The 140,978-nt window shown below is 43.6% G+C and overlaps 5 protein-coding genes, 1 long non-coding RNA gene and 1 pseudogene across 10 annotated transcripts in view; 2 read left to right on the forward strand and 5 right to left on the reverse strand.

The window, feature by feature from the left end:
• Positions 1-34,461, reverse strand: part of LOC129837826 (synaptic vesicle glycoprotein 2A-like) — a 73,450-nt gene extending 38,989 nt beyond the window's left edge. The window contains exons 1-3 of the mRNA XM_055904286.1: positions 33,946-34,461; positions 14,670-15,437; positions 146-326 (exon numbers count right to left, since the gene is read on the reverse strand). Of these exons, the coding sequence (XP_055760261.1) occupies positions 146-326; positions 14,670-15,276 (788 nt within the window). The 5' untranslated portion in view covers positions 15,277-15,437; positions 33,946-34,461. The remainder of the gene's footprint in view (positions 1-145; positions 327-14,669; positions 15,438-33,945) is intronic.
• Positions 34,462-54,602: 20,141 nt separating this feature from the next.
• LOC129837830 (myotubularin-related protein 11-like) lies at positions 54,603-86,226 on the reverse strand. Of its 3 annotated transcripts, none has more exons than XM_055904292.1 (17): positions 85,969-86,226; positions 78,278-78,347; positions 72,091-72,227; positions 71,781-71,850; positions 71,401-71,540; positions 66,133-66,217; positions 64,185-64,332; positions 63,870-63,957; positions 63,006-63,094; positions 62,520-62,644; positions 60,840-60,918; positions 60,284-60,354; positions 58,812-58,984; positions 58,469-58,639; positions 57,936-58,154; positions 57,287-57,613; positions 54,603-56,944 (listed from the first exon to the last, which is right to left on the reverse strand). In XM_055904292.1, exons 2-17 carry the CDS (start codon positions 78,339-78,341, stop codon positions 56,522-56,524), a joined length of 2,409 nt encoding a protein of 802 aa, XP_055760267.1. In that variant the 5' UTR covers positions 78,342-78,347; positions 85,969-86,226; the 3' UTR covers positions 54,603-56,521. The 3 variants fall into 3 exon arrangements, with proteins under 3 accessions (XP_055760267.1, XP_055760265.1, XP_055760266.1); XM_055904290.1 differs by lacking the exon at positions 85,969-86,226 and adding an exon at positions 84,350-84,842; XM_055904291.1 differs by lacking the exon at positions 85,969-86,226 and adding an exon at positions 84,769-84,821.
• On the forward strand, positions 73,277-74,755 carry LOC129837831 (tripartite motif-containing protein 29-like; annotated as a pseudogene).
• A 577-nt stretch (positions 86,227-86,803) lies between the features above and the next one.
• Positions 86,804-120,899, reverse strand: LOC129837828 (OTU domain-containing protein 7B-like). Its single transcript, XM_055904289.1, has 12 exons — positions 120,656-120,899; positions 101,539-101,757; positions 100,930-101,112; positions 98,874-99,101; positions 98,581-98,682; positions 98,053-98,180; positions 97,843-97,949; positions 97,498-97,625; positions 97,216-97,365; positions 95,817-95,931; positions 92,934-93,012; positions 86,804-92,028 (listed from the first exon to the last, which is right to left on the reverse strand). Exons 2-12 carry the CDS (start codon positions 101,621-101,623, stop codon positions 90,577-90,579), a joined length of 2,757 nt encoding a protein of 918 aa, XP_055760264.1. The 5' UTR covers positions 101,624-101,757; positions 120,656-120,899; the 3' UTR covers positions 86,804-90,576.
• Positions 120,900-131,084: 10,185 nt separating this feature from the next.
• LOC129837832 (RNA-binding protein 8A-like) lies at positions 131,085-134,665 on the reverse strand. Of its 2 annotated transcripts, none has more exons than XM_055904295.1 (6): positions 134,561-134,665; positions 133,690-133,749; positions 133,479-133,556; positions 133,132-133,268; positions 131,917-132,053; positions 131,085-131,638 (listed from the first exon to the last, which is right to left on the reverse strand). In XM_055904295.1, the coding sequence occupies exons 1-6, from the start codon at positions 134,619-134,621 to the stop codon at positions 131,590-131,592; spliced, it is 522 nt and encodes a 173-aa protein (XP_055760270.1). In that variant the 5' UTR covers positions 134,622-134,665; the 3' UTR covers positions 131,085-131,589. The 2 variants fall into 2 exon arrangements, with proteins under 2 accessions (XP_055760270.1, XP_055760269.1); XM_055904294.1 differs by having other exon boundaries at positions 134,555-134,663.
• A 2,484-nt stretch (positions 134,666-137,149) lies between these two features.
• LOC129837833 (type-4 ice-structuring protein LS-12-like) lies at positions 137,150-138,784 on the forward strand. Its single transcript, XM_055904296.1, has 4 exons — positions 137,150-137,191; positions 137,531-137,599; positions 137,915-138,032; positions 138,372-138,784. The coding sequence occupies exons 2-4, from the start codon at positions 137,554-137,556 to the stop codon at positions 138,643-138,645; spliced, it is 438 nt and encodes a 145-aa protein (XP_055760271.1). The 5' UTR covers positions 137,150-137,191; positions 137,531-137,553; the 3' UTR covers positions 138,646-138,784.
• Positions 138,785-139,799: 1,015 nt separating this feature from the next.
• Positions 139,800-140,978, reverse strand: part of LOC129837835 (uncharacterized) — a 4,476-nt gene continuing 3,297 nt past the window's right edge. Inside the window, exons 3-4 of one of the 2 annotated variants that reach the window (XR_008756764.1) lie at positions 140,906-140,978; positions 139,800-140,048 (exon numbers count right to left, since the gene is read on the reverse strand). The exon at positions 140,906-140,978 is cut by the window's right edge and continues 54 nt beyond it. This is a non-coding gene — a long non-coding RNA (uncharacterized LOC129837835). The other variant, XR_008756765.1, reaches the window with a different exon arrangement.

Below are 140,978 nucleotides of genomic sequence, written 5' to 3' on the forward strand. Positions count from 1 at the left end.
ACCAAGCTGGGATCGCTTCCAGACTTCCAGCTTTGGGAGTCATTGTGGGCACATTAATTTTGGCATAATTTACAGTCGGCACTAGTATTTATAGCCGAGTCGTTCTCAGAGGAGAAGGGGTGTGTGACACAGCATGCTTCCTTACCCCACGCCGGAAAGCAGACGGCATAAAAGGAAGGAGCTGTATCCTTGAACGAAGGAGGAGAAGAAGGCAAACACACTGTTGATGGAGAGGGAGATGAGGAGGGTCTGTCGCCGTCCAATCCGGTCGGCCAGGCCGCCCCACAGGAAGGCCCCCACCATCATCCCCAGGTACACAATAAGACCTGAAAGAGGGAGAGAGAGAGAAGGGGTGGGGAAGTGGGAAGGAGAACAAGGGAGAGAGAGAGAAAGAGGAGAAAAGGCGAGAGGGAATATAGGGATGGAGGGGAAGAGAGAAGGAGGGAAAAGGGAAAATAAGTTATTAATACCTTTATTTTTTTTATTTTTTTTATTTATTTATTTATTTATTTAACCTTTATTTAACCAGGTAGGCAAATTGAGAACACGTTCTCATTTACAATTGCGACCTGGCCAAGATAAAGCAAAGCAGTTCGACACATACAACAACACATAGTTACACATGGAGTAAAACAAACATATAGTCAAAAATACAGTGAAAAAAAAAAAAAAAGTCTATATACAATGTGAGCAAGTGAGGTGAGATAAGGGAGGTGAAGGCAAACAAATATATGTATAAATAAATAAAAATATAAATATATAAAAGGCCATGGAGGCGAAGTGAGTACAACACAGCAAGTCAAATAAAAACTAAAAAAACACTGGAATGGTTGGTTTGCAGTGGAAGAAAGTGCAAAGTAGAGACAGAAATAATGGGGTGCAAAGGAGCAAAATAAATTAATAAATAAATACAGTAGGTAAAGAGGTAGTTGTTTGGGCTAAATTGTAGATGGGTTATGTACAGGTGCAGTAATCTATGAGCTGCTCTGACAGCTGGTGCTTAAAGCTAGTGAGGGAGATAGGTGTTTCCAGTTTCAGAGATTTTTGTAGTTCGTTCCAGTCATTGGCAGCAGAGAACTGGAAGGAGAGGCGTCCAAAGGAAGAATTGGTTTTGGGGGTGACTAGAGAGATATACCTGCTGGAGCGCGTGCTACAGGTAGGTGCTGCTATGGTGACCAGCGAGCTGAGATAAGGGGGGACTTTACCTAGCAGGGTCTTGTAGATGACCTGGAACCAGTGGGTTTGGCGACGAGTATGAAGCGAGGGCCAGCCAACGAGAGTGTACAGGTCGCAGTGGTGGGTAGTATATGGGGCTTTGGTGACAAAACGGATGGCACTGTGATAGACTGCATCCAATTTATTGAGTAGGGTTTTGGAGGCTATTTTGTAAATGACATCACCGAAGTCGAGGATTGGTAGGATGGTCAGTTTTACAAGGGTATGTTTGGCAGCATGAGTAAAGGATGCTTTGTTGCGGAATAGGAAGCCAATTCTAGATTTGACTTTGGATTGGAGATGTTTGATGTGAGTCTGGAAGGAGAGTTTACAGTCTAACCAGACACCTAGGTATTTGTAGTTGTCCACATATTCTAAGTCAGAGCCGTCCAAAGTAGTGATGTTGGACAGGCGGGCAGGAGCAGGCAGCGATCGGTTGAAGAGCATGCATTTGGTTTTACTTGTATTTAAGAGCAGTTGGAGGCCACGGAAGGAGAGTTGTATGGCATTGAAGCTCGCCTGGAGGGTTGTTAACACAGTGTCAAAAGAAGGGCCAGAAGTATACAGAATAGTGTCGTCTGCGTAGAGGTGGATCAGAGAATCACCAGCAGCAAGAGCGACATCATTGATGTAAACAGAGAAGAGAGTCGGTCCAAGAATTGAACCCTGTGGCACCCCCATAGAGACTGCCAGAGGCCCGGACAACAGACCCTCCGATTTGACACACTGAACTCGATCAGAGAAGTAGTTGGTGAACCAGGCGAGGGTTATTATAAAAAAGGGTTCCAAAATGGTTATTTCGATGTCCCCATAGGAGAACCCTTTTTGGTTCCAGGTAGAACTCTGTTGGGGTCCATGTAGAACCCTCTGTGTAAAGGCTTCTACATGGAACTCAATAGGGTTCTACCTGGAAATAAAAGTGTTCTACCCGGAACGAAAAAGGGTTTTTCAAAGGGTTCTCCTATGGGGACAGCCGAAGAACTCCTTTAGATTCTAGATAGCACCTATTTTTCTTAGAGTGTATGGATCATAGAAATAGAAAGGATAGAATGGGCGCCCCATTCAAGTCAATGATGGTGTAATGGGTGGACAGCCATTGTGAGTGAAAAGCAAGTGTACCCATTAATCTCTGCCGTGATTTTTTGACTCAACTCAACTGACTGTCACGCCCTGACCTCAGAGAACCTTTTATTTCTCTCTTTTGGTTAGGTCAGGGTGTGACTAGGGTGGGTAGTCTAGTTTTTCCTTTTCTATGTTGGCCTGGTACGGTTCCCAATCAGAGACAGCTGTCTATCGTTGTCTCTGATTGGGGATCATATTTAGGCAGCCTTTCCCACCTGTTGTTTGTGGGATCTTGTTTTTGTATAGTTGCCTTGAGCACTGCAATACTGCACATTTGTTATATTATTTGTTGCCTTGCACCAGATTTGCCAGTTCTTGCTGTGCGATGTTACCCCACTCTTCCACCAAGGCACCTGCAAGTTCCCGGACATAATTGGGGGGAACGTCTGGGACCAACAGGTCCCAGACGTGCTCAATGGGATTGAGATCCGGGCTCTTCGTTGGCCATGGCAGAACATTGGCATTCCTGTCTTGCAGGAAATCACGCACAGAACGAGCAGTATGGCTGGTGGCATTGTCATGCTGGAGGGTCATGTCAGGATGAGCCTGCAGGAAGGGTACCACATGAGGGAGGAGGATGTCTTCCCTGTAACGCACAGTGTTGAGATTGCCTGCAATGACAACAAGCTAAGTCCGATGATGCTGTGACACACCGCCCCAGACCATGACTGACCCTCCACCTCCAAATCGACCCCGCTCCAGAGTACAGGCCTCGGTGTAATGCTCATTCCTTCGACGGTAAACGCGAATCTGACCATCACCCCTGGTGAGAGAAAACCGCGACTCATCAGTGAAGAGCACTTTTTGCCAGTCCTGTCTGGTCCAGCGACGGTGGGTTGGTGCCCATAGGCAATGTTGTTGCCGGTGATGTCTGGTGAGGACCTGCCTTACAACAGGCCTACAAGCGCTCAGTCCAGCCTCTCTCAGCTTATTGCGGACAGTCTGAGCACTGATGGAAGGATTGTGCGTTCCTGGTGTAACTCGGGCAGTTGTTGTTGCCATCCTGTACCTGTCACGCAGGTGTGATGTTCGGATGTACCAATCCTTTGCAGGTTTTGGTACACGTGGTCTGCCACTGCGAGGATGATCAGCTGTCCGTCCTGTCTCCCTGTAGCTCTGTCTTAGGCGTCTCACAGTTCGGACATTGCAATTTATTGCCCTGGCCACATCTGCAGTCCTCATGCCTCATTGCAGTATGCCCAAGGCACGTTCACGCAGATGAGCAGGGACCCTGGGCATCTTTCTTTTGGTGTTTGTCAGTAGAAAGGCCTCTTTAGTGTCCTAAGTTTTCATAACTGTGACCTTAATTGCCTACCGTCTGTAAGCTGTTAGTGTCTTAATGACCATTCTACAGGTGCATGTTCATTAATTGTTTATGGTTCATTGAACAATCATGGGAAACAGTGTTAAAACCCTTTGCAATGAAGATCTGTGAAGTTACTTGGATTATTACGAATTATCTTTGAAAGACAGGGTCCTGAAAAAGGGACCTTTCTTTTTTGCTCAGTTTACATTACCATGGAAATGATTGCATCACAATACCAGGCAGCCATTGCGAGTGTACCCATGAGTTTGCCAGGCAAATTGCCAGGGTTTGAGGTTCCAAGACTGTTCCTTTCATTGTATTCTATAGTATGGATCAATACAGACATTTCATTCTGTTTAGCTCTTGATAGAGTTCCAAGCAATCCTTAATCTAGCTAACTAGAGAGTCTCATCGGACAGATACACAATTACTTATTCTACCACAAAAATGTATTAAAGAATGTTGTATCCTTTAACATTATTATACATCAGGGGACATATGTGTCAAGCGTCTCAGAATACAGGTGTAGGATCTTAATTTGATCGCCCTGTTGCAGGAGAACTTTGCAGGGGGGAAAAAACACGTAGATTAGAATTTCATTTTCCACTTTAAAAGACTTTCAGACTTGATTTTCCCTTGCTTAAAATGTATCAAAAACGTGCATTCATTATAATCCACATAATAATTCACATTTCCTGTTGCTGCAGGATGCTACAGAAAACTGGTTCAAATTAAGATCCTACGCCTGAATGGGTGTTTCATCTATATAGAGTTTTCATCTATATTCTTTGCTGTTGTTTACATACCACCACAGTCAGAGGCTGGAACTAAGATAGCATTGAATGAGCTGTATTCCGCCATAAGCAAACAAGAAAATGCTCACCCAGAGGCGGCGCTCCTAGTAGCCGGGGACTTTAATGCAGGGAAATCAGTTTTACCAAATTTCTATCAGCATTTTAAACGTGCAACCAGGGGGAAAAGAACTCCGGACCACCTATACTCCACACACAGAGATGCATACAAAGCTCTCCCTCGCCCTCCATTTGGCAAATCTGACCATAATTCCATCCTCCTGATTCCTGCTTAAAAGCAAAAATTAAAGCAGGAAGTACCAGTGACTAGATCAATAAAAAAAGTGGTCAGATGAAGTAGAAGCTAAGCTACAGGACTGTTTTGCTAGCACAGACTGGAATATGTTCCTCCTTCCTCCGATGGCATTGAGGAGTACACCACATCAGTCATTAGCTTGACACAACAGTGGTAGGCCTGATCACCGACAACAACGAGACAGCTTATAGCGAGGAGGTCAGAGACCTGGCTGTGTGGTGCCAGGACACTAACTTCTCCCTCAACGTGATCAAGACAAAGGAGATGATTGTGGACTACAGGAAAAAGAGGACCGAGCACGCTCCCATTCTCATCGACGGGGCTGCAGTGGAGCAGGTTGAGAGCTTCAAGTTCCTTGGTGTCCACAGCACCAACAAACTAATATGGTCCAAGCACCCCATGACAGTCGGGAGACTGAAAAGATTTGGCATGGGTCCTCATATCCTTAATAAGGTTCTACAGCTCCACCATCGAGAGCATCCTGACTGGTTGCATCACTGCCCTGTATGGCAACTGCTCGGCCTCCGACCGCAAGGCACTACAGAGGGTAGTGCTAACGGCCCAGTACATCACTGGGCCAAGCTTCCTGCCATCCAGCACCTCTATACCAGGTGGTGTCAGAGGAAGGCTCTAAAAATTGTCAGACTCCAGCCACGCTAGTCATAGACTGTTCTCTCTACTACCGCACGGCCAGCAGTACCGGAGCACCAAGTCTAGGTCCAAGAAGCTTCTAAATAGCTTCTACCCCCAAGACATAGGACTCCTGCGCATCTAGTCAAATGGCAACCCAGACTACTTGCAGTGCCCCGCCCCGTCTTTACACCACTGCTACTCTCTGTTGTCATCTATGCATAGTCACTTTAATAACTCTAACTACATGTATATACTACCTCAAATAACCAGTGCTCCCGCACATTGACTCTGTTTCGGTGCCCCCCTGTACAGTCGTGGCCAAAAGTTTTGAGTATGACACAAATATTAATTTCCACAAAGTATGCTGCTTCAGTGTCTTTAGATATTTTTGTCAGATGTTACTATGGAATACTGAATGAATAATTACAAGCATTTCATGAGTGTCAAAGGCTTTTATTGACAATTACATGAAGTTGATGCAAAGAGTCAATATTTGCAGTGTTGACCCTTCTTTTTCAAGACCTCTGCAATCCGCCCTGGCATGCTGTCAATTAACTTCTGGGCCACATCCTGACTGATGGCAGCCCATTCTTGCATAATCAATGCTTGGAGTTTGTCAGAATTTGTGGGGTTTTGTTTGTCCACCTGCCTCTTGAGGATTGACCACAAGTTCTCAATGGGATTAAGGTCTGGGGAGTTTCCTGGCCATGGTCCCAAAATATCGATATTTTGTTCCCCGAGCCACTTTTGCCTTATGGCAAGGTGCTCCGTCATGCTGGAATAGGCATTGTTCGTCACCAAACTGTTCCTGGATGGTTGGGAGAAGTGGCTCTCGGAGGATGTGTTGGTACCATTCTTTATTCATGGCTGTGTTCTTAAGCAAAATTGTGAGTGAGCCCACTCCCTTGGCTGAGAAGCAACCCCACACATGAATGGTCTCAGGATGCTTTACTGTTGGCATGACACAGGACTGATGGTAGCGCTCACCTTGTCTTCTCCGGACAAGCTTTTTTCCGGATGCCCCAAACAATCGTAAAAAGGGGATTCATCAGAGAAAATTACTTTACCCCAGTCCTCAGCAGTCCAATCCCTGTACCTTTTGCAGAATATCAGTCTGTCCCTGATGTTTTTCCTGGAGAGAAGTGGCTTCTTTGCTGCCCTTCTTGACACCAGGCCATCCTCCAAAAGTCTTCGCCTCACTGTGCGTGCAGATGCACTCACACTTGCCTGCTGCCATTCCTGAGCAAGCGCTGTACTGGTGGTGCCCCGATCCCGCAGCTGAATCAACTTTAGGAGACGGTCCTGGCGCTTGCTGGACTTTCTTGGGCGCCCTGAAGCCGTCTTCACAACCATTGAATCACTCTCCTTGAAGTTCTTGATGATCCGATAAATGGTTGATTTAGGTGCAATCTTACTGGCAGCAATATCCTTGCCTGTGAAGCCCTTTTTGTTCAAAGCAATGATGACGGCACGTGTTTCCTTGCAGGTAACCATGGTTGATAGAGGAAGAACAATGATTCCAAGCATCACCCTCCTTTTGAAGCTTCCAGTCTGTTATTCGAACTCAATCAGCATGACATAGTGATCTCCAGCCTTGTCCTCGTCAACACTCACACCTGTGTTATCGCTGACATGATGTACTCATTCCAGGGTTTTTCTTTATTTTTACTATTTTCTACATTGTAGAGTAATAGTGAAGACATCAAAACTATGAAATAACACATATGGAATCATTTAGAAACCAAAGAAGTGTTAAACAAATCAAAATATATGTAACCACCCTTTAACTTGATGAAAGCGTTGCACACTCTTGGCATTCTCTCAACCAGCTTTTTATAAAAAATGTATTTAACCTTTATTTAACTAGGCAAGTCAGTTAAGAACAAATTCTTATTTACAATGATGGCCTACCAAAAGGCAAAAGGCCTCCTGCGGGGACTGGGGCATGGGATTAAAAATAAAAAATAAATACAATATAAATAAGAGAGACAACACAACAAGAGAGACAACACAATACTACATAAAGAGAGACCTAAGACAACAACATAGCAAGGCAGCAACACATGACAACACAGCATGGTAGCAACACAACATAACAACAACATGGTAGCAACACAACATGGTAGCAGCACAAAACATGGTACAAACATTATTGGGCACAGACAACAGCACAAAGAGCAAGAAGGTAGAGACAACAATGCATCACGCAAAGCAGCCACAACTGTCAGTAAGAGTTTCCATGATTGAGTCTTTGAATGAAGAGATTGAGATAAAACTGTCGAATTTGAGTGTTTTTTGCAGCTCGTTCCAGTCGCTAGCTGCAGCGAACTGAAAAGAAGAGCGAACCAGGGATTTGTGTGCTTTGGGGACTTTTAACAGAATGTGACTGGCAGAACGGGCGTTGTATGTGGAGGATGAGGGCTGCAGTAGATATCTCAGATAGGAGGGAGTGAGGTCAAAGAGGGTTTAATAAATAAGCATCAACCAGTGGGTCTTGAGACAGGTATACAGAGATGACCAGTTTACAGAGGAGTATAGAGTGCAGTGATGTGTCCTATAAGGAACATTGGTGGCAAATCTGATGGCCGAATGGTAATGAACATCTAGCCGCTTGAGAGCACCCTTACCTGCTTATCTATAAATTATGTCTCCGTAATCTAGCATGGGTAGGATGGTCAGCTGAATCAGGGTTAGTTTCAGCTTCATGTGGTAGTCACCTGGAATGCATTTCAATTAACAGGTGTGCCTTGTTAAAAGTTAATTTGTTGAATTTCTTTCCTTCCAAATAAATGCTTCACAGCGTTCAAGTAACAGACACATCTCACATCTGTTCAGAGGAGACTGCGTGAATCAGTCCTTCATGGTTGAATTGCTGCAAAGAAAACACTACTAAAGGAAACTAATAATATGAAGAGACTTGTTTAGGCCAAGAAACACGAGCAATGGACATTAGACCGGTAGAAATCTGTCCTTTGGTCTGATGAGTCCAAATCGGAGATTTTTAAATCCAACCTCCGTGTCTTTGTGAAATGCAGAGTAGGTGAACGGATGATCTCCGCATGTGTGGTTCCCACCGTGAAGCATAGAGGAGGAGGTGTGATGGTGTGTGGGTGCTTTTTTGATGACACTGTCTGTGATTTATTTAGAATTCAAGGCACACTTATACAGCATGGCTACTACAGCAATCTGCAGTGATACGCGATCCCATCTGGTTTGCGCTTAGTGGGACTATCATTTGTTTTTCAAAAGGACAATGACCCAACACACCTCCAGGCTGTGTAAGGGCTATTTGACCAAGAAGAAGAGTGATGGAGTGCTGCATCAGATGACCTGGCCTCCGCAATCACCCGACCTCAACCCAACTGAGATGGTTTGGGATGAGTTGGACCGCAGAGTGAAGGAAAAGCAGCCAACAAGTGTTCAGCATATGTGGGAACTCCTTCAAGACTGTTGGAAAAGCATTCCTCATGAAGCTGGTTGAGAGAATGCAACTAGTGTGCAAAGCTGTCATCAAGGCAAAGGGTGGCTACTTTGAAGAGTCTAAAATCTAAAATATATTTTAATTTGTTTAACACTTTTTTGGTTACTACATGATTCCATATGTGTTATTTCGGCGTTTTAATGTCTTCACTATTATCCTATAATGTAGAAAATGGTAAATGAAATCCCTTGAATGAGTAGGTGTGCCCAAACCTTTGACTGGTACTGTATATAAAAAATTATATTTGAAGACACCCACACACACTCCTACAGTATTTTATACAGCATAAGCAAGTCCAATGTAAGTCACTGGTGAGTGAGATCTGCTAAAGGATTCTCCTTCTTTTTACATTTTAGTCATTTAGCAGATGCTCTTATCCAGAGCGACTTACAGGAGCAATTAGGGCAAAGTGCCTTGCTCAAGGGCACCTGGACAGATTTTTCACCTAGTCATCTACGGGATTCGAACCAGCAACCTTTTCGGTAACTGGCCCAACACTCTTAACCGCTTTCTCACAAGCACAATGTGTACACACATACCACAGACATCAATACAGACCCGCTTGTGTGTACTGTATGTCTGTAGTATGTGTGTATACCACAGACATACAGTCTCAAGTTCTTTTTATACCTCAGTGGTGTAAATACACCAACACGATGACTCATACACACCAACCACACTATGGGCCCATTCACACAGATAAGTCAACAAGCCCATAATGTGTACAAGGGATCTATAATATCAGCTGTGCTAATCCATCACTAAGGCTAGGAAGCGAATTAGTGTTGGAGGTCAGGTGAATGCAGTGTTGGCTAACGTTGAAATAGCGCTTTCATGGTACCAAGACTAACAGTACAGACGCACTGTGTTGTTGGTGAGTCAGAGACCTGTGTGATGTTGGGTGTCCCACCGCCTTCCCCTTCAGCTGTGTGTGTGTGTGTGTGTGTGTGTGTGTGTGTGTGTGTGTGTGTGTGTGTGTGTGTGTGTGTGTGTGTGTGTGTGTGTGTGTGTGTGTGTGTGTGTGTGTGTGTGTGTGTGTGTGTGTGTGTGTGTCTTGAACAATGCCTAGATGGCTCTGAAGGTGACTTTCTTCCTCGTGCTAGGAGGTGTGTACGAGACCTCTCTATCTCTGTGTGTGCAGCAACAGTGTAGAGAGGCAGCTGTCAACACCGTCGTGTGTCCCCCGCCTTAACAATAGGCCTGAGCGGCAGGAGGGAGCTGGTGATGATGACTGAGCTTGAAAGCCATCGCCGCAATGCAGTAGCAGTGGCAGCCAGTGGCCTGGGTGGCTGTGCCTCGCTCCCTCTCTTCCCTGGCCTATAGGGGGAGCAGAGCGCTGCTGGGGGAGCTGTCTGTGGTGCTGATCCTCAGTCTACCCTAGCACTCACTGTATTGCTCAGTGCTTCCCAAATGGTACCCTACTTCCTGTATAGTGCACTTATTTTGACCAGGGCCCATAGGGCTTTGGTCATAGGGCTCTGGTCAAAAGTAGCCTCAATCTCTATATCTGTATTTCTAGCGTCAAGTTAGCCACCAAGGCTATCGCAGCCACAGTCAGCAGCATATCCCGGCGACTGGCCGGAATGCAATAACCCAGCCACAGAGGAAATCACATAGGGTGTGATAAATGCCTTATCTTTTAATGTTGTGAGAGATTGTTCCTTGTGAATTGAGTCAGTCTGACACGGCCTGAAAAATACATCTACAGGCCTTTTATTACTAATACAGCGGGAGAAAATCAAAAACGCCAACAGGTCTAAAATAGAAGATTTGACAAAATAAATGATTTGCAATTTTAAAATAATGGTTGCCAATGGCAACTGTATAAAATATCCACACTCACAAAAAAAATGCTGTAGTTGAGGAGATATTCACGGATGGCTTGTGAATTCTGCCATAATACCCCTTCCATACTTCATATAAGGCATTTTACAAATTGTGGCATATTGGCTACGGATCCCATGATGAAACATACAGTAGCCTAAAGTAGCACTCATAAACATCGCTAATGTTTATTTTTCATTCATGCATAATTGAGTGAGTTTATTACGATATTAATTCTGTAGTGCCGGCTTGCATCCAATGGTGGTCTGTTATCATTCTGCCAACTCTTAGTGCTGTTGTTAACCTAAGTTGAATCTGTTTACTGTACCCAAGAGGATCACGGAAACAGTAGGGGAGACTCCCATGGGAGGCAGTTAGAGAGAGAGATGGGAGAGAGAGAGAGCCAGAGAGAGCCAGAGAGAGAGAGAGGTAGGAGGAGCCTTCCAGACAGCTGAGCACCACATGATTCAAAAGAGAAAATAGGATGTGGGGAGGGGAGAGGATGAGAAGAGAGAGAGAGAGAGTGATGAGAAGAGGTAGTCCACAATCTGTGAGCTGCAGCATGGTGACAGAGCTCACTGAGGCTGCAGGGGTTTGGAGGAGTGTGTTTTGTGTATGGAGGAGTGTGTTATGTGTATGTGTGTGTGTGTGTGTGTGCGTGCGTGCGCGTGGGAAGGGGTTTAAGGGGGCACTATTAATAGCCCCTTTTTGCGAGAGCGTACAGGGCTTTTTGAGTGAGCCAGGGGCAGAGGATCCTTCATAGAGTAGAGAGCATTGTGCCAGTTGATTTAGTTGACCATCACCATTACAGTCAAAATGCTACTGCTCTCACAAATTCTGTCCCCTCGTAAAAAAGCTGTATAAATCTATCAGGGTGTTACTGTTTCTTTGCAAAAGCTAAAATGCTTCCTACTTTACTGTATATTGTTAAAATGCTGATGTTGCACACTGAACATAGGACATTCTGTTCCCTAAAATATCCCAAATGCTAATATAATAATACCAATGCTAAGATCGTTTTCTAATACACTACTATATCCATCATGCATCACTAAATGCTAACATGACTCTACCCTTGCAAAAAAAAAAGCTCTACATCTTCCATTGCTAATATGCTAACACACTGCCTTCACAGTCCCGTAAATGCTAACCATGTTCCTCCTTGCTTTGCTGAGTAAAACAGACACACCTCTGCTCTGCTGTCACGGTCCAGCCCTTTTTTAATCATCCCTCTCTCCCTCCTTCCATCTCTCCCACCCTTCCGTTGATATGCTAAGCAGTTTATGCCATGTTTATCTAAAGGCCAAGGAGACACCGGGAGAGAAAGGTTCTCTTTACCCTCAGGGCTACCAGCCGAGCTATCTGAAAACAAGAGACAAGCACACAATGAAAAGACCAAAGGGGACCATGTGAATTTCCCCAAGGTTATGGCTATGTTAACATCCACCTTGAAAACATAACCACGGTAAAGAGAAAAGGCACCGTGACTAACGGTTTGAATATAACCACACTGTCAACAAGACCCAATGGTATCATTTTAGAAAATGGAGTCTTGATATTGCATGTCAGTAGAAATGAAGTGTATCTGCTCAACTGTGTTAAATCTGTCTGACAGTGAAATCTTACAGCTACATCTCCAGCAGTTCTCCATAAATCTCTTGCTGAGCGGCAGACAGTACTACCGTAAAAGGGCAACCAAAGATTCTCCATTTGCATCTGTAGCTATGTACCTTTCTGTCTTTTGTGAAAAAAAATGGATGTTCCAAGCACAGTGTCACGATTTCCAAATTCACGTCTTTGACTATTGTGGATGCTTACCGCTGCTGGATGGGTGCAGCAGGGGTGAATATATTATGGTCATTGCCGCACACACACACACACACACACACACGCGCGCGCACACACACACACACACACACACACACACACACACACACACACACACACACACACACACACACACACACACACACACACACACACACACACACACACACACACACACACACACACACACACACACACACACACACACACACACACACACACACACACACACACACACACACACACACACATACACTGTGTGGTTCCGCCAGCGTCAGGTTAAAGAGACTGGCTCCTTGACAACACTAACAGCGGTCTATTCTGACTACTAATACAATGGCGGGCAGGGTAACACAATGGCAGTCAGGGAGGAGGGAACAGCGAGGACACTAGGACCCATGGGTGGCACAGCGGCATACATGAGTGAAGCACTCCAGCATGAGTCAGGCATGTTGTGTAACAGGGGAGAGACCAAGGGCCTTGTTTCCATACTGGCTCCCCCAACACAGCACGTACAGAGACCCAGTGAGGGACATAGAGAGAGAGAGAGATACACATGCAAGCCAGTCGTCAGCCAGAGACCACACATACAGTTCACAGAGACACAAACACAAACATATACGCCTGCCAGAGCACATGAGGGGGAGTGTCACTGCTGGGTCCATACCTACACATCCATTACATACGAAAACATGCACACATGCCATATGTCGACTAGAAAACAACCCACACATGCATGACTGGATGTCAAATGAGTCATCTCTATGTCAGTGTTATGTGGAGTGAATATGATCATTCACTGAATTAATCTAAATATGAGAGCGAAACCTACCATTGACAAAATAATCAATATGGATCAGTATGACTTTTGGCCGAACAACAAGAGAGGAGAACGTAATGGTGATGGAGAGAGGTTGTTTGAATCCATTCTCAATCCTGCTGCGCTATAAAAACATGATGCCCCTTTGAACACGCCATTCAATACGCGGACCTCACTCCCCACATCAAACAAAAAGCAACAAGACAAACAAAATGAATCGATAAAAAACAACATGCATAACACAGCCTGCCAGTAAAAACGGAGAATGAGTTAAATGTGTTAGGACCATAGCCCTCGTTCATTGTGTCCTTGCTGAATGGCCAAAGACAGATGGCGTGTTAGGCATGGAATGGACATTATCCTCCAGGAAGGGAAATGGTCACATGAGTAACTTCACACAGCACACACCATTCTCTTAATGGGCCTATGCTATGGTCTCCAGTGTGCAGTATATTCTGCTATAAAACACCTGAACCAAAGCATGTATAGGATTTGGCTTGGATTTCAGAGATGGTTTGAGAATTAAAGGGGGCGTTCAGTAGTTACATGGGCAGTGAATCCTAAAGGCCTTTAGTTACTGTAACTTCATATAAAGTGTGTTAAAATAATAAGAGTATGGGGAAAATGTGGCATGGGGTACATTTTATATTAAAGGGATACTTCAGGATTTTGGCAATGCGGCCCTTTATCTACTTCCCCAGCATCAGATGAATTTCTGGATAGCATTTTTATGTCTCGCTTTTTAAAATTTACTTTATTTAACTAGACAAGTCAGTTAAGAACAAATTCTTATTTACAATGACGGCCTGCCCCGGCCAAACCCGGACAATGCTGGGACAATTGTGCGCCGCCCTATGGGAATCCCAATCACGTCCGGATGTAATACAGCCTAGAATCGAACCAGGGACTGTAGTGACGCCTCTTGCACTGAGATGCAATGCCCTAGACCTCTGCGCCACTCGGGAGCCCAGTATGAAGGACGTTAGAGGTAGTTTCTCGAGCCAATGCTAACTAGTGTTAACGCAATGACTGGAAGTCTATGGGTATCTACTAGCATGCATGCATCATTGCCAAAATCCTGAAGTATCCCTTGAATAGACTTCCTCTTTGAACTCAAGCTTGCTTTTGTAGGGAATAAAGAGATGCAGACAAACTGATGAGAGTGAGAGGGCTAAATAGAGTGAAAAGGAAAAAGAGAGTGAGAGGGAAAAAGATATAGAGAGGGCTAAAGAGCGAATAAACAAGGAGGGAAAGAGGAATAAGGGAACCGGAATAGAGAGAGAGTAATACAGTTAGAATAATCAATAGCAGGCTGGCCATTAGAACCATCTTACCCAACATGCCCTTGCTTTCCTCTGACAGACACATGTCCTTCTCTGCGCTGGGCAGCACAAAGCCCACCACGAAGATCTCCACACCGTCTGCCATGAGGGCCAGCCCCAGCACAAAGTACAGCGTCCACTGGAACTTCCCATGGCCACACTCCTGCAGGATGGTCTCGTACTGCTGGGCCAGCTCCTCCTGATCCTTCCTCCTCTCCGCCTCGAACTGGGCCAGGTCCCTGATCTGAGCTTGGGGGGCCATCCCGTCCACCGGACCCGTTTTGCCGGACTCCGCCCGGGGGATCCCCTGGTACTCGCCCTCGTAGATCTCATCGTCTTCGTCGTGACCTTCCGTGGAGTCGCTGTGGCCGCCCTCGTCGTCGTTGGCCCGGCTGTCGTTGCGGTAGTAGCCGTCGCCATCTTGGCTCTGCTGCACGGGGTAGTCGTCATCATCGTCCTCTTCCTCGAAGCGCTTGTATGAGCGCTTGGTGTACTCGTCGGCCATTTTGTCCACACTGCGGCCCACCTTCTTGCCCGCCTGCTTCTTCACCACCTTGGCGATGTCTTTGGCGCCGCGGACGAAGTCCTGCCGTCCGTCTCGTCCGTAGCCGTCGTCCATCTTGGCTCTGGCTGTGAGGCTGGTTGCTGCTAGGAACGGGAGATATCAGGAGTGGCACAAGGGCATGGGTGTGCACTGGGGATATCTGTGGATCTGGAATTCAGTGCCACGGACAGCTCCTTTATCAGCTACAGACAGAATATTTTCCTCCAAATTGAGACCTGGAATGAAAGAGAGGATTGTGTTAGAACGGCACCTCCAACACTGTGGAAAGAAACTACGCAGCATCAACTGTCCATCACAGTCCTCACTCATTCTCACTCTGTCAACTTTCAATCAAGAAATACAAACTATGGTGTTTCCATACTGTTGTAAATGTCATAAGAGTATACACCTGCGTCTGTACATGACAGCTGGCCGGTGGCACCTTAATTAGGAGGACGGGCTCATAGTAATGGCTTGAGCGGAATAAATGGAATGGTATCGAACACATTAAACACGTGTTTGACACCATTCCAATTCCTCCATTCCAGCCATTATTATGATCCGTCCTGCCTCCTGTGCTGCACATGCCACAGAAAGCCAAACTCAAGTGAAGTCAGTAACCGCATGGAGGTTCTCAATACCCGTCTTCATGATTCTCAACAAATGGCCTTATTCCTACGGCTGAAACCAGTCAGCCCACCTTATCTGACCCAATGTAATGTCCTTAATAAGTGGACATGACAGCTTTAAGTAGAAAATGACAGAAGAGCTCCTGTTCTAACTCAGTGGCCTGCATTGATTGAGCACCAGTTATCTCATAGGTCTCTCCCAGCCCATCCACAGGTCACAGCATGGCATTTCCAATGGCTCTAGGCTTGAATCAAACCTTCAAGGGAACATACTGCGACACTGACGACCCAGTTAGGAGCACTGCAATTACATTTGTTCCCAGGAAGTCTACAAAGAGACATTAGTATTTCCTGTCTGACAATCTGGAGAATGGGGTGACATAAGCCTACATGTCTAGCAGATGAATGGATTAATACGATGAGCTACTGTAGGCAACTAGGTAGCACTACCAGTTTCCTTTGGGAGATAGCTTAGTCCTTTAGCTATATCAACTTAAAAATCATCTTGTGGTATTCAGTGAACTGATGTGGCGTGGTATAATGTTTTCTAAATTTGCCTAGTGTGTGTCTAGTGTGGTCTAGTGTGTTTCTAGTGAGTGTCTAGTGAGTGTCTAGTGTGCATCTAGTGTGGTCTAGTGAGTGTCTGGTGAGTGTCTAGTGAGTGTCTGGTGAGTGTCTAGTGAGTGTCTAGTGTGTTTCTAGTGAGTGCCTAGTGTGCATCTAGTGTGGTCTAGTGAGTGTCTGGTGAGTGTCTGGGGAGTGTCTAGTGAGTGTCTAGTGAGTGTCTGGTGAGTGTCTAGTGAGTGTCTGGTGAGTGTCTAGTGAGTGTCTGGTGAGTGTCTAGTGAGTGTCTGGTGAGTGTCTGGTGAGTGTCTAGTGAGTGTCTAGTGAGAGTCTGGTGAGTGTCTGGTGAGTGTCTAGTGAGAATCCAATAGCATTAGGCAGCCCCTTTCCTCCACATTTCCTTCCCTATTTATTCATTTTTCCCCACTCGTCTCAGCCTCTCTCTTTCTCTATTCTCTCCTTCCCTGTCTTCCTCCTCTCTCCTTTCCCCATCCTTCATCTCTTTCCCTCTTGTCATTCTCCCCCTCTCCTCTTGCTCATTCTCTGTCCCTCCTTCCCTATCTCTGTTTCTCTCTCTCCCTCCCCTGGCTCTCTCTCTCTGTTATTTGTGGGTGAGGATAATTGGTCCTCAGCTTCACTCTGTTATTTCTGTTGTGTATTCCTCTCCTCGTGCCCCTATCGGCAACGCTAGCCTGCCTGGGCCGTGCCGTTTAACCTCCCAGTCTCTCTCTCCTGCTAGAGTCTCCAGAGATAGCAGGCAGGTTAAACCTTGACCCGGAGAACAAGGCTGACAGAAAAATGGGCAGCCGAGTGGCCTGCTCTTTTCCTTGCACCTCTGTCACCATAACACACACAGCCACATCTAATTTGTCTCACAGAGGAATACAGCAAAAGGAAACAGATGCAGTTAGATTGTCAGATTAATATACAATATCTTTAGAGAGAAAGTCTGCACACTGTTAATTGAAATCCATGCACAATATATAGCCTAGCCTACTATACAACCTTAAAATATGATGTTTCTTTAGTGAATACTAATTTGATTATCTCAGAAATGTGACTGTATGCTGTTAGTTTGAGAATAACACCAATCCTAAATGGTGGTGTGTAGGAGACGTAGGAAGCTGATCCCTTTATAGAGTGGTGTTGGTGCCCACTGTGGCTGCCTAATGCTATTGGATTCTCTGGCCCTTTGAAGAGGAGGAGACACAGCAGGAGAAGAGAACAGGCCTCAGGGAGGATCCATAGACCATAGCTGAACCCAATGACCATGCACACACTCTGAAATACTGTAACAGTCCCCACCCTTCTTTGGTTAGTGGCCCCCCTTTTATCTGTTAACACTTTATTTTACAGTCCTATTTCAGCTAGTACCTGTTGGACAAGGGGTACTCTCTGGTGCTGTGATTCAGTACCTGGTACCTAAAAGGCACGTACGTAATTACCAAGTCAACTGTGTAACAGGCTACTATTACAGCCTTACCAAACTGACTACTTCCTGTACTGTGTTAGGAGTGTCCTGGCTAAGTAGCATGAGATCAGATGGGATAGAAACTGGAGGAGATGAGAGTGGAGGAGAGGAGAGTAGAGAAGGACAGAAACTGGAGAAGAGGATGGAGGGCTGGGGAGCTGCTCAGACAACAGACTGGCAGAGATCACTGAACCCAAAGGTCTTCTGGGAAGAATGTGTTTCCAAGAAACACTCACTTAGACTGAAAATGAACCCCGGAAACAACAGCAGCTATATCAGTCAGTCATGCCCTCTGTCTTTTCTAACAAGGTAAGGAGCGCTAATGTGCCACACATATAAAGGTGACTTTGGTGATATCTATGCATTGAGAATAATATGAATACAATGGATGGAAATGATTAAATTCATATGAATATGACATATTATCCCAGCTTTGTGTCCTATGTATGACCAGTTCCTCCAAACATGCACTGTATTAGCAGATACTGTGACACTGAAACATGATTGCATGTCAATGTAAATGAATTAGATTGCATTGAATTACATGTTAAAATTCTCTACATGTCATGTCCTCTCCTTGATCGCTGCTGGGCTAATATAGGCCAGTATATTGTATGTGGATTTGCTTCATCCACTTCACACGGTAAAGTGCGCATTAGGTGCCACCAGAGTGGTACATAGAAGCCTGATTTCCATATAAATGGCAGTGAGTGAGATGGCTCCTACTAGCCCTTGAAATCACTGACTGAGTCAGACCCCATCTGCTAACTACAGATGTAGGATCTTAATCTGATCACTTTTTTGTTCCTGAGAATTTTCATGCACAGCAGGAAATGCAAACTTGTAGTGTATTTGAGTTTTAAAAAGGCTTCTAAAGTTTGTAATTTCCACTTTGAAATTTCAGACTTGATTTGCCCTAACGAAAAATGTATCAACCCCTACAAAAATGTATATAAATTATTATCCACATAATAATTCACATTGCCTGTTGCTGTAAGGTTATTTTCCTGCTGTAGCAAACTGGCGCAAATTTAGATCCTACATCTGTATTGCTCGAGAATCCTGAAGCCATTGCATTTAAACCTGGGTCCATTGTACCACAAGCATCTTTCAGGGAAGAGAAAGCACAAGAGAGACAATCTTCCATTCCTACTGTACAGAGCTTGTCGTGCAGGTGGGAATATGAATTATATTAAAGAAATACTTGAAAAACATAAGGAGGTAAATCTGAAAGTGAAATCCTCCTGTAGGACCTTTGGCAGGTGAACAAGAGCAGACATACAGTATGTATAAAACATGAGGCTTGCAGTAAGGGAGCAACAACCTTGTGGTTGCATTACACATGGAGTTAGTGCGTAAAGAGGCGGAAGCTCAAGAATAGTTCTATATGCTGATTTGTATGCCAGCAGCCTCTCTAAGAATACATTGAATCATTGCATACTTTGACAACAGTGTATTAATTGGAAATGAGATTGGAAATGTGGGCTCAGAGGGAATCCAAAGAATCCATGTTGATATAAATTCCATTCAAAGAAGAGAAAATTATAGGATTTGAAACAGACAGATAATGTATCAGAATATGTCACCATGCAAAAACCTTTTGTCCCTTGTGCCTGCCTGTATTGGTGCAGGAGTTTCCTGCCTTAACATCATTAGTGGTAAATGGGCCATAGTTTACAAGGATCCTTACACAGAATGACTCTGTTGGGAGCGGTCTGCTTTGGTAAGACATCTCAATCTAGCAACCAGAGGACGTAGATTTGAAGTCGGAAGTTTACATACACATTAGCCAAATACATTTAAACTAAGTTTTTCACAATTCCTGACATTTAATCCTAGTAAACATTCCCTGTTTTAGGTGAGTTAGGATCACCACTTTATTTTAAGAATGTAAAATGTCAGAATAAAGCAGAGAAAATTAGTTATTTATTTTATTACTTTCATCTCATTCCCAGTGGGTCAGAAGTTTACATACACTCAATTAGTATTTGGTAGCGTTGCCTTCAAATTGCTTAACTTGGGTCAAACGTTTCGGGTAGCCTTCCACCAGCTTCCCACAATAAATTGGGTGAATTTTGGCCCACTCCTCCTGACAGAGCTGGTGTAACTGAGTCAGGTTTGGAGGCTTCCTTGCTCGCACATGCTTTTTCAGTTCTGCCCACAATTTCTATAGGATTGAGGTCAGGGCTTTGTGATGGCCACTCCAATACCTTGACTTTAATGTTCTTAAGCCATTTTGCCACAACTTTGGAAGTATGCTTGGGGTCATTGTCCATTTGGAAGACCCACTTGCGACCAAGCTTTAACTTCCTGACTGAGGTCTTGAGATGTTGCTTCAATATATCCACATAATTTTCCTCCCTCATGATGCCATCTATTTTGTGAAGTGCATCAGTCCCTCCTGCAGCAAAGCACCCCCACAATATGATGCTGCCACCTCCGTGCTTCACGGTTGGGATGGTGTTCTTCGGCTTGCAAGCCTCCCCCTTTTTCCTCCAAACATAATGATGGTCATTATGGCCAAACAGTTCTATTTTTGTTTCATCAGATCAGAGGACATTTCTCCAAAAAGTACAATCTTTGTCCCCATGTGCAGTTTCAAACTGTAGTCTGGCTTTTTATGGCGGTTTTGGAGCAGTGGCTTCTCCTTGCTGAGCGGCCTTTCAGGTTATTTCGATATAGGACTGGTTTTACTGTGGATATAGATACTTTGTACCTGTTTCCTCCAGCGTCTTCACAAGGTCCTTTGCTGTTGTTCTGGGATTGATTTGCACCAAAGTAGGTTCATCTCAAGGAGACAAAATGCGTCTCCTTCCTGAGCGGTATGACGGCAGCGTGGTCCCATGGTGTTAATACTTGCATACTATTGTTTGTACAGATGAACGTGGTACCTTCAGGCGTTTGGAAATTGCTCCCAAGGATGAACCAGACTTGTGGAGGTTTACAATTTTTTTCTGAGGTCTTGGCTGATTTCTTTTGATTTTCCCATGATGTCAAGCAAAGAGGCACTGAGTTTGAAGGTAGGCCTTGAAATACATTCACAGGTACACCTTCAATTGACTCAAATTATGTCAATTAGCCTAACAGAAGCTTCTAAAACCATGACATAATTTTCTGGAATTTTCCAAGCTGTTTAAAGGCACAGTCAACTTAGTGTATGTAAACTTCTGACACACTGGAATTGTGATACAGTGAATTATAAGTGAAATAATCTGTCTGAAAACAATTATTGGAAAAATTACCTCTGTCATGCACAAAGTAGATGTCCTAACCAACTCGGCAAAAGTATAGTTTGTTAAAAAGACATTTGTGGAGTGGTTGAAAAACTAGTTTTAATAACTCCAACGTAAGTGTATGTAAACTTTCGACTTCAACTGTATTTCATGTGTAGTCAGAGAAGATGAATGAGGCCCTCCCATAGGACATATTTAGTTATATGTTTGGATAAGAAAACGTGACAATAAAACAGAAGAGTAAAAGCTGTGTTAAACCTCCCCCACCTACTGAAATATAGTTACTCCTTACTCCCTAAAGGTCTAACCTCTGCTCCTGATCTTTAATAGCTTAAGAGGGCTATTACTCACCTACCCCATTCTAGATACCCTGGTGTACTTTAATGGCCCACTGAGCTTAGCTATTCTGTAAAATAGCTGCTCAAAAACCAAAAGCATATTTTATCATCTCTTAGCAATCCAAGATCTTCAGGGCACATAAAACCGCCCACCTCTGCTCTTGGTCTAGAAATCTTGATCTTCGCACAGGGCCTCAATCTCTCTCGGAGGCGCCAGCCGACCTTCACACCAGGAGCCACTCACTACTCCATCTAAATGCAATGAGCTAGCCATCACCATCAGATTACCCTTTTACCATCCCCACTACTTATCGATATGAGTAGGTACAGATAGGCTCTTTAGCCTGGAATAATAAACCATTCTCTACATAAGAGTCATGCTGCTGCAAGTACGCGGTTGTTAGCACAAAAAAAAATCTAGCTGAGAATATTTAATTTCCCTTAACTAATCTGTGAGTCATGATATGGACATTTGGCCGCAACAGGACAGCAAATCCTTCTGGAAATATGCAACAACAAAAGGCTTAATATATGGGATAAACAGCAAGAAAGTCGATAAGATAACAACGTAATGAGTTATTCCAAAGTAAAGCACATCTCCTATTGGGCCTGGCATCTTTAATGAAGTGTAAATTGATAATAAATTAAGTGTCCGAGAGGAGCCGCACCAAAACCCTAGCTGTCATTTGCCAGTGATGAAAGACTTAATTATGTAAACCTATTTCCTTCTAGTGAGCTGAGAGGATGCCAGGGGGTCAGTGGAGCTCCTCTCTACACCACACACAATACTGGAACAGAGCAGCAGCTTGCTAACAACAAAAGAGAGCAGAGAGAAACAGGAAATAAGATAACGCTAGCTAGCACGTTAAAACTGAGGCAGTGCACTAAAGCGGAACAGTCTTATGCTCTGGCTGAAGCTACTTTATTTGCTTATCTTAACAGGCCCTACCACAGATAAAATACAGCTAGTAAATGTAGACTCGAGCACTGGGCTAGGCAACTGTTAACAGCTGAAATTGTATGGGTCAAATTCCAATCAAAATCATTGTTAATGCTAACAGGAGCAACCATTTGCTAAATGTGATACAACACTGCCCATTTCCACCATAAAACCATAGTGGTAATAGTAATGGAGGAATATATGCTGAAGCTAAAATCAACAACAAGTTCAGACAGTTCTATGCCAGAAGGGTACGACACCGTGGCTTAAAACAACTATAGCATGTTTCAGACTTAGCTTAGTGCTAATGCTACCAAGGCTATTAATCCAGCCAAGAAAGTTTATGAGAGTGGAAAAACTGTATGTATGTTGAAAGAGAATTGTAGAGACACAGGCCCAACTTTATGTAATGCGGTATAAGGTGTGAGACAATCAATAAAAGTCACAAGTCAATGAAAACAGATACAGTGGAGTAGGCCATATAACTCAATAGAAGGTTTGTTTGCACAGTACAGTGGTCTGGACGGCTGTCCAAAAGCCCTGTTTGTTTAATCACAGCACATGAGACCCTACATACCTTTCAGTGTATAAATTCGTACCGTTAGCAGTATTGACTTTGTGCATAGTGTCTCCCTCTGTTCAAACAGTGGAGTAAGGAGGGAATATGATGTTTCCGTTTCAGTCGACTCTCTCTGACTCCTCTGTTTACAGTTCACTAGATCACAGACTGCCAGTCACTCTGCCAAGGACAAGAGTCAAGATCCCATTAGAAAACGGCATGAGTCGCTTGGGGAGTCTGTCAGTGAATGCTAACTGCTGTCATATTTCGTATCAGCAAGAAAACCCTTCCACAGAAAACCACAAAGATCCACAACTGTGCTGAATAGGGACACTTCAATTTAGCCTTTGGCTACACTTGGATAAGCTAGGTGAATGTGCATATAAATCGGTCATTTAGATCCACTTCAAACAGATCTCCATTTGACAAAGTGGGGTATATACCCACCAAAGAGAGAAATGCCTGTGATAAAGGAGTGACGTTTTATTCAGCGGAGGCTTTATAAAAGTTTAGTAGGAGACAGGGTTGCCGGGGAGAAGTCAGCCAGTAATGGAGTAAGAAGATGGATGACAGTAGGACTAAAAACACCAAACAGATAGATAGTGCACTGTTTCGACAGGAGGTCTAATCTCCCACTCAAATCATATCCTCTCGACTAAACTGTGGTTTGATGAAATCCTACAGATACTGTATGGGGTTGGACAACTACATTTACTTCCACGAGAGCATAGTTTGCCTCAACAATATAGTATTGTTTGGCTGTCCAATATAGTAGTCTGGCGAGTGCTTACGTGAACTAGCTAATCAGGAAGATTATCCATAATGCTCCGGATGGAGTTTACAGTAAAGTAGTATTTGAGGACAGAAGAGTGAATGAGATTAGCTCTTTATGGATGTGTTGATCTATGGGGTTTTGGTGACAGGGTACACACAATAGGGCTTTAGCATTGTGTTAAGGATAAATCTCACTAGGGATGCATATACCTCCACTTCTAATCACACACACACACACACACACACACACACACACACACACACACACACACACACACACACACACACACACACACACACACACACACACATTATCTCTCCCCAACACCTCCATGTTGGCCCTCTGCCACCTCATCCAACTGCAGATGTCTGTAATAACTCCCCCGTGTAGGTATGTACTCCACTGTCATCACTCTAAATCAAAAAAATTTAAATGTATTTTTATTTCAACTTTATTTAACCAGGTAGGCCAGTTGAGAACAAGTTCTCATTTACAACTACGACTTGGCCAAGATAAAGTAAAGCAGTGCGACACAAACAACAACACAGAGTTACACATGGAACAAACAGGCGTACAGTCAATAACACAATAGTAAAAAAAGAAAGTCTATATACAGTGTGTGCAAATGGCGTGAGGAGGTAAGGCAATAAATATGGCCATAGTAGCGGAGTAATTACAATATAGCAAATTAACACTGGAGTGATAAATGAGCAGATGATGATGTGCAAGTAGAAATACTGGTGTGCAAAAGAGCAGAAAAGTAAATAAAAACAATATGGGGATGAGGTAGGTAGATTGGGTGGGCTATTTACAGATGGGCTATGTACAGCTGCAGCGATCGGTTAGCTGCTCAGATAGCTGATGTTTAAAGTTAGTGAGGGACATATAAGTCTCCAGCTTCAGCAATATTTGTAATTTGTTGCAGTCATTGGCAGCAGAGAACTGTAAGGAAGGGCGGCCAAAGGAGGTGTTGGCTTTGGGGATGACCAGTGAGATATACCTGCTGGAGCTATGGGTGGGTGTTGTTATCGTGACCAGTGAGCTGAGATAAGGTGGAGATTTACCTAGCATAGACTTATAGATGACCTGGAGCCAGTGGGTCTGGTGACGAATATGTAGCGATTGCCAGCCGACTAGAGCATACAGGTTGCAGTTGTGGGTGGTATAAGTGGCTTGGTGACAAAACGGATGGCACTGTGATAGACTGCATCCAGTTAGCTGAGTAGAGTATTGGAAGCTATTTTGTAAATGACATCGCTGAAGTCGAGGATCGGTAGGATAGTCAGTTTTACGAGGGTATGTTTGGCAGCGTGAGTGAAGGAGGCTTTGTTGGGAAATAGGAAGCCAATTCTAGATTTAATTTTGGATTGGAGATGTTTAATATGAGTCTAGAAGGAGAGTTTACAGTCTAGCCAGACACCTAGGTATTTGTAGTTGTCCACATATTCTAAGTCAGAACCGTCCAGAGCAGTGGCTTGGGCGGGCGGGTGTGGGCCGTCCAGAGCAGTAGTTGGGCGGGCGGGTGTGGGCAGTGAACGGTTGAAAAGCATGCATTTGGTTTTACTAGCGTTTAAGAGCAGTTGGAGGCCACGGAAGGACTGTTGTATGGCATTGAAGCTCGTTTGGAGGTTAGTTAACACAGTGTCCAAAGAAGGGCCAGATGTATACAGAATGGTGTCGTCTGCATAGAGGTGGATCAGGGAATCACCCACAGCAAGAGCGACATCATTGATATATACAGAGAAAAGAGTCGGCCCGAGAATTGAACCCTGTGGTACCCCATAGAGACTGCCAGAGGTCCAGACAACAGGCCCTCCGATTTGACACACTGAAATCTGTCTGAGATATAGTTGGTGAACCAGGCGAGGCAGTCATTTGAGAAACCAAGGCTGTTGAGTCTGCCGATAAGAATACAGTGATTGACAGAGTCGAAGGCCTTGGCCAGGTCGATGAAGACGGCTGCACAGTACCGTCTTTTATCAATGGCGGTTATGATATCGTTTAGTACCTTGAGCGTGGCTGAGGTGCATCCGTGACCAGCTCGGAAACCGGATTGCACAGTGGAGAAGGTATGGTGAGATTTGAAATGGTCAGTGATCTGTATATTAACTTGGCTTTCGAAGACTTTAGAAAGACAGGGCAGGATGGATATAGGTCTGTAACAGTTTGGGTCTAGAGTGTCCCCCCTTTTGAAGAGGGGGATAACCGCGGCAGCTTTCCAATCTTTGGGGATCTCGGACGATACGAAAGAGAGGTTGAACAGACTGGTAATAGGGGTTGCAACAATGGCGTATATTGGCCATATACCACACCCTCTCGTGCCTTATTGCTTAAATATACCTCAAACAGTATCCAATGTATCACGTTTCTGGTTGAACCATATTTTCACACCATACTCCCGCTTGTGGTTTTGCTAACAAAACCTTGGCTTGCCTCAATGTCATGTGTGCAGAGCATTGCATGCTGCGCCGTGTCAGTGCGGCCCACTCACTGCTGGCACACGTCTGGTCTGTTTGACGTGATCCCCACAGGGTCCAGTCAACAAACACCTATGCTGGTACCATCCTGTCTACCATGGTGAAACACATACACACTGAGGAGGATGTGTATCTAGTCAAGTCTATTTGATTGGGAGTATGTTTCTGTTCAACAGGGAGCAAATAACACTTTGATAGGTATTACTCATTTCCAGTGTACACATCGAGCGAGAGACCAAATTCACATTCTTGTGAGTGTCTTTTTTTACTTCCATAATTTCCTCAATACCAGAAAGCTTGTTAGTAAATGTGTTTAAATTGGTTCCCCTTGGAGCGGATGAGGTGCCGCTTTGAAAGACCATTAAACCAATACCATTTCACTTCATCTAACTCGAAGTGAAAGTTGCATGAGTTGCAGTTTGGAAAATATTCAACAACATTACATTTACATTTTACATTTAAGTCATTTAGCAGACGCTCTTATCCAGAGCGACTTACAAATTGGTGCATTCACCTAATGACATCCAGTGGAACAGCCACTACATGATAGGCTAGACAGAGTCTAGGCAGACAGGTAGAGAGGCAGACAGGTAGTGTCACGATCGTCTTGATATGAGTGAGAGGACCAAGGCGCAGCATGATATGAATACATCTTCTTTTTATTATTATGAACACGAAACACTTATTCAAACTAACAAAACAACGACCGTGAAACTACAACCGCAAGTGCACACACAAACTACTTACGTTCGCCATAGACTAGACATATACAATGACCCACAACAGCTAAAAGCCTATGGCTGTCTTAAATATGGCTCCCAATCAGAGACAACAGTAACCAGCTGTCTCTAATTGGGAACCCATTCAGGCAACCATAGACTTTCCTAGACAACTACACACAACACTAAACCATCTATACTCCTTAACCCTCTAAACCATACAACCCCCTAGACAATACAAAAACACATACTTCATGATGTCACACCCTGACCTGACTAAAATAATAATGAACACAAAGATAACTAAGGCCAGGGTGTGACAGGTAGAGAGCAAGGCAGACAGGTAGAGAGCCTTGAGACTCCCCTGAGGACATGCATACAAGCTCGCGCGCACTCACACACCATTTGATTTAATGTAAATCTACTACAAACTGCAAAGAAAGTTGAGAAAAGAGTATCATTTTGAAAAAGACAGTTGTGGAAAATAGGAAAGGGTGAGGTGAGGTTATTACAGTAAATTTCGAAATATGATCTACTTAGACAGCTAAGTTATGACTCAGTTCCTTTTTTCTATCCCATTATTCAGATATCTGCTGCTCTGGTTTTAGCATCCAGGGGTGGCCTGGGCTGGTCGAAACATCCATCGGTTATTGACTGCTCTGGTCTGAGCGTACAGAGGTGGCCTGGACCGATCGAAACACCCATCCATTATTCATGCCTGGTTTTCTGGGCACAAGGACAGAGGTGCAGCGGCCAAGTCATCCCTCAGTGATGATGTATGGTCGCGTGAGGTGATAAACTCCCACCAACAGGACAGTGGTCAAATGTATTCAGCTTACAGTAGTCTACAACAATGTGTGCGATATACAATACCCATCAAAAGTTTGGACACACCTACTCATTCAAGGGTTTTCTTTGTTTTTCTATTTTCTACATTGTAGAATATTAGTGAAGACATCAAAACTATGAAATAACACATATGGAATCATGTTGTAACCAAAAAAGTGTTAAACATATCCAAATATATTTGAGATTTGAGATTCTTCGAAGTAGCCACCATTTGCCTTGATGACAGCTTTGCACACGCTTGGCATTCTCTCAACCAGCTTCATGAGGTAGTCACCTGGAATGCATTTCAATTAATAGGTGTGCCTTGTTAAAAGTTCATTTGTGGAATTCCTTTCCTTCTTAATGCATTTGAGCTAATCAGTTGTGTTGTGACAAGGTAGGGGTGGTATACAGAAGATAGCCCTATTTGGTAAAAGACCAAGTCCATATTATGGCAAGCACAGCTCAAATAATCAAAGAGAAACAACAGTTCATCATTACTTTAACCTCTACAGGATCGGTGTTCCCACCCGCAGGACGGTTGAGCTAATGTAGGCTAATGTGATTAGCATTAGGTTGTAAGTAACAAGAAAATTTCCCAGGACATAGAAATATCTGATATGGGCAGAAAGCTTAAATTCTTGTTAATCTAACTGCACTGTCCAATTTACAGTAGCTGTTACAGTGAAATAATACCATACTATTGTTTGAGGAGAGTGCACAGTTATGAACTTGAAAATGTATTAATAAACCAATTAGGCACATTTGGGCAGTCTTGATACAACATTTTGAACAGAAATGCAAAAGTTCATTGAAACAGTCTAAAACTTTGCACATACACTGCAGCCATCAAGCGGCCAAAATCTAAATTGCGCCTAACCTGGAATATTACATTTAGGCCTTTCTCTTGCATTTCAAAGATGATTTTTTTTTAAGTTTAAAAAACATGTTTTTGTATTTGTATTATCTTTTACAAGGTCGAATGTGTTATATTCTCCTACATAAATTTTACATTTCCACAAACTTCAAAGTGTTTCCTTTCAAATGGAATCAAGAATATGCATATCCTTGCTTCAGGTCCTGAGCTACAGGCAGTTAGATTTGGGTTTGTCATTTTAGGGGAGAATTGAAAAGAAGGGTCCAATCCTTTAAGACATGAAGGCCAGTCAATCCGGAGAATTTCAAGAACTTTTAAAGTTTATTCAAGTGTAGTCGCAAAAACCATCAAGCACTATGATGACACCGGCCCTCATGAGGCCCGCCACAGGAAAGGAAGACCCAAAGTTACCTCTGCTGCAGAGGATAAGTTCGCTAGAGTTAACTGCACCTCAGATTGCAGCCCAAATAAATTCTCCACAGAGTTCAAGTAACAGACGCATCTCAACATCAACTGTTCAGAGGAGACTGCGTGAATCAGGCCTTCATGGTCGAATTGCTGCAAAGAAACCACTACTAAAGGACACCAATAATAAGAAGAGACTTGCTTAGGCCAAAAAACACGAGTAATGGACATCAGACAGGTGGAAATCTGTCCTTTGGTCTGATGAGTCCAAATTTGAGATTTTTGGTTACAATCGCCTTATCTTTATGAAACACAGAGTAGGTAAACGGATGATCTCTGCATGTGTGGTTCCCACCGTGAAGCATGGAGGTGTGGGGGTGCTTATTTAGAATTCAAGGCACACCACCATGGCTACCACAGCATTCTGCAGCAATACCCCATCCCATCTGGTTTGTGCTTAGTGGGATTATCATTTGTTTTTCAACAATGACCTAAACACACACCTCCAGGCTGTGTAAGGGCTATTTGACCAAGAATGAGAGTGATGGAGTGCTGCATCAGATAACCTGGCCTCCACAATCACCCGACCTCAATCCATTTGAGATGGTTTGGGATGAGTTGGACCGCAGAGTGAATGAAAAGCACCCAGCAAATGCTCAGCACTCCTTCAAGACTGTTGGAATAGCATTCCTCATGAAGCTGGTTGAGAGAATGCAAAGAGTGTGCAAAGCCATCATCAAGGCAAAGGGTGGCTACTTTGAAGAATATAAAATATAAAACACGTTTTTGGTTACTACATAATTCCATATGTGTTTTTCATAGTGTTGATGTCTTCACTATTATTCTACAATGTAGAAAATAGTAAAAATCAAGAAAAACTCTTGAATGAGTAGGTGTGTCCAAACTTTTGACTGGTACTGTACCTAGAAAGAGTCCCAGAGGAAATGTATTTCTTTATTTGATTACATTGTGTCCCTGCTGCCTGAACACTGCACAGGCTGGACACTCCTGGGTTGGGCATTACAGGGTGGAGGTATTCCTGAGAGAGGATGATGAGAGGCTGTTCAGCAGGAGTAGCAAACAGAGAGGAGACAATATCTATTGATTTAGCTGTTCTTTTCTGTCCAGCTCCAGTGCCATGTTTGGATGTGCGTAAACACACTCCTTTCATGGCTCATACAGTAGCTCCACTCACCCAGACAGTATGCATGGTTCTGCAGAGAAAGAGAGAGAGAGGTCCCCTCTGGAAAGGGCACAGCCCAACATGAGTCACGTCATCATTGTCATCATTCCCTGGGTGGAACCTCTCAGTGTGCGTAGTCAACCTGGGCTCACTACAACAGTTAGCAACACCATGTCAAACAGCATGTCATCCCAGCATCCATTTTAGTTCCCTTCACTGCTATATGGATATTCAAAGAAAAAACTGCTGTGGATCCATTCGCAGTACCTATAATGAAAAAGTTAATTATAAGCATCTGTGGCAGTTGCCCTTGCTAGAGAAAAGTTGAATATACAAAATACTGTACTATTTGAGAGGGCTTCTTCATGTCAGTTTTGAGAGGTAACAAGGGAATGAAATGGGTGATATATGCAGAGGGAGACAACTCAATGAGCTTGTTATATCCTTCAATGATGTAACGGTCCATAGGTTTTAACAGTCCAGTACTTGAATTTGATGTTGGTGGTATCCATGTCAAGGGGAACTACTTTTTACCACTCCTGTCCACCTTTAAACGGAGGCTCTGATTCTCTAATAGAAGCTATTGGCATTTGATTATACCTACTGTAATGCCTGCGTGGTAATGCATACGTATGAAATAATAGATATGTAGAGGGTTTTTACCATTTTCATGGTCGTTTCATGACTCATAACAACAATGTTGTAGTCAATCTACTGTTTCAAATGTAGCAGCAGGTGTAGATGCTAACACAATAATGCCAAGCTTTGAACTGAAATATGAGAAGACAGTGATTATGTGTGCTGGATTGTGAAAGCTTGGAGAGGAAAGTATAAAATGTCCTTGCTGGAGAAAGGGAATCTTACAAACAGGAAATTGTACACTGCAGTGATATACCAGAGAGGAGAAGGTAATTTCTCTAACAGAACCCAAGAATATACTGCAGGGATTATGAGAGGAGAAGATGATGATGCTGGGGACTGGGGTACTCTCTATGCAGATATCCTCACCACTGCATTATGTAGAAACTATGGCAAGCTCTCCATGCTCAGTGTTATGCATTGGATTAATACCATTTGTGTTTGTTGGACTCTAATGAATTTAGCCAATGTGAAGCATTTGAAATGGCTACTATACAGCTACAATGTTTGCTCTTGTTCTCCTACTGCGTGCACTGAGGCTATTTGTTTTGCTATTGTGCAGCTACACTGTGTGGTTTACTGCCGCTTTACCGTTTGGTTTACAACATTACGTTCCTCTGAGGTAGATACCCCTTATGGCAGATTAAAAGCAAATGTGCTGTCAGTGGAAGACTGATGGTAATGTGCTTTGAGAACTCCGTCGAGAGATAGAAAAAAGGCATAGATTATCTCTCAGTTGTACGGTAAATCTATAAGAGAGTAGAAATGTAAAACACGTAGGTATGTATTTGACCGATGGCCTGTGTTTCTGGGTTGCTAAGTGGTGATGGAAGTGGACTGTCTAAATTTAGCAACACCTGCACTGATCAAGTGATCTCAACGATATGTGTTGGATACTGGTGGATGGGAATGAGAATGAGTTGAATGTCTGTGTTGCTGGTCCACAGGCTATTTCAGCCTGTTTTAGGATGTGTTATGGTAATGCGGTAAGCCCCAGTGCTCACAGTGCTCACAGCCACCGCGGAGTCAAGTTGTAACTTGTGACAAGGCTAATCTAGGTAGCAGGCAGAAAATAAGACCACCAAACAGTCCAGCTCCCTTCCCTGTCGCCTGGCTAACCGTGGAGGCTGGAGCTGCTGTCGCATATCCATGATACCCCCCCTCTTCAATGGATAACCTCCATTATATTGTTATTGTATCGATTAGATCAACTCTCCCTTAGTATAACCACCCAGAGCTTGATGTCTCAATACTTCCCTAGTTTGCTGGTACTTGATGTACTTGATTGTACTTCTGTGCCACATCACAGCTCAAGGAGACCAAATAGCCACAGTATTTAATGAATACTGCCTTTAACACCACTTTAGAAATGGCTCATCTGGCTTCAACGGGTTGTTGAACAAGCACAAACAACAGAGGGAGTAATATCAAAACTCCAATGAAGGTTATGCATTGATGAGGAATGTACCATCATGGGCATGACTGTAGCTGTCACCAACCTGAGCTGCCATGCCATTCTCAATGTATTCTGTTTTACCCTGTACTCTACAGTACACACACCTTTCAGAAGTAATCTCTTCTTAAGGTTACACTACAATGAGTATTGCAGCATCAAAAGAGTAGTAAATCAGGCAAGAGACTGACGGAGGAATTACTGCAAGGTTAGAGAAAAACATACATTTATATATCTGAGTCACCAACAGGCTTTGCAAGTAGCTACAGCAGGACTTGATTGACAACAAGCATAACAAATGAAAGGGAGGGTAGTAAATACTGTGTCACTATTTGGCAAGCACTGTAGTCCAATCCATAGGCCTAGTCAATTAGATTATGAACTGATGTAAATCACAAAGCATCTTCCAACCACATTTTGATCTTAATAAATAGTGTGTTAACCAAATAAAATAAACATTTATAGGCTATCATTCTATTGGTAAAGGCCATATTGTAGTTGATCCTATCCAAGGTGAGAACACATGGACATTGTAACAACATTCTATGGCTATAGCCTAGTAAACAAAATGTAACAGTGATTGCGAATAAAGGATTGTAAAAGAGATAGGTGTCAATTGTTGTCAAATTATTTTACAATCATATCGAATATTTTTCCCAGAAGGCCCTTTCTATCAGGCCAACATGTCAATCAGTAACCGTAGCCTATCCATTCTAGACGCTGGGACAACCCGAAGTTGCCTTCAAAAATCGACTGTATAGGCCTATGTGTCATGTTTTTTAATGACAAGGTCAATGTAGCAGAACTAACGCGACACTGCACTGACAAAGAAAAAAATAACTTCTAAGCAAGATTCGTTCATCTTCACGTTCACAGAGGGCAAGGTCATTTATCGCGTTCTACGCGTAATGAACAGGACGCAGCCGTTTATGCCGCTTATCTTAAAAATAAACAGTCTACATATAGCCTATGGTAAAAACATTCTCTGATGCTCAACAGTGTGTGTAGCCTATACCTTATGGTTCAGGGTGAATATATCCAACCATCAAATCAAATGCAAGCTGTCCAGACTGGTGAAGGGGTGAGGCGATAAGGTGAGAGTCATTATTTAAATAAACGCCAATTAACCATAAACTAAACTATGGAAGAGTCTTCACCACTATACGTAAATGCACTGTAGCCTATATTTAGCCAGGTTATGTCATGCTTGAGAAGAACTCAGTTTTCAATAGTAATAATGGGTAATATGTGATGGAGCAGGGATGCAGGTTTACATTATTACCCACGAGACAACCCGGACAAATTTGGTGGTTTTTAGAAATGCTATTCGTTCTTTGGAGATTCGTTCTTTGTTGTTTTTGTTGTAGAAACAGATTTATATCACTTGTATTTTACACACAGACGTTGACTTCTCCTCTGGCTCTTTCACTAACAGGCTATTTAGGGATGGGGTGGGGGGTCATTTTCTATCGGTTGTGCGTTCTTGCTTTCGCTCAAAATAACCTCGGCAGCTCCGCGTGGACAGCCGTGGAAAACTATTGACTAGGCTATTTAACACAATTATTGCAATACTACCCTAAATGCTCTTGATAAACATCGAGTATAACAAAATATACGACAAATAAATGTAACCGAGACGTATACTCTTCCTTACCTTTGGTAGAGAAGGTTGGCGTTTTTCCAGTTGACCTCAACCGTATTTATGTGTTAATAAAGTTGTCACCGTGTTAAAAAAAATCAAAAGGTGTTAATGATGAAGGTGTCTATGAAAATTGTTCTGTGGTCACCTACCCAGTTTAGAATACAACCTAACCCTGTTATGTGCACAAGGCTGACGTCGTACGACAGCGCTACCCTACCACACAGCATCCTTCTTGGAGCATCCCCCTCCTCTCGAGCATCCCCCTCCTCTCGAGCATCCATCCCTCTAGTCTCGCGTACACCATTCTCTTCGGAGAGGGTGTTCTTCTTTTGCTTCAGTGTGGACGTTAGAATGTCAATGGAGCCGTACGCTGTTTGTGATGTGGCATTCATTAATTCTTCAAACCACGGGAGCATTTGAGGACATATTTGGCAATATTATAGACGCTATAGATTTCTGCCCAAACTGATATCGATTCGAACGTCTTTCTCGCCATACTCACCAAATTGTTGGTGCATTGAGCTGGGCACGAGATGCCTCTGCCTACACGTGCTGCAGCTCGTGGCTATAATTGGACATGAGAAATGATACTGTTTGATACTGTGTTTGTAAAAGACTGATAAATAATTTAGAAGAAGTAAAAGGTGTAAAATCTTTCGGAAAGGTATTGCTGTAAATTCATCGGGTATTGACAGTCTGCGCAAACCATAAGTTGTAACACCAAAATAGACTAACATACACTACCAAACTGTACACTGCACCATACATCTAACCCTAATAAGCCTACATATTGCCATGCCAACTGCAAACCCTCTCCATCATGATCTCATCAGACCAGATGAGTTCCTGGCCTTTAGCTTCAGGCGTTACTATAGTCGCCAGCCACAGTCTATTTCAGAGATGGCCAGCTGCCATTTGGACAGGTCCTACAGGCTGGTATCTATTGACCACAACAGTTATACTCCTATATTTTCCCCAATCTCTGCCCTGATTCCACATTAGATTCCCTTTCATTCACAAAAAATGAGAAGAGTGATTGATTGAAGCTGTCAAAGTAACACGTCACATGACCCGTGATGATGATGGGAACAGGACATCAGGACACCCCATAGTACTCCTGAGCTCTGATGCTCTGCACTCAGTTCCAGTGGGATGCTCAGTGCATGCCTGGCATTATGTTACAATAGCTATATGGCTTCTCTTACACTCTTCCCCCCACCCTGGCTGACATATGGGAGTAGTACAGTGCAACTTCGTCACTGTCTTCCAATCATTTCCAGCAACGCGTCACTGTCTTCCAATCATTTCCAGCAACGTGTCACTGTCTTCCAATAATTTCCAGCAACGTGTCACTGTCTTCCAATCATTTCCAGCAACGCGTCACTGTCTTCCAATCATTTCCAGCAACGCGTCACTGTCTTCCAATCATTTCCAGCAACGCGTCACTGTCTTCCAATCATTTCCAGCAACGCGTCACTGTCTTCCAATCATTTCCAGCAACGCGTCACTGTCTTCCAATAATTTCCAGCAACGTGTCACTTTCTTCCAATCATTTCCAGCAACGTGTCACTGTCTTCCAATCATTTCCAGCAACGTGTCACTGTCTTCCAATCATTTCCAGCAACGTGTCACTGTCTTCCAATCATTTTCAGCAACGCGTCACTGTCTTCCAATCATTTCCAGCAACGTGTCACTGTCTTCCAATCATTTCCAGCAACGCGTCACTGTCTTCCAATCATTTCCAGCAACGTGTCACTGTCTTCCAATCATTTCCAGCAACGCGTCACTGTCTTCCAATCATTTCCAGCACGGTTTGTTGGTGAGAGATCTGATTGGTTGGGGTCAAAAGTCGACAGATTAAAGCTGCCTTGTTATTTAACCAGCATTGATGTGAGAGATCTGCATTAGAGTTCCAAGTGACTTCTCACTCGTTTCACGATCCAACTTGGAAAGCATACTTGAAAAGCATACAAATAAGATCAGAACAGAAGTCAGGAAATGGAACTCTCAGGGTGCTGTGATACCATCTCAGAATTCATTAGGGAGGCCATGCTGGTTTTAATGATACACATTAAAATATGTTTGGGGAAGTTGTGTTGCCTATTGCTACAGTAAACAAAACATGTTTCTATATGATTTTCATGTTATGAAATTGCATGATAACAATACTGTAATGAACAGAGACCAAAATCTTATTTCCGTTACAATCTATAATACATAAACTAAATTCATATTAATATAATACTATAATCCTTATAATCACTGTATCACTGCAACCACACACAACCCTGAGTAAAATGATAATCCTGTATTGCAGTAGGTGCTTATAATGCTGTACTGTATCTCAACTAGGCATCATTTCCACAGGTGGTCCAGACTCCAGTGGAGGGAGGAGCAACAGCTATCCATGCATCACCCTCAGAGGAACCTGTTAGAAAACTGACAGACCTGATCAACACTCCCACACTGCTGCACAAATTGCCCCCAAACCAGTCAGCAGATGGGCTGGCTGGTGTGAGACCCACATAACTGACAGAAAAGATTACAATCTTAACAAACAAATGTGCCTGAAAGTAAACACTGCCCAGACTAGCTAGTATCTCATGTGGCCTACAATAGAATGGTCTTCGTTGCTATTTGCAGCTATTTGACTAGTATTTGCCTGTTATTACATTTAATTTAGAAAAATATAGGACTGTGTCATATCGTTGTACTATAACAAAAGTGAGCCTAGCCAGTGCTAGTTTACCAAGAACACCTAATTTAATTACAAAGAGATCCAATTTCCTGAGCACAATAGTGGCATCATGGGCTAATCTTACAGCGCATTTCCTTCCCTGCCTTATAATTTTATACTTTATGATAACAATATAAGACAAATAATAGAACACTTGCATTGGAACAACTCCTTTTTTCAAACGTAAAGTTAAAACCATTGACTGACTATATAATTAAAAACGTATTGATTGTAGCCCATAGCTGACATTAAAACTCAGTGGGCCAGTAAGTTTAGTCAAAGAATGCTCAGGTATGTATCGCCACCATGTGGCTACCTTGTGAAGTTATGCCTTCATGTAGCGATCGCCGCATCCTAATGACCCGATATTCCACAAGAACACATGAACATGGCCCATAAAGAGAAAAACCCTATGCGCGTTTGGAGTCAGACCATTTAATTAATTTATTGCTATATGCCGAAACGCCAAGTGTAGCCTATAGACTTTCCATGTATGATAATAAATAACGTAAAGGTCAATAACAACTGTCCTGTTTTCATCGCATTGGTCAAATCCAGTCTACGTCGTTGCGCGCTTTAGGTCTATCCTGATTACTCCAGCTGCTCCACTTCGTATTCCGTTTCTGTACGCGTGCGGTGTATACTTGGTGTCAATGTAACCTACCGTAGGTAGAGGAAAAATCGTCATTGTAACGTTATTCAGTTTTTCTCGACTGGAACAGGTACAACGATACTGCTTTGTTATGCTTTTTGGATTTGCCTAATTTTCATATTTAGATAGGGTGGTTTTAAGGACTACAGAGATTGTAACATATGAAATAAGACTGACGCTAAAAGGATGTGGCCCAGAAACCAGGTCGATGAAATATTGGCGCTATCATGAGAGGAAATGGTATGGACCTTTTATGGAGAATCTTAGCGGCTCTGAGCTTCGATTGTTTTAAGGATTCGGCGTCTTCACAGAGGTGAGTGTGAGAAAATCAAATTTTCCCAATGACCATAATTGTTTGTTTAACATCGTATGATATCCCACAGTTTTTATGCCATTATATATTACACGGAACAAAAATGTAAAGGCAACATGCAACAATTTCAAAGATTTTACCGAGTTACAGTTCATATACGGATATCATTCAATTTAAATCAATTATTTAGGCCCTAATCTATGGATTTCATGACTGGGAATACAGATATGTATCTGTTGTGCACAGATGCCTTAAAAAAAAGGTAGGGGCGTGGATCAGAACCAGTCAGTATCTAGTGTGACCATCCATTTTCAAGTGCCTCATGCAGCACAACACATCTCCTTCGCATAAAGGTGATCAGGCTGTTGATTGTGGCCTGTGGAATGTTGTCCCACTCCTCTTCAATGGCTGTGTGAAGTTGCTGGATATTAGTGGGAACTGGAACACTCTGTCATACACGTCGATCCAGAGCATCCCACACATGCTCAATGGGTGTCATGTTTGGTGAGTATGCTGGCCATGGAAGAACTGTGACATCTTCAGCTTCCAAGAATTGTGTACAGATCCTTGCGACATGTGGCCATGCATTATCATGGTGAAACATGAGGGGATGGTGGCAGATTAATGGTACGACAATGGGCCTCAGGATCTAGTCACGGTATCTTTGTGTATTCAAATTGCCATTGATCAAATGCAATTGCGTTTGTTGTCCGTAGCTTATGCCTGCCCATACCATAACCCTACCGCCACCATGGGGCACTCTGTTCACAACGTTGACATCAACAAACCGCTCGCCCACAAACGCCATACACGCTGTCTGCCATCTGCCTGGTACACTTGAAACCGGGATTAATCTGTGAAGAACACACTTTTCCAGCATGCTAGTGGCCATCGAAGGTGAGCAGTTGCCCACTAAAGTCGCTTACAACGTCGAACTGCAGTCAGATCAAGACCCTGGTGAGCATGTAGATGAGCTTCCCTGAGAAGGTTTCTAACAGTTTGTGGATAAATTCTTCAGTTGTGCAAACCCATAGTTTTATCAGCTTTCTGGGTGGCTTGTCTCCAACGATCCCGCAGGTGAATAAGCCGGATGTGGAGATCCTGGACTGGCATGGTTGTGAGGCCAGTTGGACGTAATGCTAAATTCTCTAAAACAACGTTGGATGCGGCTTATGGTAGAGAAATTAACATTCAGTTCTCTCGAAACAGCTCTGGTGGACATTCCTGCAGTCAGCATGCCAATTGCATGCTCCCTCAATTTGAGACATCTGTGGCATTGCGTTGTGAAAACTGCACATTTTAGTAGCCTTTTGTCCCCAGCACAAGGTGCACCTGTGTAATGATCATGCTGTTTAATCCGCTCCTTGATTATGCCACACCTGTCAGGTGGATGGATTATCATGGCAAAGGATAAATGCTCACTAACGGGGATCTAAACAAATTTGTGCACAGAATTGGAGAGAAATAAGATTTTTGTGCGTATGGAATATTTCTGGGATCTTTTATTTCAGCTCATGAAACATGGGACTAACACTTTACATGTTGCGTTTTATATTTTTGTTCGGTATATTAAGGAGTCAGAGCCAAAGTGTCTATCACAGTAAGTAATATTTCATTTCAGTTTTAAGACTAGATTAATAGCATATAGATAATCTATTTGATCCCCCCCTATAAGAGTTTGTGAAGTGTAACAATATATTTGGTATGAAGAAAAAATCCATCCTTTAGTTCTTACGACAAAAGGTTTGTGAAGCAAAAAGCTTTGCCTCCATTCTCCAGCATTGTTTTCATGAGACAAATTATGAAAGGTATGAAATAATGTGTTACATGACCACAAATGTAGCCATAAATGCATCTGACTATGTTGGAAACCCTTTGTTAAACCAAAACATATCATACAGTGTATATCGTACTGAAAATGCAATGATATCTGCATGTATGATGTTTTCTATTCAGGATTGCTGAATGATAGTTTCTATACTTGTATGATCCTATTACATACCATTTTGCCCCACAGCATTTGTTTGGGATAAATTAATTTGAAAAGATTCACAGAGTACTACACTGTATAGTCTATACCATTGCACTTCAGCAAACACCTTGTCACGCCTGCTCCCTCCCGCGGGCGCTCAAAGTCAACGGTCTACTAACTACCAGTCCTGGCAACCCAAATTGCGTAAACCTGGCAACCATCATGGCGCACACCTGCTCCCCATTGTTAAGCACACCTGGACTTCATCACCACCCTTATTACTTTCCCTTCATATAGCCCTCAGTCATCAGGCAGTATTGGGTTTTGGTCACGTTCAGTACACGTATCCTGTTTTGTATTTTCTTCATCTGCTTCCTGACTCCCGGTGTATACGTTACACACCTCTTACCCAGAGTCCAACCCCTAACTTCTCATCCCCTCTGTAGGTCTCCAGGCAAGCTGAGCTCCAGCCAGGCAGGTAGTCTGGAAAGCAGCTCCCTGACTGGCTCGCTCTCCCTGGGGCCAGACCTGCCTCACTGCCAGTGCTGCATCTCCTACGAAGCCCGCCTGAAACGCCTGTCCTGCGGCCACCTCTACTGTGACCCCTGCACAGACCAGATCGTCAACCTGGCCTTCGAGGACATCGAGGGCCTCTCTGATTACCCCTGCCCCATGTGCAAGTCCCTCCGCCAGCTAGGGGACCTGGGCCCCCCCTCTTATGGGTACCTGGGGACCCCCTCCTTTGGGCCATGTGGGAACCTGCAGCAGCAGGTGGCTAAAGAGCATGGGAGCAGGTGGGGGTAAAACTGAGGCAGTTTATACTGTACATCAAAGGGTGTGGTTAAAAAACAAATGCATGTTGTCCCCTCTCCAGATGACACTGTAGGAACCATTTTGACTTTTCAGTTATGTCTTTAGTGTTTTGATTTGAATATTTTAATGCACTGCCTTACACTGAGATTGTGATCTGGTAATGTGTGATGGATAGTGGCTCAGTGTTTCTTCTTTGTGTAATATGGAGGTGGAAGTGAAACTAATGGAAGTGCATAACATTACAGATAATGTCCATTGGTGTGCTATAACATACTGTAAGTGGATATTGCAGGGTGATTAAGCCAGAGCTAAGTAGTAGATGTTTGTGTCACAGTTATTTACATTTGTGTACTGATTATTATTATTAGTAGACATTTGCACCTTATTCTAGGAATATTATATTTTGAGTGTACTTACTGCTTATGCATTTTAATTTAACTTAATTGTACAGTGCCATGCTACTTTTAAATTGTTCAATATCATATTGTAAATATATATTTTGCTAAAAAAATAAAGTTTGTGAATTGTATTACTCTGTTTGAAGACTTGAATGATTGCAGAACATAATCATCTGGTTGTCTGGGGTCCATGGCATGCTCTCCATTGTGATCTCTGGCCTGACTCTTCTGTAGACTGGAATATGTTCCGGGATTCATCCGATGGCATTGAGAAGTATACTACCACATCCGTCACCGCCTTCATTAACTGCATCGATGACGTCGTTCCCCACAGTGACCGTACATACATATCCCAACCAGAAGCCATGGATTACAGTCAACCACCACACTGAGCTAAAGGCTAGAGCTGCTGCTTTCAAGGAGCGGGAGACTAATCCGGGCACTTATATGAAATCCAGCTACACCCTTCAATGAACCATCAAACAGGGAAAGCGTTAATACAGGACTAAGATCGAATCCTACTACACCGGCTTTGACGCTCGTTGGATGTGGCAGGGCTTGCAAACTATTACGGATTACAAAGGGAAGTCCATCCACGACCTGCCCTGTGATGTGAGCATACCAGACGAGCTAAATGCCTTCAATGCTCGCTTCGAGGCAAGCAACACTGAACCATGCATGAGCGCACCAGCTGATCCGGACGACTGTGTGATTCATAGATGACGTGAGTAAGACCTCTTTTAAACAGGTTATCATTCAGATTACCAGGACACATACTCAGAGCATGCACTGACCAGCTGGCAAGTGTCTTCACTAACATTTTCAATCTCTCCCTGACTCAGAATGTAATACATGTTTCAAGCAGACCACCATAGTCCCTGTGCGCAGGAATGCAAAGGTAACCTGCTTAAATGACTACTGCCCCGTAGCACTCACATCTGTAGCCATGAAATGTTTTGAAAGGCTGGTCATGGCTAACATAATCATCCCAGAAACCCTGGACCGGCTCCGATTCGCATACTGCCCAACAGATCCACAGATGATGAAATCTCTATTGCACTCCACACTGCCCTTGACAAAAGGATCACCTACGTGAGAATGCTGTTCATTGACTACAGCTCAGCGTTCAACACCATAGTGCCCTCCAAGCTCATCACTAAGCTAAGGATCCTGGGACTGAACACGTCCCTCTGTAACTGGATCCTGGACCTCCTGACAGGCTGCCTCCAGGTGGTGAGTGTAGGTAACAACACATCCACCACGCTGACCCTCAACACGGAGGCCCCTCCGGTACTCCCTGTTCACCCATGACTGCGTGGCCATGCACGACTCCAACACCATCATTAAGTTTGCAGACACAACGGTGTTAGGCCTGATCACCGACAACGATGAGACAGCCTATAGGGAGAAGGTAAGAGATGTTACATTACGGTTGTCCATCGTATCCGATGATGACTTCTAAGTTAACAGTGAATTCTTTGGTGACTGTATAATCCAATCCGAGATCCACAAACTTTATTGCAGGTGGGGCATATGCAGTCTGTTGGCGGGGCATGGTTGTATGTCTCCTGAGCTATTTTTGCAGTTTTGTTGTGCTCCCCTCCTCCCAACTATGTACACCGCTATGGCAGAGCTGCCGCCAGGTGCAACGGTCAGCAGCAGCATCCTCCAGGTCTGTGGGTTTGATGCTACTTCAGCAACGTTTTCTGCATATCGCCGGACAAGATGTAGCTGGCCATACAGGATCTTCCGCGTCAAGCGCTTCTGAGACATTCTAATGACATACTCAAGCCAGCGCAGTTGGTGTTGTGTGACCATAGCATCCATACTCTTGCAGTTGGTCTTAGCAAATATTTCTGTATGGGGGGCACGGTCGCACGAGGTGATTCCCAGGATGCGCTTCGGGCATCTTATGCGACCCATGCTTCACAGCTGTGAAGTGTGGTGATACAGACTGCTTGATAGACGGCAACTTTGGTGTGGATGTGGAGATCTCTGTTTTGGAAGACCCTGCGTCTGAGTTTCCCGAAGGCAGTTGATGCTTGCTTGATCCTATATCTAATTTAGAGGTTGATGCTGCAGTCCTCCAAGAGGATGCTGCCCAGGTATTTGAAGAATGGGACTATTGCCAGAGATTTGTGTTCAATGGTGAAGACAAGCATGGTGGGTGGAGTGCTGGATCTCTATTGGTAGACCACCTCTGTCTTAGTGGTGTTGATAGACAGTCTCATCCTGCTATAGACCCTCACAACCACTACAAGGACGGACTGAATGTCTTCCAGAGTGTGGCCATGAGCACAGTCATCAGCATACTGCAGCTCAAGAACCCGTGCAGTCAAAACCTTGGTGGTTGCTTGGAGCCTCCTGATGTTGAATAGGTTTCCATCCAGCCTGAAGTCCACTGCAAACCCGCTGCTGTCCTCAAGCTTATTATGGATAGGCTGGGTGACACATAGGAGGAAGATGTTAGAGTACAGGTGCCAGCACACGGCCCTGCCTCCCAGCGATGATTACTCCAAAGGGCACTGACTCCTGCCCTTCTATGGCCACCCAAGCCATCATCCCATCATGGAACTGGCAAAGGATGTTAACAAATTTGTCTGGACAGCCAAATATGAATAGAACGCCCCATAGTAGTTCAGTGTCGAAACCCTTGGATAGGTCGAAAAAGGCCATGAAAAGGTCCTGATGTTGTTCACAGCACTTCTTCTGGAGATGCCGTGCGGTGAATATCATGTCGACTGTACTCCTGTTCTTTCTGAAGCTGCATTGAACTGCTGCCAGAGTCACCTCTGTTGTTTACCAGCCTGTGTAGCATCCCCTTGGCCAGGACCTTGCTGGCAACAACCAGAAGGGATATTCCCCAGCTGTTTCCGCAGATGGACTTGTCACCAATGTTCTTATAGATGGTGCAATGTTTGCATCCCACCACTGTTTGGGGACGATCTCCCGGTCCCAAACCTCAGTGATGTACTGGTGGAGTGTTCTGGTGCAGAAGTAACCTCCCTTAAGTAGCTCTGCCAGGATGCTATCAGCACCAAGAGCCGTGTTGTTCTTGAGGGAACGGGTAGCTGATAACACCTCTTGGAAGGTTGGCGAATGGTTGAGGTCTTGAATGGGTGGACGGATTGGCAGTTCTTCCAGGATGGAGTGGTCAGTAGGAGAGCGCTGATCGAGTAGTGCTTCAAAGTGGTCAGCCCACCTCATCAGGATCTGGTTTTGGTCCTTCAAGAGATTCAGACCATCAGCTGTTTTCAGTGGGGTGATGGAGCGACTTCTAGGGCCATAGATAAAAATTGTGCATGTCGTTTTTGTCAGCATAAATTTTAATTTCCTCTGCCTTATTCATCCACCATTCATTCTGCAGTGCACACAATGTTTGCACTTCCTTGCGCGATGCATTTGAACCTTTATTTAACTAGGCAAGTCAGTTAATAACAAATTCTTATTCACAATGACAAACCCTCCCCTAACCCGGGCCATGCTGGGCCAATTCTGCGCCGACTTATGGGACTCCCGATCCCAGCCGGTTGTGATACAGCCCGGATCGAACCAGGGTCTGTAGTGACGCCTCTAGCATGCCATTGATGGTGGAGGGTAGCAGATGTGTGGCTGTTGAGAGTAGCCCTGTGTGCTTTGTGCATATTGTCTAGTATGGTTGTGATGGTATCAGAGTTCTCATCGAACCAGTCCTGATGTTTCCTTCCTCTGTAGCCAGTGAAGTGGGCCACTTCCTGATAGAGCACTGAGCAAATAGATGCCCACTTCTGGTCCATGGGGTCCTCTGCGCTCAGAAGAGGCTAAATCTCCCTCAGCCTTTTAGCGAGAGGGCGACGGAACTCGTCCCTTACTGCAGCTTTCTCAAGCTGGGTACAGTGCAGAGGCTTCTTACTGGACTTCTGCAGGCATTGGGGGATTTATTCTCACCTGGAGTTTATCCAGTATCATACAGTGATCTGTCCAGCATACAGCACCCCTCATGGTATGTGTCAGCAGGACGTCATTACTGTCAGAACGTCTCACTATGGCGTAGTCGATCAGGTGCTAGTGTTTGGAACGTGGGCACATCCATTATGTTTTATATTTGTTCTTCTGCTGGAACAAGGTGTTCGTGAAAAATGAGATCGTGCTCGGCACATAAATAGCAGTCTCATGCCGTTCTCATTGACCTGGCCAACACCATACCTACCCAGTACTCCACTCCATCCTGTTGTTCTGCCCCACCCTAGCATTGAAGTCACCCAGCAGAAAGATCTTGTCATTCCTGGGGATGCGGTGAAAGGCCTCATGTAGCGATTGGTAGAAGCAGTCCGTTGCCTCATTTTCAGATGGTAAAGTTGGTGCGTATGCACTGAGAGGAGTAGCATAACACATCTTGGCTAGGGGGATATGGAGAGACATGAGTCTTTCACTTATGCCGACAGGTGTTTCGGTGAGGCTGGGTAAAAGGCTGTTCTTAATTGCCAGTCCCACACCATGCTGATGTTGTCCACCCAGAGGGTAACCTTTCCAAAAGAAGGTGTAGCCTTCTACCTCCTCTTTCAGGGAACCTTCATCCAGGAACCTGGTCTCACTCAGGGCAGCAATGTTAATGTTGTAGCGCCTAAGTTCTGCAGCAATCAAAGCGCTTCTCCGATGGGTCTATCACCATTATCAATAGTGTCCAAAAGAGTTCTGATGTTCCATGTCGCCAGTTTCAGGGGAATTATTATCGTTAGCATTTTTCGACCGCTGAGTGGAACTCCAATAGGTGCGGTAGCCTAACCAGGATGGAGTGAGTGGGCAATTTTCTGGCCACCTTTTCTAGACCTCTCCTCAGCTGGGGTGAGCAGTGTGGCTCAGTGCTGCTCAGTCACACAAGGGTCTGCCAAGAGTAGCCTCCACTCAAGTCCCAACTGCTGGCGACCATAATAGTCCTGTGCCGCTGGCGTGCAGTGGTCTGATTTTAAGGGTGCATTCACTCCTGCCCCCATCATCACCAGACACCCCAACACCACCAGACTTTAGTCCGCTTTCCGGTCGATGGCTTCACTGAGGACAGAAGTGGATACCTGCGCAAGGGAAGTTACTTAAAGTGCCACTGAGGGTGCACAATCCCCAACAGAACTACTTCACTGTAGGACGGTGAATTCCTGTGGCCAGGATGACCGGTATCTTCCACAGCTGCAGGAGGCTGCCGGATACCCAGATTGTCGGCGTCCGCCTGCCGCCAGCACGCTGCTTTTCGCTCAGGGTGTGCTCCCCTTGCCTTTGTCGTACCAGACAAACCCACAAGGCAGCAGGGCAGTGGTTGATGGCTGCCAGGATGTGTTCACAAGGAGGTGGGCCTGTACAGATGCATCACTGGGGCACACTGCTGCTCTGAGATCCCCTGCCGGTTAGCCTGGAGTTTCAAGACAACCAGTTAACTGGGAGGAGGTCAGAGACCTGGCAGTGTGGTGCCGGGACAACAACCTCTCCCTTAATGTCAGCAAGACAAAGTAGCTAATCGTAGACTACAGGAAAAGGAGGGCAAAGCACGCCCCCATTCACATCGACAGGGTTGGGTGGAGCGGATTGAGTGCTTCATGTTCCTTGGTGTCTACAGCACTAAGATGCCTATATATTACCTTAACTAACCCGTACCCCTGCAGATTGACTCGATACCGGTACACCTTGTGTATATATCCTAATTATTGTTATTTTGTTACTATTTTTCTTTTAGTTTATTTAACATAACTCATTGTTGGATAAGGGTTCGTAAGTAAGCATTTCACGGTAATGTCTACACCTGTTGTATAATTTGGTTGCCAGAGGATCAGTTCACTAGCAGGGGTGTCCTTCTGCCTGTAGACATGGCCGACACAGACAGACACAGCAAAAGCAAGACTGCTTCCCCAATCAAAAGCCCTGGATTAACACAGAGGTATGGGCTAAAATAAAAGACAGAGCCACCGCACACAGAGCTATCGCAGTCAACCCAGAGGCGATGACTAAGGACACAAACGTGTACAAGAAGTCCCACTACGACCTCTGCAGAGTCATCAAACAGGCAAAAGGACAATATAGGAACAAGGTGGAATCCTAATACACCGGCTCTGCCGCTCAATGCATGTGGCAGGGTCTACAGTCCATTACAAAGGTAGACCTAGCCGTGATCTATCCAATGGTGCCTCTCTACCAGACGGGTGTTCTCAGAGCATGCGCAGACCAGCTGGCAGGCATCTTCATGTTCAACCTCTCCAGTCTGTAATCCCCACGTCTCAAACTGAACAACATCATTCCTGTTTCCAAGAACTCGGAGGTTAACTTCCACAATGACTAATGCTCTGTAGCACTAACATCTGTAATCATGAAGTGCTTTGAAAGGCTGGTCATGGCACACATCACCTCCATCATCCCAGACACCCTAGACCCACTCCAATTTGCATACCGCCCAGACAGATCTACAGACAATGCAATCTCAATTGCACTTGTAGGTGAAAATTCATGACCGTGCTTGATTTTCCAGTATCCAGACTGACCACCTTGAAGTATTGAGACAGAAAACATAGCGCTAATAAATAAGACATGTGTAAGCGGAACATAGGCTGAGCTCAGTTAAATGGAAAGAGCTGGATAAACAGAGTTAAACATTGGACTGCAGTAAAAACACAATTTAGGCAGAATCCATAAGAATGTACAGACTGGGTCAACATGAAGTTAATCACCAGACATGTAAAACAGAACGTAAGCAGAAAATGTAACAAGGAACCCATGGTTGTACTAATCAAGGATCATTAGAAAAGCACTTATACTGGGAACATATATATGCAATAAATGTATTATTTTTTTGTGTTACAACTAGGGCCCCGCCACCATTATAATCTAAACCGATGTGGGCATTAACAAGCAAGAATTGAGACTGGAAGATAATGGTGGCGCAAGGCCAAGGGGAGTTATTCATCTACATAAAGGGGAGTGACTCTGTGTGTGTCATGTTTTGTCTTTGATCATCATGTCTTGTCCCTGTGCTTCCCTCTGCTGGTCTTATTTGGTTCTTTCCCTCTTTCTATCCCTCTCTCTCCCCCTCCCTCTCTCCCTCTCTCGCTCTCTCTCTCTATCGTTCCATTCCTGCTCCCAGCTGTTTCTCATTCTCCTAACTACCTCATTTACTCTTTCACACCTGTCCCCTATTTTGCCCTCTGATTAGAGTCCCTATTTCTCCCTCTGTTTTCCGCTTCTGTCCTTGTCGGATTCTTGTTTGATGTTTGCTGTTCCGTGTCCTTGTTCCGCCCTGTCGTGTTTTTGCCTTCTTCAGATGCTGCGTGTGAGCAGGTGTCTATGTCAGCTACGGCCTGTGCCTTCCTGAAGCGACCTGCAGTCTGTGGTCGCATCTCCAGTCGTTCCTCTCTACTGACGAGAGGATTGAGAATCATTGTTTAAGACTGGAATAAAGACTCTGTTTCTATTACGTCGCTTTTGGGTCCTCATTCATCAGCATAACAGAAGAATCCGACCAAGAATGGACCCAGCGACTACGGATTCTCGCAACACTGCCGTCGAGATCCAGGGAGCAATGCTCGGCAGACACGAGCAGGAATTGTCTGCTGCTCGTCATGCCGTTGAGACCCTGGCCGCTCATGTCTCCGATCTCTCAGGACAGTTTCAGAGTCTTCGTCTCGTGCCACCAGCTACTTCCTGGCCTTCCGAGTCTCCGGAACCTAGGGTTAATAACCCACCATGTTACTCTGGGCAGCCCACTGAGTGTCGCTCCTTTCTCACCCAGTGTGATATTGTGTTCTCTCTCCAGCCCAACACATACTCAGGAGAGAGAGCTCGGATCGCTTACGTCATATCACTCCTTACTGGTCGGGCTCGGGAGTGGGGCACAGCTATCTGGGAGGCAAGGGCTGAGTGTTCTAACGTTTATCAGAACTTTAAGGAGGAGATGATACGGGTTTTTGATCGTTCAGTTTTTGGGAAGGAGGCTTCCAGGGTCCTGGCTTCCCTATGTCAAGGTGATCGATCCATAACGGATTACTCTATAGAGTTTCGCACTCTTGCTGCATCCAGTGACTGGAACGAGCCGGCGTTGCTCGCTCGTTTTCTGGAGGGACTCCACGCTGAGGTTAAGGATGAGATTCTCTCCCGGGAGGTTCCTTCCAGCGTGGACTCTGATTGCACTCGCCATCCGCATAGAACGACGGGTAGATCTTCGTCACCGAGCTCGTGGAAGAGAGCTCGCGTTAACGGTGTTTCCCCTCTCCGCATCTCAACCATCTCCTCCCATCGGCTCAGAGACTGAGCCCATGCAGCTGGGAGGTATTCGCGTCTCGACTAAGGAGAGGGAACGGAGAATCACCAACCGCCTTTGCCTCTATTGCGGTTCTGCTGGACATTTTGTCATGTCATGTCCAGTTAAGGACCAGGGCTCATCAGTAAGCGGAGGGCTGCTGGTGAGCGCTACTACTCAGGTCTCTCCATCAAGATCCTGTACTACCTTGTCGGTCCATCTACGCTGGACCGGTTCGGCTGCTTCCTGCAGTGCCTTGATAGACTCTGGGGCTGAGGGTTGTTTTATGGACGAAGCATGGGCTCGGAAACATGACATTCCTCTCAGACAGTTAGGGAAGGCCACGCCCATGTTCGCCTTAGATGGTAGTCCTCTCCCCAGTATCAGATGTGAGACACTACCTTTAACCCTCACAGTATCTGGTAACCACAGTGAGACCATTTCCTTTTTGATTTTTCGTTCACCTTTTACACCTGTCGTTTTGGGTCATCCCTGGCTAGTATGTCATAATCCTTCTATTAATTGGTCTAGTAATTCTATCCTATCCTGGAACGTTTCTTGTCATGTGAAGTGTTTAATGTCTGCTATCCCTCCTGTTTCTTCTGTCCCCTCTACTCAGGAGGAACCTGGTGATTTGACAGGAGTGCCGGAGGAATATCATGATCTACGTACGGTCTTCAGTCGGTCCAGAGCCAGCTCTCTTCCTCCTCACCGGTCGTATGATTGTTGTATTGATCTCCTTCCGGGGACCACTCCTCCTCGGGGTAGACTATTCTCTCTGTCGGCTCCCGAACGTAAGGCTCTCGAGGATTATCTGTCTGTTCCTCTCGACGCCGGTACCGTGGTGCCTTCTTCCTCTCCCGCCGGAGCGGGGTTTTTCTTTGTTAAGAAGAAGGACGGTACTCTGCGCCCCTGCGTGGATTATCGAGGGCTGAATGACATAACGGTTAAGAATCGTTATCCGCTTCCCCTTATGTCGTCAGCCTTCGTGATTCTGCAGGGAGCCAGGTTCTTTACTAAGTTGGACCTTCGTAACGCTTACCATCTCGTACGCATCAGAGAGGGGGACGAGTGGAAAACGGCGTTTAACACTCCGTTAGGGCATTTTGAATACCGGGTTCTGCCGTTCGGTCTCGCTAATGCTCCAGCTGTTTTTCAGGCATTAGTTAATGATGTACTGAGAGACATGCTGAACATCTTTGTTTTCGTTTACCTTGACGATATCCTGATTTTTTTCACCGTCACTCGAGATTCATGTTCAGCACGTTTGACGTGTACTCCAGCGCCTTTTAGAGAATTGTCTCTACGTGAAGGCTGAGAAGTGCGCCTTTCATGTCTCCTCTGTCACATTTCTCGGTTCTGTTATTTCCGCTGAGGGCATTCAGATGGATCCCGCTAAGGTCCAGGCTGTCAGCGATTGGCCCGTTCCTAAGTCACGTGTCGAGTTACAGCGCTTTCTCGGTTTCGCTAATTTCTATCGGCGTTTCATTCGTAATTTCGGTCAAGTAGCTGCCCCTCTCACAGCTCTGACTTCTGTCAAGACTTGCTTTAAGTGGTCCGGTTCCGCCCAGGGAGCTTTTGATCTCCTCAAGAAGCGTTTTACATCCGCCCCTATCCTTGTTACTCCTGACGTCACTAAACAATTCATTGTCGAGGTTGACGCTTCAGAGGTGGGCGTGGGAGCCATTCTGTCCCAGCGCTTCCAGTCTGACGACAAGGTCCATCCTTGCGCTTACTTTTCTCATCGCCTGTCGCCATCGGAACGCAACTATGATGTGGGTAACCGCGAACTGCTCGCCATCCGCTTAGCCATAGGCGAATGGCGACAGTGGTTGGAGGGGGCGACCGTTCCTTTTGTCGTTTGGACTGACCATAAGAACCTTGAGTACATCCGTTCTGCCAAACGACTTAATGCACGTCAAGCTCGTTGGGCGTTGTTTTTCGCTCGTTTCGAGTTCGTGATTTCCTATCGCCCGGGAAATAAGAACACCAAGCCTGATGCCTTATCCCGTCTCTTTAGTTCTCCTGTGGTTTCTACCGACCCCGAGGGGATTCTCCCTGAAGGGCGTGTTGTCGGGTTGACTGTCTGGGGAATTGAGAGACAGGTAAAGCAAGCACTCACTCACACTGCGTCGCCGCGCGCTTGTCCTAGTAACCTTCTGTTCGTTCCTGTCTCTACTCGTCTGGCTGTTCTTCAGTGGGCTCATTCTGCCAAGTTAGCTGGCCACCCCGGCGTTCGGGGTACGCTTGCTTCTATTCGCCAGCGGTTTTGGTGGCCTACTCAGGAGCGGGACACGCGCCGTTTCGTGGCAGCTTGTTCGGACTGCGCGCAGACTAAGTCAGGTAACTCTCCTCCTGCCGGTCGTCTCAGACCGCTTCCCATTCCTTCTCGACCATGGTCTCACATCGCCTTAGACTTTATTACCGGTCTGCCTTCGTCTGCGGGGAAGACTGTGATTCTTACGGTTATCGATAGGTTCTCTAAGGCGGCACATTTCATTCCCCTCGCTAAGCTTCCTTCCGCTAAGGAGACGGCACAAATCATCATTGAGAATGTGTTCAGAATTCATGGCCTCCCGTTAGACGCCGTTTCAGACAGAGGCCCACAATTCACGTCACAGTTTTGGAGGGAGTTCTGTCGATTGATTGGTGCTTCCGTCAGTCTCTCCTCCGGGTTTCATCCCCAGTCTAACGGTCAAGCAGAAAGGGCCAATCAGTCGATTGGTCGCATATTACGCAGCCTTTCGTTTCGAAACCCTGCGTCTTGGGCAGAACAGCTCCCCTGGGCTGAGTACGCTCACAACTCGCTTCCTTCGTCTGCTACCGGGCTATCTCCGTTTCAGAGTAGTCTTGGTTACCAGCCTCCTCTGTTCTCGTCCCAGCTCGCCGAGTCCAGCGTTCCCTCCGCTCAGGCTTTTGTCCAACGTTGTGAGCGCACCTGGAGGAGGGTCAGGTCTGCACTTTGCCGTTACAGGGCGCAGACTGTGAGAGCCGCCAATAAACGTAGGATTAAGAGTCCTAGGTATTGTCGCGGTCAGAGAGTGTGGCTTTCTACTCGTAATCTTCCCCTTACGACAGCTTCTCGCAAGTTGACTCCGCGGTTCATTGGTCCGTTCCGTGTCTCTCAGGTCGTCAATCCTGTCGCTGTGCGACTGCTTCTTCCGCGACATCTTCGTCGCGTCCACCCTGTCTTCCATGTCTCTTGTGTCAAGCCTTTTCTTCGCGCCCCCGTTCGTCTTCCCTCCCCCCCCCCGTCCTTGTCGAGGGCGCACCTATTTACAAGGTACGGAAGATCATGGACATGCGTTCTCGGGGACGTGGTCACCAGTACTTAGTGGATTGGGAGGGTTACGGTCCTGAGGAGAGGAGTTGGGTTCCATCTCGGGACGTGCTGGACCGTTCGTTGATTGATGATTTCCTTCGTTGCCGCCAGGGTTCCTCCTCGAGTGCGCCAGGAGGCGCTCGGTGAGTGGGGGGGTACTGTCATGTTTTGTCTTTGATCATCATGTCTTGTCCCTGTGCTTCCCTCTGCTGGTCTTATTTGGTTCTTTCCCTCTTTCTATCCCTCTCTCTCCCCCTCCCTCTCTCGCTCTCTCGCTCTCTCTCTCTATCGTTCCGTTCCTGCTCCCAGCTGTTTCTCATTCTCCTAACTACCTCATTTACTCTTTCACACCTGTCCCCTATTTTGCCCTCTGATTAGAGTCCCTATTTCTCCCTCTGTTTTCCGCTTCTGTCCTTGTCGGATTCTTGTTTGATGTTTGCTGTTCCGTGTCCTTGTTCCGCCCTGTCGTGTTTTTGCCTTCTTCAGATGCTGCGTGTGAGCAGGTGTCTATGTCAGCTACGGCCTGTGCCTTCCTGAAGCGACCTGCAGTCTGTGGTCGCGTCTCCAGTCGTTCCTCTCTACTGACGAGAGGATTGAGAATCATTGTTTGTTTAAGACTGGAATAAAGACTCTGTTTCTATTACGTCGCTTTTGGGTCCTCATTCATCAGCATAACAGTGTGTTATGAAAAGAAGGACAACTATAAAGCCTGAGCTCTGTGGCAAGAAAGGCAGTTGTTCCATGGAATTGCTCGGCTCTGTTACTTTGTAATAAAGTCTAATTGAATTTACAAGTTCCGGGATCTGAAATATTTGATTCAATATTTCCACAACACACTCCACACTGCCCTCTCCCGCCTGGACAAGAGGAATACTTGTGAGAATGCTGTTCATAGACTACAGCTCAGCGTTCAACACCATAGTGCCCTCCAAGCTCGGGATCCTGGGAATGAACACCTCACTCTTCAACTGGATCCTGGACTTCCTGACGGGCTGACCCCAGGTGGTGCGAATAGGCAAAAATACCTCTGCCATGCTGACCCGCCCACGTGTGTGCTTAGCCCCCTTCCTGTACTCCTGTTTACCCACGACTGTGTGGCCACGCACAACCAACTCCAAGTTTGCTGACGACACGAAGATGGTAGGCCTGATCACCAATGGCGATGAGACAACCTACAGGGAGGTCAGAGAACTGGCAGTGTGGTGCCAGGACAACAACCTCTCCCTCAAAGTCAGCAAGACCAAGGAGCTGATTGTGGACTACAGGAAACGGGGGTGCACACACCCATCCACATCAACGTGGCCACAGTGGAGAGGGTCAAGAGCTTAAATTTCCTCTGTATCCACATCACTGAGGACTTAACATGGTCAGCAATGCCTTTTCTCCCTCAGGAGGCTGAAATGATTTGGCACGGCCCCTCAAACTTTTACAGCTGCACCATTTGAGAGCATCCGGACTGTATCACCGTCTGGTGTGGCAATTGCACTGCCCGCGACCGGAAGGCCCTACAGAGGGTGGTGCGGACAGCCCAGCGCATCACTGGGGGCGAGCTCCCATCCATCCAGGACACACAAGCCAGGCGGAATCTGAGAAAGGCCCGAAAAATTGCCAAAGTCTCCAGCCACCCAAGACATGGACTGTTCTCCATGCTCCCGTCTGACAGACGGTACAGGTGCATCAAGACTCAGACAGCTTCTATCCCCTGGCCATAAGGCTTAATGGCTAACTAACTGCTCTCCCTCTCCCACAGACTATCCACACTGACTCTATGCCCACTCACAGGTCTCTACTCTACCCACTGACACAACCTATGCTAAAATGAGTATTGATTTGATTTATTACTCCATTCCGCTGCTGTTCATTGACTATTGATTGCTATTACCATTAGTATTTATCTATTTATCCTGCAACTGGTCACTATTACTCCTGTTTACATGTATATCCTACTACCAGTCACTTTTCATGTTTAAACCTACCTCAACCACTCCAGTACCCCTGCACATTGAATAAGGTAAATACTTGCATTCTTGTGTTTTTCAGCTCTCGTCATAGTTCGATGTTTTTCTTCTTACTTGTATTTTTTTATTCCATTATCTACTCTATATTACTTTCATTGCGTTGTTGGAAAGAGCTCTCAAGGTAAGAATTTAACTGTACTGTTGTATCCTGTGCACATGGCGAATAAACTTTGAAACTTGAAAGCAACGATTTTATGAACTTGTAATAGTTTATTAATCAGGATCCTAACATGCTGATACAAAAAATATGTACATCTGGCAAATCATTGTGTCATTCGTACCAAAACATTTAAATATATAATGGTGTATAGACATAGGAAGTGGGGTTGCATGCTGAAAGGGACTTTTCATTTTCTCTTTGTATAGTCAATGCCATTAGGGAATGTGATGACCTTGTTTTTTCCATGGAAGACGAGACCAAAAGTACTGGCATCAAATCCAAAAACTCAAACAACCTGATATTCAGTAACTGATATCAGTGTGCTGTGATATTCAACAATGAATATTTACAGCCATTGAATAATTCAAAATGCTCTCGTACTGAGGCACAGGAATGACTGTAGGTAATACAGACCAATGTAAGTCACATACATTACCACCTTCAGCCTTTATATTTCATAAACATAATGAGACATATCAGTGAGAAATACATAGTATGCCAGCCAGAAACCTTTTCATCCTATGTTACACAATACAAGTACTTCTCTGCATGGAAATGCTAGTTTTGTATAAACATACAGTATATGGAAATCATGCCAATGTATTTGCTGCTTAATATCCACATCATGCAAACAACAACGATCTGTCTGGACTGAGTGGCCCAGTCCCAACACCTCAACTGGGCTTTGAATGAAATGACGCATTTAGAAGTCCTTGACCTGAATGCTAGCTGAATACGAAACTAGCAGTCAGGACAAGTAATGAAGAAATACACTATTAAAAAAAAAGTTGCTTACCTTAAAGCTACATCTAGAAGTACCAAAAAAAAGTAAATTATAAATATGAACCATCAGAAAGTATAGTTTGCACAATGACAACATAAGGGGGAAAAACTCATCTTGGTCACGATCACTTAAAAATGTATTGTTACAATTTCTGAAATTCATACGCAACCAAAGTTGGTCAATAATACCTAGAACTCTCAATAGAGATGCACAGACCATAAGAATAATAGCACTTTTACCTCAATCATGCACACTTACAGCAATATTAACTGACCATGGCCATATTCTGAACAACAGGTTTATGATACAGAGTCATACAACTCAGCGTATGCCTCTCATTGTTCACTACTAGCATGCATGCAAGTATAAAGATATGGGAACAGCACCAAAATAGCTCCAGTGGCCTAAATTCCAGGTCAAATTTGCTGGACAAAATGCCTGGAGTTAAAACTGCATGTTTTTTGTGATGCCAATGTCTCTCCCTAGTGTTTACTTGGTGAACAGCTCTATATATTTTTCCTCTCAAGGCTGAGTTGGTTTTGGAATTGGAGGTTATAGTCACTCAAAAGGACTAAGAGACCGAGTCAGGACAACAGTCCTATTATAGCCGTCTGGTCAAGAATGAAGGTTGTCACTCCGTTGAAATCATGATTCTAAAGACAGCTGATGTCTTATTTGATTCCATATTTCAGCCAACAGCTCATTATTTGTGCCCTTATGTCATTAGCTCATCAATCATCATCAGCCCTTATTCATTTTGGGTATTAGCTTGCTGCTTTTAGAAACACCAATACGTTCTCAGGGAATGCAGACCAGAACCTTCAGTTTGGGTGTCATATTCAGTAAAACAGACAATTTGTTACAAGTTAAACAATCTTTCAGAAACATTTCAAATACTATTTGTGCTTTGCACTGCTCAATGCATTATTACTGCAGTTTAGACTCTCATCCCTGCTCAGTACATGACTCTCCTCGTCTTTTTATTGCCTCAAAGCCACTCATACAGGCCTTGACAGGAAAATCACATCTGGTTCCACCCAGAGATCAGGTGTCAGGGAAGGAAATAGAGTCTTGGAGGGTGTGTATAGGTGATCTCATTCTAGAGTTCAGAGCCAGGGGGAACAGTTTGTACCATTTGTGCTAACTGACAGGGGACACCCAGAGCTCAGGAACCCAGTGAAGGACCGTTGCTCTTGGGCAGCTTGGCATTATTATTGAGCACGGGTAAGTAACGCTGGTCTGGACGGGACTCTGAAGAGGATGGGTGGCCAAATAGGAATGTGTGCTTGCTGCTGTCTCTGTGGCCAGGTCTAGAACGAGCTGGAGGAACCCTGGATTGGAGGTTCGAGATAGGGGGCGTGGTTCTGGAGGCAACCGGCCCAGGGGGTCTGGAGGCTGGGAAGAGGAAGGTGCTATTGTTGGTGTTCTGGTTGAGGTTGGAGTCTGTCCGACGGGTCTCCTGTGTCTTTGCTGGGACTGTGTTCGTGGGGCTGGAGGCCAGCGTCAGCTTGTCTCTGAGCTGCTGGACCTCCCAGGCTAGCTGTTCCACTGGGTGCTGGGTGGACAGGGAGATGGGGTGGGAGAAAGCCTGAGGACACAACATGGCCAGGGTTTCTGTTAGTTTATAACACCATCATGACTACAGCCATCCATGAGCAACTAATTGTAGTTTCTGATGTGACCAGCAAAAATTAGAAGCTTGTCCAGTACAACGTTTCACTATTCAGTTTAATAAAAATATGAATTTCAACTTCTTACTACATTTTTTATGCAATACCTCTAGTTGAAATCTTTTTTCAGTTACCGAGTTCAAAGTTCATTTTGATCACCCACCCCACATACCAGTAGAGTAGGCTATTATAAACATCCCCATGGCAACAGTGTTTTAGGCTCTGTATAGTAGTGAGAATGATAATCCTTCCCTATATACCTGAGCATGAAGAGCCCCGCGGAGGTAGCAGTCCCTCCACACACCTACACAGGGCCCCAGGAGCAGGGGCAGCAGAGGCTCGTATGAGTCCAGGGGCCCCTGGAGACCGGATGTGGTGGTGGTGTGGCCCTGAGGGAGCTCTGTGAGGGCCCAGGCCTTCAGAAGCTTCTCCAGGCCCGGCAGGTTCTCTGAGGAGGACCCCCCTCTCCGGTGGCTCTTCCGGTAGACGCCTGAGCCCCCTCCGCTGCGCCAGGGCAGGAGGTTAGCAGAGCAGGAGAAGGAGCCCCTGGAGAGCAGGAACACAGAGCCTGGTGCGCTGTCACTCAGCTAAGAGAGGGATGGAGAGAAGAGAGATTAATATGTTTGAATATCCCTTTTGTGCCTCAAGCATATTGCAATACTGAGACCTACCACACGGAGGTGCAGTGGGCCTGTGTTCATCCCTCATCATGGTCGTTAATATTTAGTAAGTGTATTTATGTGTGTGTGAGCGGGGTGGCTTTTGTAAGACAGGAGCTCATTGAAATAGCATTTGAATTACTAAGTACCCTAACATGAATGATCAAATGCACGATTTCCATTTATATAGTGCTTTTCACACTCCTTGCGCCTGACTGTATCCCCCATAATATAATCCTCTCACTCCTACCCTGTGTGCCTCGGGGTTGGTGTTGAGGTTGCCATTGAGTAGGGGCTGTGGCAGGGTGAGCGGCGGCACTGGTTGGGTGAAATGTTCCCGTCTCTGGCTGCTGTACTGCAGAGCCCAGTCCCACACAGGGGGCAGAGGGGGGTCTGAGGGGTCCGGGAAGGAGCCCCTGGGTACCAGGTCTCTCCAGCCGTTCACTGGAGTGTAACTCTGGGATAGGTTCTGGGAGAGAGAGGAAGGGATGGAGGAAGAAGAGGTGAGAGAACAGTGATTCGTCTGATTCAATCTGAGCTCATTCAAAAGTTATCGTTGAAGACAATATGAGCTGATGCATGTGTGGGATTAAAAATGACGTGGACTCGCCTCGCAAATCAACCGCTTTAATCTAAGATGGTTTACAGAATTTACGACTGTCAAACTTTGATACAGGTATTTCCAACAATTTCCATGTTAGCCTACAGTAGCATACCTACAGTGCATCTTATCTAGAACTACAGCTTCAGCATTAGCAGTGGTGTTGCTGAACATTGGCCTACCTGTGAACGTTTGCACCTCTCCCTGTGGCAGTTGGCCAGGAAGCTGCTGAAGAGGGGCAGGTGGAAGCTGTCATGGAGGGCCAGCAGGAAGTCCGCTGTCAGCTGGAAGCGGCACGGGTACTGGACCCACAGCTGCCACACACAGTCCAGGAAGAGCAGGAACACTGGCGCCTAGTGGGGAGAAAAACACAGGGTTATTAAGAAAGATGGGCTAAAGATCCCCAAAGACATATGACTGGCATTAAACACTGTGTCCTAATGCAAATAGTTTCCTTTCCTTGGCTTTTCCCCCCATGACCACTGACAGGTGAGTTTACTGATAGGTGGCAGCTTATCCTCTCACCTCTTCCTTATCGCTGTCCCTGTGGTAGTTGATGCGGCTGAGGAAGCGGTGTCCAGCCATCACCCACTCCTTCTGCACCAGACCCTGGAAGCCCACCCTGGTCCTGCAGTGGGGGTCACACATCACCTGGACTAGACTGGACACCACACAGGTCATGTCCCGGTCCTCCGCCTCTGCACACAACAGGAGGAAATAGACCATCAATAATCAATTGTAATTGAATACAGTAACAGTATGCATATTCAAGGCTCAGAGGATAAGAGACGTGTCCTTGAGTTTATCATCTACCCCAAACACACACAAAATAAAAGATTTGAGAAGGGTAATGCCTTGTATTAAAAGAACAACACAACATGACAATCCAAATGCCACAGTCTCACATCAGCCCTTTCATTCTGACAAAAAGTGCCCCCCTCTGTGGACTTGAATAGAACTTCTCCCGAATCCCCACATCTGGTTGGCAGGTTTTTCTAACCACAGGCAGTAGGGAGTGTTGGCTGGGCCTGTCTGAAAATGCCATTGGGTCATTTCTCCAGTCATTTACTTGTGTTTAGGACACAGTCAGCTCTGTGGTTTTAGGGGGGTGATATACAACCCTCTTCTCCAAAAAGCCCACTTGAAACTGGCCAGGCAACACAACTCATACGGGGGAAGGGAAAATCACAGAGCAGTAGCAGCCATTGTTCATGTGACACAGATTTCTGTTGACATTTCAGTCTGTGGTAGCTACCTTAGGCATCAACAGACTAGGACTGACTCTCACAGACCAATTATGTGTCAGTACATGGGGTCATGTAATAATAATGTATGAACATAGTTGTATTTAGTTAAGAACGTCTGTAGCTTTGCCATAAGACTGTTCTCCCCATAATAGACCGTAATATTACACTTATCTCTCCAAGGCCGTGGTCTCCAGCCTGGGTGCCAGACTATTTATGTTCAACATCGCTAGTTCGCTACATCCTTGCCTTGTGTGGCAAGACAACCACAAGCTGGCTAAAACAGAAACAGACAGACTGGCACCCATTTTGAACTTCCAACACTTCCACAACTAAGTGAGCCAGTCATCATGACAATATAGTACACTATCATAACACAATCTCATCAGACACAATAGACTACCACCTGCTGTATTAGCTGTGGTGTAAAGTACTTAAGTAAAAATACTTTTAAGTACTACTTCAGTAGTTTTTGGGGGTACATTTAAAACCAAATACTTTTCAACAAGTAGTATTTTACTGGGTGACTTTTACTTTTGTCATTTCCTTTAAAGGTGTCTTTACTTTTACTCAACTTGGAAAATTGGGTACTTTTTCCACCACTGTGTATTGGTGTCCAAGTAGAGTAGTGCTTCTCCAGTAGGAGTCTCCTTCAGGGTAAGCCCTAACGCCGCTTTAATGAGGGACGCAGCGTGAATAATAAATGAACGGATTGAATATTCGGTGCTGCTTGGCCCTCGTCATGTGACTCACCTTGCAGCACCACGGTCAGGTGACCTCCGCGGAGCAGGCAGGCCACCTCAGCAGCTTTCCTCAGACAGCACCTGGGGAGGGAGCAGAGCAGCATGCTAATCAGGCTAATGCTATGCTACTATCACAGTTCTAGCTCGTTTCAGCACATAGACGCTTCAACATCCATGTGTGTAAGCCTGTAAAAATGCTATGCACTAGGTCTTGGTCTACTGTGTAGATATAGCAGGCTCACACACGTGTTGAATATATGAGAGCTACATTCAACATCCATGTGTGTAGGCCTATTATAGCCTCATGCTAAAGGTATGTTCTGTAACAGTATGTTAGAGCATTCCAAATCTGCTTACATCTAATGTAACACAGTAAAGCCACATATTCAGACAGGGATAGGCTAATGTGCTATAATGGTACATTCATACTACATCAACATTGCGCTACAGGCTATTCACTATCATTGCTAGGTAGACATAAACAAATCGACCAAATCAATGTAGGCCCAGCACATTTATTACAGAGGATTTATTGCTTTGATGAGAAGCCAATCAGGACCTCTCACCTGGTGTAGTCCAGCCAATGGGTGCTCTCCAGCGTAGACAGCCATTTGTCATCTGGCACAGACACAGATGTGGAAATGTCTGTGGACCAACACAGAAGACAAAGAAACCTTGTTCATGTTTTTGTCGAAGGAGCCTTATTGTACATAAATTAGAGTGGGGATTTGACAAGTTTTAAGATATACTATTGCACCTGAAATCTTTAAATAAGATCCATAGCTCTACATATCAAATGAGTTTGGTTGTAAATAAATATCTTCTGAAACATATTGTTTTAGTCTTAAAAAAAGATTTCACAATTGTTAAGGTAGTTGAAGTATGACGTGATGAGTGAGGCCCATAGATTTGTGTGGTTGTTGTCGATCCAAATCCCTCGGCCTTGTGTAGAGGTATCACACAATAAACCAATGTGAGCATTGTGTTGGCAATGTGTGAGCCATGGGAGTCAGTGACCTGTGGTGTGCCCAGCCCTGTCCCTGTGAACTCCACATCAGCACAACAGAGAGGGTGTTGTCTAGGAAACTAGTTGTCTCCTAGTCTAGGAAACAGTCTCTCAAAGATTTTCTGACATCTCACAGCATTAGAGGAAGAAGCGTCAGGAAGAACACGCTACCATCACATGGTGCTCACATATCGTAAAATATAAGTAGTGTACGCCAGGGATGGAAAAAGTACCCAATTTTCATACTTGTGAAGTAAAGATACCTTCAAAGAAAATGGCTCCAGTAAAAGTGAAAGTCCCCCAGTAAAATACTATTTGAGTAAAAGTCTAAAAGCATTTGGTTTGAAATGTACTTAAGGTATCAAAGGTAAAATTATACATTATACATTAAACATTTCTTATATTAAGCAAACCAGACAACATAATTACATTTTTTATTTACGGATAGCTAGGGATTTGCGTTTAGTGAGTCTGCCAGATCAGAGGCAGCAGAGATGACCAGGGATGTTCTCTTGATAAGTGCGAGAATTAGACAATTTTCCTGTCCTCTTAAGCATTCAAAATGTAATGAGTACTTTTGGATGTCAGGGAAAATGTAAGGAGTAAAAAGTACATTCTGTTATTTAGGAATGTAGTGAAGTAAAAGTAAAAGTTGTCAAAAATATAAATAGTAACTACTTAAGTAGTCCTTTAAAGTATTTTTACTTAAGTACTTTACACCACTGGTGTACACTTATACATTGATTTATTGGGGATTTTGTCTTGAATCCAAATCCGTAATTTCAGGAGGTAAATTGGTGTCTGGGGTCTTGTCATCTGGATGTGATCTCTACTAGCCTACCATCTCTGTCTCAGTAGCATTGTAATGGGAAGCACATGGTAATAAATTAACACCACTTTATGTCCTCTATAAAATCTGCATGCCCACTGTCCCTCAGGGCGAGTGCTCCTCCATAGATGCAGCGTAAAATCTGTGCTAAAACAAATGAATTTGTCAACAAATAAAAAAGACGGCACGGGAGAGGCAAGGGGAGGGCTTGCCAATGAAACTGGCAACCCCACTCAAATGTCACTGGTTACAGGCTATCATGTGAAACGGAAACAGAATATACTCCTATGTTTAAATGCACTGTAGCAACATTTTGACCAACATCTTATCCAATGTGGGTCTTTGTCAGATACATTAAAACACGGACTAATACACTTGACTTTCCAAAAGGTGCAGAAGGTTTGTACTGACCTCCCAGACACAGAGCCCGTAGGCGGGTGTGTGCCAGCTGTATGTCTGTGGGTGAAGGCATCTCGTCTCCCAGCTCCACCACCACACATAGAGACTGGCCCCCAAACAGGATCAACTCCAGGTTCCTACAGTAACACCCCACAGGACAGACAGACAGGGAGCCCTTAGCATTATTCTCTGTGATTAGACATGTCACATTCCATTACTTTGTAACCATAGCCCAGGGCTAGTAAACGGTCTTTGCCCCAGGCTAAGCGCTGTCTCAGACATGCACAAGTAATAGCATTTCACAAAAGCCTGCTAACCTGTCCCATCTCAAGAATGGCCGGGTAACATGTACATGAATACAGGTTAGTTTTGACTTAAACATTCTGCTGTGAAGCAATAGCCTTTGCCATAAAAGCAATCAACAACAGTATGACTATGTTTACCTCTCTCTATCTTCCTCTGTCTCTCTCTCACACACACACAAACACGTACACACACCTGATGTCATCCTTCTCATGGTAGATGTTGTTCTGGAAGCTGGCCATCCGTAGCAGATCACTGCCCCGAGGATGTCGCCAACACCAGCGCTGGACGACAACAGTCACACAGATTTAGACACAACGTGGTCTCAATAGTAATGGTGTTTGGATATGTTCTGAAATCCCTGGATGAGTTCTTAGTGACCAGGGCATGAGATTTTAACTGAGTTTTCTGACCTGACTGATATTGAGGGGTCATATGATGAATGGTAAAGTTCTACTTACAGGAATGACTGATATTGATGAGTGGTAAAGTTCTACTTACAGGAATGACTGATATTGGTGAGTGGTAAAGTTCTACTTACAGGAATGACTGATATTGGTGAGTGGTAAAGTTCTACTTACAGGAATGACTGATATTGGTGAGTGGTAAAGTTCTACTTACAGGAATGACTGATATTGGTGAGTGGTAAAGTTCTACTTACAGGAATGACTGATATTGGTGAGTGGTAAAGTTCTACTTACAGGAATGACTGATATTGGTGAGTGGTAAGTTCTACTTACAGGAATGACTGATATTGGTGAGTGGTAAAGTTCTACTTACAGGAATGACTGATATTGGTGAGTGGTAAAGTTCTACTTACAGGAATGACTGATATTGGTGAGTGGTAAAGTTCTACTTACAGGAATGACTGATATTGGTGAGTGGTAAAGTTCTACTTACAGGAATGACTGATATTGGTGAGTGGTAAAGTTCTACTTACAGGAATGACTGATATTGGTGAGTGGTAAGTTCTACTTACAGGAATGACTGATATTGGTGAGTGGTAAAGTTCTACTTACAGGAATGACTGATATTGGTGAGTGGTAAAGTTCTACTTACAGGAATGCGTCCCTCGTTGAAGTGGGCAAAGGTCTTCTTCAGCTCAGTGTCTAGAACTTTCTGAGGGACCACGTTGAACTTGGGCAGACTGACATGAAATAGGATAAAATTACGTTAACCATTGCAAGTTTAATGGGCATTTGGGTTAGGACACTGACTTTACACCAGGTGCACAGTGTGCGCAGGCTTCTGTTCCAACCCAACACTAACAGGACCAGAGTGGGCAACTATATAATATATTTTATATTTTCCACTAATAAAGTTCCAAACAGGTTAACCACCAGGAAAGTTTCAGATGGTGTGTGTATAGGCTACCTGGTGGACATCTCAAAGCGGTCATTGACAGAGCTGACCCTCCAGCCACAGGCCCCGGTCCTCTCCAGCTCCTGCTCCCATTCCGAAGAACTATCAAACCAGTTCATGTGGGAGTCACGCCTACGGTTGCTCAAGAACTGCTTCATCTCTGGGTGGAAGAGAGAGGGGGTGGTGGAGAGATTTAGCTTTCCTTGAGAAAAGCCACACTGAAACATTGGTTATGCTGATTTGATGTTTATCACCATTAATTTAAAAAATTATATCACACTTAAAGCTGCATTATGTAACTTTTTAGACAACCTGACCAAATTCACATGGAAATGTATGTTATAGATCTGTCATTCTCATTAAAAGCAAGTCTAACAAACGGTATATCTGTTTTATGTATGCTATTTCTATGGTGTCCGATCTTAAGTTAGTTTTTGTGTCTTTTACTTTCGGTTTTGTACACCAGCTTCAAACAGTTGAAAATACTATATTTTTGCTTATGGAAAACATATTTCACAGCGGTTTACATGGTACAATATTTTCTACACTATACTTGCTTGTTTTGTCAGTACTGGCAGCTTCATTAAATACTACCCGCAAAACACCAGTCTCAACGTTAACAGTGAAGAGGCGACTCAGGGATGCTTGCCTTCTAGGCAGAGTTCCTCTGTCCAGTGTCTGTGTTCTTTTGTTCTTTTGTTCATCTTAATCTTTTCTTTTTATTGGCTAGTCTGAGATATGGCTTTTTCTTTGCAACTCGGCCCTAGAAGGCCAGCATCCCGGAGTCTCCTCTTCACTGTTGACGTTGAGACTGGTGATCTGCGGGTACTATTTAATGGAGCTGCCAGTTGAGGACTTGTGAGGCGTCTGTTTCTCAAACTAGACACTCTAATGTACTTGTCCTCTTTCTCACTTGTGCACCGGGGTCTCCCACTCTATTATGGTTAGAGCCAGTTTGCGCTGTTCTGTGAAGGGAGTAGTACACAGCGTTGTACGAGATCTTCAGTTTCTTGGCAATTTCTCGCATGGAATAGCCTTCATTTCTCAGAACAAGAATAGACTGACGAGTTTCAGAAGAAAGTTCTTTGTTTCTGGCCATTTTGAGCCTGTAATCGAACCCACAAATGCTGATACTCCAGATACTCAACTAGTCTAAAGAAGGACAGTTTTATTGCTTCTTTAATAGTTTTCAGCTGTGCTAACATAATTGCAAAAGGGTTTTCTAATGATCAATTAGCCTTTTAAAGTGATGAACTTGGATTAGCTAACATAACGTGCCATTGGAACACAGGAGTGATGGTTGCTGATAATGGGCCTCTGTACATCTATGGTAGATATTCCATTAAAAAATCTGCCGTTTCCAGGTACAATAGTCATTTACAACATGAACAATGTCTACACTGTATTTCTAATCAATTTGATGTTATTTTAAATGGACAAAAAATGTGCTTTTCTTTCAAAAACAAGGACATTTCTAAGTGACCCCTAACTTTTGAACGGTAGTGTATATATATATATTTAAAAATATATATATTTTATGACATAAAGGTCCAACCTTTATACCATTTAATACCAAAAAAATACAGTAATACAGTTTCTAACTTGTCTGTCTAACAAACCCCTCTAATGCTTTCAATATGTGAAGAGCTTCAGTGCACTGTATTAAAAACAGTATGTTCTTTATTTTGGGGGGTCTTTGAGAGCCAAAGAGAATACCTGTAAGCTTGAGATCTTATCAAGGGCCTGCATGCAATAGCAATGATTTCCAGCCTCATAACCCTTAAGACAAAAACAGATGTGTGTGTGTGTATTTGTTTGTGTGTGGATGTATGAATGACTCATAATGAAACGATTCCAAGTATCCGTATGACCTTTAAAATACTTTAGTTCTTTGTACTCAGAATGTACTCTCGTCAATGTGACTTTTTTAATAAAGTATTCCAGCATGCGTGTGACTCACCAACACTCCCCAGAGCTGCATTCTGGAAAGAGAGGACAGTCCCTGGCTTCAGAGGCTGGTAGGTCTTGGCAATGGTGTACGTTATCTGAGGAGGAGGAACAAGACTCAGTCTGCTGACCAGCATGACAAAGTGCATCAGCTTTGAACATGGAGGGAGACCCTGTATGCATGATCACAATGACCTACAAAACACATCCATTTCTCTACTCACAAGGTACATGCTGCATAATAGCCATTTGAAACTCAAATCACAACCGTCTGAAGTCAACCTTCGAATAAGGAGACGCTGGGCATGCTATATGGTAATTATTATATAGGTTCTAAATATGCTTTGAATGTAATTTTGTAATTAATCACAAGGACTCAGTATACTAAAATAAACACACACTTGCTGACAGAATACAGTGAATTTGGAAAGTATTCAGACCCCTTGACTTTTCCACATTTTGTTAGGTTACAGGTTTATTCTAAAATTGATTAAATGAAATGTTTTCCTCATCAATCTACACACACTACACCATAATAAAAGGCAAATGTATATATAAACAACCAAATAAAAACGTATTTACATATGTATTCAGAGCCTTTGCTATGAGACTCGAAGTTGAGCTCAGGTGCATCCTGTTTCTATTGATCATCCTCGAGATGTTTCTACCACTTCATTGGAATCCACCTGTGGTAAATTCAATTGATTGGACATGATTTGGAAAGGCATACACCAATCTATATAAGGTCCCACAGTTGACAGTGCATGTCAGAGCAAAAACCAAGCCATGAGGTCGAAGGAGTTGCCCGAGGAGCTCCGAGACAGGATTGTGTCGAGGCACAGATCTGGGGAAGGGTACCAAAATATTTCTGCAGCATTGAAGGTCCCCAAGAACACAGTGGCCTCCATCATTCTTAAATGGAAAAAGTTTGGAACCACCAAGACTCTTCATAGAGCTGGCCGCCCGGCCAAACTGAGCAATCGGGAGAGAAGGGCCTTGGTGAGGGATGTGACCAAGAAGCTGATAATCACTCTGACAGAGCTCCAGAGTTCCTCTGTGGAGATGAGAGAACCTTCCAGAAGGAAAACCATCTCTGCAGCACTCAACCAATCAGGCCTTTATGGTAGAGTGGCCAGACGGAAGCCACTCCTCAGTAAAAGGCACATGACAGCCCCTTGGAGTTTACCAAAAGGCACCTAAAGACTCTCAGACCATAAGACAGAAGATTCTCTGTTCTGATAAAACTCTTTGGTCTAAACGCCAAGCGTCACATCTGGATGAAACCTGGCACCATCCCTACGGTGAAGCATGGTGGTGGCAGCATCATGCTGTGGAGATGTTTTTCAGCGGCAGGGACAGGGAAAGGTGAATGGAGCAAAGTATAGAGAGAGATCCTTGATGAAAACCTGCTCCAGATTGGGGTGTTAAGGTGACCATATTACTGCCACACCAGCGGTCACGAGTTATGAAGGCAGTCAAATTCCACGTGACCGTTTAGTCACGGGAATTGGGTTTCTCCAAGCTCTGATGCTCCCAAACTTGCTAACTGCCTGGTACTCAGCACTCGATTGTCCCTCTAATTACTTTGACATCAATGTAAATGTAATCAAAAATCTAATCAAACACTTCATGAGCGCCCATGAGCTTATGTTTATGCAATTGCATGAGAAAACAGGGTGATGGCCTCTATTAAAAAGAGGAGGATCCCATCAGCTTTCTATAGGCTAGGCCTACTATATTTATTTCTCAACTTTCCTAATATGAAGCACATTGCTTCTCTTTACAACAGGAGTATAGCCTACCTAACTGGCATGAAAATTAACTGTGGGAAAAGCTGCTCCCTTCGCTATTTAAATGCATAGATTACATTTATTTTTTCCCCTGACACTGTTTTGAGACAGGTGCAGGATAATGGTCCATTCTAAATCAAAACAAATTTCACACATATATGTAAAGACAAGATTAAAATCAAGAATAGTCTGATGGGTGACAATATTAGCCTTGTGAATTATATATTATCACCTGTGAATGATGCCCAGCTTAAGGCAAGTGTAACGTGTGCACTGAGAGTCGGGAAGCAAGTTCAGGGAATGAGTGTTTTAATAAATAAACATAACATACTCCAAAACACGAACAATGAACAGACATGAAACTGAAACAAAAACAAAGACGCCTGGGGAAGGAACCAAAGGGAAGGTAATCAGGAAAGTGATGGAGTCAAGGTGAGTCTGACGACACGCAGCTGTGCAACACAATGAGCAGCCTAATGACCTAGAGGCCGGAGATGGAGCACATGACGGTACGCCCTCCCTAACGCGCGGCTCCAGCCGCAGGACGCTGACCTAAATGACGATCCCGGGGATCAGGAGCGGACCAGTCACCTCTGCTGAGGTGCGGGAAACCTGTCAGTCTGGCTGAGACGCGAGAGCATGGCGATCTAGAGCGCCGGAGAGAGAGCATACGTGACGGTACACCTCCCCGGCGCGTTCGGCTCCAGCCGCAGGATGCCAACCAAAGGGACGATCCCGGGGATCAGGAGCGGAACGGTCACCCTCTGCTGATGCGCGGGAACTTGTCGCCGGCTGGGACACGGGAACCTGACAGACTGGTGATCCGGCTGAGGCATGAGAGCCTGACGAGCCGGTGGGAGCCTGAGTTCATGTGAGTCTGATGACACACAGGTGCACGTAATGATGGTGACAGGTGTGCGCCATAATGAGCAGCCTGGTGACCTAGAGGCCGGAGAGGGAGCAGGTGACAGCAAGAAATAAAGCCTTTTTTCCCAACTTTTTCAAATCATAGTCACACACCTCATGTAGCGCAGCCCATAGGCCTATATGTTTTGAAAAGGTTTGTGTCAAATATCATCTTAAAATTAAGCACATTAATCCTCTTTACAAAGGGTGTAGAGCCTAACTGGCATACATAAGCAGCGCGTGAGTTTCAAGTTTGGGGAAGATAATTTTCACCATAAAAATGCACATTTATAATAAAATCATTACATGCATAATCACATTTGTGGTCTTTTTTGATAATGGTGTTTTCCCACTAATGGAACATTTGTGCTTATAGCCTACTGCCATGTTCACATTTCTGCGCTTATAAATAATAGTTGATCAACATTTTAAGCTAAACGTTCTGATCTGTTGCATCAGCCTCATTGCATAAAAAAAGCTTTTTTTGATGCTAGTGGTGTCACGCCCTGACCGTAGAGAGCTTTTTATGTCTCTATTTTGGTTTGGTCAGGGTGTGATTTGGGTGGGCATTCTATGTTCATTTTTCTATGATTTGTATTTCTGTGTGTTTGGCCGGGTGTGGTTCTCAATCAGAGGCAGCTGTCTATCGTTGTCTCTGATTGAGAACCATACTTAGGTTTCCTTTTCCCACCTGTATTTGTGGGTAGTTGTCTATGTGTAGTTGCCTGTCAGCACTCATTTTTGTATAGCGTCACGGTTCGTTTGTTATTTTGTTAGTTTGTTTAGTGTTCGTTCTTTGAAATAAAGAAGAATGTACGCATCCCATGCTGCGCCTTGGTCTCTTCCCTTTGACGGCCATGACAAGTGGTTGTATTAATTTGGGATCTATCGCATCCCACAACTGTCCAAGACTATGTTTGGAATATTTATTTCTCTCACAGAATAGGTCAACCTTTGTACTATGGGGGATAGTAGATTGACATAGGCTAATGCTTTTGCTGTTCGTTAGGCATACTCATCTTGTTGGCTGACGAAACGCAAATGTGGACAGTTCTTCCAATATCTTCAATATGGAACTCGGAATTGGATAAGGACGCCCGCAGTTGCGTCCCCGATGTGTCTGTCTTCACTTGTAGCCTGTGAGGAAGATCCGATCATGTGATGAGAGAAATATGAGTGAGAGGTGCTACGGAGCTCGCAGCACCGAGGGAGAATGGGATTCGAATTATTATATTTAGCCCAAGAGCACAACGGCCACTGGCTGCAAAAGGCATTGGATTTCTTTAGAGGGCATTATGGCCACACAAAGGGGATGCCGCTGGGAAATTCTAGGCATTATCAAGTGCTTGTCAAATTGAATGAGAGACTGATGAAGTGTGTACAGCCTGAGCAAAAAACAAGCAGTGCTCATGTCTTTCAAGCAACTTTTTTCAAATCATCATTAGAGTTGAGTCAGGTAGCCTTACAATAGAAAATTCTAAATATATAGCCCAACATTTGTAGAACAACTGAAGTTAAATGAATAACTCTAAATTAGGCATATAGGAGTACAAATTTCTTTGGTAACCGCTCAACACAGAATAGCCGCATGTGCACACTCCCTCAAATTGTTTGGAGAAAATATCCTTTCTATTTTTTCCAGCTTTGTTCAATTGTATTCTTCATACTATAAATGAATATAAAATAATGGCACGGAATTCTAAGCAAATCTTGTCTGCTAAATGAACTAGCGTAGCCCACAGCCATATGGCATAGCCATTTCAGAACCTAACATAAGGACATACATGGATTTATTGTGAAGGTGTAGGCTATATTACATGGATTTATTAGACTATAAAATGTAGATGTTCCAAAAGTCTGTATCAGTGGCTTGTAGGCTATGTGTGGAAGCCAGGAGTTGCTTAATGTGTTTATGTTAATTAACATTAAATTACCATAAAACCAGCAGTTATTTGCTTGCCAATCACCGGATGACTAAATTTCGTGACTTCCACAGCCCTACTGCAGAGCGCTCAGGACCTCAGACTGGGGTGAAGGTTCACCTTCCAACAGGACAACGACCCTAAGCACACAGCCAAGACAACACATGAATAGCTTCGGGACAGTCTCTGAATGTCCTTGAGTGGCCCAGCCAGAGCCCAGACTTGAACCCGATCAAACATCTCTTGAGAGACCTGAAAATAGCTGTGCAGCGATTCTCCCCATCCAACCTGACAGAGCTTGAGAGGATCTGCAGAGAAGAATGGGAGAAACTCCTCAAATACAGGTGCCAAGCTTGTAGCGTCATACCCAAGAAGACCCGAGTCTGTAATTGCTGCCAAAGGTGCTTCAACAAAGTACTGTGTAAAGGGTCTGAATACTTATGTAAATGTGATATTTCCATTTTAAAAACCTGGTTTTGCTTCGTCAATTCGGTGTATTGTGTGTAGATTGATGAGGAGTTTTAGAATAAGGCTGTAACGTAACAAAATGTAGAAAAAGTCAAGGGGTCTGAATACTTTCTGAATGCACTGTATACACGCCAGCACTCACACACGCATGCACACACACGCATGCACACACACACACGCAGACACACGCACTACCTCCACAGCCTGTGTGTCGGGGGTGAGGCGGTCGAAGAGGAAGCAGAGAACACGCAGGTCCCGGCAGTACAACACCAGCTCCTCAGGAGTGAACTTCAGAGAGGAGCTAGCCGTCACCAGCTTGGTCCGGGATGGGCCCACTGCAGCACAGAGGTTACACAACCATCTTACAGTCAAAACCCACGTACACAGAACACAGTACACCACTGGTGGTTCATAGCTACAGCTTCCTGTGTCAAGCCCAGACTTGAATTGGGTTTAGGATATTACGATTGTTTATTATTTCATCATATTTTTTTTACAAGTATATCTGATGGCTCTCATAGCACAAAGGACTTTGGGACCACTACAGCCTGGTAGAGTTGTAGAAGAAGCCTCACCTGCTACAACCTTCTCAATGGAGGCCAGGGCCACATCATGATCCCCCAGGAGCACAGGGTCTGCGTTGTCCTACATACGGAGGGTTAGAGGGATGGTTCAAATATAGGTCAGTTTGTCTGATCGGGATTTTTTTACACCAATGAATGGATGGTCTGAAAACATTCTATATGATGTTGTTGATTGTGATGATGATGAGTATGCCCACAAGCCTTCTTCTAGCAATAATAGGGCATCATTACTACTTTCCTACTATGATACCAGGTGAGCTGTCCTTCAACAGTCCATACTCAGAGCTAGTCCAGTACTCACGTCAGGTTTGGGGCTGTCCTGAGGCACAAAGGCCACTCTAAAGTGGGTACAGAAGAGAGTGCCAGACAGCCATCCACCCCCCTCCTTGGCAGTTAGCTTCTTCCTCACCAACACAGCCCTCTGCAGCACACACTCTCCTGGGGAACACAGACAGGGGGTTTAGGCTGGAGCACACACTCTCCTGGGGAACACAGATAGGGGGTTTAGGCTAGAGCACACACTCTCCTGGGGAACACAGACAGGGGGTTTAGGCTGGAGCACACACTCTCCTGGGGAACACAGATAGGGGGTTTAGGCTGGAGCACACACTCTCCTGGGGAACACAGATAGGGGGTTTAGGCTGGAGCACACACTCTCCTGGGGAACACAGATAGGGGGTTTAGGCTGGAGCACACACTCTCCTGGGGAACACAGATAGGGGGTTTAGGCTGGAGCACACACTCTCCTGGGGAACATAGACAGTGGGTTTAGGCTGGAGCACACACTCTCCTGGGGAACACAGACAGTGGGTTTAGGTTGGAGCTTACTGAATAGAATACAACAACTTTGTCCACAGAGTGTTTTAAATATGCTTGATATATAAAAAATAAATAAAAAAAAGTTGACAATTTTAGAACATCATGAGAGTTTCATCGTCAAGACTGAGCATTCCAATGTAAAGTGATAAATTGTGCAAAATACCAGAATGATTGTGTGTTTGAGGGAAGGGAGATGGTAACGTTGAGTGTTATGTACAACATAAATGTGAATGAAAGTAAACTTCAGCATGGAGTTTATCAAGGGTCTGGGAGGTGCTATTTTCTCAGCTATGTCAGCCACTGAACAATTGAGTCAAACAGATGTAGTTGCCTGGCATCCGGGTCCAGCTTGGCATTCGCCTCATATTTCCGATCACATTGACATTTCACATAAACGTAATAAAATACGGTGTGTGCAACGAATGTGATGACAGTTCTACTGTACATAACATTTAGCTATGTTGTAAATAACAGCCCTTACATATAAGACCTCTCTCGTGTACTTTGATCCGCAATCACAATTCATCAGCGTGTGATAAACTCAAAATCACTGAAAGAGGGTTTCAGAAAAAGGTACTCAGACACTCATTTTCTCTATAAAACGGCACTCAACATTCAACTCTCTGAATTAGTATCTATTTCTTTACCTTCATACAAATATTTTAGCTCAGGCTGTCTATGTATCTATCAGTCTGTATCAAAATGGCAGCTGCTAATGTCTCAGTAGAGAAGGACCAATTCTCCTGTCCGATCAGGTCTGGATCTACTGAAAGATCCAGTGACAACTGCCTGGGGACACCACTACTGTAAGGACTGTATTGAGAGCTACTGGGATCAGGATGATGAGAAGGTGGTCTACAGCAGCCCCCAGTGCAGACTGACCTTTATCCCAAGGAATTTTCTAAACAGAAATACCATCCTGGCTGATATGGTGGAGAAACTGAACAGAGAATTCCAAAGTGTTTCCTTTTATGCTAGACCCGGAGATATGCAGTGTGACGTCTGCTCGGGAAGAAACCGCAAAGCGGATATTCCTGTCTAGTGTGTACGGCCAGCTACTGTAGGACTGCCCTCCAGCATCACAATGAATATTCTGCATCTAAGATGTACACGCTAGTCAAAGCCTTGCCAAAACTGCAGGAGAAGGTCTGCTCTCGTCATAACAAACTGCTGGACGAGTACTGCGAAGAACAGCAATGTTTCTGTTATCTGCGTAGATGAACATAAAGGCCACGATACAGTCTCAGCTGAAGCAGAAAGGAGTGTGAAAGAGATTCCGGTGAAAATACGGTGGAAACATTCCAACTGAAGAGAAAAGAGAAGACATGGGAGATAGAACAGCTCAGAGAAGCAATGGCGTCACTCGAGAGCTCTGCACAGGCAGCAGCGGAGGACAGTGAGAGGATGTTTACTGAGCCGATCCACTCCATTGAGAGAAGGTGCTCTGAGGTGAAGGAGTCGATCAGAGCCCAGGAGAAGGCTGAAGTGAGTCGGGTTGAACTGCTCCTGAAGCGACTGGAGCAGGAGGTGGGTAAGCTCTGGATGTGAGAAGCTGAGCTGGAACAGCTCTCACAAAATATCAAATCTATTTCCTTCAGATGTACAAGGAACATTGTAACCCTGTCTCTGAAGATTTGCTGTGATTTTGGGGCGGTGAGGAAATCAGTCACTGAACTCAAGACAAAGTTGAAGAGCTACTAGAAGGGAGGGGTGGAGATAATACCATGGCAGTGAAAGCTGTCCAAATGCTAGTGCTACACAAACATATTTAAAGCAAGTGAGGAATCATTCCGTCATCGCAATCGTTGATATCAGTGCAAACATTGTCGCAAATACAAAAAGCAGCATGATAACAGAGGCATGTCTGTGTTAATGAACTCATTTTCCTATTTAGATTAATGAACAGACCCCTGCCTTTTCTCACTGTGGTGTTTTGGCCTCAAAATGAAGCTGCTTGTATCAACGCCAGTCATATACTATTCCATCTCAGTCTCCAACTTTATCTCATCAATATACTGTACTTATGTATCCTCATTCCACTTCAGATGCATTTTCCAATCCAAATGCATGACTTCCCTTCTGGGCAGGGATGCATTGGTGCATATTTACAGAGACTTTTTTTAATGTCAATAAAACTTGCAACTTAACCTGCTCTGTGTGTTTAAATGCTTTGTTGGGAATGATGAATTTATGCAACATATTTTGAAATCTGTTTGTAATATTTAGTTCAGGCTTGAAAATAAAAATGTGATTCCAGAACTCTAGAACAAAGCTTCCAAAAACAAGCCCATTCACCCATACAGCTCTCTCACATCTAAACACACTGAGCACACAGACACACCTTCTTTCACACAGCAGTGAGACAGCACATTTGTAATGCTCCCTCTCAGCAAAACAAAGCCTTTGCCAGCTAGACTTGGGTTTCCATGGCAACAGAGTCCAGGAGAGAGTAGAGGGGGAAAATTGCCTTTTTGTCTCTTGCAAGGGAAGTGTTGGGCCAGACACCATCATGGTGGAGAGAATGTTTTAATTGTTTTTAAGAACAATAAAAAGGATTTGGTGGGTTGTTAACAGGGCTGAATTCCTTCAAAACTAATTTTAAGGAACAACTGAATTCCTTCAAAATAACGTTTAAGGAAAACAAAAAAGCAATAAGTCAAAAACATAACTGCACAAAACATGCCATTTTTGGTACAGCTCAACGTCCTCAGATTAGACCTCAACCTCCTCAGATTAGACCTCAACCTCCTCAGATTAGACCTCAACCTCCTCAGATTAGACCTCAACCTCCTCAGATTAGACCTCAACCTCGGTTAAGAGAAGATTTTCAGGGATACCGAATTGCATAAAAAGAGAATAACAAGAAATCTTAATTTAACACATCAAATGCTTGATTATCCTATAAGAAAGTGAAGTGTGGTTGTAATCACGGTCATCACAGCTAACACTCCAATACTTCGGCCATTGCGCAAGATTAACACCAAAGCCTGGCAAAAGCTACAAAGAAATCTTCAAAGGGTCCCTCAGCGAAGCCACAAGAGGTGGGGTGTGTGAGCTGAGGACTGGAATCAAGCAAGGCACTGTGATTAGGCTATGTTTACGCCGACTTCGGTCTCACGATGCCGGATCAAAGTCACAAACCCTCAGCACGAGTATTCCATTTCTAAAGTCCCGGACATATAGCTACGAATTAAACTCTTGAACCAGGCACCCTATGGACAATTTAGGTTTTAAACACAAATGAGCCCTTGTTTCTAGGATTGCCTGTTACTCTGTGGCCAATCAGGCTCAGTGGGATTTGCGTGCTCCTTTTAATGGCTCCCCGGGTGCAACAGTGCTGAAGACACTTCTCAGGCATTGTGGCTCACAGATGTGAGAGAGGGGACAGGAAGTGTCTGTTTCTGGTTTGAGTTCTGGACTGGAGAGTCTGCAGGTAGTTTACATTCCCATAGCATGGGAAGCTGAGGATTGAGTCACTCAATACTCTGTATACAGTGAAGCTGTTTATGAGACGACACTGGTAATTTAACAGTTTAAACAGTTTTACTTTCGTCCCACAGCGTGCAGGCCCCATCCCCACCACACACACAACGCTCAAGTGCCTTTGTCTCTCTCTCTTTCTAACCCTCTCTCGCACACAAAAACGCATGTACACACAGACTCACATATGCACTCAGACAAACACATGCACAGACACTTACATGCAAACACATATAAACACCTGAAAATCCCCACTGTGGCTATCTTTCTCTTTGTCCATTGGTGTTCTGCCAGTGGATTGAACAACCTGAGAAATCGGGCCAGAGAGAACACAGCTGAATGTGATATGAACCAAATGCTCCATTTTCAATTTCATTTGTGTCCAACCACATTTGTTCTCCATTTTGTTCCTGTGTGTGTGTGCAGGGGAGACGTTTCTGGCCCTCTGCTAACCGATGGGAGAGAATAAGACAAACGGTTGTACCGGAGCAGTGTCATGAGACGTCTGAAGAAACAACACACAGCTTTGTTTTCCTGAATTTACAGGACGTTTTGGGGAATAGAAATGTATTCCCATTCAAAATCCTATTTTCCCTAACCTAAATATAACCCTAACTTCAACCCCAAACCTAACACTTAAGCCTAAAATAGCATTTTAATAAAATTCAGGACATGAAAAAAGTCCTGACTTTTCTAAATGTTTCTTGTTTTCCTACCTTGTCAGGACGTTCTGGTGACATTGTGGTCGTGATAATGTAGGAAAACATGTATACACATGCATACACACACAGAATGCACAGAGCTCTTCGCTACTTCTTTAGGTAGTTAGTGCGCTATCCAAATTGAGCTCATAAAGCATACAATTGTATATTCTTCAGAGATATTGACCTGCACTTCTCTTGTCACTCAGCAAGGCCAGCAGTGACAGTCCAATGCTTGACACCAACCCAAATCCAGTGTAACATAAGCGCATGGATCAGGGGATTGTGGTTATGCTCTGAGGAGGGTCCTGTCCTCTTGGCTTTGTCTGTGGATCTATAGTAGGCCCCTCACATTCAAAAGGTACACAATCTATCTATCCACCCATAGCTGTTTGCGCTGCCCTGACCCATTCACCCCCTGGAGCCCGTTCTGGTTTCCCCTGTCTTGTGTCTGAGTGTTATCTGAGAATGTGATGAATGGCACGCAGGGTTATATAGTATACAGTACACTGAGGCCTGGGACTGTTCCGACTGTCTGTGTGTCTTTGGGATGCTGCAACGTGAGCCCTTTCACCCAGTTTGCTTCCACAGAATCCCCATTCCCTTGCGCGGTGCCTCTGTGAAAGTGTGTGTAGCACATTTTTCAGAGCCGAAAGTCAGTTTCCAACATGAGAGAACTCCTTCGCAGAAACTATGACAGTGTTTCCCATTTGGATGAATCCTTTCTGCCTTAATGTGAGGCAGGTTTCCATGAGCAGCTGTGTTTCAAATCTGCCATGACATAGAACATTTGTCAGAGAAAGGGAAGAAGAGGGATGTGAGAGCCGGAGAGAAAGAAAGAAAGACAGACGGACAGCATGTCACAGTCACGCCATAACAAAAACAAAAACTCAGAATGGGAACACAGTGACCCTCAGACAGACTGGGAGAGTCTGGAAAGAATGAGATAAAAACTGTTTCTGAACCAGACAGAAAAAGTGAATGAAGTGGGAAGTGAGGGGAGAGGGACAGGGAGTGCTGTGTCTAGGTCAGCGGTACAAGGTGGAAGTGAGAGCTGACAGTGAAAGGGACAAGGAAACACACACACTGCTCCCACAGAGGTGCTGTGAATAACTGCTGATATGAAACGGTAGAGATTAGCGTGGCTCTGGAGGGGCCCTGGCCTGCCAACATTCCTGTTGGAAAGCTCATGCCGCGCGGCGTGCTGCTGAAACTGAGATTATGACCAGGGGCAGAGGCCTACAGCACTGCTCTCCACAGCACACAGACACACTGTTCTCACAGAGGCTACATTACAGTAGCTTAGCACTAGGATTTAGTAAGAAAACAGAGATACAGATGGGTGCAGTTTCAGAAGACGGACTTGCCTAAAGAGATGTGGCTGACACTGTGTTTTCAGACCCACATGTTATGATATGCGTATAGCTACTGTATTTCTGACATGGAAATAGCATCATATTCATTAGCGCTCTGCAGTCTGGGTCTTACCTGGTAAGCAGCGTAGTCCAAACATATCTCTCCCCCGTGCGTTGACAACACTGTGACTCAGCATCCTCTCCTGCGGGGGGGAACAGAAAACAGCCGTGGTGTTATTACTGCAACCTTTTCAAAAATAATTAGAGAACAAACACTCATGTGATTTTGCTTCAACTCAAGATCTTCTTATTGACCACATTCCCCAAAACCATAGCCAATCCCACAATGCTCCATGATGACTCAGTTTCCATGTTTTATTACTTGTTTTGCTCTGTACTGTATGATTTGATGCGGTCTCAAAGTACTCCAGGCTGTTCTGCTAGCGGCATAATCCAATCCCATAGAACCACAGGTTGCTATTACCGGACTACTGGCTAGCTGCTAGAACATATGGGCCCATTTAGCCTGAGCTCCCACCCCCCACAAAAGACCATTTACATAGGGTAGAAATCACACAATGCACAAGACATAGGCCTAGGCATTGAAAAAGGAACTGTTTGTTCTGGTAATGACCACTCAGGCGGTCCAGTATAGAAAACATGGAGACTGCTTTGGACTGAGGTCAAAGTATACAATGAATCTTTATGGTACTGAATACTCACTCAGCAATTCTTCACTGCCTACAAGGCCGCTATTCACAATCATGTTACATTTTTGCTCCAGTTTAGTCACATATTTCTTGGCTTGCGAACTAAAAACAACTTACTATAATGTGTGACAAATACTCTTAGGCTACTATAACTCTTGTGACACACACAATGTAGTGGTGAAGTGAATTGTGTGCTAACATGCTAATGAAAACGTATGACTCTCTTCTGGTTAACTTTAGATTGACAGTGGCTAAAACCTCACGAGAGCGTTAAAACAAAGATAACTTTTGCTCCATAAAATGGTTGTAGGTTCCACTCATTCATAGCGTAGCTGTTTGCCTTGTCTGTGAAACGCATATGCCCAACCGACCATATCAACAGAGGCCTAAACTCTAGAGCACTCCGCTAACATTAGCATGATGCTAGCATCATTTGGTTTTCAGCTTCTTTCCCATCATCAAATCACACAGCTTTTAAATTCTTGCCTCAGAAAGCAAGTGCTAATTCTCATGTGAAGTCATGTGGTTAATCAATTTTCCAAATTCATTGGCTGCAGTTAGTGTGAGAGAAACCCCAACCCCAAACTGCCAACCCCCCCTAACAAAAACCTCAGAAATGGGCTAACAGTCCTTACTTTCTCAAAACAGAAGATGAAGCCCTGGGTCATACCAAGACATCCTGGACAGGGTTATTGTTCCACCAATTTTATTGACTCAATCCTCCTCCCAAGACCTGAGTTAGTAGAAGGGAATGGTGGAAAAACAAGCCTGTTTTTAAATGACAAGGGAGAACACTAAAACTTTACAGGGTTCTTGGTTTCTGCTCGCCAGCAGACCATTGTTCATTTTTGTTTTCATCTGGCTTTTCAAGTCATATGTTTATCCATTGTTTCAGCACCAATTCCCCATTTATAACTAAAACATTCTGCATTCCTTGCTCTTTTTCGGAACTTATTTAGATCTTGTTTATTTTTTTAAATCTGAAACTCAGTTCCTTGTATCAACCAATATTAACAAACGCTGTGTCTGTGCCTCGGGGTTGTGTTATATTTCGAAAGTTCAGTAAACATATTTGGATTCCAACAGCAGAAATTCTCCAAACTGCTCCACCAGCTAAAACTACCGTACATTGGAGGCTGCGTAAGAATAGAGTGAAAGCCCATCAAATAAACTACAACAAAATGTGTCATAACAGGAAGAGAAACTGCACTAAACAAAGGTATAGAACAAGTCAGCAGGTAGATTAAAATGTTTATTTATTTAACTAGGCAAGTCAGTTAAGAACAAATTTTAATTTTCAATGACGGCCTAGGAACAGTGGGTTAACTGCCTTGTTCAGGGGCAGAACGACAGATTTATACCTTGTCAGTTTGGGGATTCGAACTTGCAACCTTTCGGTTACTAGTCGAATGCTCTAACGACTAGGCTATCCTGCCGCCCCAATAGGAGAGAAGGGCGAGGTGAAGATCTCTAGACGAAAATGACTGGAACCCTAAATCGGTGAGGGAGAGGAAAAATCCCAAATTAGTCCTAAATCCAATACACCCCCCAAAATGAATAACCACATGTCCAGGCTCTGTTTCTGCTGATGTTTCACTCCTCGACTCTGCCTTAAGTATCTGGCTTCTGCGTGTGTACTACTCGATCAACTCTTTCCCTCCCTCCCTTTCTCCTCAGGGAGTGCAGCCAAGGCCCATTGCAGTTTCCATTGCTCATGGCCTCCCCTTGCTACTGCGACCAGACTTCTTCTGCAGAGGAGAACATACCTCCTCTGGCCTGAAATAGACCAAACTTACCGGAGGGAGGAAAGTGGCAGTCCAACACCACATAAACCTCACACTGTAGGGTTGAACAACGTCCCTCGCCAACAAGCACAACAAGGGGCCTGTGTGTATCTCAGGTAGTTACATTTTTACTAGTTAGATCATTAAAACACACTGTTTTAACATGTGGTGCTGCTGTAGAGGGAGGTTAGCCTGTTTGGTTTATGTGGTATTGTCAATTTCCTCACATCAATAAGCAGGTTTGTGGCATTGTCGTAGGGGCTCCAAAAATATAAACAAGGATGTGGGGTCTTGTCTCTAAACATGGATTTACTTTGAAGTGTTTTGGAGCAAGTCCTGAAACATAAACCAGACAAAAGTCGTCCTGAAACCCAAAACCATTTCTGTCTAGCCGTGAGTCGTGGCTTTGCTTTAATGCTGCCTCTTTCTTTTGCTTTCAAGGAGCGTCTACGACAGTGTAATACATTTCCTACAACAGAAATAGTCACATCAAACACTTTATTATACAGAGAGAACAGAACCCCAACGACAAAACAATGAAAGAGATCCCACAGTGTAAAAGACTACTGAGAATTCCACCTCGGAATGTGCAAAAAACAAGGAAGGAAAGTGATTTAAACATATAGGAAAAAATATGAATGTTTTAATGAATCGTGAATTCATATACCATTATCCACTTGCCCTGCTTAAAATGCTGCTTTGAACCACTAGCTTACTCCACAGCCTGCAGAAGCAGTACTATAACTCTCCCTATGGACTCTAATGTGCCCACTACTCTCCATATAAATGAAGGTAGAGGGACTATTTATAGGCATTACTATGGTGTCTTGGCCTTATATCATTACAACGACCTCAGTATAGACTTGGTCTGCAACAAACACTCATTAACTGCCCTTAACGATAGTCCAAATTAGTTGTTGTTCATGGTGAGACATTTTGCATTCTAATCCTCTTCTGTATCCCTCTCCATTCAACTGTGTATCATCTAGTCCAAAGGAAACTGTATACTCAGTGATGCACTCACTGTGAAAGTAAGGTTCAAAGTTAAATCAGAGTGGCACGTGTGTGTCAGAGGGTGGATCTGGCGATACGTATTTCAAGCTTCTATTTGTCACTGTGCATGTGTCAGTACGTAGCTTAAGTATGTCTATTTGTCAACTGTAAAAACAGGACAAGTTTCAATAACTCATGTTTTAAATGTGCTTCTTGTTTAACAAAAATGTGTGACTCTAGCAACTCATAAACATACAACTCCCACATTGGGTGTTGCCCAAAACAATCTAGACACTTGAAATGGACAGAAATAGGCTACTATCCTTATTTCACGCTTTCCCTAGGGGATAGCAGTATCGGTTAATAGTCACCCAATGTACGATCAATAAACCCTTGAAAACAAGCCTACATCTTGTTTACTAATGAGAGACGGCATTGTTTTGTTCAGTTTCCGCATGGGAAGCACCGCCAGTTCCATAGCTTGTTTCAGGATCTGAGGTCTTGGCCCTATGGGACTGGGTGTGTGAATACCATTTTGGCTCTCTTTTATGAGCCCTCCTGGATCTCCAGCCACTCTGAATAGAGCTGAGCCCGCCTCTTACATTTTCACTACTGTGGCAGTTGCATTGTGTTGTGTGGCTGACTGACTGCTTCCAGATTCCAGCCCATAGACTTATGTTCTAGCTAGCTGAGGAGCCAGCATGTGAACAATTCAGGGGAGGGGAAAGACAGAGAGTGGGAAAACAACAAGCCTGGACTGTAATTATGAACAGAAACATGCAAACCTCCTTATAACCCAATCAGTCTGCATGTGATGTGAAATGGATGGCAGAACTTTTCTTAACCTTATGTAATTTCTCAATGGTAACTAATTTGGTATTACTGTAAATAGCCTACATACACAAGAATTACAACACTATTCCACAAATGTAATTTAGTTCAGTATTGGGGTGCTGTAGCCTACTTATTAAATACAAAATGAGAGCGACAAAGGTTTCAGATCCATAGACAACTCATTCCTAATTTCTATTCAGTGCGTTTCTAAACCTCAACACGTTAGTGGAAGTGAAACCAGAGTGTGTAGGTGTATAATATTCAGGACATCACCATATGTTTCTCTACAGCCACATTGCAACCTTTTATTTAAGATGGCTAAAATAAACTGCCGTCTCTGTTAGGCACTTATATTCATAATCAAATTCAAAACCTCCTGCTCCTCAGGCTGTCGTTGCCATGGCAACGGTCAGATGTTGCACTAACCACCCCCACTCCACATGTGAGCAGAAATGCCTGAGGGTGGAGTTGAGGCATCTGTTATCGTTTCCCCCTGCGGCTTCTCAAAATAACCATGGAGGAAGAGCTAAGCAGCACAGGGCGCACGAGCATAAAATTAAAAATTCGAAAGAAATATCTAGGCTATGACATAAACCATCAATGTAATAAGCAGTCCACCAATTTTCCCCAAGGTTCTTCGATTTAGATTGGTTTTAATTGTATTGGGCTTATAGACATGTCCCTCGCCCCGAATGTGCTCACATAGACACAGTCTTCCATGTAATGATGTCCAAAACTCTTGTCTCTCTTGTAAAGGAGGCAGCAATGCAGATTTACAAAGACTTTTCCAAAGATGGGCGTGACAAAGCATGTTGACTGACATACTGTAGGTAAAAGGTTGATCCCTTTGTGGTGGTATAACAGAGTTGAAGGCATCAACAGTGTAGACAGACCCATCCAGAGCTACACCACTGTTCTGTGCAACAACAAAACATTCAAGGCCACAACACATGATGAAAGATCTCAGAAATAAACCTGAATGTTAAGAAACCACAGGTCTCTCTGCGGTTCATATATATATGCGCCTTTAGTGATAAACTGTGTGATGGTAGCAGCTTCCTGGATGATTGCTTCCTGGCCACCCAAGCTCAGAATCACATGAGGTGCTGCTGAAGAGTAGTTTGGAGTGGTTTAAAAAAATAAATAACTGGCATCTCTCTATGCATGATGATCCAAGGTCTTTAATATGTAGGCTAATCCCACTTGACGAAGTCAATTCATATTCCCACATTTCATTCTTGTCATATAATACTGTACAGTATGCAACTGTACACTATGTGCCTGTAGTGTTTACGTTTTGGTTTAGTCCTCCATCAGCTCCAAAATGTTATTTTTTCTCTCTAAATACATATGAACCATATGGGCATTCATAGCACATGCCATCATTTGGTATGGATAATAATTCATACAATCCAAGCAGGAAAAATTCATCAGTGCACACGTGCTGCCTGCCTCTTTACCGTATAGAAACATTGTACATAAAACAAAGAATGCTACGATGAACAGCTTGTATTTGTTGCTGTACAAAAGGAAAACAACCCCCTCAGTCCCAGACAGTAAGAACAAAAGGCCTTCAGTCTGTCTGTGGAATGTAGGTTATCAAACCATTAAACCGTTTCCACAAGTAATACGTCTTAAAATGTTTCATAGAATTCGATACAATGTGTCCAACTTATTCGACAATGTAACTAACCATTCTGAACACAGCAAAATATCTAGGTGGAATCTACACTCTACATCTGTGTATATAGTCCACCAATGATGGAAGAAAGTATTTCAGTTTATTATTCTCATTGGTACCGAAAAAGTTCAGCCAGGGCAAGCTAACTTTCAGAATATGAAGAAAATAAAACAGAATATTAAAACATTGCGTCGAAAGCCTACCTTTATATCTGGAACCATTTGTCTCACTTTGAACGTGGTTTTGGATCCCGTTAACATTTTGACGTCCAATATCCAACTCTCCCGGCACGAACTACAGAAAGTAAGCTATCAGACTTTAGTTCATTTCAATTTTTCCGATGGCGAGAAGAAAAAATGCCTTTAATCGCTCCATGTCTTTTTCAGGAAAACATAAGAAACGGTCCACTTTCTTCGAATGTCAGCGAGACCATGCATCACCGGTTTCGAGAACAGAGGTGGTCTCTGAATTAGAAACTAATTTCGTTTCTTTCACGTTTATCATTGCCGAAAGCATCCATGTATGTATGCTACTGTGTAGAGCACGCCCCGCATAAATGTACCGCCTGTCAGGAATATTTGCTTATAGTTGTCAGTCACTGATATGGGAAAGAATTGTAAACCTCTCTCTGCTTGTCCCTCTTGCGTTCCATTTGTTGTTTCCCTCGCCATAGTTAAAATGACACACACCAGTGAAAAAAAGCAAGTGCAGTAGAGCCTCTTAAAGGGCCAGAAGTGTAAAAAGCATCTAATAGGAACCCTTTTTTTTTTTACCAGTAGTGTGTTCTTCACTAATGGTCCTGCAAATTAAGCCACAAGGTGTGCATGTTCGGTTCCATCCTGCACTACACCGTATTCAGGTAATTAAGGTATTGGTTAATTGAATGTGTCAATAGCACTGGGACTAAAGCAGTTCAGTTCTTCAGGACCATGAAGAACGCTGTGGTGACATTTTGAATTTGGGGTTTAGGAAAGGTGACCGTATGTAGAGCTTTTGAAGTAAGCCTAGTTTTATGGAAATCTTGATGGTTCAAATGGGCCAATTAATAGGTTGTTGAATACAGGCCTATACACAAATGCACAGATATTTCTAAATACAAGTGTTTTGCCTCCAATGCTAATATGTCATTTGTAATTGACAAACTGATTTGCTGAAATTAGAACTTTCGAAAACCACCTGAAGCTCAGAAATAAAAACGTGATATCTTCCAGGGGTGTCAAACTCATTCCACGGAGGGCCTAGTGTCTGCAGGTTTTTGGTTTTTCCTTTCAATAAAGCCCTAGACAACCAGGTGTGGGGAGTTCCTAACTAATTAGTGATGTTAATTCATCAATCAAGTACAAGGGAGGAGCGAAAACCCGCAGACACTCGGCCCTCCGTGGAATGAGTTTGACACCTGTGTCTTAGACTATCAGTCTCATATAGATACTTATCAGCCGCATGATACCATTTTACAGGATCATACATGCTTATAAAATAGTTGTAAATCATTATACCCATGTTACTAAAGCAGAATGAGTTGGATGCTGCATTTGTAGTATTCTGTAAAATGGCATTGTCACTAAGTGTTCAACTTCTCGCCTACCTTGAGAATTTCAAACAAGAATGGAAGCAACGATGTAAACATAAGAAAAATGCCATGAGGATGACTAAGCTTAAAGAGCACAGAAGCAATAAAATCAATATTTCAAAATCTACATAAATTAACAGTACCAGCATACAACTACATACAAAATAAAAGCCCTAAAAAAAAGGTACACATTTGTAGGCGTTAGTCTTATTAATCTTAACAAAGGCAAGTGATGGATGAGTGATACAGTACCTGCAGTTGATCCTTTGATAAATGATGAGCGTCTGAGGAATGGCTGCTCTGTCATCGGAACTGACAATGTAGAAAGGTAGTACTGCAGTAATGCAGACAGATGCTATTGGAAGAATATTCCAGTGGGAATGTACTGCATAAATTCCTTTCGATGAGCAAATAGAAATTCTAAATGGATGAAGTACAGTCTGTCCCTCCTAACAGACAGGTAGGGAGACCGTGTCCTTGTGAACGAGCTATAAATCCAAATCTCGTTCTACCACATGGGACCCTATTCAATATTAAATAAGGGTCTCCAATTTCTCTAATACATAGAACAGCTTCAGACAGTGTCGGCTGCCTCATCTGGGTGAAAGTTTACGTCTGTGTAAAGCTGTAATAAGTTGTTTCTAATATGTAAAATTAAGTCTCTCTTGCTTGGCTGATTTGAGTGTTTCAACAGTTGATAATTGGACAATATAATCCAATAGTTTTGAACATTTATATCCACTGGCTGGCATCAGATGTAGATGAATCGATGTACAAATTGTTAGAGTCAATGTAATCTCAGTTAACCCAGAACTAAAATCTGGTGTCATTTGGTCAGATGATCGATAAATGTACTGGACTATGGTACCATTTATGTTTACGTCGTCTGGCCACGAATGATTAGAAATCAATGGTGTCACAATTACATCCTCCTTAGATCAAGATAATACCAATTCTCACCTTTCATCCAACATTATTGTACATCCAATGAGCACATTGAAAAACAGACTATCCCTTTTCTGTACATCTCTGGAATACCTACCATACATTTGTAACCCCCCCCCCAAAAAAACAGTCAGAAACGGAGTAAAACTTTTGGGATTGCCATCATGTTGAAATACAATGAGAATTTATTCAAACAGTGCAACATTTTTTTTTGTAAAAATTTAAATCAGATGTTCTTTCCATCCAGATTGCACTGTCACAGCCTCTCCTCTCCAAACATGAAAAGATGAAGATAAAACAAACAGGTCAGAAAACCAGGACTGCTCAAATCAGCTCAAAATAATGCACAAATTTGGTTAAACGGATAGTCATTTACATGCAACAGTTCCAGTCCCATGCAACTAAAGTATCCCAGGTTCATGTTGCTGATGACTATTCTGTCCCATAGAAATGAGAGAAAATGTACAATATAAAAATAATGGGTCAGTTACTTAGTATTACAAATTCAAAGCCATCTTATTCCGAGAGAGGGATTGCAGCAAGAGCATAGGTTGAAAACATCAACAATCAAGTATTGAATCATTGCTGTAATGTGTTAGCATTGCATGGATTGGTGGTGAGATTTTTTTTTTTTAAATGAACACTTAAAATTCAAATAAAAACAAACAAATAAAAGCCAGTCTGTTTGACACGTAAGAAAGAACATACTAAAAGTTCAACTAAACATTCCAAAAGGAAGCTTCTGAAAAAAATAATCTCACTATAAATATATATTCTCAAATCATATCGTCAGGTCAGCAAGGAGGAAACTACTTTGCTAATGAGAAACCTTTGAGTTTAGGAGGCTCTTTTGTGATCAACCTTGACAACCAAACTGTCCATTTTGGTGAATACTGACTCCTCCATACACCCAGGCTATTACAAGCTTATCTTCCACTAATTTTAGTATCCGTCAATATAGATTATCTTTAAAAACATTGTAAAACATTGGGTTTACAAAAATAACTTGAACATATACAACCTCACTGTCATTTGTTTTTTATACAAAAATGTTTGCAGTCTAAGTCAAATGTTCAAGATGTTGTCTGTAAGCCATCCAATGTTGTTGATGTAAGCAAATATTATTACATTGGAAGGAGAGGAGACAGCTCGCATACACCCGTTTCTTAGTTAGCCATCATCTTTTCATTAAAGATGACCTGTTTGTGCCTTATGAGCTGCAATTTTTTGTTGCAAAATGGTTTCATACAGCGTAAGCGCACAAACACACGCACACACCCCACGTCACACAGAAATATTGTTTGGGATATAGCTTAATGGTTTTGTGGGGAATGGTTGGTTCCAATTCAAGATGCCCATGCCACCTCGAAGTCATGGAGCATCCCTTAAAGGGTGACTATTTTGAGCCGCATGTTTGAACTACCTCTCAAAAGACAAACATTACTTAAAAAGAGAGAGAAGAGTCCCTCAACCTTGGCAATCATTTTTTTATTTTTATAAACTCAAATCTTAGTACCCTTAAATTGTTCTCTTTTGTATTTTTGGTTTAGGGCATGGAAACTTCCAGGAACATTGAATACAAATACAAGAGCGCCATCCATTGGGTAAGGCAGTGAATTGCATACAGATATTCTCTCCCTATTGTGCTTCAAGTGAAAAGAGTTTATAGAGTCAGGAAGATTGGTCTTCCTCATGATTCTACATGGCTCATTGGTAATAACACGGCTTGGATGAGAAAGTGTTAATACATTGGTGATGAGAAAAACAAATCAATTCCTAATCTGCAAATCATTGAGTGTAACACAAGACCAAAACGGTATCTAAAAAATGTGATATGTTCCAAACTCCAGAATTATTATTTATATATATATTTTTTTTTTACATTTGATCTCTAAATCACTTTGTTATGATCTTCGAACAATGACTCCATGTCTGGGTGCAAAATGAAAATAATTAAAAACAGGGGCTTTACACTGAGTAGGGTACAAAAATACCAGAAGAGAAACTGCAGCAAAAACGAGTATTGTACACCTGATGCACATTTTGTAAAACATACAAACAAGATTGTAATGCCACAAGGACAAGAGACTGAAAAAGGCAACTAGGAAATAGAGTTAAACCACAATACTGGCACCAAAAGGCTGTTCCCATGGTAACTGAATCCTTAGCGAAGGGGTTCTAGCCCATGCATCTGCCCTCCTGCAAGTAGAGGTGGCAGTGTCTACAGTTCTGACATGACCTAAGGACAACATAACAGTCAGATACCTTCAAAACGGTAACAAAATATCTACGGACATTAGGAAAGTGCTTGAATTTGTGCAGAAAGAGGTTAAGCGACAGGTGTCAGTCACTTGTTTGGAATCAACACAATGCCTTCAATTAGGACTTGAAGGGGAGTTGGGTTAAACAATCCAACTTGTTTTTAATCGTATCAATGGGGTGTCCATGTCAGGAATTTGGGGTTTGCCATAAGTAGGTATTCATGAAAAGTTTTGAATATTTAGGCTAAAGTAACACAGCCCTATGGACAAGATTCCATAAAATACCTGTTACCTTTCTCAGCCACAAGAGAAGCAGAGACTAATTGACAGTTACAATGTTACAATGGACAGTGTCTTTTTCAATCAAAATGTGAACGTTCATCAGTTTAGCATGTACTGATTACCTTGAGGTCTTGAGCTGAACATGCGAGGGGAGTTGGTTTTGAATGCCGGTTTAGTAGTGTTGGATGACCCTAAACGTACCAGCATATTATTGAAATGCCTCATTTTCATGATGGATATAAAATGACAAAAACAAGCCAGGAACAGTAAGATTCGAGCAACCTTACTAAAAACTGTATATTAGCCATTCGGGAATATCTACCGCAGTACTCCGCCATGTATGTTCTATAATTGATACTGGGAGACATCTAAAAATGGTAGAAGTTTAAAAATGTACTTGACTGATATCTGGACACAGTGGTGAATTTAGATTGGATGGCTACTTTGCCATAAAAGGCATCTTAAGGATGGATAGGGCTATCTGTTTGCCTGTTTATATTTGAGATGAACTTGTATAGAGGGGGCCTGTTGCATTCTGGAATGTTAGCAGCACCATTGAAGCAAACAGAACAGCAAATACTGTAACATAATACTGTAGTTTCAATTTGCATTACAAGAGCGAGGACCAACGCAAAAGAAACCCAACTACTCATCAGGAAAGAGCACGGTTCATTCCCAAGTCATACATGAGCACCCGGTAACAGTAATGTCTTAGGCTAGTTCGTCTGCATACATCTCTAACCCTCTGGTTGAATAGACAAGACATCGAAGGACTGATTCATATGTTAATATACCACCAATTTACAGGGCCAAATATAGGTCGTCTCCACATATGGAGAAGAGTGATAATCAAGAAGTTTCTGGTTGTGCTCGTGCAGTGTTAGTTTGTGTGTGTAATGTGAATGTCAGTGTGCGTGTATCGCCTGCCGTATACATTCTCTCCACCAGGAGGAGACAGTTGCAAGGCAACGAGGGGACAAAGTGGAGGAGAGCCTGCAGTTCTCACACACACACACACACACACACACACACACACACACACACACACACACACACACACACACACACACACACACACACACACACACACACACACACACTGCATAAGAGCCACAGCAAATGTAAGAGATGTGCACAGTCCTATTGTCTAACGCTCGCCGCAGCGGCCGCCAGCCACAGCCCCCTTCTCGCCAGTCTCTGAAGTCACTGTACTGATCCTGTTCAGGACGCTCTCAACACACAGTGTTGCCTTTAGAGAAGGAAGTGATGCGATGAGAGGGCCAGGCTCTGTATCGTCCTATAGCAAGAAATCTCATCCATCAGTTTCCTTGTGGTTGGTGGCCACAAAGCCAGTTCTGGTCAGTCCATCTGTTCAGAACCTGTGGATGGCTGGCTCCGTCTCCCTCTTCAGCTCCTCTCGGTAGCAGCAGGAGCAGTAGTTGCCCGTCTCGGGGTGTCCGTAGTAGTTGCAGCTGGGCGTCCGGCAGCGGCTGGACAGGCCTCCGGCGCTGCCCAGGGAGTAGTGCCTGACCGGGAGAGGCCCGCTGCGAGGAACATCCAGGCCGGAGCGCACGTCCCGGAATCCGTTAGTGTAGCCCCCGCCTACAGGCTCTGAGGTGGGGTAGTCTGGAGGGTCGTGCTCGGGGAGGTATGAGGGTGCGAAAGAGGGGATGAGGCGAAAGGGGCTGAGGGGTGCCTGCGGGGGGTGGTACTGGGGGTGAGGGGGGCCCTGCGCCATGGGGCAGTGGCGGGGGAGGGTGGCGTAGGAGGGCAGACCGGGATAAGACGAGGCTGGGGAGCCGCCTGCAAGCTGGCGCCGCGTCTCCATGTAGCCGTGCATGTGTGGGTGCTGAGTGAGCGGGGCCGGGGAGGGGGGCTGGTCCATGAAGGTTGGCCGGGGGATGGGCACCACGCCGGAGTAGAGTGAGGGGTTGAATGAGGACGACTTGAGGTTGCTGAAGTTGGGCGGTGAGCTCTCAGCCGGCTCCTCTTTCGGTTCATAGGTGCGGTAGCCCACCTCTGTGCCTGCCGTTGCCTCCTTCTTCGGCTGCTGGACGCCGTTGGTGCTTCCTTTCCGCTCTGCCTCTCGCCGCTGCTGCTCCTGCTCTACCCGGAAGCGCTCTTCAGCGTCAGACAGATAGCGCTGGATCATCTCCTCCTGGAAGGGCTGGCGGTTGCTGGTGGTGAGCAGGCCAGCGAAGATGAACTTCCTCTCGCCCTGCATGGCCGCCCGCAGGATGCCCAGGCTCGCCTTTACGTCGGCACTGTACTTATACGGGTCACTCTCGCTGCTGCCGCCGCCCGTGCCATTCTGACGCTCACTTCCCGACGACGGCGAGCACTTCCCAGAGTCCTCAGAAGCGTGGGCCGAAGGCGAGCTGTCCTTGCTGCCCTTCCGCCCCCTCAGCGAACCTTTCTTCTCTGTGCCCTCCTGCTTGGCCCCGCTGCCTCCTGCATTCTTCCCCGTCATCAGCCCGCCCACGTTCTTTTTAAGCTTGCTGCCCAGGCTCTTGCCGAAGCTGCCCAGCTTGTTGGCCACAGAGTCAGCCCTCTTCTTGTCTTTGTCTTTCTCCTTCTTGGGCTTTTCCTTTCCCCCCATACCCGTCGTCAATGTTACCGAGCTGTTACTGGACGAGCTGGAGGAAGAGGAGCTGTTCTTAGTCGACACACCTCCACCTGCGCTGGCCGCCCCTGCAGTCGTCATTGCATCACCGTTGGAGCTGCTGCTGACCGACTCCTTGTCGGATTCTCCTGAGTCGGGAGGGGTGCGGGCGTCCTCTCCTGCAGAGGCGGTGGGGGACTCGGGCTGAGCCAAAGGTGCCTGCTGAAAGAACAGACACACCGATGATGAATTATAGAGAAATAAAAAAAGAAACAGGGAGCGGGTGTGAGTGTGAGTGATGCAGAGAGCAACAGAGAGATTAAGAGCAGGAGTGAGAGGTGCAGATGACTCGGTTCAGGAAGCTTCTTTGCCATTTCTATAGATTCTATTGGAAAATATACATGCTATAATTGTAGAGGGTGGAACCTACAATGAAGATAATGATGACACCAGTTCACACAATGGACAGTTATAAAAACGGTCCTCTCTGCCAAGCCCCATAACCGTGACAACCGAAGATCTAAAGGTAACACCAACGTCATCGTTTTTATTGGAAAGTCAGAGAATACCTCAGCTCTTCAACAGCGATCCTATTGCTACTTCTCACTAGAGGTTAACGGTGAAATTGCCATGAGGTTGATATCCTTTCTAACTCACAGCATTAGATTGGAATGCACGAAAAGGCCATTCAAACTATTTAGTGTGACGTCATTTTGTGTGTGGTTTGTTTTCAACATGGGGTTTGTGAAGCAGAGGGAATGACTACCGACTAGAACAAAACAGAAAATTACAACCCACATAATACCAGAAACCCGCACAGTTATGTAACACAGTAAATAGCTTATCTACATATCTCTCATATAATCTTTTCATTTCAATTTAACCATCCATTACAACATGCTAAAAACGTAACCAGGTAAGTAAGATATGATCCAAGCTTCACATTCACAATCAATTTAGAGGGGGTGTTCAGGTATGCTATTGTTACAAAATGACCTGCAACCAGGGCTGAATCCAAACCGACAACTCAAATGGTCCCTTAGTCTCCCATTGACATCAATGCATGACTGAGGGAAGTGTGTTAAGAGTTAGGATTCCCCCTTAGCGAATGAGAACACGAAAGATACCTCACAGGGCAGGGGCAGCCAGGTAACAGTCATGTAGCTGTGTAGCAGCTGGAGCTTTGCCTCCAGGGACAGGGTCACACTGAGGGAGGAAGACAGACAGGTCAAAGTTCAAAACGGAGGGTGAAATCACCTTGTCGTGCCCCTAACAGTAACACCATGTTGGGTGAAACATTTAGAGAAAAGGCTGCTTCCCAGAATATTACATGCATCATTTAGAGAAAGGGAAATAAGAACTAGGCTACATAAGTGATGTCTGGAAACATGACAGTTATTCAAACTAGGCTAATGGCGTGGCATCTGTTCAAGTCTTGAGGCCCAAGCGGCTCACTTGAAACTATGTAACCTTTGATAATGGATAAATACTGTGTCAGAAATGTAGCCAACATGAATGCATAATTGTGTAGAACTGAAATTCTAATTCCCCATACAAATCTTTCTATAATCCATTTTCAGGCAAACTATGTACAGTGCCTTCAGAAAGTGTTCATACCCCTTGAATTATTCCACATTTTGTTGTGTTTCAGCCTAAATTTAAAATGGATTAAATAATCTCACCCATCCACACACAATACCTCAATGGTATACCCCACGTTTTTAGAAATGTTTGCTAATTTATTGAAAATGAAATCTCATTTACGTAAAGTATTCACACCCGAGTCAATACATGTTAGAATCACCTTTGGCAGTGATTACATCCGTGAGTCTTTCTGGGTAGGTCTCTAAGAGCCTTGCACACCTGGATTGTACAATATTTGCACATTTTATTTTTTTATTCTTCAAGCTCTGTCAAGTTGATTGTTGATCATTGATAGACAGCCTTTTTCAAGTCTTGCCATAGATATTCAAGCTGATTTAAGTCAAAACTGTAACTTGGTCACTCAGGAACATTCAATGTCATCTTGGTAAGCAGCTCCAGTGTATATTTGGCCTTGTGTTTTAGGTTATTGTCCTGCTAAAAGGTGAATTTGTCTACCAGTGTCTGTTGGAAAGCAAACTGAAGCAGGTTTTCCTCTAGGATTTTGTCTGTGCTTAGCTCCATTCCGTTTCTTTTTATACTAAAAAACTCAACAGTCCTTGCTGAATACAAGCATACCCATAACAGGATGGAGCCACCACCATGCGTGAAAATATGAAGAGCGGTACTCAGTGATGTGTTGTTGGATTTGCCCCAAACATAATTCTTCGAATTCAGGACATAAAGTTCATTTCTTTGTAGTTTTACTTTAGTGCCTTATTGTAAACAGGATGAATGTTTTGTAATATTTGTATTCTATATAGGCATCCTTCTTTTCACTCTGCCATTTAGTTTAGAATAGGGGAGTAGTGCTGAGAAATTAAATTCAAGTTATTTTTTGTTTTTTTTAAAAGAACTAATCGTGTTGTTGGTTAAATTATTTTAAATCCATTTTTCCCCGTGAGCTCAATGCACACATTGCCGTTTCTCTAGAGATAAATCCAATCCAGCCTGAACTGTGCGATGTAGTAGTGAGTTGTAGTTTCCAGCAGACAAATATTTTACATATTTTGGAACTTAAAATAACTACAATTAACTACAATGACCATAATCCATTGCGCATCTAATTTTCCGGTCTTTCTTTTACGCCTGCTACAGAAGACACACAAATGTTTGATCGTGATGGGACATAGAAAGCAGCTGTTGCTTCGCTAGTTATCTCTACCTGAAAATACAGCAGTCATAAAATTATGCCATAAAAGTATGCCTTTGAAGAACTAAAACAAATTGGGATTTTGTCAGAAAGCAGCGCTACAGAGATGAGGACTTGGAATGAATTAAAGCCATAAAACAAATGTAATATACACAACTGAAATATTAATAAAGTAATGTGAATAAATGATAAGCAGTAATGGACAGTCCACTACCATCATGTGACTTTAATTCATTGTTATTATTCGGTGTTACAGCTTTCAACCCAAATAATCAAAACGTGATTCTTTTTTTATAATCAAACCAAAACGACCTAAAAAGCACCAATCGCTCAGCACTATTGTGGAGTAACTACAATGTTGTTGATCCGTCCTCAGTTCTATCAAAGCCATTAAACTTTAACCGTTTTAAAAAGTCCCCATTGGCCTCCTAGTGAAATCCCTGAGCGGTTTCCTTCTTCTCTGGCATCGGAGTTAGGAAGGCTGCGTGTATCTTAGTCACTGGGTGTATTGACACACCTTCCAAGTGTAATTAATAACTTCACCATGCTCAAAGGGGTATTCAATGTCTGCCTCTTTTTTTATAAAAAAAAAAAAAAAATGTATCTACCATTAGGCGCTCTTCTTTGCGAGGCATTGGAAAACCTCCCTGGTCTTTGTGGTTGAATATGTGTTTGAAATTCACTGCTCGACTAAGAGACCTTAAAGATAATTGTTTGTGTGGGGTACAGAGATGAGGTAGTCATTCAAAAATCATGTTAAACACTATTATTGCATTTTTCCTCCTGAACTTATTTAGGGTTGTCATAACAAAGGGGTTGAATACTTACTGGCCGAAGACATTTCAGCTTTAAAAAAAATGTAATTAGTAAACATTTCTACAAACACAATTCTACTACAAAATGTGGAAAAAGTCAAGGAGTGTGAATGCTTTCTGAAGGCACTGTATTAATTCCATTGAAGTTATTTTTGTACACCATTCCTGTTGAAACACAGCAGCAAATCTTAATCCTGTGGAATAAATATCCACTTATTTTTATTTCGGGCTATTTCTGTATTCCCCCTTGTTCCAATCATAGAGCTAATCTCACTAATTTCTCTAATCTGGAGCAGGGGTCAATACAGGATATTAGGTCCTATGAGGACAAAGTGACTACGTGTGTGTTTTTGGAGGGGGTAATGCAGACCCAATTTGAAGTGCAATGAGTCGGATCATACCTTGCCAACATGACATTGTCCGTGTCATCCTTGCCCCATTCCCAGTCCTTCCCAGGATCCACTGCAAAGTGTACAGGCAGCATTTTGTGTTCTGAGTCAGTGAGAGGGATCACAACTGTGGGGGAGAGGGAGCAAAAATGTTCAAAGTAAAATTAAAAGCATTCTTCAATCCAGCAATTGTCATTCAACTGATGCAAAGTACTAATTAAAGAGGGACCGCTCTGGGTTCGCCCCCAGGCTCTGTCGCAGCCAGCCGCGACCGGGAGGTCCGTGGGGCGACGCACAATTGGGCTAGCGTCGTCCGGGTTAGGGAGGGTTTGGCCGGTAGGGATTTCCTTGTCTCATCGCGCTCCAGCGACTCCTGTGGCGGGCTGGGCGCAGTGCGCGCTAACCAAGGGGGCCAGGTGCACGGTGTTTCCTCTGACACATTGGTGCGGCTGGCTTCCGGGTTGGAGGCGCGCTGTGTTAAAGAAGCAGTGCGGCTTGGTTGGGTTGTGCTTCGGAGGACGCATGGCTTTCGACCTTCGTCTCTCCCGAGCCCGTACGGGAGTTGTAGCGATGAGACAAGATAGTAATTACTAGCGATTGGATACCACGAAAAATTGGGGAGAAAAGGGGATAAAATGTATTTATTAAAAAAATAAATAAAAAAAAAAAAAGGCCAATTTCTCCTCAGTCTTCCTTGCCTCATTAAGAACACAACTGAAAAGACTAGATTCGTGTCTTGGAGGCGTACTTTGATGTTGGTCATGGGGTGAGTTCGTAAACACTGGCAATCTACTCCGATTAGTACTCTGGTTTGAGACCCAGAGTGCAGAATAATTGATGAATTTACAAATGACATACACCCAGTTGACATGTTTCAGTAAAGACTGGCTAAAAATGTTTTACTGTTTTTATTGTTACAGTCATTAACCCTTCTTGATAAGAGAACAGTCTAACCAGCTTTTCTAGGGTGAGTAAAATGGTCAGAGGGAGGTGTTCTCTCATTTGTGTCTGGAAGTAGCTAACAAGCTAGCCAACTTCTGCGTCAGTGTTTGACTGATGTTGTGAGATCAGAATGCTACTCTTCAGTCGGAGCGTCAAGTGAGTGATACTTTACAAACAAACACTGTGTCAGTCAAGGGAATTACTTGAAACCAAAACCGAACCTTCAAATATTACAAAGAAATCAAAATGTGACAGGTACTCCTAATCTCAGACCTTTTCATTTTAGAAAAACACTGAAGTCTAAAAAAAATTGTTTTTACACATTAGTCAATTTTGGGACTATGATTGATGTGCAGTTGCTCTAATTTCCACTTTGATGAGGTGCAGTCTATTCAAGTGGTCCACTTCACTATGAGACGTGTTGGTTGTGTTGTAATAGGTAGTTAAAAGGATGGACACGTAACATTACCTTGCTCTTTCGAGCCGTCCTTCTGCTCCATGGAGACGAGGGCAGAGAAGTGGGCCTGGTCGTACGCCAGCACTAAGGGCGAGCGATGGCACTTGGCAGCTGGCACCTCCAGGGGCAGATAGATCCCTCCAAATGGGATGGGGGCAAAAGCTGGTGAGGGAAGGGAGGAAGAGAATAACATTCAGCATAAAACATCACAATCAGTTACAACACTAAAGTTCATAAAGCATAGCTTATGGATGTAAGGCAGCCAAATTGGTATATCAAAATGTGTCTTCCTACCCTCTCCTCCAGAGTCCCTGAGCATGGTGTCTGCCACCACTACTATGGGCCTCCTCAGGACATGGGCCAGGACGAACACGTGGAACTCCTCCAGACTCTCGTACACAGGCTCCTCTGAAGACTCCGTCCTGCACATAGGAAACAAACGAGGTCAGATCAGGAAACACGCAGGAAGTGACATAGGTAGCCACTATCTAACATTTTCCTCTTACTATCTTAGTCTTTGTTCCAAAACAGAGGCTCATGATGGGCCGTAACTCCATGTGGCATGCCTCACACTTAATATAATAGTATACATACTTAACATAAATAATGCGTGCGAGAGGTGTCCGAGACAGGTCTTACCCATTGCTGCCATTGGTGCTGTAGTGTATCCTAGGTTCACTGGAGGCCAGTTTTAGCAGCTCATTCCACTCTTTCTGCCACTCCTCCTCTGTGTACACCAGACCAGACTGTGGACACACACACACTTCAATACACTGAAATGGAAGTTTGGACTGTAAACAATCCCTTAGGACTAAGTTTCACATGGATCCATCCTAGTGAATCCCCCACCTCTTTGTTCTGCATGGTCTGCTGCCACCTCCACCTGCGTCTCAGCGACTCCCTCTCCTGGCCGTGGTCCATCAGTGCATACAGAGACTTCCGCAGCATCAGGTCGCGGTCATGAAAGCCCCACATACCTGCAAGGCCGTACAAGCACATAATATACACAACACCATCCCAAAGAAAGGAAAAGCAGTGGTTATATCCAAACCTTACTCTAGGCAAAAGGCAAGTTGTTTGATGTGGGAGTTGTGTTCTTAATTAGCCTAGTGTGCCATTATGGGCTGTAGCTTCAGGAATATCACAAATAAAGCCCAATTCCTAAGGATGGATTACAAGGCATTTTAGCTGCAATGCTTACACCTCAATTGGGTCCTAATTAATTGCTCTGGGCTAAGCCTCTCCAGTAGGACACTGCCGCTTAGCTATAATGTGTACCACAATTATTCAAGGGCTTACTTCAGCTAACAATGAAGCTTTCATCATTGATTGGCATAGCAGAGATTTGGATCTTGTTTTAAAGGCTATGACACTCACCCAATGACGCTGCATGTAACAGGCAGTTTCCGTCCCCACTCGTCGCCAATGGCAATAGACTCTGACAGTTAGGTCCCACCCGTGTCCACCAATTGAGTCGGCCTTAACGTAAACAGAACAGACACTCGCGGTTTCATTCACACTAAAAACTATTTAGCACGCACGTCTTGTACTGAGAATCTATGGTGTAGACGGTCATCTACACGACACAATGAACAAGATTGCTTCAGAAGTGAATAAAGTCATTTATTTGTAATTGGTGGCAGCAGTGGAACCCGTGCAGTTAAACTCACCGGCGTGCTCTAAGGCCACCATCATAGATTGCTCGATGAGGTCCCTCTCGATGAAGCCGCGAAAGTCGTCCCGGTACACGGTGAGGTCGGGCAGCTGGAATGTGCACAGAGGCGTGTCCAGAAGGGGCTCACTACTACAGTTGCCCGTACTGGAGACGTGTGACCGCGCAAGGGACACGATGGTAGAGCTGGCATGGGAGATGCCTCTCGATAGACGCTTCTCTGTGGCTGCAGAGGGAAGTATCACAAAAGAGAAAGAGGAGTTTAAGTTAGTTGTGGGAAGGGGTAGGAAAGAGAAATTTGACAAGGAAAGTATACAAGGAAGGCTGACTTGATAGAATTTACAAAAAATAAAAAGTGAACTAACAAAACAAAAGGAGAGGGTTCTAGTTTATCACAATGAGGAGAACAAGAGGACAACAGATAAGTGGTTGTAAATAAGTGACATTATGCCCAAAATACACTGCTCAAAAAAATAAAGGGAACACTTAAATAACACAATGTAACTCCAAGTCAATCACACTTCTGTGAAATCAAACTGTCCACTTAGGAAGCAACACTGATTGACAATAAATTTCACATGCTGTTGTGCAAATGGAATAGACAAAAGGTGGAAATTATAGGCAATTAGCAAGACACCCCCCAAAACAGGAGTGATTCTGCAGGTGGTGACCATAGACCACTTCTCAGTTCCTATGCTTCCCGGCTGATGTTTTGGTCACTTTTGAATGCTGGCGGTGCTCTCACTCTAGTGGTAGCATGAGACGGAGTCTACAACCCACACAAGTGGCTCAGGTAGTGCAGTTCATCCAGTATGGCATATCAATGCGAACTGTGGCAAAAAGGTTTGCTGTGTCTGTCAGCGTAGTGTCCAGAGCATGCAGGCGCAACCAGGAGACAGGCCAGTACATCAGGAGACGTGGAGGAGGCCGTAGGAGGGCAACAACCCAGCAGCAGGACCGCTACCTCAGCCTTTGTGCAAGGAGGTGCACTGCCAGCGCCCTGCAAAATGACCTCCAGCAGGCCACAAATGTGCATGTGTCTGCTCAAACGGTCAGAAACAGACTCAATGAGGGTGGTATGAGGGCCCGATGTCCACAGTTGGGGGTTGTGCTTACAGCCCAACACCGTGCAGGACGTTTGGCATTTGCCAGAGAACACCAAGATTGGCAAATTCGCCACTGGCGCCCTGTGCTCTTCACAGATGAAAGCAGGTTCACACTGAGCACATGAGCACGTGACAGACGTGACAGAGTCTGGAGACGCCGTGGAGAACGTTCTGCTGCCTGCAACATCCTCCAGCATGACCGGTTTGGCGATGGGTCAGTCATGGTGTGGGGTGGCATTTCTTTGTGGGGCCGCACAGCCCTCCATGTGCTCGCCAGAGTTAGCCTGACTGCCATTAGGTACCGAGATGAGATCCTCAGACCCCTTGTGAGACCATATGCTGACACATGCACATTTGTGGCCTGCTGGAGGTCATTTTTCAGTGCTCTGGCAGTGCACCTCCATGCACTAAGGCGGAGGTACCGGTCCTGCTGCTGGGTTGTTGCCCTCCTACGGCCTCCTCCACGTCTCCTGATGTACTGGCCTGTCTCCTGGTAGCGCCTGCATGCTCTGGACACTACGCTGACAGACACAGCAAACCTTTTTGCCACAGTTCGCATTGATGTGCCATCCTGGATGAACTGCACTACCTGAGCCACTTGTGTGGGTTGTAGACTCTGTCTCATGCTACCACTAGAGTGAGAGCACCGCCAGCATTCAAAAGTGACCAAAACATCAACCAGGAAGCATAGGAACTGAGAAGTGGTCTGTGGTCACCACCTGCAGAATCACTCCTGTTTTGGGGGGTGTCTTGCTAATTGCCTATAATTTCCACCTTTTGTCTATTCCATTTGCACAACAGCATGTAAAATTTATTGTCAATCAGTGTTGCTTCCTAAGTGGACAGTTTGATTTCACAGAAGTGTGATTGACTTGGAGTTACATTGTGTTGTTTAAGTGTTCCCTTTATTTTTTTGAGCAGTGTATATATATATATTTTTTTACTTACCATTGTTCTCACCTTGCAGCACCTCCTCTTGACGGTGCAGAAGGGGCCGCCCCACCCTGGCCATCTCCTTCTCCGGGGCTGGGTACGTCCTCTCCTCAGCAAAAGAGTATGACAGGTTCCCAGCATGCACTTGTCGCAGCTGTTCAAAGTCACTGAGGGCAGCGTTGAGATCCCAGTTCTTCCCTGCAAATGGAAAGGACAAGTCAAACCCGACCGAAAAAGCCAACGCATTCTATTAAAAGTCAGATCCACTCAACAGTCATTAGTTTAAAGATTTACCATATGTCAACAGAACCATAGCGACTGTTATGTAAAGGCCACTGACACATTCCGTTGCTTGAGTAAATATTAGAATTTTGAGCACGTCTTGTCTCTCACCACCATATAGCTACTGCAGTGCATTACATTTTGAACCCATATTCTTACCTGCAACTTGTGCTGCTGCTAGGCAACAAGAGTTGAGTCTCTTCTGGATTTAACGTCCTCCTTTTACATGATAGCTTACCTAACCAACAGCTCTAACTGGGAGGTGCACTGCTCAATTTATACCCCTCACTAGCAGTTGACCATAAAACCATCTATTTTACCCCAGAATGCCTTGCAACTCACCCTCTAGCAGGTCTCTGGCTAGTCCTGGTTCGGCTCCAGTGGAACGGACAAAGTCGGACAGGACTGCGTCCATATCCAAGGTCATGTGATCATGAATTTACAGGGCGGCATCAGGGTAGAAGAAAAAAAAACAGGGGATCCGCCCTCCCCGACAAGACCACTGGACCAAGGGGAAGGGGGAGAGGGGCTCTTCAACTTGCCTTACACGTCCAGCCAAACCTAAATAGAATCAAAAAGAAGCAAAACGGATGAAAATGTAAAGCTGAATTGGCATCAAACTATGATCCATTTGTACAGCAGGCAGGTACTGTGGAATTTAATGTTATAGGGCCAGGAAAAATTATTCAAGTGTGTTAAATGTAATCTTAACAGCTAACACACACAAAAAAAGATGGAACATAACCCCACTGACCCTTTCATAGTGCCTATGTGGAAGCCTGTTTTGGTAAAGAGCAACATCTGTGGAAAAACATTTTCCAGTTGACCCCTCTGCCTGGCCACGTCTCACTCACCCATGACCACAGTTGTGGTAGGCTGCAAATTACACAAAGGTGTTCACATTTGCATTGAATCATGGTAACAAGATAACATGTTGGGATGACGCAGATGGGTCTGTTTTCTACCTACACAGCACACTCCTAATAGCACACTCCTAATAGCTGTGCTATTGTGCATAGCCGCAGATTCAGTTAACTGGCCGTCACTCCTATCACGATGGGCAATAAAGAATGCTTTACAAAAAGCATCACAGAAAAATGCCCATTGCAAAAAGTACTAGCATTGAATTAGGGAACCTTGACAGCTCAATTATAAATTTGGCAAACATTTAAGGCCAGACATAAGACAGAAAAGCTCTACACAAGGACATTATTGAACTCCCCTTCAGTTGGAGGCGAGCCTTCCCTTTAAGAAACCATTCCATTCTGACTTTAAAACATGGCTCAGTCAGTGAACCCCCAAACTACAGGGCACAAAGAAGTCTCAAATAATGACCAGGGTTTAGAAAAAGTCCAAAACTACAGCAATCCATGGGCAATAAAAATCACATTACTGAAAAGAGGCATAGCTGGATCAGGCAAAATGTCATGTTACTATGGTAACAGTGATAGGTTTTCAGTGTAGCAAACAGCAATGATGACCCCCAATCGAGACTGGGGAACAATACATTTTCTACAGATGGGCTATTGAAAGGAGAGATGCAGAGGGCAATCGATACAAGTGCAAGGATGACTGGAAATGTCCCTGACAGAAATAAGATGGGCTTCTAGTGTCAACATCTCAGTCCATAAGGTAGCCTAGTGTTTGGCTGCAGCACTGTGCCAATATGTGACCTATAATACATTTAGCAAATATATAAAACACAACATGCAAACTGTTGGTCCCATGTTTCATGAGCTGAAAAGAAAATCCCAGAAAAGTTCCATATAAAAACCTTATTTCTCTAAGATTTTATGCACAAATTTGTTTACTTCGCTGTTTGTGAGCATTTCTCCTTAGCCAAGATAATCCATCCACCCGACAGGTGTGGCATATCAAGAACATAATGCCACACACTCAAGTTGAGGGAGCGTGCAATTAGCATGCTGACCGCAGGAATGTCCACAAGAGCTGTTGCCTGAGAATTTAATGTTAATTTCTCTACCATAAGCAGCTTCCAATGTCGTTTTAGAAAATTTGGCAGTATGTCCAGCCAGCCTAACAACCGCAGGACCTCCACATTTGGCTTCTTCACCTGCGGGATCACCTGACGGGGGTGCTGAAGAGTATTTCTGTCTGTAATAATGCCATTTTTTGGGGGGGGAAACAAATTCTGATTGACTGGGCCTGGCTCCCCCCATGGTTGCACCCCTGCCCAGTCATGTGAAATCCATAGATTAGGGCCAAATGTATTTATTTTCAATTGTCTGCTTTCCTTATATGACCTGTAACTCTGTAAAACCTTTGAAATGTTTGCATGTTGTGTTTATATTTTTGTTCAGTATAGATATCTGAATTGAGATTAAGCTCTCTTTGAGCATACACTGCCTAAAGCAGTAATTCAAATTCCTTTGGTACCCTAGTGTACATCTTAGTCTAAAACCCCATTTCCCTTCTATCCTCCTAAATGGTCAAATGTTCCACCTCTCATGTTATGTTATGAATTTGAGATACTGAAGTTCAAGCTTCAAGCTGTGACTGGACTACTATCCTTGTTACCTGCAGTCATCTAGCCCCGCCCATGCCTCAGTGAACTCTTCACCTCCACACCTGATGAATCACTTTTTTCTTACACCCATCCCTCTCTCGCTCTCTTGACCCACCCTCACTCGCTCTCCCTCCTTACAACAAAGGCACACTGGCAGGCAAGATAAGGCAACAGGACAAAAGGTCTTTCTAAACCAGAGAATTTCCAGTGCCCTCTTTCCAAATTCGGCCACAAAAAGAAAGAAAGAAAAAGACTTCTCTGCAGGGTCTCCAACACACGTGCGGTGTAGCAATTCACTGATGTTCACATACACACATCACCGCTATGTTCACATCTCTTGTAATAGTCTTTTCCCAAAGCCGCTGTAACACACAGCTAGAAGCTGTGGATAGGGGCCAGCCTACCCTTCAAAAAAAACTATACAGTGCCTTCGGAAAATATTCAGACCCCTTGACTTTCCACATTTTTGCTTCGTTACAGCCTTATTCTAAAATCGATTTTAAAAAATGTATTTCTCAATCTACACACAATCCCCAATAATTACAAACCAAAACCAGGTTTTTAGAAATGTTTGCTAATGTATAAAAAATATTAAACTGAAATATCACATTAACATAAGTATTCAGACCCTTTACTCAGCACTTGGCAGCGATTACAGCATTGAGTCTTCTTGGTATGACGCTACAAGCTTAGCACACATGTATTTTGGGAGTATCTAACACTTCTCTGCAGATCCTCTCAAGCTCTCAGATTGAATGGGAAGAGTTGCTGCACAGCTATTTTCAGCTCTCTCCAGAAATGTTCGATCGGGTTCAAGTCCGGGCTCTGGCTACTCAAGCCACTTCTGCATTGTCTTGGCTGTGTGCTTAGGGTCATTGTCCTGTTGGAAGTTGAACCTTCGCCCCAGTCAGAGGTCCTGAGCGCTCTGGAGCAGGTTTTCATCAAGGATCTCTGTATTTTGCTCGGTTCATCTTTGCCTCGATTCTGATCTCCCAGTCCGTGCCACTGAAAAATATCCCCACAGCATGATGCTGCCACCACCATGATGCACTGTAGGGATTGTGCCATGTTTCCTCCAGACGTAACGCTTGGCATTCATGACAAAGACATCAATCTTGGTTTCATCAAACCAGAGAATGTTGTTTCTCATGGTCTGAGAGTCTTTAGGTGCGTTTTGACAACTAAAAGCAGGTTTTCATGTGCCTTTTAGAGCAGCCACTCTACCATAAAGGCCTGATTTGTGGAGGGCTACAGAGATGGTTGTCCTTCTGGAAGATTTTCCCATCTGCACAGAGGAACTCTGGAGCTCTGTCAGAATGACCATCGGATTCTTGGTCACCTCCCTGACCAAGGCCCTTCTCCCCTGACTGCTCAGTTTGGCTGGGCGACCAGCTCTAGGAAGAGTCTTGATAGTTCCAAACTTCTTCCATTTAAGAATGATGGAGGCCACTGTGTTCTTGTGGATCTTCAATGCTGCAGACATTTTTTGGTACCCTTCCCCAGATCTGTGCCTCGACACAATCCTGGCTCAGAGCTCTATGGACAATTTCTTCATCATCATGGCTTGGTTTTTGCTCTGACATGCACTGTCAACTTTGGGATCTTATATATAGTCAGGTGTGTGCCCTTCCAAATCTATAGAATTTATCACAGGTGGACTCCAAGTTGTAGAAACATCAAGGATAATCAATGGAAACAAGATGCACCTGAGCTCAATTTCAAGTCTCATAGCAAAGGGGCTGAATACTTATGTAAATAAACTATTCTAAAAATCTGTTTTCACTTTGTCATCATGGGGTATTTTGAGTGGATTGCTGAGGATTTTTTTTGTATGTGATACATTCTAGAATAAGGCTTTAACATAGGAAAATGTGGAAAAAGGGGTCTGAATACTCTCAGAAGGCACCGTTGACAAGAGGCTGTGTGAGTATCCTCAGCATTCAAAAGAGACAGGTGTTGAGTTGAGTGGACAAGTACTTCTGGCCCTGGAGGTAGGTCAGTGTTTACACTAGTGAGAGAAGCAGAAGCCAGCAACACAATATCTTCCTAGGCCCTGGCCTCCATACAAAGCCTCTTGTTGTGTTGACTTTACTGCATCTCATAAAGATAACTTTATGACCTGATTCATTTAAGAAACACTATTACACCTACTGCTGGGAGTTGAGCAAACTAAGTCCTACAAATAATGATGTATCAACGGACAAGCTAGTGCCAATGCCTGCTGGTAATGTGTCGCTCTGTGGACAGAATGTATGCTAACAGACCAGTGAAAGGACTTTGTTATTCCCAGCCTCTAACATCAGCCATTCCTGTGGACGCACTCAGCTTCTGACGCATCAACCAGCAGGAGTTCCTGACAATGGGGTGAGGTGAGGGCCACAAAACTAGGGAAGGGTCCACTAAATTATTAGTTGACAGCTGCTAGGGGTGATAAATCAACAAAGACAACAAATTAATGTCAATGTTGTGTCTGCAAATATTGACAGCAACGTAAGCGATCCGGGGTTGAAACTGTCAGAATTTCCCAAAAATAGTTTCCATCAAGTTTAGGTTTTGTGAGAGACACCTAAGCGATGGCCTGACTAGCATAATGGCCCTGTTGCCAGCACAGAGCAGTCAGTTGTGTGTGCAGGCCGGCCAGGCTTTTGTCTAAAAGGTTACATAATGGGAGCTGCTGCTAGCACGTGGGTGCTGAGCCTGGGAGAGGCCTGGATCACTGAAGCAGACATGGAGAGGTCACCATGGCCTGCTGCAGCCATTGTGTGGGCCCGTGGAAGATTCATGGAGGTAAACAATGGATGGAGCGACAACCTCCATTACAGTATAGGCTTCCAGCAGTGAAACAACTGCAGGCTAACCAAAACAGAGAAGTCTAATTTAAGCATGTGAAGAACAGGCCTACTGCAAGTGATTTAGGAGAAGCGAGAGTTGAGTGTAAGCACAATCAATGCGGTGCTAATCTGACTTGGGCTAACAGGTTAGTACAAAGTTAAAATGTCAGCAACCCAGAACCTCTGGCCAGCTACTCCATTAGGTTCTGGGTGGAGGGCGGGGAGATGTTGGACTAGTGTGAGAAGCGGATCCTGTTTGGTAGCTTCCCACCCCAACCTCACTCTCTCGGTCTGCAAGCCTATGGGCCAAATATACCCTCCTGTTCCGAAATTCTAAATATGGTATTGTCTGGTGTAGGTGAACCCCTTCAAATCGTAATTCTTCCAAAGAAACCGTTTCACAAAACAACCGCAACAGAAGAATTGTTCCACACTATCCGTCATATCCCAGTCTCCTGACAGACATTTTAATGTTTTTTTATTGTCACAAGAGACTAGTAGAAACCTAAAAATCAAACACTGAATCAATTGAAAATAGAAAAAAGGATAGTGCTGCCTGCCACAATTTGAATGATAAATTGGACCCAAAAGGGGCATGGCCTGAAATCATGACACTAAATGATTAGTCACTGAAACAGCGGAGGCCTCCTTGGCATGTAGTTTGGGGCCATGTTGGTCTAACACATAGCTACAGAACCTGGGGTGGTGAGCCAGCTAAAACCAGAGAGCTGCTACCACAGCAGCTGAGAGAGCCACAGAAGAATACTAGTGATATCATTCTGAACAGGAATAGGTATATAGAACCACTGCATAAAACTGAGTCAGATATGATAGGAAGTAATCTAGCCTAAGATAAATGTTTAGCACAACAAGACCGAGAGACAAGGCTATAGGCTACTTAAGGGCGGGATTGCTCCAAATGCTTTGTCATGTCACATTGTGCATTCATGTAAGGTCACTCAATATGCCCTACATTACTTAAGTAGGCTTACACCAAGCCCTATATGCGTTTTTTGAACCCGCTCCACTATAGGCCCAGCACTTAGAAAACCTTACCTAGAGGCCTACATGACATCCTGCTCCAACTTCCATCAAGCCTGGACAATAAATGAAGTCCAGCTGTACCAGGCACTCTCATGATAAATCTGCATAGCCTGTTGTATTGCACAGGGGTAGTATGAAGTCCACAAGGCAGTCATAAACTGGTAGGTCTACTGATAAGATGGATGCACAGGTCTGGAATGACTGATATTTCAGAATTTGTGACCTCTGCCAACCCTTTACATAGCCGTACTCAGAACCTCATTAAGCAAAAAGACCCCATTTAAGACTACTATTAAAGGGAGTTCAACTTCCTGATTTGGCTTTGTTTAGCGACTTGGTCATTACATGCAACGGCCATGACTGAAGCCAAAGTAGAGTTGTCTTGGGGGGTGGTTTAATGTGGGTGTTTTCCCACGTGGCAAGCGTTTGTACATAACTTAAAACAGTTTAACCAGGTCGTGTCTTGAAGTTGCCTAGGCTAGTTAGTGCTAGCCAACTTATTTAGTCAATAAGCAGGCTGGTGTGAACTGTGGCAATGTTGGTTTGACATTGGCTAGCCCATCTCTGGGGCTAGTTATGCAACATCAATAGATTACACAATGTAAATGGGACAATATTTTCATGTTGCACATCTTTTAGTTGTCTCATTTAATGCCTCAATATTTGTATATGCATTTTTATACAAAGTTAATTTGAGGTTAAGTCATTGAAATTGGGAGCTACTGACATTTTTAAATAATTGTCCCACGTAGGCCTACGTTATTAATGTCAAACCAAATTGACCATGGGCATTACGAATGGTGCTCGAGCAGCTACGCGTTCCTAATTGATGATTGCTTGGGTGCTGCCAGCTGTGTACAGGATTGAAATAAACTCAACCCAAGGAAAACTGTTACAGTACCCTTTATTCCGTGACATACAATGTTTTCCTTTAAAATCTCAGTTTTGGACCAGACTGACTTTATGACCAAATGAAAATTAGCTTTTTAGGGGCAGTCACTTTTTAAAGTGAGCCCTCTATGCATCCTTACAAAATGAGAGTGATCTGCACTTCCAGTGAAGGGGGAGCAGGGTTGTTGGCTGTCACTAGTACACAGCAGAAGGACTTGCCATTTCATGTTTAGCCCACTAAGTCATTCATCATGTGAAACATGAACCTCACTTTCCAGTCGAGAGGGAGAGTAGCTAGAGCCTGAGGCCCAATATGAAAACGGTAAGGCTTGCCACTGTACCTGAAGATACTCAACAGGCTTTACAATAATATCGTTCCATTGTCATCAACATATAGCCTAAAGGCAGCATTTTCCAAAGATGGACAATTGGGTTGTTCTATTCCCATTTCTTGCTCAGTCAGGACAAGATGATGGATGACCACATCTCTAAATGAATCAGTTCTATTTTAGTTTAATGAAAGTTTCCCTGTGATCTCAGTGAGGGTGTAACACCCTCGCACCACTGCTAAAATCATATGAGTGATGATATAGAAGGGCTGATAAGACAACCGAGGCTGTGTGAGTTGCGTCAGCGATGATAAATGTTGCCCAGTGGTAGGCCCATACCTCTGGGCTGGAGGAAAGGTGGAGAGGGGTTAGGAAATGGCACAGTAGTCCGAGGCACAGCAGCTCAGAGATGGTCATAAACGCTGGAACAACAGCTTAAGCTATTTGGTTTGACTGATTTATGAACTTTATGAAGTTGCATACTAGACCGTCGACTATAATCAAATAAGCTACTACCGTACATGGAAAACGTTTAGCGCATTTAAGGCTAGCCTAATCATTGAAATAATTCTGATTAACCACAGATTTAAAATAAATAATAATAATAATCTTATGAGTGCAATAGCCCCAAGCCTTCCTGGTTTTGTACTAATAGTCCCTCATTCTGAGCAAGTCAAATGTGCCAGGGATCAGTCAGAAATAGGATCAAGAGATCAGAAAGTGACTAACAGAGTACAGACACTTCACAACTTGAGGAAGTCAAACAGTGTGGTGATTACTGACTGAAGCGGAGCCCACTAGCTCATTACATAACTGCACCGCTACGTCTGAGGAGGCCGAGCTTGTCTGGCGGCGGGATTAAGAAAAATCAAGCACAGTTACCCAGTTCCTCCTGAGCTTCAGAACCCTGCAACTACAGCTAAGCATACCGCACAGCAGCAACGGTCTTGCTGTACAAATCAGCATAACGCAGCTCAACTGAAGTAGCTTACTTCTTGCTTTGCATAGCCGCAGAAACGTAAAAGGCAGGAGCCCTGGACAAAGAAGCACAGTCAAAGATTACAGGTTACACACTGCAAGGCAACGTATCGCAGGACATCCTAAGAGACATAGCTGCCCAACATAATGCTACGCAACACCATGGTAGTCAACACAATGCCAACATTGAGTGCCCATTCAACACTGGCGCAGGAACACAGCAATGTCTGTGACCAGTCAGGAGCCGAGAAGACACTACTGCCCATACTGTTGCTCCTGTTCCACATTCACTTTTACAGGGGGGGGGGGGGGGGGGGAAAGAAAGATAGATTTGTTTTTAATACTCCTGTTCTGCTAGCAAATTGGTGTGTTGCTAATTGTACCGTCAATGTTTCGTCCGTTTGGTTGAGTAAATGTGCTTAGTTCAGGTGGCGAGACTAATGTCTCTGGTTTTCAATGACTTCCAGCTCTTAGCCAAATCAATATATTTAATTGGATTTGGACCATTTTCCCTGGTCAAATAACATTTGTTTAAGCTGGTCATTGGAGAAGAATCTATGAAATGCACAACTTAAGCCTGGAACATTTTCTGAGATGTCAGCCAATTGAACCATGAAAACCACTGACTTAAGTTTATTAGTGAAAAATTGGTTTTCCATAGCAAAACAAGCTTTAGCTCGGTGTCAATGGCACAAACAGCCATTCTGTTACCAAACTTTTCATCTTCTCCAAATACGGTAACGCAACAGTTTGGGGAAACAAAGGATTGTTACTTGTTTCCCCTTCGAATTAGGCCTGGTCTTTTGGTCATCTTCTATTCATTCATGAACTCAGAGATTCCAGTCTTGATCAAGGCTTGGACACCAGCTGAGGTAAGCGGTGTCACTGATTACAAAGACACTGCTCATGCGCTAACCAAAAGAGAAAGGGGGAGAAAGAAAGAGCTGATGTCAGAGATTCCATGGGATGACCACTCCCCCCCCGAAAGGGCATGTTGCTGGAGCCAGGGCTTAGAGGTGTCCAGTCATCACCCAAAAATCTGCCCCTTTCACCCTTCCAAGGAAATTTCTCATGGGAAGTTAAGGCCGGGAATTTTACTTAAATTCATCAAAAAAGTTACCTTATAACAGTGAACCTTTTGTGGAATGCACATTGGGCAATTCTAGGTCTTGTAGCATATTTTGGTTAAACTATCCCCAATGTAATGGAATTGCAACCCTCTGCATGCACAGTGCATTCTTCCATTACATGTTCAGCGCACTGTTCCATCACATGTACAGCTGATTCTCAAGATCTTGCACACTAATGAGATGCTATTGAGCCCACACTACTACACTGTCTGAGTCAAGGACTACATGCTTTCTGGTAAATTTTGATTACAATACTGGGTGGGGTGAATATATTTTATATGACATATGATTTTTTGTTCACTAGTAAATAGTAGCCTACAGCAAAGTGTGTTTAAATCATTTCTAACTTTACAATTTCTGCTAATTAGTTTTTGCTACCATGTGGGTTTTAGCTTGCTTGATCCTGCTAACTGAGGAGTGTTAACGCACCTGTTTCCATACGTTTAATTTTAAAACATTTATCTTACAAAGGAGTTGTTTAATCTAACTGCTTAACTATTTATCTGTACATAAAATTGTATTTGGGGGTTTGTCTTTTTTCTAATATTTACAGGAAAATGCCACAGAAAATGCCACATCTGATGAGTGGAAACATTTCATTGCAGCTAATGTAGAAGGAATAGCTGTGTACATTTGCAGATACTGTGCCAAATCATATGTGAAGAATGCAACAAAAGATGCAGAATCATCTGGCCAAGTGCATAAAGTTCCCTCAGCGCTCACAACAAGCAACCTCTGACAAAAGTCCCTCTACTTCTAATCGAGGTGAAAATGATGAATCAGACACCTTATCGATAGCAACAGCTCATAGTCCTCCTGGAATCACAAGTTTTTTTGACTCAATGGAGGAATAAAGAGAAATGCTGATGAATGTCTTGCTCGAGCTGTGTATGCAACTGGTTCACCTCTGATGGTCACAGGCAATGTGTATTGGAAGAGATTTCTGAATGGAGGGGTGTATGCTGGGCAGAGAACAACCAGACATGCTTTATGTACTAATTTGCTGGATGCAGAGTTCAACAGCTCAAGTGAAGGTCAAGCAAATCATAGAGAACACAGTCTATAATGCAATCATCTCTGGTGGGTGGTTGAATGTTCTTGGGCAAGGAATAATTAACTACATCATCTCCACCCCTCAACCAGTATTCTACAAGAGCAGACACACCGGTCTCTACATTGCAGATGAGCTGAAGACAGTCATCAATGAATTGTGGATCTGAGGCTCTTTCCCTTGTTGCCTCCATCATCCTCCAAATTCCAACATCATCAGCTGCCTCAGAGCACAACTGGTCCTTGTTTGGGAACACACACCAAAGCACGCAACATGCTGACCAATACAAGGGTCAAAAATTGTGGCCAAAATTGTGGCAAATTTGAGGCTTTTTGAGCCTGACAACGAGCCATCCCCAACAGGGTTGGAAAGTGAAGTGGAGGCCTCAGTCTGATGTTCAAGAGGTGGACATTGAGGTTTAGGGAGAAGACATGGAAACCTGAGTGTAAGACAAACAAAGCTTTAGTTTCTACACTATCATTTTACAGATGTATGTTGAAAATGTTTTTGGGAGATGTGATGGATCATTCAATATTTCCTTTTGTTGTTCAGTGAAATCATCCCATGTGAAGAGTCAAGTCATTTAATTTGAGTTCAATTCGTAACTAAAATATATATATATATATATAGGAAGGATTTAATAATTTGCAATTATATCTATTTATGATAAGGTAAAAGGTTTATGTTTCTGTCTCCATATGATATGGTAAATATATCCAATGCAAAAAACATTACATTTAAATGGTATTAGCATTAATTTTCATATATTTCTGTTAATTCCAATAGAAAGTTTCCACCTCTGAATATTCCCCAAAATGTGCAACATTAACAACATCCCATCCGAAGGAGGCTATAAAACAAAGTGGCATCAAACATTGAATGGCCTAAGGGGATCCCACATGTTGTCTAAGCCTGCTGTAAGCATTCAGTGATGCTTGTTCCCAGTCTTCCCTCACTCATTAAACACTCAAGCTTCTCATTCCATGTGATAACTGTCAACCCTGTAAGTTGTACTGTGAAAAAAAGGAGACTTCACATTTGTACAGTTTGTTACCATAGCTAGAAATGCATACAGAATGCCAGCCCCTCATCTGCAAGGTGTCAAAGTTACAACAGACTTTTCACAGCCTAAAAATACCACTCCATAATCATGAACCAAATATAGCACCTCTCAGCGCAAAGTTTTTAAACAGCAGACAACTGAAAGAAAACAGGCGGGAAACAGACCAAAAGTTATGGCGAGCAAACAAGACAGCTAAGCTATGTCTGCAAGTGTCATGGCTCGAGAAGCTTGTCTACAAGAAACACAAAGCGTCCCTGACAGGCTACTGCTCTTTCTCTCTGGTGTATCTGCTCAACTTCAATAGGTAAATGGGTTATGCCACCAGTAAGGTGTGCAGTGTTCTCTGACAGTGTAGGACTAGCTACTGCAGGCTTTCAGTAGCAACTGACAGTGTAGGCTAACTCCAGTAGGGTACAGAAGTTAGGGCGCCTGGTAGTCAGTCACTCTCATTTTGGCAGACAGAGGCCCGATTTCCTCTTGTTGACATGCACGGCGGCGTGGTAGTAACTGCCAAATTTAAGCAGTTAAAATGGGCAGAGTAATAGCTTTCCAGAGAAACTGTTTATCAAGTGTCTGAGAGCTGATGTCATGGCTAAGCCAAGCATTTTGTGGCCGAGGTCTCAACAAAGTTTCACTTACCCACAAACTGGTCTTTCTCAAGAGAGGAAAAGGATGTCTCAACAACCCCCCCCCCCCCCCAATATTGGTGGTGTGGGTCATGTGCATGGAGTATTTCAGAACAGCCTGTTCTCTCCTCTCCTGCCACCATGCTCCATTGGGCACTTTATTACAGCTGCCCAGTACCTGGCTTCAGAGGTCACCCTGCCCTGTGCCCAGGGTCTGTCGTTGTAGTCACACCCAGTCATCAACAGTCAAGCGGTGCTAATTAACAGCCACTCATAGCAGACGGCTTCAGATGGGGATGTGGGGTGCCGAGGCAGCAGCCAACAGTACTGACGCCCCTGACATATCCTCCGACCAGTGTTGTGTGCCATGCAGTGCCGTGCTGTGTCATGCCACACCGTGAACAGTGGTGCTGACCCATGCCATATTGTGCCTTGCTGTGCCATGTAGCAATGTAAGAGGGCACACGGGTAGTTCACAGAGAATGGTGGCAGAAAGGGAGTAACAGGACAATTTACGCAGGCATGTTTGATTTGTGTGTGTTTTGTAATGAGACTAGGCCTACACTTTGTGCCCATCTGCTTACATGTCAATGCTCTTCAATGCTGTGGCTAATCAAAATAATAGAGCTTGATTCTGTCAGCTGCAGAGTGCGAGCAGAGCGCTGCTATGCCAATGAAGGACTGCAGCACAGAGAAATGCAGCAGAAGTGTTTTCGTTGGACTCAGGGAACAATCTGCCCTGGTTTCAGTATTCCCGGAGCACTGCCAACCTAAACTCAGCACACCGTGGGCGGGAACTCCTCATACAGCACTAGCTGCTTTTTATTGATGTCTTGTCTTTGTGCAAAAATGCCAGCTTCTGTATCGTCTGCACAGCTAGCCTATTTGGATGAAATTTGCAATCAATATGAAATTAAGCAATAAGACACGAGAGGGTGTGGTATATGCCCAATATACACAGCTACAGGCTGTTCTCAGGCCCGATGCATAGCAGAGTGCCTGGACACAGCCCTTAGCCGTGGTATATTGGCCATATACCACAAAACCCCAAGGTGCCTTATTGCTATTATAACCTGGTTATCAACGCAATTAGAGCAGTAAAACTAAACGCTGTCATACCCGTGGTATACGGTCTGATATACCCCGGCTGTCAGCCAATCAGCATTCAGGCCTCTAACTACCCAGTTTATAAAAGCAACTAAAACCCTATGGACAGTAAAACCTGAGGGCAGTAAGAGGAATGAGACTGAATTAAAACATTTGTACCAACATTTGCTTTCCCCAGTGGCTCAATATGCAAAGGCCATCAATGTCTTGTGGATGCCAATGAGACTTCACAAAACAATGCGCTAGGGCTTACATAACTCACATTTAAAAGAAGGGTGGGAGTTAGCTTTTGCAGTAATTTATGCATTACTCCTTCACGCATATCAGACATTTCTTAGAAGCAAACCTGCATCTTTGGCTGCACTGCTCTGTGGAAACAACCACAAGACTAAGCAATAACAGTACACATCCTGACCATGTTACAAAACCTGTAAATTAAGTCTTAAAGTAAAAATCCTATGAAAGATTTATGGTATATATATTTATTTTTTTAAGGAGGCAACAATAGCCTTCTTGTAGAAAAACACTGAAAACAAAAAGGACTATATTTGCAATTGTTTAAAGACCTACCATTATGATCAGAATGGGCAATATTGAACTTGATATCTTGAATGTTAAGTCTCCCAGTGAAATTAGCCTAAATTAATTATGATTAATGCAGAGTTGCGCCTGTGGATCTCAAGTCAGAATACCGTCAGCGCAAATTGAATTGCTGTAATAGAATTAGCCTTGCACTCTGAAAACACACATAAAATAACTTGTTTTCAAAATCAGGTAGGCCATCCTATGTATGTGCAAGGCCTACCGAACCTGTATGCAGTCCGTGGCTAGGCTAACGTCAGTGGTTAAACGAGCATTAGCAGCAACGGGCCTGGGTACTAATGCTCATGTGAATCCCCACGTGGTGCTGGCAGTCAATGCAGTGACGTGGCTTTACTTGCCCAGGACGAGAGGCTCCTCTCCTGCAGGGATAGGATTACTGTGGTCCTGGATCTAGAGTGGGGAGGACTGCTGTTGTGTAGTAACGGCATGGTGAGGAGCCAGCAGCCATGTGATCTTACCATGGCTTTCTTCCGGGTAGAGGGCCCAGTCAAGCGGGATTGTGGAGCTTTTTTTATGTGAGGGCAAAAGCATAGCCTGGGTCTCCATTCACCCCTCTATTAGGCTATACCCATCAACCGTTTGACCCGGTTGGCCGATCTGTAGAGCAAAGCAGAGATAATATTGGGGTTGCTTCAGAAAAGCATGTGTCCCATTGTTTTTACATTAGTCGAACTCAATGCATTCAACATCCTACAATCACCCCACAGTGATGCCTTTTTGAAAAGAGTTGGCATAGCAAAGTTGAGTACAAAAACACCAGATAAAATGATCATATAACCAGTCAGAGTATCCCAAAGCATAGGGCACACGCACCCAGTCTCTGGTTGAACACAAAGGAAGTAGGTACTAGGTAGGGCCGGGGTGCAATTGCTGATGCTTGGTTTTGAAGGCCTCGCCACCCTGACACAAACAGCTCTGGTCCCTGGCTGCTGTGTCAAAGGGCTGGCAGGCATCCAGGCACGCAGGGGAAGGTTAGGCTGAACAGGGTTTTATGAGTAGCTGTCTGGGTGCACAGGCTCTCAGAGACAAACTTCCTATTGATCGCTCCTCTGCTGAGGAATCATGGGGATGTTTTTTTCTTCCAAAGCACATCTGGTACAGCCTTGTTTGGACCATGCTGTGTGCTGGCAAACAAGGATGCAGGGGTGCATGGTGGTGGAAGTCTAGATGTCATGGTCATAAAGTCTTATGAAAATGTATGGAGTAGACTATATGTGCTGTGTAAAGCAGTAAATTGTGACCACCAGAGAGAATCTGAAGAATAAATCTTTGCCTAGTTAGAGAATTTAGGCTAGCAGGATGTGTCCATTCATGTTAACGTTTACATTACATTTGACATTTTAGTAATATAGCAGACACTTATCCAGAGCAACTTAAAGTTAGTGCATTCATCTTAAGGTAGCTAGGTGAGATAACCCCATACAGTATCACAGTCATAGTAAGCAACAAGGCCCAAGCAATCTCGGTTAACCCAGAACTAAAGTCTTGCAGAATTGGTCAGCTGCTCAATTAAGTTCTCCCAACATGCTGAAATGCCCATTCAGGCCACCTCGACCCGGTTATTTTCTTGAGTCCAGGTTAACTTTGGTAAGCCAAGGTCTGACCTTCCTTATGAAAGCAATGAAATGCCTCTGTTGGCTGGAACATTAAGCTGGCAACAACTAGGGTTGAAGGGGCGATTCATGCATGCATGGGCCTACTAAAAGCCTAGATATGCATTGCATTTCCTTCCCTGTAGCATTTGGTCATGGTAGGACAAATTACAATCCTTGAACACAGACTAGATAGAGGCAATAAGAGACGCATGGTCATGCAGTTGTCCCACTAACCTGGAGAAGCACTCAACTATTTACTTATTCATCTAACCTTGTTTGTGGGGGTAGAGGGATCCTATGGGGATAGTTTTAATCTACATGGGCCTGGCACTGAAGCTGACACTGGATGCATGAAACACACTCTTATTGAACAGCTGTTTGGGGAAGCCCAGCGAGAGACCACTAAAATTGTATCTCTAGTCTAGGCGTTGCTGCGGCAGCAGGGTTACACACTGAAATATAACATGCAGTCTCTACTACCACACAGAGACAGTCAAGATGGCTAAAGCCAACCAACACAATGGTAGGCTAAATGGCTCTGTGTGAGAGATAGAGGGTTTAGGCTTAACTCATAACTTCACATAGGTAAGGCTTGAGCATGTATAAGCTGTACAGTGACAAACCATTTAGACTAGAGCTTGCAGAGTGCTAGCTAAAGAGAGTGGAAAGAGGGAAAGGATCCTGAAGGACAAATGGATGGACTCCGGGGGTTTTTCTCCACAGAACTGTCCGAATAAGACATGAGTGCTCACAAGGCAACTGCACACAGATCAGTCATGTGTGGACGACTTCACTGTGTGTCACACATAGGCTAAAGGACACCAATAAATTAGCCAAGCACACCCTGAAAACTTCCACAATGCTCAACTGGTGATAAAACCGAAGCGAATTATGACGTCACCAGGTCAATAGGATAATCCCTTGCCTTGATGGATTATGGCGATAATTCTCTCTGTCATCAGTGTCATGTTTCTCCCACCTGTGATTCAGTCAGCCATCCAGTTTGACATAGTGTAGTGTTTATACATCGCAGGGCTTGTATAGAGGCAAAAAAACAACCATTTAAATGTTGGTGGAAAAGCATTAAAAGTTGCAAATTAAGCTATGAACCACAGATTTGCCATGTTTCATTGTCAAGAGTCAAAGGGCTCTACGCAAAACAATTAGTGATCACTGTCAAACAAATGCATCTGAACACCATTTTGTTCTATGTGATGCTGTCGTTTAAAAAAAACAAAATTGTGTAATGTTGGGGGTTACCCTGGGGGTTGGTGAGGGGCTACACCAATGCCATGATTACTGTATATATGTGATAACCTTCGTATGCTTGCAATGCACAATGATGGAAAAGTACTGGGTAAATGGAGATGTACTGCTTTAGTTCTCAGGCTGAGAATTGTCTGCACCTGCTGATAGTCACCCAGCCTCAAGGCCGAGATAGTAGAGTGAGAAACCACAGTCTAGACATGTTTTTCTCATCTTAGATACTTTGTATCTAATCCAATGCAACAATGTTAAGATATGAATGACCCCCTGTTTCGACACACAGATCTTTACTATAGACTACTGAGATACTCTGTATGTGAATCTCTGTCTGCAATTGCATTTTATTACTAAAGAGTTGTATACCAAGGTTCCTGTGTCAGCTATCTGGAAGACTGATTGTTAAAGGAAACTGACATCACCCCATGCAAAGGACCACCCAACAGTAACATATTTGACATTTACTGCTGGATAAAAAAAACAGTCATTCACAGTGTCTTAGTTGTACTAGAGAATCTCAATATCACAGAGGAACACTATACAGGCTCCCCAAAAGATGACCTCAGGTGTTCTGTGTGACGCTGTATGGATCAATGCGTTCCTTGAAAAAGAGAAGACTTGCGTAACGATGCAAACTTGCACTCACACCCTAGCAGTCTGCTCACTGAGGAACACTCCTCTTGTCAGTTAGCCCTTCCATTTAGCCTTTCCAGCATCCCCCAGCATTGCCATTGAAATGAGTAGAGGTGGGAGGGATAGATGCATTTCTTCCTCCCACTGCAAAAATAGATCCCTCAGAATTCCACTGTGCTTGTGCGCTCCCTCTGAATTCTACTTGTACTAATATAAAAGGCATTTGCTGCATTTGTCCCTTTTGTTTTCTCTCTCCCTCCTCAAGTGGTAGGCTCGATCGACTAATGCTTTAATGCAAATGGTCACAACTTGAATGACACCACAATCACATGGTCTTGAGCGAAAATGTCCTGCCAAATCACAGATATCATAACAAATCCCCAAATTATGCTTCATCTGGCAATGTTATAATGCATAGTGTACTTGTAGTGGGAGCAAGACAAGCATGGGTTCAGGTTCAAGTGCATATAAACAGCAGTCAGAAAGCTGCAGGGAAGGTAGAGTTGATAAGGGTTAGTCTTCCTCATCTTCTAACAATGTGCCTTCTTTACATAATGAAAAAGAGTGAAGGACCTGTAGGCCTAAGCAGTGAAGAGCCTGTCTGTCCTACTTTTATGTTGCAGGTTGTCTGCCTATACTAGACTACAAGCAAACAAAATAAATTGTAAATAAAGAGCTGAATAATCCAAGTCAAAATGTAATGATACCCTTTCATTGTAGTGGTGTTGGCAATGGCGCAACGCATAGTTTACATAATGACGAGAGGTCTTTAAATAAACACACTGTGGAGCAGTCAAAGCCTATGTCACTGGTTTCAATCATCCAGGGAAGAATATTAGTGACCTAAGAGTGTCATTGAAATGTATTATCAATGTTTACAGTTAACTAAGTAATAGCCTAAATACAGGCAAGTATTAAACTCTCTGGGGTAAATAACTATAAAGCAGGAGTCCCTTGCATTGATATAACATTTGATACTCTCTGCATGTCTATGGGCTTACTTTAAACGTTAATTATAGCAAGCAACAGGGCTACGACTTGCTGAATATTTCACCAACAATTGACTGACAGAGGCCTCCCGTTTGAAGTTGCTCATTCCTCAAATGGATTCATAGGCCTAACGTTAGATGGGGAGTGGATGATACAAGGAGAGAGTTGAAGGAGGATACAGGGAGAGTGTAGAATGGCTAACTAGTCAGCTAACTCAACATACCATTAGTTAGTCCAATAATGTAACGTTACTAAAGGATCCGACTGATGTGTGTATATTGTCTATGAATGGGCTAAGCGTTATTTAGCTAACTAAGCATAGTACATTTTCGTCCTATCCTTTTCTGGCTAACTAGGCAGATGGGCAAGAGATGGAACTAGCCAGTTAGCTAATGTTAGCAAAGTTATCCTGGACGTAGTTAACTAACGTTAGCTAGCAAGGCACAGTAACCGAAGCGACATTGTTAACGTGACTTGAATTAAATTGGAAGCTAACGTTATAACTAGCTATCCCGTTAATACGTTACGGTAACAAGTTTGTAGCTAAATTAGTTAGCTAGCTAGGCTGACTAGCTAACATCAGTTAGGTAACTTAGTTAACTAGTTGGTAAATCGAACCCGCTATGTTTCATGTTTAGCCGTCTAGGAGTCTCCCACTTAAAACGTACCATTCCAACTCATTAAAAAAGGTTCATACAAAGCCAGCTACGGGTCGTCCTGTCCAAAATGTTTCCAGCTAGCTATAATGTTACAAGCTAAAGTCGCTAGCTAGCAGTTGAGTATCCCTTGTCTGCTTACCTTGAGCGGCCTCGCAGACATTTCTTTCATCGTCCCATAATGGTCCTCCCTCTTGACAAATACTGTGAAAACCTCCACCTTTATTAGACCAATTTTTCCTGACTTTGAGCTAATCCAGAGGTTGCAGTCTACTGTAAATCCAAAACAGAACTCAACGACAAAGTAGTTTCTTACTTGCAACAACAACAATGTCAACCAAGGCGCTTCTGAGTCGGGCCAGCTGAGGTGGCCAAATTATGTCGCCTGCCAATCGCAAAACAGACTGAAGTTGACTGCCAATCCAAAACACCAATGACCACAAGATACTTTTTGACTGAAATGTCCCAGTGTAGCTAACGTCAACTGGAAACGGTGGAGGGGGGGGGGACTTCATTCGCCGATTGGCTGCAGAGAAATGAGAGGTAGGCAATCGTTTCAAGTCTAGGGATGGGGCGGGAACTGTTCCTTCGATGAGGTCATCTGGGTGATTTAGCTAACGTGCAAACTTGTGCCTTCAGAACGTATTCATACTCCTTAATTAACCTATTCCACATTTTGTTGTGTTACAGCATGAATTCAAAACGGATGACATTTTTTATTTTTATCACCCATCTACACACAATACCCAATAATGACAAAGTGAAAAACTGTTTTTAGAAATGTTTGCAAATGTATTGAAAATGAAAAACATTAATATCTAATTTACATAAGTATTCACACCCCTTTTCTATGACACTCCAAATTGAGCTCAGGTGCATCTAATTTCCTTTGATTGTCCTTGAGATATCACTACAACTTGATTGGAGTCTACCTGTAGCCAATTCAATTGTTTGGACATGATTTAGAAAGAAACACCCCTGTCTATATAAGGTCTTACAGTTGACAGTGAATGTCAGAAGATTTTGAGACAAGACAAGGGTTTCCACCGGGCTCCGAGTCGAGATGACCTGACCTGTAAGATGGTGGACAGGAAAGAAAGGAGGAAAATGGAACATATTATGAGTGAATATGGAGCGGGGGATTTCACAAGCCTTCTGGAAAATATGATGAAGAAGAAGATGGCGGGTGGAGAAGAAAAAAAGGAGAAAGGTTTAACATGTTTTGAGTGAATATGGAATAGAGGATCACACAGAACCTTTGGAAGAGCTACAGAAGGAAATTGAACATGACAAGAGTGAGGATTAATTCAATGCGGTGGCAGGTGCAGTGGTGACCGTTGAAAAGGAACTGAGTGTAGGGAAGCGATGTTGTGAGGAAGGTTGCCATCAAGTGGGAAAAGAGGGATATGTGCTCTGGTAGCTCAGAGATGGAACCTGACAAGAGTGAGGGTGAAGCACCTGCGGTGAGGACCGCCAAGTTCATTCCTCGTCCCGATGATGACAGGGATGGTTCTGTCCCAGTGGGAGTGAGATTTGTGGAGAGAATGGATCCTTGTATTCTATCTGATCCATATGTGGTGTCAGGTTGGGTAGAGAAGAGGTTGGTGAAAGTAACTCGAAGTGGACTTTATTATGTTTCTTCTGTCCAGAAGGAGCGGGCGCCCTGGACTACGGTACTAGGGACAATAACTGTGACTTGCTTTGCTCTTCAGAGCACGGCACCGCTGAAAGGAGTGATAACGTGGGTAGCATTAAGTGTTGAGGAAGATCAGCTTTAATGGAAGATTCCTAGTGTCTGTGACGCCCGTCGTTTGGTGTGACGCCCGTCGTTTGGTGCGACGCAGACCCGGTGGAGAGCATGGTGAAACAGAAGACGTTGTCTGACCTGCTGAGTTTTGAGGCAGAGTCTTTGCCTGACAAGGTCAAGTTAGGATGTGTTAGTTATCTCGTGAGAGCTTTCATTCCAAAAATAGTAGTGTTTTAGGTGACAAGCTTATGGTCATGTTGCAGCAGTGTATCTGAGGGAGATTCCTAGATGTAAGGAGTGTGCAGTAGGTAATGAGATAAAGGAATGTGAAGTACCGGTGGAGAAAGTAACGTGTGTAAGCTGTGGGGGTGCCCATGGGGCTGGTGATCGGAGGTGTCCGATGAGAGAAAGATAGGTTGAGGTTGCCAGGGTCACAGTAGTGTGTGTGTGTGTGTGTGTGTGCGCGCTGAAGCAGCGAAAACAGTGGTAGAGGAAGATGGGTACAGGGTGAGGGATCCTGAAATGATTCCTGGAGTATGCAGAGACCAATAGAGAGGGCTGTGAATAATATGTGCTTCAGTAAGGTGGGTTTCTTAGCATTCATAGCCATGGTTGTCAACTGTACTGCATAAATGGAACGTAAGTCACAGAAAATAGAGGTTGTGTGGTGGCAGCTGCAGAGAAGTACTTGGGATAACAACCTCTCCCTCAACGTGATCAAGACAAAGGAGATGATTGTGGACTCCTGGAAAAGGAGGGCAGAGCACACCCCCATTCTCATCGAGGGGGCTGCAAGTGGAGCAGGTTGAGAGCTTCAAGTTCCTTGCTGTCCACATCACCAACAAACTAGAATGGTCCAAACACACCAAGACAGTTGTAAAGAGGGCACAACAAAAGCCTATTCCCCCCTCAGGAAACTAAAAAGATTTGTCATGGGTCCTCAGATCCTCAAAAGGTTCTACAGCTGCAACATCGAGCGTATCCTGACTGGTTGCATCACTGCCTGGTACGGCAACTGCTCAGCCTCCGACCGCAAGTCACTACAGAGGGTAGTGCGTATGGCCTAGTACATCACTGGGGCTAAGATGCCTGCCAACCAGGACCTCCTATACCAAGAGGTGTCAGAGGAAGGCCCTAAGAATTGTCAAAGACTTCAGCCACCCCAGTCATACACTGTTCTCTCTGCTACCGCATGGCAAGTGGTACCGGAGTGCCAAGTCTAGGACCAAAAGGCTTCTCAACAGCTTTTACCCCCAAGCCATAAGATTCCTGAACAGCTAATCAAATGGCTACCTGGACTATGCATTGTGTCCCGCCACATTTCTTTACTTATCTATTGTTTACTTAATACCTGTTGGTTAAGGGCTTGTAAGTAAGCATTTCAAATCAAATCTAATTTTATTTGTCACATACACATGGTTAGCAGATGTTAATGCGAGTGTAGCGAAATGCTTGTGCTTCCAGTTCCGACAATGCAGTAATAACCAACGAGTAATCTAACCTAACAATTTCACAACAGCTACCTTATACACACAAGTGTAAAGGGATGAAGAATATGTACATAAAAATATATGAATGAGTGATGGTACAGAACGGCATAGGCAAGATGCAGTAGATGGTATCGAGTACAGTATATACATATGAGATGAGTAATGTAGGGTATGGTATGTAAACATTATATTAAGTGGCATTGTTTAAAGTGGCTAGTGATACATCTATTACATAAAGATGGCAAGATGCAGTAGGTGGTATAGAGTACAGTATATACATATGCGATGCGCAATGTAGGGTATGTAAACATTATATTAAGTGGCATTGTTCACTGTTGTATTTGCGCACGTGACAAATAAACTTTGATTTGATTGCGAAGTATTACTGCTGAAGATTTGCAGGGGGTGTTGAGTGGTAGTGTACTGTTCTCCCAGGCTGCAGGCCTCTAGTAGGATCAGATAGGGTTAGTAGTGGAATAGGGTGGTGTTTTTAGTGAGGGCTAATAGTTGGCAGGGTAATTTTCCTTTTTTTCCAATCTGTATTACCGGACGTTCATGTAGGTAGGCTGTGACTGGCCTCACACTCCAGTACAGCAGGTGGCGGTGTATGCACCTAAAAGTTGGATGCGACCTGCCAACCCAATCTCAAAGAGGAAGAAGAAGAAGAAGCGCAAGTCAGAGCAGTAACTATACCATGAAGTTCAAGGAACTGTCTGTAGATGTCCAACATAGAATTGTGATGAGGCCAGTGGCGACCCGTCATTCAGGGAAGGTGAGTTAATAAAGCTGCATACAAACATGGTCTCTTTTTTTCCTTTCTTGAGTAAGGCAGCTCCAAAACACAGGTGTTTCAGCCTAGCTCAGTGCTTTCTGTGGTGGTGGGGCAGCCAGCAGAAAATACGAAGTGTAGGAGTTGGTAATGTTCTCTAGTTGCGCCATGATTGGCTCAGTGTTCTGTCACTCATGGGGACACCATGTCACTGCAAAATCTACAGGTGGAGCTAAAAAAATTCATGCCTCTTGGTTGCTGCCATAGAGTTACATTAGAAGTGCCCATCCAAGAAGGTTCAAGGTCATTGGCCACAGATAAAATTACGTCAAATCAAGTTATATCTACCGTAGCTTTGATTGGACTGATCATGTCAACATCATACTTTCAAAATCTTAGCTAGCAGTCATCATCATGAATCAAGTTGACAATCTACTAGCAAATCCTTTTCAATCCTTGTCATATGAAGAGAAATAATGTAGAGAAATTATACACTGCTCAAAAAAATAAAGGGAACACTTAAACAACACAATGTAACTCCAAGTCAATCACACTTCTGTGAAATCAAACTGTCCACTTAGGAAGCAACACTGATTGACAATAAATTTCACATGCTGTTGTGCAAATGGAATAGACAAAAGGTGGAAATTATAGGCAATTAGCAAGACACCCCCAAAAAAGGAGTGATTCTGCAGGTGGTGACCACAGACCACTTCTCAGTTCCTATGCTTCCTGGCTGATGTTTTGGTCATTTTTGAATGCTGGCGGTGCTCTCACTCTAGTGGTAGCATGAGACGGAGTCTACAACCCACACAGGTAGTGCAGTTCATCCAGGATGGCACATCAATGCGAGCTGTGGCAAAAAGGTTTGCTGTGTCTGTCAGCGTAGTGTCCAGAGCATGGAGGCGCTACCAGGAGACAGGCCAGTACATCAGGAGACGTGGAGGAGGCCGTAGGAGGGCAACAACCCAGCAGCAGGACCGCTACCTCCGCCTTTGTGCAAGGAGGTGCACTGCCAGCGCCCTGCAAAATGACCTCCAGCAGGCCACAAATGTGCATGTGTCTGCTCAAACGGTCAGAAACAGACTCCATGAGGGTGGTATGAGGGCCCGACGTCCACAGGTGGGGGTTGTGCTTACAGCCCAACACCGTGCAGGACGTTTGGCATTTGTCAGAGAACACCAAGATTGGCAAATTCACCACTGGCGCCCTGTGCTCTTCACAGATGAAAGCAGGTTCACACTGAGCACATGTGACAGACGTGACAGAGTCTGGAGAAGCCGTGGAGACTCGTTCTGCTGCCTGCAACATCCTCCAGCATGACCGGTTTGGCGATGAGTCAGTCATGGTGAGGGGTGGCATTTCTTTGTGGGGCCGCACAGCCCTCCATGTGCTCGCCAGAGGTAGCCTGACTGCCAATAGGTACCGAGATGAGATCCTCAGACCCCTTGTGAGACCATATGCTGACACATGCACATTTGTGGCCTGCTGGAGGTCATTTTGCAGGGCTCTGGCAGTGCACCTCCTTGCACAAAGGCAGAGGTAGCGGTCCTGCTGCTGGGTTGTTGCCCTCCTACGGCCTCCTCCACGTCTCTTGATGTACTGGCCTGTCTCCTGGTAGCGCCTCCATGCTCTGGACACTACGCTGACAGACACAGCAAACCTTTTTGCCACAGCTCGCATTGATGTGCCATCCTGGATGAGCTGCACTACCTGAGTCACTTGTGTGGGTTGTAGACTCCGTCTCATGCTACCACTAGAGTGAGAGCACCGCCAGCATTCAAAAGTGACCAAAACATCAGCCAGGAAGCATAGGAACTGAGAAGTGGTCTGTGGTCACCACCTGCAGAATCACTCCTTTTTTGGGGGTGTCTTGCTAATTGCCTATAATTTCCACCTTTTGTCTATTCCATTTGCACAACAGCATGTGAAATTTATTGTCAATCAGTGTTGCTTCCTAAGTGGACAGTTTGATTTCACAGAAGTGTGATTGACTTGGAGTTACATTGTGTTGTTTAAGTGTTCCCTTTATTTTTTTGAGCAGTGTAGATAAAAAGAATCGGTGCTCATCGGCCATTGGACATAAACATTACACAACAAGTTGGAAATCGCAAATTAAACAATGAAAGTTTGGAAGGAATCAGTGGCTAACTGCAAACATTGCAAAGCAATCACTAGCCTGCTATTCAGGGGAGTGGGTGTGTGGTCCAAGTCTGAGTTTAAGGGTCTCTTTTCCAAGCTTAAAATGTTAAAATGATAAACATTCAACATTAGCCATGCTGTCAATCCAGCAAAACAACTGGAAACTCTCAACTGGAAACTCAGAAGAAAATGAGTACAGACTGGAAAAATACGTTTTGAACAGTCATCCAACTTGAAATTGCAAGTCGGGAACTCAGGCCTCTTTCTAGAGCTCTGATCTGAAGATAATTGACGTCATCATGTTTTGACCTTGTTTTTTTCAGTGTTCCCAGTTGTCTTGAAAGCACCATGAATCCAGAGAATGCCAGATATTGATGACAAAGTTTGATGACAAAATTTGCCCACGAAGGCCTGCCGCGCCACCTTCCTGTTCAAGTGAGCACAACAAGGTGAGTCCAAAAATATATTGTATGCTGCTGCTTAAGTGATGTAAATATGCCAGGGAGATATGTATTCTGTAGCTAAGAAAGTAATACTTAGTGTATTTTGTGTAGTAAGCTGTTGGTAGCCCATGTGCCTCACCCTAATCATTTTGTCCCTTTTCCCCTCATAACTTAACCTACTGTTCAGACTTGTTGGTGCACATTTAGCCTATAGCCAGTTTTATAGATATGTCATTGAATAGTGTAAGAGCTTTCATTGCTTATATGTCTGCTTATATGCCCCCTTTATTTATCCTACGGTTCTGGCTTGGTGTACAGGGAGAATAGAGCCCATGTGCTGAATTCTGTCACTGCATTTAAAAGTGCTGAACAAATAGTTATGACTACGTCCGTCCTAGCTCGCTCATTAATGTCTTAATTGAAATGACAGATTGCTTCTTATCCTCTCGTCATCCCCTTATGCCATAGTTTGTACTTCTCAATTGTCAGCAGAAACCACATTTGTTAAAGCAAGTCAGCCATATCAGATATGTTTTTTTAAAGGCAGTAAATGAGGCTGAATGAACTGTTTCACTGCCAGACAAGGCTCCGCTGATAGCCAGATGTAGCAGTGGTAAGGTGTTGGGACTCTGCTGTTGGAACAGCTTTATGTAGGCCCTAACAGTTTGTGGGCACCGTTTGTCACCATTACAGTGCAATTAATGTATTGTTTAGTGTTGTGTAGTGTAGTGGCTTTGCTGGCATACATCTAAACAAAATGTGGTTTGCCCCACAAAGATGTACATGCTAAAATCGCCACTGGATAAGGCATATAACTGTGGATGGGTATAAAACAACAGTGGTCTCCATCATTGGAAATGGAACAAATATGGAACTACCCAGACTCTCTACTACCCTAGAGCAGCCATCGGACCAAACTGAGCAACCAGGCAAGAAGGGCCTTGGTGAGGGAGGTGACCAAGAACCCAATGTCCACTCTGACAGAACTACAGAGTTCATTGGCTGAGATGGAAGAACCTGCCAGAAGGACAACCGTCTCTACAGTACTTCACCAATCTGGGCTTTATGGGAGAGTGGCCAGATGGAAAGCACTCCTGAGAAAAAGACACATGACAGCACGCCAGGGGCTTCATTAATATACCGTGCATACTGTATGTACAAAATATACCCCAAAATGTGCCTGCGTCAGTTTTCGTGCAAAGGTCACATTTATACACGCAAACCTCCATGCAAACTTTAGACCATGCATATGCTGTAAAGTAAGTATTTTATGCAAATGTGGGATATGATGAAAAGCTTTTTTTTTTAAAGAGGGTTTAACAGATTAACAAGAAAGCATCCATTCTTGTTTTAGATTTTATTTTTTGAATCTAAAATAACTAGACAGAAATATTTTCCTTATTTATTTTATTTTCATAGCCATTGAAAAGATATTCCTCACTTTTTCTGGCCATGATGGCTTCAACTTCCCGAAGGAGCCATAAAACAAATTACCATGTGCATCTCTGATTTAATTTGACCTAGTAGCCTAGTAAATATATAGGCTATATGTATTTCAAGTTTTACATTAAAGTAGGCCTATGTATCAAGTTTATGTTGTCATGTGCACAAGTACAGTGAAAGGCCTTTCTTGCTTGCTCTTTCCCAATGATGTAGTAATGAATATCAATAGTAGGCCTACTATATAATATAAATAAAAAAGTAAACTAGAACAAAAACACACGAGAAATAGGCAGTTCATCCTATTTTATTCAGGTTTGGTGGAAAAGTCGATGCAAAACATTGTTGAAATCAAACGATCTGCTGACAGGTCCACGACAATTTGCCATGGTTTTCACTTTAAGAAACGGATGTATTCCTTTTCCAGATACAGCATAAATTACTGATAAAATGTAAAACATTCTGCCAACACAGTAAATAGGCCGGTAGTTTATGTAAAGGAAGCATGCCAATGTATGGTGTGTGCCAAGTTTATAAATGTCAACATTTATATCTGCACTGACTTTTCAAAAATGGCGCAAGCACATATTTAGTGTGAAATTTAAGGAACTGTTATGAGGCCCCTGGAGTTTGCAAAAAGGCACTCGAAAGACTGAGATCATAAGACAAATTTAACTCTTTGGCCTGAATGCAAAGCACTATGTCTGGAGAAAACCAGGCACAGCTCATCACCTGTCTAACACCGTCCCTACCGTGAAGCATGGTGGTAGCATCGTCAAGCTGTGGGGATGTTTTTAGTGGCAGGGACTAGGGGACTGGTTAGGGTAGAGGGAACAATGAATGAAGCCAAATACAGGCCAGTCCTTGATGAGAACCTGCTTCAGAGTGACCTTAGACTGGGGCAAAGATTTGTATTCCAACAGGACAATGACCCTAAGCATACAGCCAAAGCAATGCTGGAATGGCTAAAGAACAAGAATGTGAGTCCTTGAGTGGCCCAGCCAAAACCTAAACTTGGATCCCATTGAAAGTCTTGAAGACTGCTGTTCACCACCACTCCCCATCTAACTTAACAGAGCAGGAAAAAATCTGCAAGGAAGAATGGGAGAAAATCCATTCTAGATGTGCAAATCTGATAGACATACCCAGGACAACTCAAAGCTGTAGTCGCCACCAAAGGTGCTTCAACAAACTATTGACCCAGGGGTGTGAATACTTAAATTAGCAAAGATTTCTAAAACATGTCTCCACTTTGTCATTATGGGGTTTTGTGTAGATGGGTGAGAGAAAAAAGTATTCTGTTTTGAATTCAAGCTGTAACAAAACGTGGAATAAATCAAGGGGTATGACTACTTTCTGAAGGCACTGTACCTGTACATTTCAGTATCTTGCATAAAGGTTGATAGATTTATATACATATACTGTACATGCATACATCACAGGAGGCTGTTGGGGGGAGAATGGCTCATAATAATGGCCGGAACGGAGCAAATTGAATGACATTAAACACCGTGAAACCATGTGTTTGATACCATTCCACTAATTCTGCTCCAGTAATTACCACAAGTGCCATCAACCTCCTGTGATATACTTAAGCAATAAGGCAAGAGGTGCCATATTGTTATTATAAACTGGTTACCAATGTAATTAGAGCAGTTAAAAATAAATGTTTTGTCATACCCGTGGTATACCACGACTATCAGCCAATCAGAATTCAGGGCTCGAACCACCAGTTTATAAATATACATATAAACTGAACAAAAATATAAACGCATCATGCAATGACCTACAGTTCATATAAGGAAATCAGTCAAAATAATAAATTAGACCCAAATCTATGAATTTCACATGGGAATACAGATTTCATTTTTTAGTTAACCTTTAACAAGGCAAGTCAGTTTAAGAACAAATTCTTATTTACAATGACTGCCTACCCCGGGCCAATTGTGCTCCACCCTATGGGACTCCCAATCACAACCAGATGTGATACAGCCTGGAATCGAACCAGGGACTGCAGTGACGCCTATGCATATGTTGGTCACATATCTTTTAAAAAATTGGTTGGACGCACTGCCAAATTCTCTAAAACATTGGAGCAGCTTATGGTAGAAATTAACATTAAATTCTCTGGCAACATTCCTGAAGTCAGCATGCCAATTGCACACTTCCTCAACTTGAGACATCTGTGGCATTGTGTTATGTGACAAAACTGCATATTTTAGAGTGACCTTCTGTCCCCAGCACAAGGTGCTCTGTGTAATGATCATGCCGTTTAATCAGCTTCTTGATACACCCCACCTGTCAAGTGGATGGATTATCTTGGCAAGAAAAATACTCACTAACAGGGATGTAAACAAATTTGTGCATAACATTTGAGAGAAATACATTTTGTGCAAATGGACAGTTTCTGGGATCTTTAAATTCAGATCATGAACCAACACTTTACATGTTGCGTTTATACTTTTGTTAAGTGTATACAAATATATAGAGAATAAAACATTTGTAACATCCTAACAAAACAATGACCATGGCAGACACGATTCACTTAATTGTTTTATTCCCATGTAATACATAAGGCCACACAAATGCCCAGAGCATCTTAAGGCTAAGTCCATCATGAAAACCAAGGATCCTATGGTTCTAACAATGAACTTATAGCCTTAAGAAGCTTTTGGGAAACATGGCCCAGAACATAACCAAATTAAACCTTGAAACAGAATCAAGGGATCCATAAGAAAACACATACCACTACTTTAAAACAGTTTGTTGTTGATGCAAACAAAGTTTCACTGATCAGTGTATTTGGTGTTCTTTATTTCAGTAAAAAAAAAAATGGCAACCCTGCCATTTTGCTGGAACTACTAATAATTTTGGCTCTAAAGCACACTTGTCAGGGCCATTTGCAATTTAACAGTTGATTACCATAGAGACATTAAAGTAAAGTTAACGCTATTACAGAATGCAAATGTAATTTAAAAAAATAACCCTTTCAAGAGCAGATGACAACAGTCCTTGCTCAGAATTAGGGCTGTGCTATGTGGGAAATCAACGCCGTCTCCTGTCTGGACTCCTGCTGCGTCTACGTCCACCACTCCTGTGGGAAACAGAGGGAGGGTTAACTCAACAAAATCATATACAACACTTGAAATCAGTCATTTCTCTTTTTCCCCCATTCAAGTCATGCCTCTGCACCCATTCTGTTCCCCTCTTCATATTAGACCCAAACAAGTCCCATCTTACCCTTAAAATGTGAAATGGAGATATTCCAAGTTAAGCTCTGGGGTTTTGCCCACTTGTTTCAAGTGTTCTCACAGCTCCAAACCCCTACAGTTACCCTCCACAGCAGACTACTGCTCACTCTACGACACTCACCTCCTCTTGCTCTTGGGTGGTCCTCTGACAAAGCCCCAGTCCACACTGATAGGCTGGCCCATCATGTCCTGGCCATTCAACCCTTCCATGGCTGCCTGGGCTTCTTTGTATGTCTCATACTCCACCAGCGTATAACCCTGTGAAAAGAATTGATGAGCAAATCCACGAGAAAGTCAAATTCTAGGCTTAATATTACAACGAGAAGGGCTTACCCTTCTTGTCGTAACAGTCGCAGGTCAACACGAGTACCTCTGTCAACCCAGACTAAAAAGGACAGGAAAACATACAGCAATACAGAAATGGCAGGTGTTGCTGTATTCCTAATTATCCGACAACGTAAAACGGCAGACGAGGTGATCGAAACGGAGCTGGTTCTTAATTAAACAGGCTTTTGCGGCGCCATGCTAGGTAGCTAATGCAGCCCATTGGATTCCCTGAACGTGTGATGCCCAAGGTTGAGATGTGCAGCTGCAGGAAGTGTTGTGGAATTCAATGCCCCGCTATAGTCCAACCACACCGTACTTAGTAACCAGTTAATGACTGTACAGATATTGGAATGGCAAAAATGGGCGAGGAGAATGCTTGTCAAATCCTAAATTAAACAGTGCTTCAAATGATTAACGACAATAACAGAATTTCAGTGATGGAAAAAGTACTCAATTGTCATACTTGGGTAAAAGTAAAGATATCTTAATAGAAAATGACACTCAGTAAAAAACTACTTCAGTAAGTCTAAACATCTCTTGTTTTAAATGTACACTGGTGAAAAAGTACATCATTATCATACTTCAGTAAAAGTAAATGCTATACATCAAGACTGCACCTTGTCTCTTGAAGCAAACAAGACTTAATTTACAAATGCAGTATGTGTGTTTAGTGAGTTTGCCAGATGAGAGGAGGTAGTAGTGACGCGTTATTATTGATAGCTGTGTGAATTGGACTATCATTCGGTCCAGCTTGACCATTCAAAATGTTGCAAATACTTGTATACTTTACACCACCCTATAATTTTATGTCTGCTTTGCCTTAAATTTCAACAAAAAAGCACATGGTCATTTGTCCATGTTCAGTGTAATGCTGCCACCTTGTGGCTTAAAAGAGCAGTGTGCAACAAATTACACAATTATGAAACTCTCAATATTAGCCTGGCAAAACTGGCCAAGCAACAAACCCTAAATTAAAATGTGCCGTGTAGACATGGGGATTCGGCCTAACCTTGAGGTAACCCGTTCTTCGGTCCAGGTTCAGATGTAGGTTCTTGATCTCTCCAAACTCTGCAAACTTGTCGTGGATGTCCTCCTCAGTGGCCTCTTCATGTACCCCAGTCACGAAAAGAATCCAACCCTCCACAGCTGAAAGAATCAAAACACAAACATGTCTTTGTTAATTAAATAACTGCCTCTATGGTTAACTAGGGCTACCACCTGCTATAACACAATATTTAAATTAAACTCGTATTGTTATGAGCATTTTAAAACTTGGAACGATGTACAAAATCAAACCCCCCCATTCAGAAGTGACTGACAAAAGAATGTCCACCCTAAATTCATCATGGCACTTACATCTCTGAGGACCTGGCTCGTCTCCATCCTGCTCCACTGTATCATAGTCCTCTCTCACTCTGGACCTCGCTCCCTCCTCTAGCACAGCAGAGAACAAAATAAATCATGCATCCCACCCCAAACATACAATTGTACACTGTCATACACTATTGAAAAATTGGAGAAGCAGAATACAGCCAGGTTAGGAGTCAGAACTGCAGTGGTAACTCACCTGAACCAAAACCTCTTCCCTTTCTCCTCTTTGCCTTCTCCTTTAACTTGTGGATGCTGTCTGGGGAATAAAGACATTACAGACACACATTAGTGAACTGAAAGTTAACTACTGACTTAGCTAGAGTATACCTAACTAATGAATAGCCCAACGCGTTTTTAAGACGGCACAGTAGCTAACTCGACAGAAACCATATCTAATAACTAGGTTAGTTGACAAGTTATTACCTTGACCTCACAGTTGACAAACAAATTAATTAGCTAGCTTGGTGTAGTAGTTAAGTAAGCTAGATTGGTCACATTCAAGTTGAAAGGGTGTCAGCTAACATGAACGTTAGTTATCATACGTTAATTTTAGATTGGTGTAACGTTAGCTAGTAAATTAGCTAAGCTAGTTTAGCTAACGTTCAGTAGCTCACACGCTACTCGCCATCGGGTTACAATAGTCGACAGAAGAAATGCTGATTATGTAGTTGGTGAGTTATTAACACTGATCTCCCAGTTTCCAAACAAATGAACTGCCTACCTAGCTACCACTTGTGTTAGCCAGATAGCTTGCTAATGCGTTAGCGCAACCTACTCGCCATATTTTAACAATGCCAAACAAACATTTATTGCAGTAACTGGAATGGCAACTGTACACATTCGCTAGTTAACACCTATTTTTCAAACGAAATAGGCACAATTCAAAAAGATATTAGCCAACCAGCATGTTTGAATGGTTGCAACTAGGCCCAACAGTCAACACGCATCCACGATTTACGGATACTATTCACGCAGTTAGTCGAAAACTCCCCAAATACGCTCTATTAGCGAGTCCATAGCAAGCACAAAAAAACACAGAACTACTGTTCCATAAATTTTACCATCACCATCCTCATCCATAGCAAAATCCTCGCCTCCCGCTTCGTGAAGATCTAGTACGTCCGCCATGTTGTTAGCCACCTTTTTTTGCGCTGATGCGCGTGAACGTTGATGATATCCGGGAAGTATCGCTGACTAGGGTGTCTTCATTAGTCGGATTCCGAGTTCAAAATGTTTCGTCTGTTGCTAAACGTTTTGCAACGGAAATGAGAGTGTCTATATGGAAAATGCAGGTTGGTCCCGTTCTGTTTGTTCTGTTTGTTTCCCTTTGGTTTCTAGAGTAAACAGTATACGGTTTCTGTTAACGAAATCTGACTAATGAATACACCCCTGTTATCAGAGACGCTATAGAAAGCGTATCAATATTATCCCTTATATTATAACTAGAAATGTGAAATACTGTAAATGAATACATGAGTATGGGCGTGTATTGTTTTCATCGAATTATTTGTGTCAGTTAGTTTCAATTTATTAGTTGAATTTCACATATTTAAATGGCAGGTAGCCTAGCGGTTAAGAGTATTGGGCCAGTAAACGAGCTGACTAGCTGAACAAATTTCGATGTGCTCTTGAGCAAGGCACTTAACCCCAATTGCTCCTGTAAGTCGCACTGTGTAAGAGCATCTGCTGAATGACTTCAATGTAAATCATTTGAGCAGGGACAGCACACAGCACAGCACAATGGGAAAAGGTCATCATAAAAATTCATACATCACATAACCTTGTGATGTTAGGTTACTTGGCTAGAGGGAAGTTATGCTGACTGCTTCCACGATTCACCAAGCTGCCAGATGCCTAGAGAGAGTGATCTTCCTCGACAAAATAGGCTGCCTTTCTGTAAAAAAGTTGCTGAAAGTAGCAATCTCAGCACAATCTTTTCCCATTCACTGTGGTGAATCATAGACTCCATACAAAGAAAGATGCAGAGATGGGAAAATAATGAAAGAACTTGGAAATACAAAAAGTACTTTATCCACGAATCAGAGGATGGTGATATTTATGAGAAATTGCTAAGTCAACATCTAGGGCACATGTCACATTGGGATCTCTGGTCCAGCCAATCTAATTTGCTGAGATAATTACATTCATAGGAGAGATGCAAAATAATGAATGAAGTCATATTACATATTTTCTCTCTTAATGATGGGTCTTTCTATATTAATTCATGCAATGTGCAATTTATTTACAGTATGTCAGAGGATCATTCTTGCTGTATGTATGAATGATAATATGTATCATCATTACTTTAGAATAGCCAGTAGAGAAAAAAAATCCAACAGTACAGAAAAAACTGAACATTGACCACATTAAACTATATAGCATGCGACATGCCAGTATCTATGTTCTCAATCTACAAACTGAAAGGGAAATATCTGCTGACTCTAACTGATCGTAACCAAACCATAAAACAATGCAATTACCATTAGTTTCACATTATTACTGAAATAGATGTCCTCAGCAATAACAAGTTCATATACAAGCAATGTATCTACCATTCCCCTGATGTGATGGGTTTATCTGAGGCCCTCTGTGTTTCTGCCTGATACTGTAACAGTAGCGATGTGCAGTGAGGCAATGGCTGATGGAACGTCCGACCTGGAAAGTAGAAAAGGTGTTGTCAGTCGTGTTACCATCAGTCTTTTTCTAATGTGTGTTTAATGGCTGTGTAATCAATTCAAATTGAAGTCAGTGTTGTTGTCTGTGTCACACTGCTTTGCTTTATCTTGGCCAGGTCGCAGTTGTAAATGAGAACTTGTTCTCAACTAGCCTACCTGGTTAAATAAAGGTTAAATAAAATACATTTTAAAAATTCAGGAAGTGATTTGAATTTAAAATCCCCAAAACTTTTGACTTAAACAGCATCCCCTTTTCAGTTTATTGAGAACTCATTGACACCAGATGCACTTTTTCAATTGTTGTGAATTGGAATTTCAGTTTACTGGTATCAGCCAGACTAGAATTTACAGCCTTCAATTCGAATGGACGCCAACCCTGGTTAGCACGCACACTACCAAGCTTTTCTCATTTGTGTTGCTATAGTTACTTCCCCGAAATTGACGTTATCTTTCTATAAAAATGCTAGCTCTGCCAATCATTTAGAAAATGAGTTAATAAAACCCCAAAACATTGGAAACAAATGAGGGAAAACTAAATTATGCAACTTCCTACTGCCATATACAGTATTTTAACCCAAATGAAAAGAGGAGGGTAACCTAAAATGCATACCCAAATAGTAAAACAAATTGGCATAGAATTTTTATTTGGACAAAACATTCTTCAAGAAAGAATGAATCTATTAGTGATTGCATTAAGCCTACACAATGAAGGGATGACGGGATAGGTTGACTTGAATGGCACTTTTTGATTCAACCAGTAATACGTGTTTTAACTGTGGTGCAAGCACCTTATCTCGAACCCGATCAATACACACACTTGGACTTTGTGTCATTATTGGGACAGGCAACACACCAAGGTTCATCAGCCAACGCTACACATTTGCACATTCTACCTCAGGTCACTCCCTTACATGTTGTAGCCAATAAGATTTGGGCCAGGCCCCTTTTGTCAGGCAGGAGCTATAAAACCCCTTGGCCCCAGACACAAGGTACCGTTAGGTCCAAGAACCCTCAGAAGTAAAGGTAAGTCTTCCATGGTTTTCTCTGTCTGATCCCAATGTCTCAGTATATTGGTTTAACACTTAAAGTTTAGCCTCATATTTATTGTTTGTCTTTTTGTTTGAGTTGTGGCCTCAAGAGAGATACATCAAAGTACTGTAAAGTTTTCATTATGACTACATGGTGAATTATGATCCCAATTTCTACTGCGATCTTAATGTGGTCAGAGTTTCATCACATTTACCTGGTTTCACCTAGGATAAGTGCAACTTCTGAAAGTGAACAGAATGTCTTTGAGTGTCAATCGTCATGTAGTGTACGATGTTGCATCTGTCGTCCTAATCCTCGTCTCCTCTCCTGTAGATCCACCTTGCCCATCAGCAATCATGAAATTCTCTCTCATCGCCGCCCTTGTTGTTGTGCTGGCCATTGGTAAGAATTCATTACATAAATTGTTCCGCAACAAAGAAAAATATTTATGACTTTCTATCTTATCTGCATATATACTTAATACTACTCATGAATAGTAATTGAGTAACACATAACTGATAAACAAGGTAATTCAGAGGATAAATATTTATTTGAAAATCAAGCCCTTTACTCCTCTGCTAATCTGTAACCTCTTTAATCATAACTACATCCATCCTTTTTTTCAGACTGAATTAATACTGTGCATTATAAACACAATACTGTGTGTGTAGTGAGTGTGTGTAACTAAGTGTGTTTTCTGTGTGTGTGTATGACAAGGCTGTGAGTCCGGTTCCCTGGTGAAGCGTGACATCCCTGCTGAGATCGAGACTCTCAAGAAGTACTTCCAGGACGCCATTGAGACAGTGAAGTCTCATGAGCTGATCAGCCAGGCTCAGTATGTCACTGACCACCACACTCTTCCAATATAATATAAAATAATAGAATACTTCTCTTGAGGGGAAATTGTATTGCAGATCAACAAAATAAGTACCATCAACTCTGTATGGAGTTGAATCTCTTCACGTTTAAGATATGAAGTCATTCTAAATAGAACACTCATTCAAATTGTTACTATTCATTTTATTTATTCGTAACATTGTACTTGACAGGGATATTACATCTTAAACATTTCTGTTTTCACATCAGTACCATACAGTCGGCTTTAAAGCTAGCTTGCTACCTGAGCCTACAGCTGTTGGAAAACATCTCTCTAAGTGTGTCTCTCTACCCATAGGGGTTACCTGGAGGAGGGTAAGACTCAGATCACGCCTCTGACCGACAAGATCCAGGAGCATGCTGAGAAGATCCAGGAGCAGATGAAGCCCTTCGTCAGTGACATCGAGAAGCAGGTGCGTCCCATGGCTGATAACCTGCAGGCCCAGCTCATGCCTCTGGTCGACAAGATGCAGGCCCAGTTCAAGCCTCTGGCTGATGACTTGCAGGCCCAGATGGAGCAGCTCTTCCAGACCGTGGTTGACCAAACCAAGGCTCTCCTCCCCCCCCAGTAAAGCTAACGTTACATCCCCATAGAAAGGAAAAACCATCTCCACTCTGTCTGTTTCACCTGTGTCAAGTCCAGCTCACTCCTTCTCTTGACATCATCTTGAAATTATGCTGAAATTTCACCAATAAAGGGCTTGAAAGGTGGCCATTTTGTCTGTGATTATTTTCTATATAATTCACATGGGCACATTGCAGATGAAAGGAATACACTGTGTACTGCTGTGTAATTTATTGAAGGTTAAAGGTCAAATTATGGGGTTGAAATTAGATACATTTCTGGGCGGAATTTGATGGGAAGTGCTTATTGAAGTGCAATATTTAATATTTGTTTTGATATACTGATTTTTGGGCCACTCTATCATATAGCCTATAAGCAGAGTTGGGTAGCTTACTTACTAAATATAATCCGTTACAGTTACTAGTTACCTGTCCAAAATTGTGATCAGTAATTTTGGATTACCCATACTCAGTAATGTAATTTTATTAATTTCAGTTACTTTTAGATTACTTTCCCCTTAAGAGGCATTGGAAGACAAAAAGGATCCATCAAACGCATTCGGTGTGTCATCGTAGTGGTCTCTAATTTGTGGTCAGACTCGCTCAGGTGGAGCAAACTAAATTTGCCCTTTTTTTCAAGGCTGAATTGAATGTCATTGAGAAAAGGAAAAGTGTTATAATGTATTTTGTCGCAAGCAAGTAATCCAAGGAGTAATCATCTAGTTTTTCAAAGTATCTGTAACCACAATTTTAGCTGGAACTACTTTTTTGTAATCAGATTACATGTACATGATTACATGCAATCAGTTTCTCCCCAACCTTGCCTAGGAGCCCGAGTTGTTATTAATATTCTTAAATAGTCGTTTGTATTGGATGGAGTTTAGCATCAGCTAAATTTAGATTGTTATATTAAGATATATTCATGTCATTGACTGTAACCTTGTCCTACTACACACACTCATTAATGCATAGAATAGAATGGCCAAAAGATGTCGATCTGATCTGACTGACTAGATAAGTGGTGAAATAGTATTGCTTGTCCTTTGTCTTGATGATACCATAGTTCTGTTGAATTGCCTGGGCAATAGAGACATGCGGGGACTACAAAGTGCATAGAAAAAGAAAAGGTTACACAAACTCAGAAAAAGGCACTAACATACAGTCACGGTTACACATTTAATAGGCTATAACTGATTTACACTGTGGACAGGGACTTGAGCCAAGCCCCTCGATGTCGCGGAAACCATCATCTATGATCTGATCCATGCACTCACGGCAGAAGTGGTGTCCGCAGGGATGGCGCCAAAGTCTCCAGTGTTGAATGAGACCGCAACGCTGACAGCCGCGCAGCACAGTTGTGTATCCGAGAAGCCTGACATGAGTGACTTCCGAGGAATAGCCTACCATGTAACTGAAGGGGGTCAAAATAATAATATATTTTTTTTATAGTGCAATTCATAGGCCTAATCATCATCACGACATCACCATTACATTCTTAAACTCCAATCCCACAGAGCTCGACAGTTTGTTGTCCTAAAAAAACAGAAATGATTTACATCTGGTTCGTTCAGCCATTACTATGGGCAAAATTTATGGGGAAAGAATAGGGTTTTGGAATAAATGCCGAAAATAAGGTCTGTGGTTAAAACAGGCTTATGAGATTTTATACGTTTTGTTTTATGAGGTATCAGTCAGTTATCATGAACTTTATGAATTACAAATCCTTTATGTGCATTATGTTTTTTGAAGTTACATAAATGCTTAAAAATTCACAAAAAGTGATGTGAGCTGATTAAGATGACCTCATCGAACAAAACTGTATAATATCTCCTCAGCCTGTGTTTACCACAGATCTTATTTTCGGTGTTTATCCAAAAACCCTACAAAAACTCCATTCATTTTCCCATAGGCTTTGTTCAACGAACCATGGCAGAGTTAATGCCTACAAAAAGACGTCATCACTGTTGCTTTCTATATCACCACCACCACCTTCTTCTTCATCATCATCGTCGTCGTAAAAAAATGCTGTTCCTTTCAACCAATCAGCGTGCCGAAATGGACATTTGGGACGCTGATCCCTCCCACTTCAGGTAGACTAGACACTAGACTAGAGTGTTGTCCGTGCATCCGTAATGTAAGTTTATGGTTTTATATTCATCAACATTGATATAATAGCCTAAATAAAAATGCATTGCAGTTTTAGACGGAAAGTTTATTGAAGTTTTGACAGACCTAAGTTTACCTAATTAAAATTTGGTGTAGGCCTACCTGTCTTTCGAATGTTGTCCTCTCAACTGGCAGCACGGGAAGATGGAAAACATCTCTCTCAAAAATCTCTGCA

The sequence above is a fragment of the Salvelinus fontinalis genome, chromosome 38 (assembly GCF_029448725.1).
Source record: "Salvelinus fontinalis isolate EN_2023a chromosome 38, ASM2944872v1, whole genome shotgun sequence".
In the NCBI taxonomy this organism is placed as follows: Eukaryota; Metazoa; Chordata; class Actinopteri; order Salmoniformes; family Salmonidae; genus Salvelinus; species Salvelinus fontinalis.

What these genes read in the sequence shown, in the direction of transcription:
- LOC129837833 (XM_055904296.1), top strand. Translation starts at nt 137,554, where the DNA reads ATGAAATTCTCTCTCATCGCCGCCCTTGTTGTTGTGCTGGCCATTG. An exon ending in TGTTGTTGTGCTGGCCATTG is followed by an intron (nt 137,600 to 137,914) that starts GTAAGAATTCAT and finishes GTGTATGACAAG; the next exon opens with GCTGTGAGTCCGGTTCCCTG. An exon ending in GAGCTGATCAGCCAGGCTCA is followed by an intron (nt 138,033 to 138,371) that starts GTATGTCACTGA and finishes CTCTACCCATAG; the next exon opens with GGGTTACCTGGAGGAGGGTA.
- LOC129837832 (XM_055904294.1), bottom strand. Translation starts at nt 134,621, where the DNA reads ATGGCGGACGTACTAGATCTTCACGAAGCGGGAGGCGAGGATTTTGCT. An exon ending in GAAGAACGGGTTACCTCAAG is followed by an intron (nt 132,054 to 133,131) that starts GTTAGGCCGAAT and finishes TTCTTTTCACAG; the next exon opens with GGTTATACGCTGGTGGAGTA. An exon ending in CCACCCAAGAGCAAGAGGAG is followed by an intron (nt 131,639 to 131,916) that starts GTGAGTGTCGTA and finishes TGTTTCCCACAG; the next exon opens with GAGTGGTGGACGTAGACGCA.
- LOC129837830 (XM_055904290.1), bottom strand. Translation starts at nt 84,406, where the DNA reads ATGTTAACGGGATCCAAAACCACGTTCAAAGTGAGACAAATGGTTCCA. An exon ending in ACGGGCTCTGTGTCTGGGAG is followed by an intron (nt 60,919 to 62,519) that starts GTCAGTACAAAC and finishes GTTGGTCCACAG; the next exon opens with ACATTTCCACATCTGTGTCT. An exon ending in AGAGGTGCAAACGTTCACAG is followed by an intron (nt 58,155 to 58,468) that starts GTAGGCCAATGT and finishes TCTCTCTCCCAG; the next exon opens with AACCTATCCCAGAGTTACAC.
- LOC129837828 (XM_055904289.1), bottom strand. Translation starts at nt 101,623, where the DNA reads ATGACCTTGGATATGGACGCAGTCCTGTCCGACTTTGTCCGTTCCACT. An exon ending in AGCCAGAGACCTGCTAGAGG is followed by an intron (nt 101,113 to 101,538) that starts GTGAGTTGCAAG and finishes TTCCATTTGCAG; the next exon opens with GGAAGAACTGGGATCTCAAC. An exon ending in GTTACATGCAGCGTCATTGG is followed by an intron (nt 98,181 to 98,580) that starts GTGAGTGTCATA and finishes ACGGCCTTGCAG; the next exon opens with GTATGTGGGGCTTTCATGAC.